Source organism: Xyrauchen texanus, chromosome 26 (assembly GCF_025860055.1).
Source record: "Xyrauchen texanus isolate HMW12.3.18 chromosome 26, RBS_HiC_50CHRs, whole genome shotgun sequence".
Taxonomy (NCBI): Eukaryota; Metazoa; Chordata; class Actinopteri; order Cypriniformes; family Catostomidae; genus Xyrauchen; species Xyrauchen texanus.
This window is the reverse complement of record NC_068301.1, coordinates 29,231,483-29,375,661: the sequence shown is the minus strand read 5'-3', so window position 1 is coordinate 29,375,661 and position 144,179 is coordinate 29,231,483. Positions and strand designations below refer to the sequence as shown.

The 144,179-nt window shown below is 38.7% G+C and overlaps 1 protein-coding gene and 3 long non-coding RNA genes across 4 annotated transcripts; 2 read left to right on the top strand and 2 right to left on the bottom strand.

The window, feature by feature from the left end:
- Positions 1-25,282: 25,282 nt before the first annotated feature.
- On the bottom strand, positions 25,283-68,312 carry LOC127620186 (uncharacterized). The gene is made up of 9 exons (XR_007967681.1): positions 67,958-68,312; positions 67,438-67,577; positions 66,242-66,350; positions 65,807-65,873; positions 65,520-65,636; positions 65,376-65,439; positions 65,167-65,276; positions 54,640-54,823; positions 25,283-26,504 (listed from the first exon to the last, which is right to left on the bottom strand). It is a non-coding gene; the product is annotated as an uncharacterized LOC127620186 (long non-coding RNA).
- Positions 68,313-91,123: 22,811 nt separating this feature from the next.
- LOC127620178 (transcription factor SOX-4-like) lies at positions 91,124-94,297 on the bottom strand. Its single transcript, XM_052093301.1, has one exon. It carries the CDS (start codon positions 93,858-93,860, stop codon positions 92,802-92,804), a length of 1,059 nt encoding a protein of 352 aa, XP_051949261.1. The 5' UTR covers positions 93,861-94,297; the 3' UTR covers positions 91,124-92,801.
- A 2,238-nt stretch (positions 94,298-96,535) lies between these two features.
- On the top strand, positions 96,536-100,759 carry LOC127620188 (uncharacterized). The gene is made up of 3 exons (XR_007967683.1): positions 96,536-96,658; positions 96,775-96,888; positions 100,745-100,759. It is a non-coding gene; the product is annotated as an uncharacterized LOC127620188 (long non-coding RNA).
- Positions 100,760-100,889: 130 nt separating this feature from the next.
- On the top strand, positions 100,890-115,689 carry LOC127620187 (uncharacterized). The gene is made up of 3 exons (XR_007967682.1): positions 100,890-103,411; positions 103,588-103,803; positions 115,056-115,689. It is a non-coding gene; the product is annotated as an uncharacterized LOC127620187 (long non-coding RNA).
- Positions 115,690-144,179: the final 28,490 nt, after the last annotated feature.

The window sequence follows — 144,179 nt, the reverse complement described above, 5'->3', positions numbered from 1 at the left end:
TCCTTCCATCGGGGAATGGAGTTTACAACAGTAACCATGACGCTCCCCTTCTGTCACTCACTCTACGTTGTGTCGATTGTAGTGACACAAGGGGTCCCACTTAAAAACGCCTTGCACTACCCCATGTTATGTGGCTGCCAAGCCAGGTGCAAGCAGGCTGTTGCATGCTAGAACGCACCCGTACCCGTACAGAAATAGGCGACATGACTTGCGTGGGAGCCAGCCGGCCAGCCGCGCCTTTTCTCGCTCTATGTTTCTCGTCATAGAGTTAAAAGCGGCTGGGGTTATCTTTACACTATAGATGCGTCGGGGAAGGTGTCACTTCCTGTTCCTATTCTTTCAGGGGGAAAAGGCCCTTTGGAGACCACGACCTGCCCAAACTGGGGGGAGGTAACTTGTGGTTAATACACACGGTGGTTGTCAAGCCACCCGTGGACATGGTGCGGAGGTAGATCCTGCCTGACAAGGGAGGAGTTTCTACAGACACGGCAACCGGGGGGCAGCGAGAACTACCCCAGGGAGACGCGGGTCCTGCCAGTGGGGGGACCGTACCGCGGAAATACTTCACAAGGATTTACCTGCAGCTGGAACTATGCCTGTGGAGCCCAAGCCCAACACAGAGCACTCGACTCGTGGTTGGCCTCCCTGACCTTGCACAGCACCAGTGCAAGAAGGCTCACTGGGGGAAATGCGTATTTGCGCAGCTCCCGGGGCCAGCTGTGTGCCAGCGCATCAGCGCATGTAGGCTTTGGCAGTCAGTGACGACGTTGAACTACAGGCCTTGGAGGGGGGTACCGGACGGTTCCCAGGTGGCGGCGTTCTCGGGACACAGGTGGATCGCAACAGCTCTGTCCACCTGAGTGACCTCAATGTACCCGTGGGCCGCCCAACCGTCCAGGGTAGTGAGAGCGGACAAGCAAGGAGGTCAGTTCTGGGCAGTAAAAGGTGCCTCCGACAAACTCGTCAGCTCGACATGCATTTCCGGGAAGAAAGGTACGAAAGGTACGTCACTTTGAGTAAAAGTGTCTGCTAAATTATTACATGCTACTTACGAACATGGACTTTACATGGAGGGCACATTCTGAATGCATACTGAGAATGTTCCAGAGCAAAACAGCTGAGGTCATCAATAGGCCTTAGCCTTGCATAAAAGTAGGTGCAAGGACATTTGAAGCCAATTAAACCCATGTTAATGACTCACTCACGCAAATGAAAGTGATTTAACATAGAAAATTCATAGCTTTGCAGGATGTCAACAAAGATAGTATCCATGTTAATTAACGTGTGCATGAGACCATCTAATTAGCAGCATGCTAATGAAGCTCCAGCATTCTTTGTGACATCTTTGATGGAGAGCCAGAGTGTCCAATCCCCAGAGGAGAAAGAGTAGCTTCTGCCATAACCTCTCATCACAGATGCCAGAAATCAATTTGGTTAATTGTCTAATATGCAAATGTGGGGAGAGGCCGGCCCCATATATTCATGCCACTGCTATGCTAACATTCAGACTCCCATGCACCAACATGACGTTCCGCTGACGTCCCATTTTGCCTTCATTGATATGCACAGGTTTGGACGTCCCAATTATGCTTATCCTTAATTGGACTATGTGCTCGAAGCAAGTCGTTAAATTGTGGAAAGGAATCGCTGACATCCCACACTGATGTTATCGGACTGTAATACACCACAAGCGCGTTAGGAACTTTATGAGTTATGATGTTGGTGATTAACCTGACATTTTACTCTCAGGACATTCAGAGAACAAGAGATTCTGTTATGGACATCCTGCATGATAATCAATGCAATACAATGAGTCCATTGAGATATATCGCCCTCAGTCAATTCACATCCTGTGTATTTCATGGCACTTGCAGAAAAACATCAATCAAAAGATTTGTTTCTCTTTTTTCCCCCCTTCAACTGGGTTAATTTAATTTGTATGCAAATGAGGAGTGTACATATTTAAAATGTTCCTTGTGTAACTCATTAACATACTGAGAGATTGGTAAGCTCCAGGCAAGCATTACCTAAAAGAGTACATCAATAAAGGGCAATTTTAATAAATTACTAATTTAGCCCTGTATTCCAATTATACAAATGGCAATGTGTTGTTAAATTTGAAATGCGCATTATTATGAAAAATACAGACACAAACAGACTGTGCTAATAGCTTAATTTTGCATTTTGAAATTGTGACAGTCATCAGGAAAACTCCAGCATAAACATATTCATAATGGATTCAGCAGCTATCATTATCAACATACAGCTGCTTCAAAATAATGGAAACGAAAAGAAAAAAAACTTTGTCTCATTCGCACATTAATGAAAACAGAGCTGTGTTTGCTTTCAAAAACAGAAGCATTTCCACAGGAGTGTAATTAATTGTTCAGGTGAGTTCAGCTTATCAATTTCATCCAAGACTCAAAGGAGGGTTCCTCCATACATAACGACAGTACCGGAAAATCTTGTGTAATCCTAGTATAAAAGTAATGAACAGAACATTGTAATAAAAAAATCACCTGGACCCATAAATTACCCTTTTTGTAAACTGTAAGAATATAGTGTGTGAATTATCATATTTTGCATGTATAAGACTCTAAAGAAGACATTACACAATGAAGTCCTTTGCAAAATTAACAATACCATTAACCTCTGGCCACATGAACAGCCCTGAGGAACCATTTAAGGAGACAGAAGAAAAGGGTCAACAGGTTCACTATGAAGTGTCATATCTATTTCTGGGATAAGGACATCACCTGAAGTATACAATTACTTTGTGTAACTGATGGGCATACTATACCCCTTAACCCATCCTGCTCTATGCAAATGTCATTTATAAGTGTAGTGAAAAGAGGTGACATCACTGCTACAGGGTGGTGATGAAATCTGCATATCTCTGTGTCATATTAAAACACCATGACTTTCCTGAAGGCTTAACCCTGCTATAATACCTGGAATGAGGCCATCATTGATAAATCCATTGCACTTCCCATTGACAATTTTCCGCCTGTTGCTATGACAACAGCATATTTGTGCACCTTGGTTTTGAAGGCAGGGTTGGTGTGACTGATAGACTGTAATCACCTCTCACAACGAGGGGCAAGAACTGCAGGATTCCACGTACACACTCTGAAGTGACATTTACAGAGTCATATAGTCACTATCTAAAACTCCCACACATACGCATATGCAGTACTTTAAACCTCCCCTCAGTTCTTTGACATTCACGGACATCTGATGTCATCTCAATCTCAAGTTTTATTCAAAGCAGTTTAAGCAAAAGTCCAAAAAAGGGGATTTGCGAAGCTACGCTCATGGAATGTACACAGCTTTATGTTTACATACCTTGGAAGAGTGCTAAAGTAAAGCAGCTTTGAGTAGATCTTTTTGTGCTTTGATGACTTTTAAGAGCAATTCTCAAAAAGCCATCACATAGAGATATGGGAAATAGGGATTCTGTAGGGCGAATTGATTCTAAGGTATTGATACTTCCGATACTAGTGTGGTATCAAGAATATCGATCCTCACATAAAAATATTGATTTTAACTAGTGATCGTATTATTTAGATAACATGAATATTAATGCATCTCATAAGTTGAAAAAAAATGTATATTAGTAAATTGTTGCATGACACCGGGACAATTTTTGGTAACACTTTATTTTACGTAATCCTTGATACAGAGTAATTACTTAGTTAATTACTTAGTAATAAACGTTGTAATTACATGTACCAAAATGTAATTAACATGTAACTAAGTTATGGTACAGCCTGTACTTACAGATTGTAATTACACACATGTAATAGGCAGCTACTGTTACACATATGTAACAAGCCGAGTCTGTTACATACGTGTTACAAATATGTAACAAGTCGAGTCTGTTACATACGTGTTACAAACTTGGTACACTGTAATTATGTAAGAAAGTACTTAGTACCACACAATGTAACAAGAAGTACTTAAATATATTAGGCTACTAAGGTCTGCAGTTACATATGGCAAATGTGTACGTTTTGTAGCATTACATGTATGTAACATAAAATAAAGTGTATCAAGATTGTACTTAAGTGGACTTCATGTGTATCTACATACCTTATCCATCTTAAATAACCCACTAGTTCACCGCTAAAATACATGCATTAGCTTCTTTATTACATTAAAATTACAGAAAATTACACAGGTATAAGCTACATAAAATAAAGTGTATCAAGACTGTACTTAAGTGGACTTCATGTGTATCTACATACCTTGTCCATATGTACCTTAGTTTGAATTAACTGTCTAGTTCACAGCTTAAATACATGCATTAGCTTCCTAATTACTTTGCAACTACAGAAAATTACACAGGTATAAGCTACGTAAAATAAAGTGTATCAAGACTGTACTTAAGTGGACTTCATTTCTATCTTACCTTATTCATATGTGCCTTAGTTTGGGTAAACTCACTAGTTCACAGCATAAATACATGCATTAGCTTCTTAATTACATTGCAACTACAGAATATTACACAGGTATAAGCTACGTAAAATAAAGTGTATCAAGACTGTACTTAAGTGGACTTCATGTGTATCTACATACCTTGTCCATATGTACCTTAGTTTGGGTAAACTCACTAGTTCACAGCATAAATACAAGCAGTAGCTTCCCAACTACATTACAATTACAGAATACTGTATTTTAACTCAATAGTGTAGAGTTGAATTGATGTGGTTACCCTTTCCATCCACCTGCCTGCACACAAAAGGTGACATTATCAAAATGACAAGTCAAATTGTAAATTTATTTTCCCCTTCAAATACAACATATAATTAGCAATGTAATTAGGAAGCTAATGCATGTATTTAAGCTGTGAACTAGAGAGTTAATTCAAACTAAGGTACATATGGACAAGGTATGTAGATACACATGAAGTCCACTTAAGTACAGTCTTGATACACTTTATTTTACGTAGCTTATACCTGTGTAATTTTCTGTAATTGTAATGTAATAAAGAAGCTAATGCATGTATTTAAGCTGTGAACTAGTGAGTTAATTCAAACTAAGGTACATATGGACAAGGTATGTAGATACACATGAAGTCCACTTAAGTACAGTCTTGATACACTTTATTTTACGTAGCTTATACCTGTGTAATTTTCTGTAATTGTAATGTAATAAAGAAGCTAATTAGGGCTGGGATAAACGATTATTTTTTAAACGATTAATCTAGCGATTATTTTTCCGATGCATCGATTAATCTAACGATTCATTTTTCCAGTCCGATTCGATTTCGATTCGATTATCTACCCATGAATTGACTAATAGCAATTTATACATGTTGATTTACATATCTGAATGAAAAAAACATTAATTCCTTAACATTGCAATATATGTTTATTGCTCTTAAAATTCCAAAATTAAAGACTATACAAGTGCAAAGTAATGCATTCTTAGTCAGAGTTAGCATTCAATAAAACCTTGAAGCCTTGAAAACACATAGGCCTAGCTTACTGAAAAAGTGCATCTTGTAATTCTTCTTTCAGATTAAAATAACAACTTAATGTCTAGCATTCAATAAAAAAATAAAGGTCACCCAAAATACTTGTTTAGAGCAATTGAAAGAATACAGTAACCAATGTAAACTTGAGGGCTTTAAGCTAATACAGAAAGTGCTTTTCCAACAAAAAATAAATAATGAAAATAAACATTCAGAATTCAACATTTATGGGCCTAGCTTACTGAAAAAAAGCATCACATGCAAATAACAACTTACACGTTCCTTTCACCTTAAGAATAGTGTGTGTGTGTGTGTGTGCGTGCATGCGCGCACGCGCCGGATGGCGCCTCTTCAGGTGCTGGTGCATTGCCGTGGTGCTAGAATGGAAGGCCATCTCCATTTTGCAAAGACGACATATCACGGAATTGTTTCCTTTTAAATGAAAGAATTCCCATACTTTTGAGGAGCGAGTGCGTGCCGCCTTGCACTTCTGATAGTCTGAGGAGCTACTCGTGTTGCTACTACGCTCCGGCGCCGCCATCTTTGTTTTGGGTCTGACGAATCGACGCGCATATTTTGCGTCGACGTATTTTTTGCGTCTACGTCATCGCGTTGTCCCAGCCCTAAAGCTAATGCATGTATTTAAGCTGTAAACTAGTGAGTTAATTCAAACTAAGGTACATATGGACAAGGTATGTAGATACACATGAAGTCCACTTAAGTACAGTCTTGATACACTTTATTTTACGTAGCTTATACCTGTGTAATTTTCTGTAATTTTAATGTAATAAAGAAGCTAATGCATGTATTTTAGCGGTGAACTAGTGGGTTATTTAAGATGGATAAGGTATGTAGATACACATGAAGTCCACTTAAGTACAATCTTGATACACTTTATTTTATGTTACATACATGTAATGCTACAAAACGTACACATTTGCCATATGTAACTGCAGACCTTAGTAGCCTAATATATTTAAGTACTTCTTGTTACATTGTGTGGTACTAAGTACTTTCTTACATAATTACAGTGTACCAAGTTTGTAACACGTATGTAACAGACTCGGCTTGTTACATATTTGTAACACGTATGTAACAGACTCGGCTTGTTACATATGTGTAACAGTAGCTGCCTATTACATGTGTGTAATTACAATCTGTAAGTACAGGCTGTACCATAACTTAGTTACATGTTAATTACATTTTGGTACATGTAATTACAACGTTTATTACTAAGTAATTAACTAAGTAATTACTCTGTATCAAGGACTACGTAAAATAAAGTGTTACCCAATTTTTTCTTGCACTCATCTTGATGTGCAGCAATGCTAAATATACACTAGCAGTCAGTGCTCATCCTTTCAGTCAGCACCCGTTCAAAGAGGCAGCAGCGCTCTCCTGAGATAATGACAGAAAAACAGCATCTCGAGTTATTCACACTAAGTAATGCAAACCTAGATGTGAAATGTATTATAATGGGCTTGTTTGACAATTTTTTTACAGGTTTATTTAAATTCAGAGTTGTTAAAACATTGATAATGATCTGTAATCCTCATTAATAAATGACACCCTTATGAAAACTTACCATGGCTGTATTAACCATGTTTTTTTAAAGCAAGGTTTTGATACAATTAACCATGGTTTTGCTACAGCATTACTGTAGTATCCATATGGTAACTTGGTTTAAGTAATAGTAACCATATATTAATATGGTTCCCCTTCTGTCAATCACTCACACGATGTAGTGACACCAAGCATTGCTCTTGAGAGCCCCAAACACCTCCCATTCTTTGACTGGAATTTGCATGCCACTCCCCTGGACATACGGGTATAAAAGTAGCTTGAATGCCCACTTCATTCATATTTTCTCTTCGGAGCCGAGCGGTTGTAATATCAGCGAGCTGAATACTACTGCTGTTCCATTCACCTCTTAAGAAGCGTATGCTGTTGGATATACGGTGCATTTCCAGTGGCTTTCTCTCCTACTGCATGACGAGTGCAGATTTCGCCCTTGTGCGCTTCAACAACGAGTGTATATTCCTGCTAAAGACTACATTTTCTCTATTAGAGCACACACACTGATGATGAATGTCTTTTTAAAGACGCGTCTTTATAAAGATGCCTATCCTTCTTTGTGTGATTCCTGGATGCGGGTTGCCTGGATCAGTTATCTCTCCGCTACTAACGGCCATGGGCGCTGCCTCACGAGTCTGTGCAGCGATCACACTGAGGCAGCGTTTGTGGATGGTTCATGTTCTCATTGTGAAAATATGACCATGGCAACGTTGCGGTCGTGAAATTCCTTCTTCAGGGGGAAAGCCACTAGCCCACGGTATGATGTCGGCCCAGCTGGCGCTGGAGGCGATATGAGGAGTTCAATGGGCACGGTTTCGCCAGGTAATTCCCCGCAGACCCCCGTCTGCTTGCCGAGGGCGCCGCCCTGCAGAGGCGAAAGCCCAGGCAGCTCCGCCTCAGCCTGAGCCCAGTTCTTGGCCCCAGTGTAGAGTCCCCCACAGGAAGACACCCCCCCGTCTCACGGGTCGGCACGAGGACCCAGAAGGCTCCTAAGCATCCCTGAGATGGACGACCCAGGGAGCGAGACATCTGCTACGGAGCTGGTATCCAGACCACTCCATCCCCCGATGGAAGGCCGGGAGGTAAATCTTTTGTTTCCTTTTTGTTTGCCGCTCCCCGAATGGGCTGCAGTAACCAAATTGTCAAAAGAGAGCAGTTTCCTCACTCCTTGGGTCACGTAATCAGTGTCCACAGCCGACACCAGACACCGAGCACCTGCAGCCAGGGCCCCGCAAACGCTCATGTCTTCACGAAAGACACCGAGAAAGCTCTTGCCCTGTTAAGGGAAGTGGGCATCCGCATACTCTACCTCGATGACTGGCTGATTCTACCACGCGTAGCTATCACGCCGCACTGCCGCCACTTATTCAGCCCTTGGACAGACCTTGTGTTTCTACAGGCAGGAGTCTGAGGTCACCACAGATGCATAAAAACTGGGCAGGACCATTTCTGGGTCAGCACATCAACTGCCTAGAGTTGCTGGCTGTACTACTCACCCTGCGGAAGCTATTGATCCAGGGCAAGCATGTGTTGGTCTGGTCCTACAACACAGTGACAGTAGCATATATAAATCGCCAAGGCGGTGTGCGCTCTCGTCTCCTCCTCTGGTGTCTTCAGTGGCTGAGGTCACTGCAGGCCACTCATATCCCGGGCAGAATCAATGCCACAGTGGACACACTGCTCAGAAGAGAGTGGAGACTCCACCCCCAAGTGGTCCAGCTGATTTGGAGTCGATTCAGCAAGGAACAGGTAGACCTGTTCGCTTCCTGGAAATCCTCACACTGCCCGCTCTGGTATTCTCTGATGGGAGCTCCCCCTCAGGACAGATGCGCTGGGACACAGCTGGCCCCGGGGGCTGCTCAAATATGCATTCCACCCAGTGAGCCTTCTTGCACAGACCCTGTACAAAGTCAGGGAGTACAAGGAACAAGTCACCCTCGTGGCCCAATACTGGCCCACCCAGACTAGGTTCTCGGACCTCACTCTCCTCGTGACAACACCTCCCTGGCAGATTTCAGACCTCTGGAACCTCCACGTCTGGCCCTTGGATGGGACGGAGAAGATCTAATTGGCTACCACCAGCAGCAGTACGATCACTCAAGCCAGAGCTCCCTCTACCAGGCAGCTTTATTCCGTGAAGTGGATTTGTTCTTGAATTGGTGTTTTTCCCCAAGCCGAAGACCCCCAGAGATGTGCAGTCGGTTTATTGCTTTCCTTCTTGCAGGAGAGGCTGCTGTCCTCCTGCACCTTGAAGGTATACATAGCCGCTATTGCTGCACGCCATGACACAGTGGATGTTAAGTCCCAAGGGAAACAAAACCTGATCATCAGGTTCCTCAGAGGTGCCCGGAGACTGAATCCTCCCAGGCCATGACTCTTCCACTCATGGGATCGCTCCGTGGTCCTCTTGGACATTCGGAGAGCCCCATTTGATCTGCTAGAGTCAGTAGAGCTGAAAGCCCTCTCCATAAAGACTCCAGAAAGAGGGTGGGGGAGCCTCAAGCGTTCTCTGTCAGTGACACTTGCCTGGAGTTCAGTCTGGCAGATTCTCACGTGATCCTGTGACCCTGACCGGGCTATGTGCCCGAGGTTCCCACGACCCCTTTCAGGGATCAGGTGGTGAACCTGCAAGCACTGCCCCGGGAGTGAGGAAGACCCAGCCCTGTCATTGCTGTGTCGGGTGTGTGCTTTGTGCACCTACTTGGATCGCACGCAGTGCTTTAGATGCTCTGAGCAGCTTTTTGTCTGCTTTGGTGGACAGCGGAAAGGGAATGCTGTCTCTAGACAGAGGCTTGCCCACTGGATCGTTGACACAATTGAATTGGCCTACCAGACCCAGGCCGTGCCCGCCCCCTTACGGGTTCGAGAACACTCTACAAGGAGTGTGGCATCCTCATGGACACTGGCCAATGGCACCTCTCTGGCAGACATCTGCAGAGAAGCGGGCTGGGAAACACCCAATACCTTTGCAAGATTTTACCATCTCCGGTTGAGCCGGTTTCGACCAGTGTTCATTCAGGTACGAACCTTTCCACTCCCCTGAGGCGAAAACGTGCACTTTTACCCCAGTCGAGTTCACGAAGTCGTGGACCCTGAATGTCCTTCTCCTTAGCCCTATGGTTCGCAAGCTCGGCAGAGGAGTTCTCAGCCAGCCCCACTATGGTGTCAAATATGCACTGTACTGGGACAGGTGCTCCACAGGTGCCGATTACTCTGTTAACCCCTGTGATGTATATTTTGCGATATGGTCTCCCTGTCGGTAGACCCGCATCTCCCTTGGACAGAGCTCTGTCCCCGGTCACTGAACTTGTAGAGTTCATCCCCCTTTTTCGTGGTGGGACCTACCATGGCGCCTCTTCCATGTGCAGCTGCTGAGTCCATATGTCGTATTGCCACATGTTGACCTCCCCTTTTTGGCAGGATGTGGTCTCCGTGGGGTCTTTTCCCCCTGAAACAATAGGAAAGGAAAAGAACACCTTTCCCGATGCATGATAGCGTTATATGGCCCCAGCCCAAATCAAATTCTCTGTGGAGAGAAAACAGAGAGCGGAAAGGCCGCAGCTGGCGCCCGCTAGCTCCCATGCTAGTTACGTCGCTTCCCCCCTCAGGGATGTGGGGAACTACATGACATCTTTTGGGGTGTTGGTGGAGGTTACGTGCAGTCTGATGCACCTGCTATGGGTCCATGTTAGGCTAAAAACAAACCCTAGCCCATCTATCCTGCTCTCAAATGTTTGCTCCCTGGACAATAAACTGGACTACATCCAACTCCAGCAGACTACACAGCGTCAGTTTAGAGACTACAGAGTCTTTGTTTTGATGGAGACGTGGCTCAGTCCGGCAAAGTTCCGGACGACGCCATTCAGCTAGACGGGCTCGCCTCGTTTCGTGCCGACAGAAATGCAGCAATGTGCAGTAAGATTCGCGGTGGTGGCTTGTGTGTTTACATCAACACGGAATGGTGCAAGAACTGTGTGCTAGCACACTGACTCTTCGCTGTTGGAGCTTGTGACTGTTTGATGCAGACCTTTTTATTTACCACGGGAATTCACCACAGTCATAATAACCAGAGTTTACAGTCCCCCCAGTGCTAATGTTAAGAAAGCGCACTGTGAACTGTATGGGGCTATTAGCAAACTGCAGAACGCTCACCCTGACGGACTGTTTATTGTCGCCGGAGAGTTCAACCATGCGAATCTCCCTAAATTCTATCAGTATGTGGACTTTGCAACGAGAGAGGCGAACATGCTTGATCTTGTTTACAAAAACATCCCAGGCGTGCAGGGCAGAGCCCCGCCCCACCTCGGCTACTCAGACCACATCTCTGTTATGCTAATTCCATCATACAGACCGCTCATCAGGCAAAAAAACGCTTCAGAAGCAGGTGAAAACCCAGCAGGAGCTATCGCTGCTCTTCAGGACTGTTTTGAGTGTACTGACTGGCACATGTTCAGGGAGGCTGCAACATATGGCGACTCTACCAACTTGGAGGAATACACAGCATCAGTGATCAGCTACATCAGCAACTGCAATGATGATGTCACTTTCTCTAAGACCATCACCACATGCTCCAACCAGAAGCCGTGGATGACTGTGGAGGTGCATGTGCTGCTGAGGACCTGAGACTCCGCCTTCAGAGCAGGTGACAAGGCAGCCCTAAGAACATCGAGGGCCAAACTGTCCCGGGCTATCAGGGAGGCAAAGCGCGCACATGCACAGAGAATCCATAGTCACTTCCAGGACAGCGGCGACATGCGGCGCATGTGGCAGGGCATCCAGACCAACACCAACTACAGGACAACATCAGTTGTCTGTGACAAAGATGCCTCCCTTCCAGATGCGCTGAATGACTTCTACGCTCAGTTTGAGGCGCAGAACAACGTGGTGGCGAGGAAGACCACCCCTTACCATGGCCGATGTGAGAAAAACTCTATGCATAGTCAACCCACGGAAGGCTGCTGGACAAGACAACATTCCTGGCAGAGTGCTTAGAGGATGTGCAGACCAGCTGGCAGATGTTCTTACCGACATCTTCAACATCTTTCTGAGTAGCGCCGTTGTTCCAACGTTCTTCAAGGCCACCACCATCGTCCCCATGCCAAAGAAGTCTTCAGTGTCCTGCCTCAATGACTACCGTCCCGTCGCACTCACATCCATCATCATGAAGTGCTTTGAGAGGCTCGTCATGAGGCACATTAAAACCAAGCTGCCCCCCTCACTAGACCCACTGCAGTTTGTGTATCGTCACAACCGTTCAACAGACGACGTCATCGCCAACACCCTCCATCTTGCCCTCACCCACCTAGATAAAAAGGACTCAATTTAATTCTGTTCATAGACTTTAGCTCAGCATTAAACACAATCAATACTCAGGACCTGATTGGAAAGCAGAACCTGCTGGGCCTGGACACCTCCCTCTGCAACTGGATCCTGTACTTCCTGACTGGGAGACCTCAGTCAGTCCTGATCGGAAACAGCATCTCCACCACCACCACACTGAGCACAGGGGCCCCCAGGGCTGTGTGCTCAGTCCACTGCTGTTCACTCTGCTGACTCACGACTGTGCAGCAATGCACAGCTCGAACCACATCATCAAGTTCGCCGATGACACGACCGTGGTGGGTCTCATCCGCAAGAACGACGAGTCAGCATACAGAGAGGAGGTGCAGCGGCTAATGGACTGGTGTAGAGCCAACAACCTGTCTTTGAATGTGGACAAAACAAAAGAGATGGTTGTTGACTTAAGGAGAACACATAGTGAACACTCTACGCTGAACATCGACGGCTCCTCTGTAGAGATTGTCAAGAGCACCAGATTCCTTGGTGTTCACCTGGTGGAGAACCTCACCTGGTCCCTCAACACCAGCTCTACTACCAAGAAAGCCTAGCAGCGTCTCTACTTTCTTCAAAGGCTGAGAAAAGCACATCTCCCACCCCCCATCCTCACTACATTCTATAGAGGGACTATTGAGAGCATCCTGAGCAGCTGCTTCACTGCCTGGTTTGGGAGTGGCACCGTTTCGGACCGCAAAGCTCTGCAGAGGATAATGACAACAGCTGAGAAGATCATAGGGTTCTCTCTTCCCTCCATCAAAGACATTTACATAAAACGCTGCATCCGAAAAGCAACCAGTATTTTGGATGACCCCACACATCCCTCACACAAACTCTTCACCCTCCTGCCATCTGGCAAGAGGTACCGAAGCATTCGGGCCCTCACGGCCAGACTGTGTAACAGCTTCTTCCCCCAAGCCATCAGACTCCTCAAAACTCAGGGACTGGACTGACACACACACACACACACACACACACACACACACACACACACACACACACACACACACACACATGTTGTGTTTCCATGTTTTATGGGGACTTTCCATAGACATAATGGTTTTTATACTGTACAAACTTTATATTCTATCCCCTAAACCTAACCCTACCCCTAAACCTAACCCTCACAGAAAACTTTCTGCATTTTTACATTTTCAAAAAACATAATTTAGTATGATTTATAAGCTGTTTTCCTCATGGGGACCGACAAAATGTCCCCACAAGGTCAAACATTTCGGGTTTTACTATCCTTATGGGGACATTTGTTCCCCACAAAGTGATAAATACACGCTCACACATACACACACACACACAAACACACACACACACACACACACACACACACACACACACACACACACACACACACCTGTACACCATCCAACTTTTGCACATGTTCAGAGTTGCACTTTAATTCATTGTCACTTTATACCTGGCTGCTACCTCAATAACTGCTACGTCCATAGAACACTATTTCATAGTATGTTATGTTTACATTTAGCATTTTAGAAAGTGTCATCTTTTTGCACTACTCGATTACAAATGTGTACACTGCACTGTCTCTCACTGTGCCTATTGTCCTGTTCCATTTAGTAATTTATTGTACTGTCCTGTACTTTTTGGAAATGTTTGCATGTGTAACTTATGTAGAAATGTTATTAAGTCTGTGTAGTCTCATGTGCTTCTGTGTTTGTTCTATGTTGTTTTATGTATGTTTATATGGTCCTGGAGGAACGTTGTCTCGTTTCGCTGTGTACTGTACTAACTGTATATGGTTGAACGAAAATATAAACCACTCAACTTGACTTAAAAAAAACAACGTATGAAAAATATTAAATCCCCTCATTACACATTCGAAAAATCACCGTTCCATGTACACTCTGAAATTCAACTTTCCTTGCGTTCTGTCGCTGGACAGCAAGTCTGAGTAAACTTCCCGTCACCTTTGATAGCGTGGTTAAAGATAAATGTTACTTTGCACAACCTTTACTTTGTATTCCTTCAAAGTGAATAGCAGACAAAACAATGCTGCAACTACATGGGCCGCCATCTTGATTGTTTTGTGTCATCGTTTTCAGATATCTCAGTTTTCACTGTTCACACTACAAGGCAAATATAGTGTTCCCTTTACAAAAGGCTTCACTACGATGTTGCGCTGCTAAGCGCTACGGGGAACAGCTCTTGCTGTGAGCCAAGCTGAAATAATGTGTGAAACACGTCAATGAACATTGACCGGAATTTATAGCCTCGGCTGATGTAATTATTAGATGCACCTGCGGCCAGGCTATAAATGGACACGTCACCAGGTGTCGTCAGAAACTCTTTTTTCAGAGCGATTCTGTTTCTGTGTGTTTCACACACGCTGTCAAAACTTTCTTTCCTCTGTTAGGAGATATAATCAGACAGTGTGCAGTGAACGTTGTTCTTTTTCTCTTCTGTTTGGAAAATATTATATATATATATTTCTAAAAAAAGAGAGAATGACTGAAAGCAAACGGTGCGTGTTCCCCTCTTCTCGCTCTATAGCTGAAGACGACACACATCAGTTTTTGCTGTTTGTTTGGGGGTAAGAGCACGCTGCTCTCGCGTTGCAGCAGGGTGGGTACGAGCACTGCGATTTGCTTTAACAGGCAGAGTGCGTCGTGCTCGCCTCGCTTGCTTCCGGGAGTCAGCACTCTCGAATGGATTTGGTTGAGGATCAAGAGACGGGTTGATCCCTTTCTCTCACTCTCTCCCCAAACCCAGCTGTTCCTTCACATGATCTCGACGCTTCTTCGGATCATGAGGTGGATCGCGATTTTCTTCCCGCCTCCGGGCTTTCCGTCTGCGATAAAAAATCTACGGAGGAATTGCTCGATGTTGTTACTCGTGCGGTTGCCAGATTGGTCATGGCCACGCGAAAAGAGACCCCCCAAACACTCCAAATTAGGGGATAGATTTTATCTTCCAGTCTAAGAAAGGGAACGCCTCATGGGTTCCTTCCCTTCTTTGATAACCTCCATGAAGAGCTTTTTCGCTCATGGAGAACCCCTAAAAAAAAAAAATATATATATATATATATATATATATATATATATATATATATATTTTCTTCCCGTGTTCACATACCCTCGACGCCATTATATTCGACTATCGTGGGTGCTGAGGCACGGCAGTATTCAGTGATGCTTCGAAGAGACGCTTGCGGGCTATCTCTCGCCGGGCTCGGCATCGTCACTTAAGAAGCCCTCTTTCCCCTCAAAGCCTTGTAGGACAACCTCCACTTTAGTGGGAAGGGCTTATTAAGCAGCAGGTCAGGCTGGTGCTGCTCTGCACACTATGCTGCTCTGCACGCTATGCTGCTCCTCCCAGGGATTGGTGACAGTCTCGACGCCCTCGAAGCCCCTCCATTCCCGCAACCTCTTGGTGTTTCGGGTTGCAGAGGCTTCCGTCAAAATTGGGTGTTTTCGCTGTTCCTGTATGTTATTCAGGACGCGAAACACCCGACAACCCCTCAACAGGAAGTGTTAAAATATAATACCCACCTCATAGATCCCGGCAGCGTGGAAACTTCTGCCGGATGAATTCTTTTCTGTGGGTCTTATAAGGGCGTCAGGATTTAATTCACTCGCCGTTTTTCCGTGCTTCAACAGTATGTTCTCACTACTGTGAACCGGATTTCTTTTTATGTAAAAAGAAAAATCAATCTCCTGGTTAAAGGGGCCACGGTGTGTGTTCCCCTTCCAGAGAGAGAGTTAGGCTATTACACTAAATACTTCCCGTTTCCCATGGAGGGTGAGGGGTAGCGTCTGGCTTAGATCTTAAAGCTTGAACTACCCGTGGGTGTTCAAGTCCAAGATGATGCCTGTTAAGACGGTCGTGTCTCAAGCCCTACAACTCGTTTGGCTGGTCACCATCGATCTTATGACGCACTTCTATGCTTCATTTAGAAGTTCTGCCACAACATGGAAAGTTCCTGAGGTTCACTTCCGGGGCAAAGTCTTCCAGGGTCAGGTTCTTTCTCTCAGCCTAGCCCTTTTTACCCGCACATTCACAATGCATGATGTAGCGCTGGCTCCTTGCGACTCGGGGCATCGGCATTCTGAATTATGTAGACGACTGGCTGATCCTAGCGCAGTTCCAGGAACTGGCAGTTCAGCACAGGGACATCGTCTCAGCTCATCTGTTTCTCTGGGGTTGAGGCTCAACGCCAAGAAGAGCGTACTCTCTCCCACTCAGAACACTGTCTATCGGCGCATCGTATGGAGTTCAATCTCAATGCGGGCACAACTGTCTCCCGCTAGTATTGAGTCCATTTAGATCACCATGAGCAAAGTCAGGCTAGGGCAAGGTTGCACTGTTATCAGTATCAATGATTTCCAGGTCTCAGGGCGAAGGCGTCCACAGTGATCCCTCTGGACCTTCTGCTCATGAGACCGTTTTTGTTGTGGCCAAAAGCCAGGGGATTTCATCCAAGGGCCAAAACCCCTAGGCTAAATAGGGTTACTCGCCTCAGGCTTCGTTCCCTTTCTATGTGGTTCAGACCCCGGTTTTCTGCCTTGGGTCCCACTCTAGGTGCGTCTTGTTGTCGCAGGCTGCTAACGACAGACGCCTCCCTGATGGGCGGGGTAGCGGCCTTAAGTGGTCGTCCAGCTTAAGGGGATAGGAGGGTCGTCAGCTCGGTTGTCAAAGTCACTGTCTCGGGTTGATGGCTGTATTTCTGGCCCTGAAATACCTCCTCCTGAGGCTGCCATGTCTTGGTGCGGGTGGACAATGCAGCGGTAGCCTCTTACATAAATCATCAAGGAGACCCACGTTCTTGTCAGCTGTATTTCTGACACGTTGGGTTCTCCTTAGGGCCCAGGGCAAGCTCCTGTCACTCAGGAAGTTATATCCCTGGATGCCCGTATATGGGAGCAGATTTACGGTCCAGACAGAAAATACCAACGGGGGAGTTAAGAACTCCACCCTAAGGTAGTAGTTGCCCAGAGTTCACCAGCAAGGGTTTTTTGCCTCTTACTGATAGCACCGCGCTGGCTGAACAGGGCTTGGTTCTCTAATCTCTTCCCTCGACGGCTCGCCTTTGGTGGTGCCGAACAGGAAGGATCTTCTGTCTCAGGCACAGGGCAATATTTCATCCCTGCCCCAAATTGTGGAATCTTTCATGTTTGGCCCCTAAGGGTACCAACTGAGGGACACAGGGCTCTCTCCTGAGGTTATCGAGACCTTTTTAAATGCAGGGCTTTTTCCACTTGGAACAAGTTTGGGTGAGATCTTAGGGCAGAAGAGGACCTCTTCGCCTCTATGAATAGCGCAATGTCTCCTCGACTTCTCCCTGAAATCACCCAGCCCCTTGGGTCTGGACGTTAAAACACATACATGACCCAGAATGCGTCTGTATGCGTTTCTTTCCCGGTTTCTCTGCTCCCGGAGTCTTGGCAATGTTCACCAGCAATGGTCTTGCCTCCTATTAATGGCGCTGCGCTGGCTGAACAGGAAATGGTTCTCGGAGTTAATATCTCTCCTCGACGGTTCAGCCTTTGGCGATTCCGATCAGGTAGGACCTTCTTTCTCAGGCTCAGGGGCATATTCATCCCCGGCCCGAATTGTGAAACCTTTCATGCTTGGCCCCTGTAGGGTACCAACTGAGGTTCACAGGGCTTTCTCCTGAAGTTATCGAGACCATTGCAAGTGCTAGGGCTCCCTCCCTTGGAACTGATCTGGGTAGATTTTACAGGGCAGAAGAGGACCTCTTCACCTCTGTTGATAGCGCAATGTCTCCTCTACTTCTCCCCGAGTCACCCAGTCCCCCCTCGGGGTGCTGTTCGTGGTGGCGCATACATGGCACAAATGCGCCTGCATGCGTTTCCTTCTAATAAGTTCAAATTACAGAACCTGCTAACTGCCAGTTTGCTTCAGTTCTGGATTTTCTGTGGAAAGAACTGTCAGCGGGCACTTGCCTCGCCACTGCCAGGTTCTATGTGGCCTCCACTTCGGCTTGCCACGCCTTGGTGGGCGGGTGCCCTCTAAGAGGCATCCTTGCTAGGACCTCTTCATAGGGTAAGACCCCCTTTTTAAAACCTCTAGAGTCAGCGTTTGGTAGACTTCTGACTCTCAAGATGGTTTTTCATATGGCAATTACGTCTCTAAGGAGACTTGGGTACCTACAGGCTCTGTCTCTTTTGCCGGCCTGTTTTGAGTTGCCCCAGGTAGGACCAAGAGCATTCTTTGCACCCTCACCCTGACTACCTGCCCAAGGTGCCTTTCTCGACCCTTGGCCAGTCATTCTCTAAGCCTTCTGCTCCCTGCCGTTTGTAATGCCGGAGCAGCTAAGACTACTCAGACTTTGTCCAGTCTGTGCCCTTCAGAATTATGTCCACCGCATTTGCTAGTGGCGTAAAGTCAGGGCAGCAGTTCTTCACTTTGAAGCCGCGACCGGGTTGTCACTTTGGGTGAGGGACCTACTGCCCGGGCCTACGAAGCACGCGGTCAAGCTTCGCCAGTAGGCTTTAGGGCGCACTCTTCCAGAGGGCGCTCCTCCTCTAAAGCCTTGGCTAGAGGTCTCCCTCTGCAGCAAGTTTGTGGTGCGGCAGGTTGGTCCTCTCCGCGCACATTCATTAAACTTTATAGTTTGGATGTTCTTGCCACTCTTGGCTCTTATGCCCTTGAGTTGACACCGAACAAGTTTGTGGTGCGGCAGGTTGGCACTCTCCGCACACACTAATCACATTTTATGGTTTAGATGCTTTGCTACTCTGGGCTCTTATGCCCTTGAGTCGACATCTCAGCTCATGCCTGAACAAGTTTGTGATGCGGCAGGCTGGTCCTCTCCGCTCACATTCATCAGTTTTTATGACAAGTTTGTGTTGCGATAGGGTTCTCTTCGCACACATTCATCAAACTTTATGGGTTAGATGCTTTGCTACTCTGGGCTCTTATGCCCTTGTGTCGACATCTCAGCTCATGCCTGAACAAGTTTGTGATGCGGCAGGCTGGTCCTCTCCGCTCACATTCATCAGTTTTTATGACAAGTTTGTGTTGCGATAGGGTTCTCTTCGCACACATTCATCGAACTTTGTGGGTTAGATGCTTTGCTACTCTGGGCTCTTATGCCCTTGAGTCGACATCTCGGCTCATGCCTGAACAAGTTTGTGATGCGGCAGACTGGTCCTCTCCGCACACATTCATCAAAAAATTAATGGTTTAGATGTTTATGCTACTCCGGGCTCTTATGCCCTTGAGTCGACATCTCAAGCTCATGTCTGAGACCTCTCGCGTTTTTGTGAGTACACTGCACAACCATAGGGGTCCGGACAGCCCCAAGTGCGGCGGCATGGGTATTGCGTTCCCCGTAGCGCTTAGCAGCGCAACATCGTAGTGAAGCCTTTTGTAAAGGGAACGTCTCGGGTTACATGTGTAACCCTTGTTCCCTGAAAAAGGCGGAACGAGATGTTGCGCTGCTTTGCCGCACTGGGACGTCCCAGGACTGCTCTTCAAAAAGGAGTATCTGACGACACCTGGTGACGTGTCCATTTATAGCCTGACCGCAGGTGCATCTAATAATTACATCAGCCGAGGCTATAAATTCTGGTCAATGTTCATTGACGTGTTTCACACATTATTTCAGCTTGGCTCACAGCAAGAGCTGTTCCCCGTAGCGCTTAGCAGCGCAACATCTCGTTCCGCCTTTTTCAGGGAACAAGGGTTACACATGTAACCCGAGACGTTTTTTAATGTATCCACTTGGAAGAGCGTTTTCGAAAAGCTCAGTTTTCACTGTTAAAAACGCTGTCTCAGTGAGGACGGAGGGCCAAAATGTAGAGAAAATTATGCGTTTTTATACAAAAACGTATTAGTTAACGTAAAAACATATATTTATTTTTTTTGCTTGATTTCCAGTAAAAAGGCTAAGGCCATGTCCACACAAATACGTTTTCATTTAAAAATGCATTGATTTTCCCACGTTTACACCTCTCATCCACACTGGAACAGTGTTTTCCTCCAATTTTGAAAATTGAAAATGCTCTCCATTACTGCATGATGTATGGAAAAAAAATGTATTAGTGTGGATGTTGCTAAAAAATCCTTTAAACAAGACAAATTTACTTGAGAAGCAACACAGACTTGTTTTCAGAGAATGTGTCTTGAAATTAAATGTAGTTTTCTTATGTCACTTGTGGATTTCTTTCACGTGTTTTAAATATAAACAAGTTAAAAACAAGTGAATATTTTTAGAAACAATTTAAAAAAAAAAATGTTTTTTATTGGAAAACAAGTGAAAAAACTGCCAAGTCCACACAAATCTGGTCTCAGCAGAAGGGCACATTGAGGGTGCATAGCATCCATCTAAATTGTAAATGTACAAATGGGACACCGTATGGTCTTGTGGACTTCAATGACATCGCCAAAAGACTGCAAGTCAACATCAACTGCACTATTTGGTACAGGGCCCAAATAGGGTTCTTTCTGTCTCTAATTTTTATATTGATAGAACAAGGGTGAGAAAGCATCATCACGCTTTTTGTCTCAGTCTAGACAGCGGAAGACTGAATGCTTCATTTGACTTTCAGATGCTCCAGGGAGTGCTTAAATTGACTTATCCTCCCATTTCTCAGACGCAGGATAAAATAACACTAGACCCTACATAATTACCACAATTACAACTCCCAAATTACATAAAAACCCATACATTTGAAATATTTAGAAATCTGATGTATGTGGTTGTGACAGAAAGGAGGCTGGAATATTTCAGACATGTTTCCTCTGGGATTAAGTACAGTTTTGCTCTAACAATGAGGTTTGGCTGTGTAGAACCAGAGCAGGACTGTGTTCAGATTCACTGGAGCAGCACAGCTGCAGAAAGCTATATGGAAGGCCAATTAAGGACTCAGGGGAGATGATAATTAACATTATATTTGTGTGAAAACAAGTTAGGGAGTCCAGAAATGTCCAACCTCAGGGCTTAAGTATGGTTGGTAATGTTTTTTTGTCTGCAGATAAGCTGAAACTTCATAAGACATTACACAAGATCAGATATAACTTTCTTAAGTAGTTCACATTTATTTTTGACTTCTCAATTATGTATTTATTTACATATCAACTTTGTCTCACTCTTTGTCTCAAATTTAACACAAATGACACAATAGAGCGCAACAGTGCCCGTGCAGTTTTCAGCTGCATTGCGTTCGGGAGTTTTAGAAATGTCATAAAAACTTAAATAAACACACTCTAAGCCATGAACCAAATCAACCAGCTCTGGGTGAATCACAACAATATGAACTTTATTTGAAAAGTATTTGAAAATCAGACAAAAATACAAAAGGAACAAGACTGTTGACATCTTTAAAGGGGTAGTGACTCCAACCCCATTAAGCCTTAATAAATGACAAACAAATTAAAACATTTTAAATATTTAAAGTGGTTGATTATCAGTACTGAGACAGTATATTGTAATTGAATTGTAACAAATTATTCAGATATGTGCAAATATATAAGTAGTTTCAGTGTCCAGGGTGCGTCATTCACAGTCATTCATGATTCTCTAATTGGTGGATAGTTTCCCTTAAGGATCACGTGTAGTGTTGTTCAACACAATTTTTATAAAATATGAAGATGAAATAATGGGAAATGTAAGCTTCAGCAGAAGTATATAAATTACCATTGCTTAACGAGCTCAAGATAGGTCTGCCTTTAAAAGTTTATAAGTTATCTTTACAAATCTATTCCCCTATGAAGAAAATAAAAGGGGTTTTACTTCCGCAACCAGATGGTTGTGCTCTGGGCTGGCTCATCCTACATGCAATTAGCTGGCCTCCTAGGGTCACAATGTGCCTGGGGGGCCCTGCAAAAAACTTAATTGTTAATAAATACTGTATATTTGAACATCAAGAAAATGTAACAAATTGAAATTCTTCATTGCTGATAACATTCCACCAATCACAATAACAGTGACAACCAAAATCAACATATTAAGTATGAGATGCACTTTGAATTAATCACCAAATGACAAATAACTGAAAGGAAAAAAAAACAAACAAAAAAAAAAAAAACATCAGGAGGGTAAATTCTTTTTTAATTACCATACAGTACACATTAATCTGCATAATTTATACATACCGCAATGCATTACTGGGAATTCCAGCGCCGCTTCTTATAGGTATTACTAGACACTGATCGCACACATTGCTAAACAATGCTCAAGCCTGACAGAAACGCAGAAAACAAGTCATGAAAATACTATTTTTTGGCTACATATATATATATATATATATACAGTATATATTTTCGATGGTGAACATGGGTCATCATGGGCACTTTGACCAGTATGCGGCTACGTATCCCCATAAGCAGCAGGGTGCGATGCACTGTGTGTTGTGACACTTTCCTCCTGTAAACATTATTAAACTTTTCTGTGACTTGTGTCACAGTAGAGCTACTGTCAGTTCGGACCAGATGGGATAGCCTTAGTTGCCCTTGAGTATCGATGAGACTTGGTCGCCCAACAGCCTGTCGCCAGTCAGTGGTTTGTCCCTGCTCGGACCACTGTTGGTGCACCCCACAAGCCTTGCCATTTCAGAGAACCTGTGACCCAGTTATATGGCCATTACTATTTGGCCCTTGTCAAAGTTAATTAGGTCTTTACTCCTGCCCGTTTCTCCTGCATTAAACGCGTTGACTACGAGAACTGATTGTTCGCTTAACCATCTAATCTAACCAGATCTTGAAATGATCAACTTTATTCAGTTCACTTGTGACTGGTTATTTATGGATGGATGGTATACTTTCTTTTACCTGATATTAATTGAGATGCTAGTTTATTTGTACATCTAGAATTTTTTTTAAAGGTAAATAAAAAATACAAAAGTACAATAAAATAACAGTTAAAACTTAAAATAGTGAAGAAATGTGACAATGACTTGTCTCAGCACCTAAAATACACAATTTCCCTTATATATTTACTTTCTCTACAAAATTCATGGACACATCGTTTTTAATCTACCATGCGTTTATTTTTATTTTTTTGTGCTTTCACCTTTAAAAATCCACTCATAACATTTGCAGTGGTTCTGTTGATGTTTTAAAGTTTTTTTTAGAATTTAGAGTTTTAAAATAACTGGGATCGTTAATCTCAAATAATATGGCTTTGGAAGAATTTAATGAAAAATAACTGTAATACTGACATTTTTTGATTGCAGACTTTGACAGAACAATTTGTGGCATTGTTGAGATCTTATCTGAAAGTCTAGAGCAGACATGTAACATTACTGGGGTCTTTTTCTCAGGAGAAAATGTTATATGCAGGATACTTGCAAATGTCTCAATTTGCTCTCTTAAAAGAGGAAGCAATTTATTAAAAGATATTAATTTAAGAAAGCTATTAAAACATGTTTGCGATTATTCGTTCCCATGAGAACTTTTAATTTTGAATTGGAACTTACAACCAGAGAATAATAAACACAAACCACTTTTAACTGAACTGCACATCCATACAAGTGGTCTGCTGCACTGGTCAACAAATAATAAACATTAAAATGCAACTAAAAGCATTAGCAGTTAATCCATCTGATTATATTCTTTGTTATAACTTTCCCATTTAATTAATGCAGTTATTATTCTTTTTTAACTAGGAGTTATGTTCCAGTGAGTTCAGATCTATATCTCCAAATAGCTCTGCTCACACAAACGTTGATGAAAGCAAAAGGGCAGGGTGTCAATGAAGCAGGAGAAGTGGACTGTCAGTAGTCAGCAGAGCATGGCATGCTAAGCTAATTGGAACCAACCAAATTACACAATGGCCATAGAAGTGGCATGCACAGGATGATCCATCACCTGTATTCTCACAAACAGCACATACGATTTCTAATTGTCATGAGCCCGGAAAGCTTTAACACCTTGTCAGATCTATTCCTCTATTTGTCTAGGTCATTAGCAAACAAGTGGTTTAATACATCACTGAAGAACAGTAAACATTGTCATCTAATTAACTGTAAAGTCCCATGTGGGTGGAAGCAGAAGTTAATTTAGAAACAAATTGTGTCTGCTTGCCACTTTTTTCGATATTCTGTTTGATGAAACCAGTTTAATATTTTAAATGGTGTTACCTATAGTCACTTTGAAAATATTAGTTATGGTTCAAATAATACAGCTAAGACCTTTTTGGCCAATGTACATACCCACAAACCATACTGTAAAATAAATAAATAAATAAATAAAATAACAATTACAAAATCTAAAACTTAGTTTAAATGCTACTCAAGTAATGTCAAAGTGACAACTTGTAGTGATTAAGGCTTGCACGACAAGGCCTACTCATTTTTACTAGTTGACTAGTCTGCCAGAAAAGTAGTCAACAAGTCGGTCACTTTGCGGACAATGTTTACCTTATGTAAATTGTATTGTGTAAAATATATTGATGGATAATTCCAAATGATGTCCGTCATTTTGACAGATACAATACCAGAAAGAAAACCATTTAAACTATATCACGTCAACTTTTTAATTTTAACTAGGGATGTCAATAAATTATTACTTTCTTTTTTAGAGAATGAGTACAAGTACCGATACAGATAAAGTTTTTTTTTTTTCTGAATACCATATCAACAGTTTATTTAAATGTTATCATCAAAATTGTGTTTAAATAATTAATTAAAACTTTAAATTAAAAGAAAATATAACAATTCATTTTAAAAATAATATTGTATTATTTTTTATCAAATTAATTGCTTTTATACAGAACCTCAAGGCACAATCCAAAATACAACATTGGAGTTATATTTTGTCATATAAAGTACTGCATAGCAGAGCATGATAAAATATGTGAAATATTGTGAATTATATTACAATTACTATTAATTTATTCTAATAAGTAGTAGTAGTGTTACAGTGAATATTACAATAATACAACAGTATGGTTGTGTGTATAAGACTGAATTGCAAAGACTATACGTAAGTGATTTCAAGGTCGAATTCTCCTTTGTCATGTTTATGATGGGTTATTATTCTCAAGTTTTTATGTATTGAGAGCATATTGAATAAATACCAATTAAGATTTATTCAGGTTACTTCTGAGAGTAACTGTAAAAGTTTTTTTTTTCTTTCCAGTTACACTTTATATATCTGATTTAGGCAAATTTTTATTGATTTATTATAAAGTGAATATATATAGTCAACAAGGGTGAATTGAACCAACTGAAAAAATATTGAATCAAAAGTGATGAAAGTCTACTGTATATAGCCTACTGTATTTTATTTAAAGAAAAATCAGTACAAGGTATTAAATTAATTAATTAAGAATTAATTAATTTTATACTTCTTATTTGTTATTTTATTTGTTATTGTTTCAAACAGAGATTTTGGCGGAACGGGGAAGAAGGGGTGAAACATTCATGGAAGACTAAATTGATATTTGTTGATATTTTCCAAAATACAGTGTCTTTAAAAAAAGAAAACCTTTAGTTCTAGGGGAATAAAAAATGTGAGCTAACTTACAGTAATTTCCTTAGTGGAGTCAACACGTATGTACTGATTGCAGTTACAGATAAAAATTGAATTACATTTACAATTAATAAGAGTACATTAAAAACCAAATTTAACTAGTAGACAGAAATTGCAGCCAGCTCACCATTCAACTGCTTGGAACCCAGGATCTTGTTTAAGTATTATTGTCCCATAGCATTACAAAGGGGTAACGATTTGAAAAAGGTTATGTTGAAACTGTGTTGTAAGTGTAGTTGTACGGTCTACAATCTCTAGATGTCCTATAGATGCTTGCAAATCAAGGGGCGAAACACCTGAAACTAGCTAACACTATCGACCCATTTGAACAAAAAATAAAGGCATTTAGACATCTACTTGAACAGAGACAAGAAAGAATAAAGCACACAATGTGAGGAAGAAAGAAAAATAAAGAGCAGTCAAGACCAGCCTTAGGTTACAGTAAGAGAGCCAGAATTACATATGTCTTCCTGCAGGTTTTATATATAGGCCGTAGAATCATAGGCTTTTCTTTTGATGTCACGGGGAAGCAGATGGAGAGATTAGTCCACGCTTTCCCGCTTTAGCCCAAAGGTATCATTCCGAACCAGAACGCCGCTATCCTCCACACTCGGCCATCAGTTATCCGTGGTTCCCACGCTGAAGGCTTTGGGAGATAAAAGATGGAAATACATAATAAAACAAACCGCAATAAACACAGGAAAGACACAAATCCCACTCAGCAACAGATGGGTTGAAATTTGTTTTCCTGTAACCTCTGGAAGTACACTTGAAGTGAGTATTGTCAATTAAAATGCTGTCATTTTTAGCATGATGGTACACTTCATCTGCACACCCACATGAACAGCCTTCGCTTATACACAAATGAAAAGAATACTCTGCTCAGAATGGAGACAAAAAATAAGGAAAAAGGCTCACAGCTCCATAGCCATCTGATTGTTTTAAAGTTACCACAAACAAACCTCATTTAAACAGGAGAGCATCTCTCATGGAAAAGATGACTGGTGAGCTTAATACGAACCAATTAAACACCTAACAGCATCCCACTAAACAAAGGGGATTTACAGATTAGCAAACCTGTCTAAGCCACTTCAGACTGTTTATTTTCCCACATTGGCTGCTTCCTCTCTCGGCTCAGCTTCTGATGATGCTCAAACAGCCCCCTTGTCCTCATCATCCTGCATTCCTCACCTCTCTTTCCTCTGCACATTTTCTCCTCCCTCTACCTGCCTGGCATACCCAAGATGAGGAATGGAGCATAAAAGTTTTTCTGGATGCAGAATGTCCACAACTGATCTACTCTTATGTGTCATTTGAGCTAAAGTGGATAAAAGAGGATTTGTCAATAGAGCCACTCTGCACACTCCAAAAAGTTGTGGATTTGTACAATGATTGGCCTGTGTACCACACTCTGCTATTCAAAACTGTAATCAGTACCCAGTGAGGATGATGTTTATCAGACCTCAAATTAAAATAAGATCACGCAACCAAGTATTCCATGGCACAAGGACAACCAGCCAAATCACAGAGTATGACTCTATTAGTGTTAATATTCCTGCTCAGAAGTAGATAAAGCAGACTTAACAGCAGCTACTAAGCTCTGCTCCCAGTCCTCCTTGTATAATGAGTGGAACATCTGTTGGCAGACTAATAAAATTAAAGGAAGATCTCTTAATCACCATGCCACACTATGCCTAATCCTGCCTAACGCTGAGGTCACTCTCCCAGACAGTCCACTCCATTAGTTCTTGAGTGTGTGTGTGTGTCTACAAGCAAGCTTTCAGTGATGCTGTAACAAAAATGTAGAGGTGTAACAAATAGTATTTGTAGTTAGTCAAAAAGACGTCTGTTTGATTTTCTTTTCAACCTCAAAGATGTAAGCATAAACGCTACACACGCCAAATTTAATCAATTCAAGCTGATCCTTGCTAATCCTAAATCGTTTTTTTAGATAAAAAAAATAGATGCTGTCTCAGCTGTTTGTGATTCTGTTCTTGTAACCTAGGGAGTTTGAAGGCCTTCATTACATCATATTCCAAGTAGCAGAAAGTGTTTTCAGATGCCTGTATAAATTTCACAAGGAAATAAAATGGAAAGCCAAAACCGTTGGAATCCCAACTTTCGCATTATAACAAGTGACTCTTTGCTGACCTGATGTAGAAAGCTAACCCATTTGATAGAAACTCAACACCCAATAAATCTGACTCTGTGAAACACATATGAATGGCCTTTTCACTTCACATGCATCTGTTACAACATCATGCCAAGCTTTTCATGCCTGAAAGATAAAGTGGCCATAAATATGAAAATGCATTGGACATTTTCAGGGGAAGATGCACAAGGTGGGGAAGTTGGGGGGGCTGTTTAAAGGAAGTGGTAAGGTTTTGACCTGGTACTAAGAGTCTCTGAGCTAGTTAAACTGATAGTATGAGGAGAGGTAATGTGAGGTCAAGGTTCAGAAGGTCAGGGCAATGTTGGAGAGCAGAACTGTGGGTGACGTGGTAAAAGAGCCATGATACTCTTTGCTACTAAACTCCAACTGTAATTAAGACAAGCACATTGTTTGCAGATGTTTTTTTTTTTTTTACTTAAGAGAGTAACAAGAGAGTCAGAAATGGACGGATAAGGATAATTTGTTTTCCATTATAAACTGGAGTATTTGTGCAGTCTGAGCAGAAATCAAATGTACAGTGAGGTGGCTAAACATTAATAGGTTTTGAAATACAGATTGATGATATTTTGTTTTTAAAATCACTACTGATGCTGATATTTATATTTTTAACAATCTGATAATGGGCAAGCAAGAAATTATTTTAAATTATTATTTTTTTCTGCTATTTGACAATAATTAACTCTGTGTAACAAATAATAATAAAAATTATAATTTTTGGGGGTTCCTGGTTAGTAAGTGTTATTTAATAATTGCTTATGCCTCAAAAGTAAAGAAAATTGCAATTATTCCCCACAAACTGTGTTTTTGTGACCAGGACTGTGATATTTTGAAATTTACCTATTTTCCAGAACATTTCAGATAGATTCAGTGCTGAGTAAACATGGAGTAACTTCTAGAACTTTCCAGTAATATACATAATAGTATAAATACAGGGGCCTTAAGCCCACCAGTTAAGTTTAGTTCCAGCTGCCTAAGTGGATACATATCAAGACTGTACATCTTGAAGTATGATGAGTACGGCGAGCAGAACTGTGGGTGACGTGGTCACCCACAGCTCCATAGGAGACTTCAAACTGGTGGTTGAATCCAAGGCGGTTTTACCAAGTTTCCCTCCTATCTTTACAATACGCAGTACCACATGTGGGACTGGCCACAGCAGACCAAGTTCTCTGTGGAGAGGAACAACGTCAAGTGGGAGCCACTGTTGGACCCCCGGAAGGTGCTGATGCCACCACTGTAAATCAAATTGGGCCTTTTGAAACAATTTGTCAGAGCTCTAGATAAGGAGTCGGCAGCCTTCAAGACTTCTTCCCTAAGCAAACTGAGGCAAAGTTCAAAGCCGGTGCATTCATCGGACCACAGATAATGAAGATCCTGGAGTGCTGTAGAATGTTGTTAAAATGCCTGCGTACCTCCACCATTATATGTAGGGAAACCATTATATGTCTGCGAGAGCTAGGAATTAAATTAAACTTTCCTTATTCTACATTATTATGTAAGGAAATGTATAATGGTATTAGTCGTGTTTGACAACCATTATAAATTAAATAAATGACAAATAACTTTAGATTATTTAATAATTACAAATAGATTATTTGTCTAAATAAAATTCTCCACTATTAAAATCGCAATACAAATTTAATTGTATCTGCTCACAATTTCTATTGTAAGGAATTAGCATGAATAAGGGAATTATGATTAATCTTTAAAAGGGAAATATGAATAATTAATCATAACTTGTAATAATTAATTATAAATATTTGGATCAGTTAATAGAATTAACTTGATGTAGCTGAATTAATATTATTAATCAATGAATGAATCTGTTCATCCAGCGAACACTCAGTATTGATCATCTATCATTTCTGGAAATGGATATTTTTCGTGGCCACAGAAAAATAACACTTTCTTAGCATGTAGATGTGATCAAATCATTAAATTTATGTTGATTTACAAGCAGACCAGAATCAACTCGCAAGAATGTACACAAAAGCTTTATTTAACTAAATCACGAACTACGAACTTGTTTAACTAATTTAAACAAACACAAACACACAAATCACGCATATGTGGGAAATGGAAAAGTGAAAGTGAATGAAACCAGAACAGAGCAGGGGAATGAAGCTATGAAAAGAGTAATTTAACCATCTGAAAGATCCATCAGTTTCTTACTTCAAAGCACATTTGTTAACAAAGGGGTTCACAGCTTATACTAAACATCTGTTTATTTAGTTAATTGTATGATACTTGCAATGCCTTGGTTGTTGAGGGAGCACCCGGATGCAGTCTCAGGAGAAAGTATTGATGGTTCCTTGAGTCGATGGTGTTGAAGTTGCAATCAATTTATTCTGCGTTGAATGAAGAAATGATGATGAACTTGCGGTGTTAGTTTGACTCTATTATGGTCGAGGAAGTTACACATGACTTGATGTGTTTGAGGCCTGCCAGCCTGCAACCTCACGGTCGGACTGGGTGTTTCTGGTCCCACACGAGCAGCAAAGAGGAGGAGGAGGAGGAAGAGGGAGAAGAAATAAGAGAGAAGAGAGAGGGAGGACACTCAGACAGTGCCCTTTAACTCCTGAGGGAGGTCACACCTCTCGAGTTTGGCTTGACCAATGAGAAAGGTGCAATTTTCCAGTGTGATTGGGGTAAGCTGGCAGTCTGTGCCCCTTTATGCTCTGATTAATTTAACAAGCATACAATGCATGCTATAAGGAGGTGATATCCACCAATGTGCAGGGCGTCACACAAGGATTAATTTGACAGGAAACATGATACCAATAAATGTTACATTATCTAGTGGTTCTGTCATAAAGCATGCATAAAACTGTATACAGTACATAAGACAATATACAAGACAGTAATAATCATACATACTATGTCCTGGTGATATGCATGTTCGTTTATAGAACAGTTTGTCTATACATTTATGAAGAAAAGTCTCCCCTATGTGGGAATGGAGTGAATTACTCTCCCCACATTCCTTGGCTTGGCATGTGGCTACCCTCCCCTACCTGGAATGTCTCTGGGGTCCACTAGTTGCTGGACCAGTGTCAGCAAAGGGAGAGTAAAAGTTGATAATGATCAGTGGGAGAGCAGACATCTCCGAGTCTGCTTGGGCCTACTTGGACCTTTGCTTGTTACGGTCTTGAGACAGCTGTTGGATTATTCATTAAATAATTAATAATTGTGTGTCTGATTGGTCCAGATGCTATATACATCCCCCCTTTCGAATATTGTTGTCCGTACTTTAGACAACAGCGAGCGACGTCAAAGGTGCAGAAAGTTCAGACACGCATCTGGCACACAAGGCTGGAAGGTCGTGGTGGATTCCCTAGTTGTTTGTGCCTCCTGGAGTGGTGGTTGTGCCATGGCGGATGATGTAAATAGTAGCAAGGGCAGTGTCACATGTCATCCTATAGTCAGTTTGTTTGGGACAGGCGTTTGTTGTGGTTGCAGAAAGTGGTTATGGGAGGTGTGTAGTGTGAAGAGAGTTTCAGACTGACCTAGTACTGGTGGAAAGAGGGCAGCAGGTGGTCGTTCACCCTTGGTTCTGCACCCAGTCACAAGGCATCTGAAGTCTGCAGTGTCACTCTGCTCTGGCAGCGGTGCCGAATTGAGCTTGCCTAAGTTGTGTTGGTCACGGAGTTGGAAGTTTGTTCTTCCCAGTGCTCCTAAGGTGAGTTCTGTTCAAGGAGCTCTTTTGCTATTGTCAGCAGCTCCTGTAACTCAGAAGTAAGTGTGTCTTGCTTTCTTTGTGCAGCCTCCGTTTGACACCTGTGTGAGGGGTGTGGAGGAGGATGTAGTGGTAGACTGCTGTGGGACGTCCTGTGGGGTTTGCAGGTTGAGTGTGTTCTTTTCCATGGCTCCTCCCAGCGGTTGGTCTGGTACCTGGGTCTGTTGCCATGGTGATGGTTCTGCCCTTTGGTGACTAGAAGCTTTTTGTTGAAGGGTCTTGCATTGTGGCATTGCTGGGTGCCTTCTGGTACCAGCTTTGGATTCTGGATTTTATAATTCAGAATCACAGAGGACTTACAAGCCCTTTTTGAGGAGGCCTTGTGTTCGTTAAAGGCCTTCTGTGTCAGGTCATGCAGTTGTTTAATATGCATTGTGTGGGGGAAGGCCCTAATGCTTTAATGGTGACTTAAAATAGGATGGAGGTTTCGGAGGAAAAGGCTCTTGAAGCTGGTGTCCTCTTCCATCCCAGTTTCATTGTGAGCTCTGAAGTAATCTTGTCTGAGTCTGTGGTAGTAACATAGGGAGTTTCATGCCAGCCCTGTTTGGTGTCTCGGGCAGAGCTCAGTCCATTTTCAGACTCTGAGTCTGAGAATTCCTTTATGATGACTTGTTTCAGCTGCTGGTAGTCTGATTGGATGTTTCCTGGCTGCCGAGCCAGAAAGCGTCGCAACTCTGGGACGGAAGTGATCCAGAGCAGATAGAGTCTATCTTGGTGGTTCACACTGGTCAAAGACTGCAGGCGAAAGTCAATGTCTCACAGGTAAGCATGGATGCCGTGGTCTCATGCGAGATCTGGTGCTAATGTAGCAATGTTTCTGGCCATTCGTTTGAGGTCTTTGAGTGTCACTACACGTGTCGTTTCAGGGTTTGTCTGAATTAAGCCTTTTCCTTCTGTGGCTGCAGAAGTTCAGGAAACTGGCTGATGAAGAAGTGTTAAGCAGTGGGCTTTGGCTCTTTTTTTTTTGGCCCTTTGTGCCTGTATGCAGGGCTGGGGGAGTTTACGTTGCTGATGTGAAGTTCAGCAGGGTGCCTTTTCATTGTGGGGTCCATTTACTGTTGGTAGGACTGTTTCTGTTATTTTTGGACCATGTTAAACTCCTCTTTGATGCTACAGAATTGAGTCAGGGCTTTGGACTTCAGCTCTGGCTGCACGCAGATGGCCTTCAAGGACCTTAGCTTTACCGTCTTACTCTAAGTTCCACAATGCCTGTTTTTAACAGTGTCCTTGTGTGAAACAGTTCACTTTCCACATCCTGTCTGGTGGCTGTCTCCTGCTGTTCTCGTGTCCATCAGCTGTCAGAGCCTCCTGAAGGCTAGTGATCTTCTTCTGTTGCTCCATTCTGTCAGGGTCCTGTCCTGTGCTTTCTCTTGGTGAGTGGTGATTGGATCCCTGTGGAACTCTGTGACTTGCAGCTTTAGTTCATTTACATCTTCTCTGAGGGCCGTGAGAGCATGGGCCAAGGAGAAGATAATGCTGGTTAGCTCTTTGCGGCTCAGGCTGGGTGTCCGCTTGTGTTGCAGTCTCGTTGTTCCTTTCTCTGCTGTTGCAGGTCATTCGCTGCATTGGGCTGAAAGATGTCATCACACTGCATTGCTTGTTACGGTCTTGAGACGTCTGTTGGATTATTAATTAAATAATGAATAATTGTGTGTCTGATTGCTCCAGATGCTACAGTGCAATGAATTCCCCAAGAAGCTCACTAGTAAGGAGAAAACAGATGTCGCAGTGGTTCAGGGCTTCCTGGGCAATCACAAGGCTGAAAACTATGTGGAGCTGGTTGAGAATCTAGTAAAGAACTACGGCACAATGGGCTGTACGATGTCCCTCAGAGTCCATATCCTTGATGCTCACACCTTGGTGCTTGAGGAGCAAGGTGAGTGTTTCCACCAGTATATACTAAACTTTGAACGCCAATACCAAGGACAGTATAATGAGAACATCATGGGAGACTACATTTGGGGGCTGATTCGTGAAAGTGATTTACAGTATAATTGTAATCTCGAAAAACTACTCCCTTCTAAATCTTTTGTAGTCATTTTTTTATTACTTTAGTATAAATACAAAATGACTTTATGTGATCGAAAAGACACAAATTCACCTGTTTTCTCATTGGAAATAGGTTTGTGGGGAATAACAGCCATTTTCTATATTTTTGAGGCATAAGCAATTAGGAAATAACATTTACTACATAGGAACAAAAATTGTGTTACATAGTGTTTTTATGGTAAACAGTATTATGGTTAATAATTACAGTATTACAGTACTACTACAATAATTTCTACAACAATCGAAATATGTATATTACATATTTATTTATGATGATTATTAATTATATTTGTTTTTTGATTGTTAATAATGGATAATATATATACTATTTATTATTATTATTATTATTATTATTATTTATTACCATTATTATTATACATTAAATTAATGTAAAGTTATTTGTGAATTGCTTGCAAATGTATTTTCATCTTTGTTCTGAGCTCTGTCTTACTATTATCAGAATCAGAATTATTGCCAAGTATGCTTACACATACAAGGAATTTGTCTTGGTGACAGGAGCTTCAGTCTGTCAGACCAATCTGCCTCCTAGGCAACTTTACCTTATGATTGAATTCCCACAAACAGTACAGAGCTATTAAATTCCCCCACACACACCAGGATATACTTTTAACAGCCCAGAGACTTGTAAAATCACTGAGCACTTTATTAGGAACACTATGTTCCTAATAAAGTCCCAGACGTGTTTTCTGCTGTTGTAGCCCATTCGCCTCAAGTTTCGACATGTTGTGTATTCTGAGATGCTATTCTGCTCACTAAAATTCCACAGAGTGGTTATCTGAGTTATAGCCTTTCTGTCAGCTTGAACCTGTCTGGCCATTCTCTGTTGACATTTTTCCCCAAGGCATTTTTTGTCTGCAGAACTGCCGTTCACTAGATGTTTTTTTTGGTTTTGGCATCATTCTGAGTAAACTCTAGAGACTTTTGTGTGTGAAAATCCCAGGAGATCAGCAGTTACAGAAATACTCAAACCAGCCCATCTAGCACCAAAAATATATTTCCCCAATCTGTTGGTTGATGTGAACATTAACTGAGGTGCCTAACCCATGCATGATTTTATGCATTGCACTGCTGCCACATGATTGACTGATTAGATAATCGCATGAATAAGTAGGTGTACAAGTGTACCTAATACAGTGCTCAGTGAATGTAGAATTTATATGTATGCAAAGAATACCCCCAATGACTGCTCCACTTGGTACAGTATCCCACTATGCAATACCCTTGACTTGGCCTTTAATTTCCAACAAACTAAAAGTAAATTTATATACATTTACATTTATGCAATTAGTATATGCTTTTATCCATTACTATACAGAAGGTTCAAGGTATACATTTATTCCATGGGAATAAAACTTTTCCTAGCAATTATCTTACTGATCTTACTATTGCCATGCTCTACCAGGCAGCTACAGGAACTTTACAGTTGAGGAGGGTAATGTATCCATACACACTTCTCCATTATGAGGCTGGCTACATTCCTCTGCAAAACAGTCATAAAACAAAACAAGAAGCAAATTTGCCTGGAGGGGATGACCGTTCAGCTCAGACAGCCATGAGGAGATGCTGCCATACATTTAGTGGATACCCTCTGTAAAGTGTTCTTGCTTTCTCTTCCACAAATCAAAAGCCAAATATCAAGCCAATTGACCTTGTTAATACATCACTGCATCTCTAACCCTTTCTAAAAGGCTGTTGAGCAATTGTTTCAGCCTGACTGACTTTCTATAGCCACTGTGCTGTCTGGATTTCACACACCACTGATTTGTTGTCCTATTGATGGCAGCAAGGAGTCATACCCCATCGAGAGCTGATCATGACTATGAATGTCTATGTGGAAACATACATGCACACAAACACAAGAAAAGGCCTGGAGAAAGATGAGAACACACTGATGTCCCCTAGAACATTCTTTATACTGTATCTTTTTGCATAAGATCTAAAATAACCATCTTAAGACAAATGTTTTTGTGAAACATCTAATGAGCCTCAGACTTTTGCACAGTAGCCTACTGTATTTTTTTTATACATAACTGAGAAATAAAAAAAGTCTTTTGAGGTTTAAATAAGTGGCACCTTTGAAAGGTCTTAAAGTAAAAGTATTGCTTGTACGATTAGAAACACATACACATTCACTCTAACTGGCTAACACATAAGGTTTTATGGATTTTATTCTAATCTAATGAGCTATAGACTGCAGTGTTTATTGTGGCTTACCTCATGCTGGACTCAACATAATGGAAGTTTAAATGGATATAAGCAACTTTTCAATTAAGCAATTTCAGCACCAAGAAATCCCACAACTTTTCCTTACACTGCATTTGTGTGACATGTTCTGATATAGAGCACCACGCTTTTATTCAGACTAGAAACCAGCTCAGCTTTGGACTGGAGAGCATATATGCAAATTATGTCACCGCTGTGGTTATTGCAAGGGGCATGTAGTGCAGTCACTGATGAATTTTGCATTGCTGGAGATCAGGGAGAGAGAGAGAGTTGATGTGTGTGGAGGTAAGTCTTGGCATCAGAGCTCTGTCTTTAAAGAGAGTTTGTGATAATAGCTACAACCTTGACACAGCTCATGAAGCATTTAGGCTACAGTCTTGATATTCCGTTCCAATGATGGATGTTTGGCATTTATGTGTTTGATTGGTTGCTCATGATCTACAAGACTGTATGGATCAGGGTAATCAGGGACATTTTTGCACTTTTGCCTTCTGCAACAAAATGTGATTGTCACCCCAACACTGCGGACCAGCAAATGAGACTTAATTACTTGCAGCCATGCTACAGTAGAATATGGTAATGTTAGCATTCCCTTGATTGTGATAGAACAAAAAAGGCACACATCAGAACTTTTTAAAATGCACCAGATTACTCTAATTCACCCTATTATAAAAAGATTGGGAAAGTGGAGTTGACTTCAGTGTTAAAGAAACCAGCATTTCCGGTTACCAGTACAGTATATGTTAAATTGGATGTTGGTCCCCACCATGGGATGCTGGTGTGCTAATACCCCAACCACAAGCACCTTTGCACCATCAGGCCAAACAGTTACCATTGCTAATGCAGTACTGTTTTGTACCGATCCGGGTTTGTTGAAACTGTTACAGTTTATTTTTCAACTGTGGTGCAGTGAAATCAGGATTAGAATGGACTGTCTTGAGAAAGTGACCAATCATGAGTTGCCAAACTGTTCAAAACTAAAACTGTTCCACAATCACAGCTTAGTTCAGTTAACTAACCATGCATGCGCCAGACGAACAACTGCCATTGAGATGAACAGGAATTATTTGATAGCTCTCATCAGCTATTATAGATCATAAATTTAATTCCTCACAGCCATATTTTCATTCCAATATAATTAAATATACTATCCATCCTAACTAAGGTCCATGAGATCGCAAAGTCTGAGGGGACAGGAGGGAAATACCCAGCTCACAAGGCACGCAGCCAGGTCATGTGGACAGCTCTAGCCAGATAAGACCTCCATCTACTGCCCATTGCTCATGGGACTTGTTAAGACGTAGAGAGAGACAGACTCCCAAAACTTATCTCTCTCACGATTTGTCTATAAATATAAAACAGTATAATTTACACTGAGAATGGAAAAAGCAAACCGTCAGAAAAGACACTGAGCTATTAGGAAGTGGAAACTGTTTGAGAACAGAGAGAACTAATCTGCCTTGTGTTGTATCATTTGACAGATTTAGAGGAAATCACTGCCAGTCTGAAGTGAATATTATATTATTCGGGGAACATGAACCCTCGTGATGGAAAAGGTTATATTGCGGGCATAGCAGGGGGAAAGAATCCTTGCAGATTTTTTGGAATGGGATTAAAGAAAGAAAAAGTAACAGAGATGAAGAGTTTGGGTCATGCTTGTTTGCTTGTGTCATGTGTCTCTGATATAGCCAATGAGATGGTATAAGCGCTGGTTCATTTGCAAGTTTACTGGGTCACTGGCACAGCTGTAAGTGGGGACGGAGCCAGCGAGCTGCAAGCGCAGTGTCTGACTGGGAGAAACCTGCTCTAGACCTCCTTGCAATTATTGGGTACGTCTCTGTAAATCCGAGGTGGATCACAGGAGAGAGTGTGAAAGCTAAAACAAATCAAGGGAGAGACAGAAAGGGCATAATTCTAACTGATGTGCATGATTGTGTATGTGTGGGGATTTTTGTATGAAAGTTTGAGAGAGGAAAATGGGGGAAACAAATAGTCAAGGGTATCAGAATTCAGACTTGTGTTCAATGAGGTGAAAAAAGCAATTCAGGTCTACTTAAGGGTTATGCAAACACACTTTGTATGTTTCTCTGGGGTTCCAATGCTTATAAATGTGCAAGCATAATAATGTCCTGTTTTTAAATGTTCTGTAGCACTGCAATGTCCTCAGTTTAAGTCAACATACTCATGTATGGGTACAGAGGTTGCACACTGTCTTCTTTGCAGGTTATAATTTTCTTCACTTTCAAGTGGTCACTGAAAAAAAATAACTGAAGAAAAAAACTCATCATCTTACCAAACCTCATTTATGTTTGTCTTGTTTTCCAGTAAAAATAGGTAAACATTCTAAAAACTAGAAACAATTACATGAGGAGAATGACAGGATTTTTTCCAGAGAAATCTAACAAAATGTAGTGAGGTTTGGCAAAATAAATAAATACAATAAAAGTCGTCTTTTTTTTTACACCATTGGAAAATTATTGTTTTTTCTTCTTGTTATAAGCAAAATGTTACTATATTTTGTTAGATTTAGCTGAAAACAATACTAAATATCTTATCATTTAGCTTCTCAAGTAAATGTATCTTGTTTAGAATGTTTACATATTTGTACTGGAAAATGAGACAAAAATACTCTAAGAATTTGTAGATTTTTTTTTTAACTATTTGAGCGGGTAGAATTCAATGAAGTTGTCAGCTGAGGAAATGTGAGGCGTCTATTTCTCAAACTAGAGACTCTGATGTACTTATCCTCTTGTTTAGTTGTACATCTGGCCTTCCACATCTCTTTCTGTCCTTGTTAGAGCCAGCTGTCCTTTGTCTTTTAAGACTGTAGTGTACACCTTTGTATGAAATCTTCAGTTTTTTGGCAATTTCAAGCATTGTATTGCCTTCATTCATCAAAACATTGATTGACTGACGAGTTTCTAGAGAAAGCCGTTTCTTTTTTTTTGCCATTTTGACCTAATATTGACCTTAAGACTTGCCAGTCTATTGCACACTGTGACAACTCCAAAACAGACAAAGACAATGTTAAGCTTCATTTAATGAACCAAATAGCTTTCAACTGTGTTTGATATAATGGCAACTGATCTTCTAGTACCAAATTAGCAATTCAGCATGATTACTCAAGGATAAGGTGTTGGAGAGATGGCTGCTGGAAATAGGGCCTGTCTAGATTTGAGGTAGAAATAGTGATGTTGCTGTTTTTTTTTACAGTATATACTTTGTAAACACAGATCAGCCACAACATTAAAACCACCTGCTTAATATTGTGTAGGTCCCCTTCGTGCTGCCAAAACAGCGCCAAACCGCATCTCAGAATAGCATTCTGAGATAATATTCTTCTCAACACAATTGTACAGAGCGGTTATCTGAGTTACTGTAGACTTCAGTTCTAACAAGTCTGGCCATTCTCTATTGTCCTCTCTCATCAACAAGGCGCTTCCATCCACAGAACTGCTGCTCACTGGATGTTTTTTGCTTTTGACACCATTCGGAGTAAATTCTAGAGATTGTTGTGTGTGAAAATCCCAGGAGATCAGCCGTTACAGAAATACACAAACCATCCCATCTAGCACCAACAATCACGACACAGTCCAAATCATTGAGATCACATTTTCCCCATTCTTATGGTTGATGTGAACAATAACTAAAGCTCCTGACCCATGTCTGCATGATTTTTGCACTGCTGCCACATGATTGGCTGATTAGATAATCGCATGGATGATTGTTGGTGCCAGGCAAGCTGGTTTGAGTAATTTTGTAACTGCTGATCTCCTGGGATTTTCACTCACAACAGTCTCTAGAATTTACTCCAAATGGTGCCAAAAACAAAGTGAGCAGTTCTGTGGACAGAAATTCCTTGTTGATGAGAGGTCAACAGAGAATGGCCAGACACACACACACACACCAGTTAGTTCTGGTCCACGAATCTGATTGGACGAGAGACGATCCATAAGCACTGATGGTCTGACACCATCAGCACTAGGATGCTTCACTATGTACCACTGCACTTGTGTTCGTGCCATTCAAACTAAAGTGTAAGAGCAGTGCATATGTGTTAAGAGCTACTGTAGGCTATGTGTCTCCTTTTACATCTATTTATTTATTTTTTTACATTGCAGCTCTTTGTGATTGCTTACTACACTTCTAAAGCTTGGAAATAGCTTTAAATTAACAATTCAGCATTACGGCTCATCAAAGCTGAGCAACAGACTGATTGACTAAAGAACTCAAGGTGCTTACCTCTTACTGGAGTTTCCACATTGGAAAATACATGCTGTTTAAAATGGCGAGGACATTGAGGTTTCTATAGTGGATGACTCTTGCGCTCCAGCTACCATGAAATAGAGAGGAATACCCCAATTGCATACCTGCCAACATGTACGCATTTTTCGTACTCGGCACGCATTTTGACCCATAAGTACGCTTGTATGATTCGCTGCTCTCTAGGTACGCATTTTGTTGCTTCTCGCATTTCGCCGATTTCAGTTTCTATGCAATCTATGACGCTGATTCTGCCGCTGAGCCACAGCGTTTAAGTGGAGTGAAAAGCTTTCGGCCAATCAGAGCGCTGCATGTTAACCCGCCGCCCACCTACCCCTCCCATCCACATGCTTCGCGCTCAATTCAATTCAGTGCTTCATGCAAACCAGACTAGCCGTATAAGATACCATAGGCTTTCATGCCATGGCTGAACCGCCACAAAAAATGGTTCGGAAAACACAAAGATTTTTAGACCGCTATCGTGAGAGATGGCCTTGCCTGCAGATGTCCAGGCTACCTCATCATGCGTTCTGCACCGTCTGCAAGACAGACGTCGACATCAGGTCACCAAGGGGCAACAGGTAACGAACACAGTCTCACAACACAAATACTCCCTATCCCCAGAAACATAATTATTTTAAAAATAAAAGGATGATGACTTTATGCGTAAAAAATGTTTATAGTGTCAATAGGCTAACGTTAGCTTATCAAACCGGCCATCCTTTCCATTAGTTGGGGAAATTAGTTGGCAGTTAGAAAAGTGGTGGAATGGCTAGAAATCTAGAAGGTTTTAGACAGGCCAGGTGCTGATTAACTATTTTTAGCCTAATTATGAGCATTAAAAATGACCTTGACATCATAACGCAGTCCAGCTGTGACGAGCTCAGTTCAGTTCACGCGTTCATGTAGGCTAACATGTAAGGGTGGCGCTGCCAATAACGCACATAAAAGATGTCGTAAGAACCGGCAAAAGTAATGATTATAAATAATGTAAAATATAGAAAGGAGACATTTTACTTGTTTATTAATAAACAAGTGTTTCCAGGCTGTATCAGTGGCGTGAAATCATTTAATCATCCAAAACAAAATAAAACTATGTAGCCTGATAAATGTGCATTTGGGGTGTGTGTGATTTTTCACAGCAATGCAGACTGTGAAAGGATTTTCAGCTTGGTCACTAAAAACAAAACACAATGTCATGCTAGCCTGAGCACAGAGATGCTTAGTTCTCTGGTGACAAGAAAAGTCATGATTGACTCCAAAGGCAGCATTTGTTACAAAGAGACTTTCACTGATGCACTACTTAAAAAAGCCAAATCTGCAACCTTTAACAAGTTAAACGATACGAAAGTTTAAACTATGCATGGAAAATTATAAATTTTGTTGTTGTTTGCTTTTAGCAAACTGATTTTGATATTGATAACTACTGGTTTTGCACATTTATTTAATGTTTTTATTTATTTATAAAGAATGTCCTCAGTTTACTTTTATTTCTGACAAGATTTTCAGGTGGAAGAAGTTTCCATGGGCTATGCCTCCTGTACAAAATGTTCGGAGTGATTTCAGTAATTGTATAACATTTATGGTCTACTTGTATATGGTTATGAAGTAACTAATAAATCTTAATTGGTGAAAGTATATTATATGTATAATATGTATTATAGTGTTAGGTATGTCAGGTTCTCTCTCGCGCACGCACAGGGGTTGGGGGGGGGTCGTCGTGGGTTGTAGTACTCATAAAATTTCTTCAAGGTTGGCAGGTATGCAATTGAACGGCTATTTTAACACTGAGAAAGCTGACATTATCTCTGCTTGGTTGTGATTACTCACTCTCTCACTCTCTATCTCTCTCGTCACACACATCCATCCTTGTTTATCCAACTACTTGTTAGAAACAGCACAATTATAATTTACTTGTTCATTGAACTGTTGTATATAAGCAATGTCACACTCGCAATCCTGCTATATGGCCCTAAATCAGCACTGCTGTAATTGCCTATGGCACTCGGCCTGTGGCCGAATCATAGCAGTGCTGATGTAGGGCCATACTCTTGCTCATATGATATATCAAACTGTTTATTATGTTTCCAGGAGTGTTGGTTATTCATGTTTTTTAGACATTACAGACATAAAAAAAAATGTCTCCAAAGATGCTTTGGAACAATGTTTCCAAGTGATAGCCAGTGCTGAAGCATTTTGCCATAATTAATTCTGATACAAGTAATGGCCAGCTTCCAAATGACAAAATCCACTGTGATTGGTGCCATGTTGTTTTTCAAATAACTAATAAAAAGTTTAACCCCCTAACTGACAGCCCAGATTGTCCTGAACTAAGATCAGATGGTTTAAATTAATTTAAATTATGTGTTGCATATAGCAAAGCCAAAATACAACATCCACGCATGTGTTCCCAGGGTCACACAAGGTTAAATACTGTATACTGGAGAAATATAATGAGCAGTATAGTTCTATTCCAAACACAAATAGTATAACTGTACAACTCAAAATATAGGATCTTTTATTTTTCTTACCAACGTTTTGGCAGTCAGCCTTTTTCAAGGTATAATATTATACCTTATTATAATATTATACCAACTATACCTTAAAAAGTCTGACTGGTAAAAAAATTGGTAAGAAAAATAAAAGAGCCTATATTTTGAGTTGTACAGTTATACTATTTGTGTTTGGAATAGTACTATACTTTTTGTATTCTTTTTTTTTCCCATAACTTGCACCTCTGAATCTAAGGTGCCCGTTTACTTGACTGTCACTTTCAAAGCAACTATTAAAAACACAGCCATTGAACAACATACTGTTATTTGTTGGACCACTTGACCTCTTAACTTTCAGGAGTGGACCAATCAGCAGTGCACCTTAATACAGGGACAGACTGTGTCCAACTGAGGACAGGTTTACAACCTAAGGTTTAAGACACTATTTCAGGTTTAAACTATATGCTGATGACAAACAAATCACCGGACCTAAACTCATGCAAGCTTTGGACTTTCAAACCTCCATTGACAAATAAGAAACAGTTAGTTAGACAGATAGTGACACAGTAAAAAGGTAAGTGAAAAAGTGGTTACTGGAGGAGAAGAACTGAAAGAACATGTTCTTACGGTGGCAGTAGTGGAGGCACTGTATGCTCCACAATCCTTGTCCTTGAGTGCAGGTAGGCAGGAACAATTAGGTAATTTGTCATGAATTAGAGGACGCCTTTATGGCAGGTTCCTCATTAAGTCATGAGCAGACGGTCTAACTGAGTAGCGCTGGAGAAGCTCTGAAAAATGAAAATCCCATACAGTTGAAAGAACACTACTAGAGCAATATTAAGATCTCGCTATTTCTTGCTCCATATGCCCCACTCTTCCTAATGAGGTGGACTCAAGTCCACTTACCTTATTGAAAACAGTAGGGGATCATGGTTATCAGAACTGCTCCTGCCAGCAGGGGGCGAACATAAGGATCTGTCTAACCACATCAGCCCAAACCCTCATCCACATGGTTAAAGTCCTTTATTGAGCTCTCATTCAGTATCTCTGCTGTATCATTTGAAACAACATTGTTGCTTAATATTGCGCTCAGTACATAATTTCACTTATTTTATACTAAGTATTATTATTTTTAAAACATAGGTGCTTTTGTTTACTGGATTAATGACATCTGAAGAGCTTATTACAAAAAACCTGTAAGGTGCTTTTAAAAAGAACAAGAATAAAATAATGCTTAGGCCACCCTGCTGGACAATTCACCCTAAAACTAGATTGTAGTGGTAAATGTTTTTACATGGTTTCTAGTTGGTCCAAGGCAAGGAAGTCTACTATACCTGGTGAGAGTTATCCGTAAGCATTACCATTCATCTCAATAGCAATTGCTCAGTTGGCACATGCAGTCCTAGAAGTATGCAACCTGGAGCCTGTCATCTTTGCTTAATGGGCAGAGCACTTTGTTTCCGGTGTCATGAAGAATTCAGTACCCCTTTAAATCTTGTTCCCCTACTACCCAAATAAATGTCTGTAGAGGTGGGGGCGTGGTGGAGCATTTGTCCGGAGAGAGAGAAAGTGGTAAGGGTGCACACACCTGAGCATGACATGTCTAACACCTGTTTCTAATTGCGGTAAGCAATGGGGAAGCGAAATATGGAGTAACCACACCAGAGACTGAGAGAGAGAGAGAGAGAGAGAGAGAGAGAGAGAGAGAGAGACAGCACACACATGACCAGACTGTGTTCAGTATGAATAAACAATTTTGAGTTAAACCTCTGGGATCTGAGGGTGCTTTGGGCCCTGGAGAAGTTGACATGCCTTGACATGTGTGTTTTTTGCAGTTGCTTAAAAACATATTAATGGCTAAAGTCTGATAACACTGTATTCAGCACAAACTGGGCTACAATAATATGTGAGCAACATGTGTGTACATGTTTGTCATTTTGAGAAAATAACATTTATGCATGGTTTTTTAAAAACATATAAACACATACTAAAAAAAAATCCACAGGCCTTTTGAGAACTGGATTTTGAAGCCTAGAGTTATTGCTACAAAATCATGTGAAAACCATCCTGATCACTCATTCATACAAAACAATATAGTAATTGAAATTTTGTAAGACACTTTTAGTGTTGAAAGGTAATATGCGAGGAGGAGTGAACTATAATGAATATTTATTGTAATTCACACCTGAGGAGACAAAGACCCCTCCCCTGGGCCTATCAATGTGGAATGTGACAGAAAGAGAATTAATGTGAGGAGACTTAATGATCAAGTGATTAAGTCATTAATGATCAAGATAAGTTAAAATAAGTAATCTGACTATACATTTTCTTTACATAAAATACTTTACTTAATTTTAGACCCACACTACCATTTAAAATAAGTCTATTCTGCTCACCAAGGCTGCATTTATTTGATCCAAAAGATTTAATAAAAGAACAGTAACTCTTCGTCACTATCCAGGAGTTTTCTCACTTGTGTATTGTGCTGTCTTTCAAACGCGCAGAAAAGTGAGGGAACTTTGTTTTTAAGGCACAGTCGGAGGCGTGTACCATTTGCATTAATCGCCTCAGCACATTAGCGTATGAATAGCTCGCTCTGCTGGTGGGTGTGATCACAATAGAGATAAATTAGCTGAGCCAGGAGAAACTGTACACCGCTTTGTTTCATACAGATTGCATTGCAGGAGAATATTTGTTTTAAATTTGAATTGTTTTATTTAAAAGTAGACATATGTTTCATGTTTTTGTGATAAGTATTCGCATAGTTTCAGTTAATTTTTATGACGTGTTTCAGATATATGCTCGCGAACCCAGAGACTGCTTACAGCTCACCCTTTTTATTTTCTTTATTTTACAAAAGCACAAGGTTTTGTTGTTATTGTGAGTGTAAAAAAATAGTAAAAGTAGACACTTTATATTCTCTAATGATGTCTTACACTTATCTGTATGCCCCAAAATGATGGAGAATTTTATGTTGTTTCCGCTGTAATGACGAAAAAATCCACTCGGGATTTGACACAATCGACCCAGGAGGGTTAAAGAAATAAAAGTTACTTGTTTGAGTTGAAGCCACGTTTCCCATTTCCTCCTTGTCCCCATGAATGAACCCCATTACACTGATGCCGAAATCCAGGAATTTGGAGGAAAAATATTTCGATATGGAGTCCTCACCATTGGCGGAAGTCATATCCCTCGCCAGTATGCACCATGCTCAACATCAGGCCCTGCTTGAGATCCGCCAAGACCAGGATTGCTGATTCCAGGAGGTGCTCCGGGCTCAAGCAGAGGACCAGCAGGAGATCTGGAGCTGTTAGTTGGTATGGAATTGGAATGGACCTCATCGGGCCATTAGAACAGACGGCATCACTTTGTATTAGTTCTGGTGCACTGTGCAATGCGACATCCGGAAGCAAGGCCACAGCGCCACATCTCAGAATGTAGTGTTGTGGACGCACTCTTCAGAATTATCTCCCGAGTAGGGATTCTGAAAGAAATTCTCACTGATTAGGGCAAAACAATTATGTCATGGACACTATGTGAACTGTACAAATTATTGGGTAATAAATCGATTCGCACCAGTGTTTACTACCCACAAACAGATGGGTCGGTTTAATTTAACCCTGAAGAATATGATTCGTAAGTTCGTACATGAGGATGCTAGGAATTGGGATTAGGGGCTCAAACCCCTATTATTTGCAGTGTGAGAGGTCCCACAAGCCTCCACCGGGTTTTCCCCTTTCGAGCTGTTGTACAGGCGGCAACCGCGCAGTGTGCTCTACTTCATGCGGGAAGCTTGGGAGGAACCACCATCAAACAGCAAAAATGAAATTCAGTACATTCTTGATCTTAGAGCAAAACTCCACACTTTTGGTCAACTAACACAGGAGAATTTCTGCCGGTGCAAGCTATCGTTACATTCGTTGCAAGCTATCGCTGAGAGAGACTAAATACAGCACCATTGAAATGGAATTTCTGGCTATCAAATGGGCTGTTCTTGTACTCCGATACCATCTGTTAGGGAGGGCCTTTACCCTCTGTTCTGACCACGCACCACCCTTTGCCCTGACGCCATTAGCTGACCTTAAAATTTGCTAATTAAAACACTTGGTCCCAATGAAGAACAGTTTGTAAACTGTTTAATTCATTAATATAGTTCAGATGTCATGACTGTTTTATAATGTATTGTGCTGAGCCTTAACAGTTGTGCTTGAGATGTTAAAATATTTTTGGATGCAATGTGTTGGCTGCGCATTGTGTAAACCCTGAAATGTAGTTTTTATAATATTGTGAAGCTTTGTTCATTCTCTTCCAATAAAGATTGCTGATTTCGAGAGGGTGCATGTTGTTAGCCAATCAGAACAGTGGGTGGTTATGTTCAAGTATTAAGGAGGCAGTTAGGCCAAAATGAAGCGTTTCAGACAGACAGAAGACAGTGTGAAAAATTATCATATAGAGCATTACAAAATTATGATTCTTTTGCTGTAAAAAAAAAACACCTTAATAACATTATCAGTGGACCTCAGGGAAGAAAATCAAAATCTATATATTAAAAAAAAAAAAAAAAAAATGGAGCATTTCATGACCCCTTTAAGAACTCACGAACATTGGCCAAACATCTACTAGCCTATATTTATAAGTACAATTTTGCCATTTTAAATGGCCATCAGTGGAGAAAGATGCTTTTTGCCCACATAATGGTGTACGGCATAATGGTCACAGTATCCACTTGATGGGGCTAAATCCTGAAGCAAACCCTTTGCCCTGACACCATTAGCTGACCTCATTCGCTTGTCCTGGTAGACCATCTTGGTCAGAACTAGTAGTCAACACCTTGCTTGGACCAGCAAAAAACAGATTACCTGTTCCAGAAGCCATTTCGGCCACCCAAAGCTGGTCTGACCTGGTTTTCCAGAAGAGCATAGCAATACTTCATCTCTGCAAATGTGTTAAGAGATCATCCTAAAATGACACTTTCTTTCACTATTTGGTTTGTTACGCCTGCCAGTATTTAAACATTAAAATAACTGTTGGATTCTGGTCAGTTTGTAGTGAGTTCTTCTGCATTTAACCGCAGGGTCATCCCCCTCTGCTCTGCTAAACAGGAAGTTGAGTTTGTAAGAGCAGGGGGTCGAGGCTTGAGGTTACCGTCATGTCGTGCTGCAGATCTCGGCATCTGCTGTTTGCCTTTCCTGTTTTGACGGCTACTGTCTGGATCACTCCAAATAATGCTTTTGCTACCAGTGCACCCTCTCAGACCTCATATTGCTTTGCACAAAAAGAGGAACTGACTTAAACGTACATCCGCTCTCGCTCCCTACCAACTCCCCAAACACTCTGAAAAACAAGGAACTCAGTGTTCTCCAAACAGGCCTGTGAGAGAATACGCTCGCAAGGGGAGGTCTGCTCGACGGTTTGTTTGTTTGTTTGTTTAACTGGTGCATCTACTCCCACTCCAGGAGAAATAGCTGTTTTAGAAGACTGAAATTGACTTGTGGTTCAGTTATAAAGCATGCCCTCTGCATGGCTGTGAAAATAAAGAAATTCATCTTCACTGAATGTATACAATGGACTTCTCTCTGGGGCCATAGCCACCTTTTCAGCAAGAAAACGTACCAGTAATTGTGTGATGAGATGTCCAAATAATAGCCCCTGTCCTAGATATGTTTATTTGACTGTAGTATAGTAAGACTGATGCTTCGGGAGGGCAGGCTTTTGTCCTGGAGATTTAAATTTAAATTGATGTAATTAGATGACCGCTTATAGTTTTCTCAATAAAAAAATTTATCATGTTATGTTATATTATCAATTTGACATAATTTAGCAAGCACCACTTTTACCATTGGTCATCCTTAAAGTTAATGAACAAATCCCTATCCACAAGTATTAAACTATGTACATGAACAAAAGCTCTAATAATTTGGTTTGAGGAAAGGTTTAGCTATTACTTTTTAAGAGGTCAGATGTCAACATGGGCAAAAAAAAAAGTTATATCCAATTTAACAACTTTGTCTTGCCATGACGATGTAACAAGATAAACACTAAAACTTAAAACAACTGTAAAGAAGGCAATTTAAACCACTTTACAGCTTAAATAATACATGTTTTAATATAAGAATTAATCTAAGTGTTATTATACAATTATAAGCTTCACATTTCTGCTTTTAGATCCTCCAAAAATGTGCTTTCACTTCCATTGTAAGTGTCTCACTGTAACCTCAGCTTTTTTATATATATATTTGTTTTGGTAATCAACATTATGCAACAAATGCTGTCGATTGAGCTTAACTTGTATTGAACCTGGAATATTCCTTTAATACGGTTGATATCTCTTTTTTTATTTTTATAAATGATACTGTATCTTATGAATGTGAAAACACTTTTAAATTATATGTGAACATATGTGTGTGTAAATCCCATGATGATGGATCATTCATGTTTATGGGAACCATAACATATATGCGAACAGTCTGAATATGTAACCGGCCCTGCTCGACCCGCTCTGTGCAAGGGATGTGACACAATGCACTGCTACCAACCAGCTGGCTACTATTACAAATGCATACAATACACTACAGTTTTTTGTGTTCTTAAGTGCATGTGTTTGTATGTATATTCATATGGGTGTGCTCATGTGAATGCATTTGTGTGTGCGCGTGTGTGTGTGTGTGTGTGTGTGTGTGTGTGTGTGCGTGCGTGTGTACGTGTGTGTGTGTGAGCAGTTTTCAGTCTTGTTAATTCCCAACCTGCTTACTCAGCAAAGCTTTGACTTTGTTTAGTATCTGCTTAGAGAAATAACAAACCCTGAGGAAGATAAAGTCTTAAAATCGGTAGAAATCCAGTGAACCGGATAAGGGAGTGGAGGGGAGGATGAGGGTGAGGGGGATTTGGAAATGGCACAGAATTTACTCAGCAAAAAGATCTCGCAGTGGGTACACAACATGAAGAGAGTGACAGAGAGGGATGAATGGAGTTAATGTGTTAGTCAAGTCATGGCAGGCAAAATACTGCAGAGGAAAATATTCAGAAATCCAGGGTGGCAGAATACACATAGCAAAACATAAAAACAAATGCCTGAAGTTCCTCAATCAAAGCGGACGGAGATGCTTTGAACATGTGGATAACTGTGTGTGGATAAAATAGCACAGCCGCTAACAAGCACATTTTTATCTTTAAAGTTTTAACCAGAGAAAGCCACTTTGACTAAACATGCCGGATGACCAATAAAGACACACAAAATCTTTGATCATTATTGTTAGCAGGGCCTCCAAATTCTCCCAAATAGTCTTTAAAACACAGACAGAGCTTTGCCTTTGATGTTTAACATTCTGATGAGCAGATGGAAGCCCAAACTTAAGCACTGGCTGATGAAAGCAAAACATGCTAGCTTAACGCCGCCAAACTGACAGCATAAAAAGTGGAAAAAGATAACTATTCTGGAAAAAAAAATATATAATTCTTGCTGGTGGATGTGTATAGCCATGATGTTTAACTGTTAATGCATGGTACTAACAACCCCCAAGTCATGGGTTCGGTTCCAAGAGAATGCACAAACTGATGAAATGCATGTACTGGAAGTCACTTTGAATAGAAATGTATTCCATATTCAAAAATGTAAATGCATTATTCTGCCTGAAGTGTATGTGTCATGTTGAAATCCCACAACTCTCAAATGGATCTGTTTTTGAAGAGACTGTACTATAAAATTTCTCTTTTGAAGATGTATCAATGAAATTCTCATAAAAAATATTGCTCGTTCAGAAATAAGTGTTCTTATTAAAGACATTAATTTAATAATTTTTTAAATAATAAGCTCATCTGAGAGATGTGATAAGGAGAAGATCTCTCGAGCAAAACAAGAAAACAAAAACATCCCTAGCCATGAAAAACAATCCATAATTCATAGTCTTCTTTCTAGACTGGGGCAAAAGTCATAGTGTCATCAATTATTGATTGTCACGTCTTATGTTATTAATTCACAATACAAGCTTTGGTAAGAGCTAGACATTCGAGATGACAATATTGTAAGCGCATGGTGTTCTTCAGAGTAAAGAATTACAAATGCTGTCTATTGGAATGTCTTTTAGACATTAGCAACAGCAATGCGCCTTCATTTCATTTTCCAGTTCCTCTTTCCATTAACAAAACAGCTTAAATCAGCCTAAAATGGTTTGCTGGTCTTAGCTGGTCTCCCAGCCTTGTCAGGTTGGTCTGTTTCCTGGTGTTTAGAGAGTATTTAGGTACTTTGGTCAGGCTAAGAGACAAGCTAAATCAGCTGAAAACCAGCTTGGCTATGCTAGCAGACCATCTATACCATCGTAAACCATAAGCTTAAAGACTAGTAGTTTTAAAACATCTGTCAAGTGATGTACTGTGTGGCAAAAAGAGCATGTGTGAATAAGATGTAACTGTCACACCTTTTCTAAACACCAGCAGTAAGCTCGCCAGGTTCAGCTGTGTTTGAACATGGCCTGGACAGAGCTGTAACGTGCACACGTCTCCAGAGGGAGGTTAGATTTCAGAGTCTGTCACTGACTCTTCCTGCGGTGGAGGTCAAAGCGGAAAAACCTAACATGGGGTAACTGAGCGTCCCCTGAACAAAAGAATGGCTTGGTGAGAAAGAGAGGGAAAGAAATGGTGGGGTCCCATATATCACCCTTTCTCTGAGCCTACAGGATGCCTCCCATTTGCAATTTGTTATTGACAGGAAGAAACAGTTCTGTCATTGTGAACAAGTAGGTCAGAGGACTCCAAACTGCTAAGAGAACCCAAATTAGTCGAATGCACATTCAAGAAGAGCAGGGGCCACCATGAAAGCCCCAGTGTATGACAAGTACTTTTGTTTGTTTTGTTGAACTGCTTGAAACATGGTTTGAGCTACAGCAAACAAAACGTTTTATATTAATTTCAAGAGAAGAGAAGTGTCATTTATGCACTTCTAGTGTCACCAAATGGAATTGCAAAAACAATGTGTCTACCATTAGTCGAATACTCCGACACTAGACTGGTAGTCGACACTCTGCCGATATTCAGATTAGCGGTCAACCAATATGGGTTTTTCAATGGTTGATTTTTTTTTCTTTCACTTTTCTCCCCAATTTGGAATGGCCAATTCCTGATGTGCTCTAGGTCCTTGTGGTGGCGTTGTGACTTGCCTCAATCCGGGTGGCGGAGGACGAATCTTCTGAGACCGTCAATCCGCGCATCTTATTACATGGCTTGTTGCTACGTATGGAGGCTTCATGCTATTCTCTGCGTCATCCACACACAACTCACCACGCACCTCACCGAGAGCAAGAACCACATAATAGCGACCACGAGGAGGTTACCCCATGTGACTCTACCCTCCCTAGCAACCGGGCTAATTTAGTTGCTTAGGAGACCTGGTTGGATTCACTGAGCACGCCCTGGATTCAAACTCATGACTCCAGGGGTGGTAGTTAGCATTTTTACTTGCTGAGCTACCCAGGCCCCCTCAATGGTTGATTCTTAAATTATTAAATTTGAACCCCCCGGTCTTAAATATGTGGCCACATCCTTATGTATAACTAATTTATAATTACGATTTCATGTATTCTGCCTGTATGTGAATATTCAGTAGTAATGACAGCCTGAAGCCACAAGATAACACAAGTGTGACTGACAGGCAAATGTGATCTCTACTGCCTCTGGCGGCATACATATAAATCACACATGCACTGAGGGTTAATGCAATGAGTGACATCTGACCTCACAGTCAACCATGGATACATCCAGGAACATGAAGGCAAACACACACACACACGTTGGTGAAGCTATCCTTATGAGGACTCTCCATAGACATGATTTTTATTATGTACGAACTATAGGTTATATCCCCCAACCCCTTAACTTAACCCTCACAAAAAAACTTTATGATTACATAAAAAAAAAAACACTGTTTATTATGTTTAAGCTATTTCAATTATGGGGCCACTAGAAATGTCCTCATAAACAACATTTATAGTTTAATACCCTTGTAATTACCAGTTTGTAACAAAAGAAAATGTCCTCATAAACCACCCAAACCCACCCACACACACACAGCAAAAGAAAAAGACATACATGTGCACACCCTCACAGGGGGGTTAGCATCTGCCTAAACTATCAATGCAATTGTAATGTCTCCTGTTAAATTACGAGTCCTGTTTTTCAAAGTTAGTACTCACTGTGGTGCTTTAATACAGCCACAGAGGCCAGATGGACATATCCAACCTGAATACAGCACTGTGTATTCCTACTATGGAGCTATAGTTTAGTTTGTAGTCCTAAAACTAAGAAGACAATTATAATTTTTGAGCCATTGGTTCACTCTAGAATTACTAATGGGATTTTAGAATAGCAGTTTCAATTTATGAGTAAAACAAGGGGTTGATAGGGTTAATATTAATTGAAGGGAATTTCTTGTTTTGTTCTACTAAAATTACACACAGACGAACCTAAGACATGAATCGTGAAACGTTTGTGCATTTATAAAAGTTTAGGGTGTTTTCACACTTGGTTCATTTCAGGGGTCTGAGCACGATTCGCAGGATTTTTGACCCACATGTGAAAGCTCCAAATGATCTTAGACCCTTTTAAAGTTAACCAAGATCATCTCGGGAGATTGTCCAAGTACGGTCCGCTTGCAGCCTGCATCGTACCATCACTTCTTGTCATCTACTCTACACTATAATTTTTATTTTTTTTAAACGGTCATCTCAAATCTGAGATGCCAAATGTTTTTTTTTTATTTCTACATATGTAATACTTTACCCACTAAGAATAAACGCAGATATGGGGGAAAACACCGGGGACGGTAAATTTAAAACAGGTGAGTTGTGGAACACTTCCAAGTTCAGGAAAAAGGTGGATGTGTCAAAACGTGCTCAGTGAAGATAAGCTCAGGATTTACGCATCATATTACACAGTATGCGGCCTCTGGAACATTTGATTTACAAAATTGTGTGTAATAGTTTATCATATTCTATTTAGGGTTCATAATAATTACGTGACAAACATGCAACATCTGTTTAAATCATAGTGTATGCAAATCTATGCTGTGTACAAATAAAAAGCCTTTAGTCTGTGAGTAAAACAATATGCCTGTTGCTTTCTATTCATTTATTAATGTTAGCAATGTCTATCCATTGTTATTTCTGATACTGGCAACCCTCTTTGCTCTGCACTGATTATCCAGTTCACTGACTGAATGTACACAAATATCCATAACTATAACTTAATCATTACCAATGTCCATTTACTTCTGCAATGATTCTTTAATCAAAATATTTGGAAAGTAGGGCTTAATGAATTAAGCAATTTCCTACTGGCAATTTCAACTTTGTGTTGGTGTTTATGTGTGTTTAACTTGTAAATACCATCATTCTGAAATGACTTGAATGCAGCATTATAGATCAGCTTGTTAGCAACTTTTTAAAGAGCACATCAGTTTAAAAATAAGAAGTTCCTCAGGGAATCTAAAGCTAAATAGTCTTATGGGTTGGCTAAAAAACTTGACATCACAACTAAATGGCATTATTCAACCTCACTCTTATCAAAACACACATAACTGAATGAAAAGGGAAATGGTTGGTGAGGGAGTGAGAGAGTGAGAGAGAGAGAGAGAGAGAGAGAGAGAGATAGAGAGAGAGAAATACATGAGACAACCATTGAGCACAAATGAGATTGTTTATAAACCAATGTGCTGGGATAATTTGGACATCAAACTGCAAACAGAGTTAAACAACAAGGTCAGCGTGACAGGTTACCCTGCCTCAGAAGTGTGGGGAAAAACATGGAACTCAGCCGTCGGCCTTGAAATACTCACTACTTCTAAAGGTGCCAGGTCCAGTTTCTCCACAAAATCAGTTTAAGAGCAACCAGTCATCTGTCTGTCACTGCTGGTTTCCAGTCACACAAACAGGCAAACAATGAAGAGGAAGCTATGAAATTAGCCAGAGCCTCTGGTTTCTGTTGTGTCTGGGAAAGGGCTGTAGCTCCCACAGAAGAACCTGTGGAGTGGACAAAAAAGAGAAGGTCAAAGATAATTCCAGAATCAGCAAGGTTCTGGCCATTTAGCTTGTGTAAAACCCTGTCCTGCTGATATTTTAAGTTATCAGGATAGCATTCTTTCAGAGCTCTGGTCTTTCAAACACTTGAAAGGCAATCAGTCAGAAGCATGGGCAGGGAGAATGTCATGTGTAAGTGTTTCTAATCTAGCTATACTTTAAGGGACTAAATTTAGGATTTTTTTTCTTTCCAGTCACCTTTGTCTGTCTTACGGGGTTCATAAGGCACTATTTGCTGTAAAGCTGCTTTGAAACAAAAGCTGATGTATTGTGAAAAGCACTAATAAAGATGACTTGGCTTGACTCGTATAAAATGCTGAAAAAATGTCTCCAGAAGTCAGCTAAATCTTGCAAAACCTCCCTTTGGAAACCTCCTCAAAAGAAAGATATATGTTAAAGTAATAAAAATTTTAAAGGTGAAGTGTGTAATTTCTGAACCACTAGCTAGCATCACCAATCTTTGATTGGTCGGACAAACAGTCAGTCCCGCCAATAAACGTATGTTATTGGTTCCGTCAATGTTGCTGAAATAAACAGAGCAATGTTTTGAAAGTGCCACAGAGCCACATTTTTACACTTTTCAGGGGAAATAAACCTTAATTATGGTTGTTTATGTATATTAAGCTTAATTGGGAGAAAGTGTTTTAATAGCCAAAAAATTACACACGCCACATTTAAATAATATTATTACGTACTCGTACGTATTCAAAGTGTTGCAATATGGAAATGTGGGGTTGTTGTTGTTGTTGTTGTTGTTGTGGTGCGTGTGTTTCAGGTGTTCGTTGGTTCAATCTACCATCTGTCAATCTTCATGAAGGACGATGACGTTTCGGTTCAACTTATCCAATCACATCTCACCACTTCATTCAAATACTCGTGATCACTTCCATGAAAAACAGCTTTTTGCTCACTTTGGCATACTTGTTTGACTCGCTGTCACTGACATTCTGTGTGTCTATTGTTTGTTCAATCTATTCTTAAATGGTGTTAAGTGTTCTGTCATTTTACTGTTCGTCCCGCTCAGTTAACACGGAGCGTGTAAGGCTGGGAAGGAGGGAGCAGGTTAGTAGGTCGCGCGATATACACTTTGCACTATTTAGGATGTTTTGAATGTTAGAAACACTAGTTTAGGAGAGTGCCCATCTTGTAAGTTTTGTTGTAATATAGTTAGCGTAGTTTTGGTTAGAGCGTCTTGACACCGAATACTTTTCTTTTCTACATTTTATGTTTGGTAGTTAGTTTAGTTGAATTAACCTTTCGCTAGTTTGTTCTGTTTTATTGATTTGTTTGATTTGGCATCTCTCGTGCTCGCCTTCCCACCTTGGGTTTTTCTTTGTGTTTAGTATGTTTATTTTGTTTATTGATCTCATTTATTGTTTGTATATATTGTAAATATTATTTTCTTCACTCATCTATCATGGCATTGTGGATTAATAAATCCTTTCGAGATGAGTTTTGAGATCGGTTTCTTTTTCTTGCTCTGTCCTGCCCATTGAGATACACACACACACACACAATTTTTAAGAGTGTTATTCCCTTATTCCCTAGACAACATAAAAAGGGACGTAACAAATATCTTTACTGACTTTTAAAAACCTCAAAAGTTCTATGTTAGGGTTTATTATTGTAGTAATTATAACTTATCTCTTATATATTATTCTCTTATCATTTCTTCCCATTCTTTCTTCTGCTGAACACAATGATTTTTAGAAAAATATTTCACCTCTGTAGGTCCATGCAATGCAAGTGAATGGCAGCCAGAATTTTGAAGGTCCAAAAAGGACATAAAATCAGCATAAAATAATCCATACGACTCCAGTGGTTTAATCCATGTCTTCACAAGCGATATGATACGTGTATGAGAAAAAGATCAATATCAAAGTAATTGTTTTACTATAAATCTCAACTTTTACATTCACATTCTTTTGTTTTTGTCAGTTTGCATTCTTCATGCATATTGCCACCTTCTGGGCAGGCAGGAGAATTTATAGTAAATGATTGGATATATAGGATCTCTTTCTAAACCATACCTATCATATCACTTAAGAAGATATTAATTAAACCACTGGAGTCATATAGATTACTCCTATGCTGCCTGTATGTCCTTTTTGGAGCTTCAATGGTCTGGTCACCATTCACTTGTATTGAAAGGACCTACAGAGCTGAGATATGCTTCTAAAAATCTTCCTTTGTGTTCAGCAGAAGAAAGTCATTCACATCTGGAATGGCATGAAGGTGAGTAAGATGAGAGAATTTTGGGTGAACAATCCCTTAAAAACAATATAAGCCAATGGAAAGTCCCCACGTAGAAAAATAGGTAAATGTGTATGATTGTGTGATGTGCTAAAGTACTAAAACACTTTGTATAAGGTTTGTGAAAGGTTGTATAAATAGCTTCATGTGAGTCAGACACGCATATCTGTTGACCATGCCCTTCTCCTTTAAGTAAAAAAATTTAAAAATAATATAAAATAAAGAATAATTGGAAAATGTATGTTATTCCAAAGTTTTCATGTGGTTACGATTCATAAAGCATTAGCATACTTTAAATTTCAGGGCTGTGCACACCCACTCATACAGGCCTTCATTCAGGCATGTAGGCTAAGGAATGCGAGTGTGTCCAGGTGCAGACGGAAAAGATTTGGGACTTTCCCCCCTCAGTTCTTCTGATCCCTGTAAACTCATGACTCAACACAGTCACACAGATCAGAGAGAGGGAGGGAGGAGAGAGAGAGAGAGAGAGCAAAGCCTCTTGCCAACTGAAAACTTTCCCACCTCTTCCCTATCATCACTGGCTAGGTTTACCCACAAGTCACTGACAAATGCTCTCAGAAGGTAATGAGAGCAGGGAAGGAAGTGCAAAAAACCCTTGGGGGTAATTATTTATGAAAATACCCCCACAAATCACACTTATCAAAATATCCCTCAAAGGTTAATAACTGAGGCTATGAATGGAGCCTTGTGTGTGTGAAGCTGAACTTTGCTGATCCAAAGCATATAGGGTTGAACACCTTAGCAGGGGAACTCTAACAACCAATGGATTCATTCCAAAACAGAGACACACTGAAAAACAAAAACACTAAATAAGAGAAAAATGCATAGAAGTAGATGTCAAATAAGCTTTTGTTCATAGATAAGATGTTAGATGAGGGAAATTTAGTTCAACATGGTTTCTTACTGGTTTGTGCTGATCATTAGCCTACCTGGTCCAAACCAGTTTAGGTGCTTGAAGAGTTGGAGTACTAGATAGTAGGGGACCTGACATGGGTAGACCATCTTGGTCAAGCTCGTTAGGGCTGGTAGACCCCTTAGGACCAGCACAAATCGGCTACCAGGGTCAACAAGCTTGACCTGTAACTAGTGGCGGACTGGACTTTTCCCAGTGGGCCGGCCGCGAAACGGGGCAGAACAGCCGAACCACTAACACCCCCCCCAAATAATCAGATATGGCCAGATTCACGTTAAGAGTGTTTGTGTCATGCGAGATACAATATTTGACCAATGTTTTATGATTCAAATGTTGTACTGACCCACAGTAATTTCCAACGGTGTAAACTATTCGCTATTTTGAATTGAAAATAAATAATGTACAGTACGTGATTCATTTGTCATTCATAACTGTGAATGTGAAAACATTAACAAAGCAGTTTTAAGCATACCAGGCTTAAGACAAAGAGCAAATGTGTGTATATTGTTAAGAAATTGAATAAATGTGGTAATCTGGCAAGCTTCTGAAGTAGCTTTTTAGAAAATTCAATTAACTTTGTCTAAGAATATTATCTAGAAAACGCAAAGTAGAGCGTTATTACCCTCAGATCAGAACTACAACATGCAAGACTGAGGCAAGGGCAGTGTCATATTTTATTTTAATGCAAGTATTATTAGGTAACAATTTAAAATCAATTTATGATTTTCTAAATAACTTTATCTTTAATTAATTGTGAATTTTCTTTTTCTTTTAAAAGAGAATGTCCTTATTTTGAGTATGTCCTTCACAGGTTACCAGACAAAGGACAAGGAGCGCAGATTATCTTACGATCTGTATTTTTTGCATTAACTTTGTTATTAAGAATCAATTCTTATTTAATTGTGACAAACTCGACATCATAAGAAAGATCTAATACTTCAGCTTTGAAATGTAGTCATTGTTTCGCAATAGAAATATTACTGCCGGAGTCAATTCTTAATTTGTCAACATATCAAAATATCAAAGCGAAAGTTGAAAATTAAACTGTTATAAAGACGCACGTGCCTATTCAGTGATGTAAACTCCCTATGAGTTGTTCAGGCTTCAGTGAACAACATCCAATAGAACATTTAATCCAACAGTGTGCACATTTACAGACATTTTTATATATTCTTGTATTTACTTCATAAAAATTATTATTTATGTCAATTTTCCACTATATTATGCAATATGATCCGCTGACACACTGTAATTCTTTCATATGGTGACTTCCAAACCTCCACAAAGCCAGAAGGCACAATGTTCTTTTTCATGACTTTTATTCATTCTGACTTTAACAACAAACTTCCAAGTGTCTCCTTTCAAAAGAGACCACAATTATGCCTGTTATACAGTGTGGGAACGATTTTGGAGTATGTCCTTTTTAGGCTTGTGTCAAAATAAGGGTGCACTCAGAAACAGTGTAAAAATTAAAAGGACATAATAACAGAATGGTCCATATGGCTTTATTCCAAGCTTTCTGGGGCCATACAAAACAAAGTTGTTGACCTTTGGACCTTGACAGGAGTAGTCAATATGAAGGTTTTTTTTTTTATGTAAAAGAGCAGCCTTAGGATTCTTGAAGATTCTAGTGGGTGGGAACACAATGAGGGACAACTTGAGGGCAGTAAATAATTTCATTCTCAGTGCTGCTGCAAGGGGCGCTACAGCGAGATTAGTGTGAACCTTCCGCTTCTACAGTGAGTCTCCTCTTTCAAGGCAACTACTGTCATGGCGGAGCAACTTTTTGAAGGGAATATTGCTGAGTCTGTAAGGTAAAGTCAATGTATTTATAGAAACTTACCTGAATAACACCAGTGTTACTGCCACTGTAACACAAGAACGAACGTTCAATTGGACCGCATGTTGAAAATGAATAGGCCAAGTGCTCGCATTTGTGTAAGCAAAATTTTGTAAAGTATGTTTCATGGTAGGAAATGGATAGGGTAACAGGTAGGGATAGAGTTAGGACTATGTTTGTTTGACAAGAAAGTTGTTCCATGTTCATCCAAAAATATATCTTATTTGACAAAATCCCAGTGACAACAGTAGCTTGACTACCTTAAGGCATAAAACTCTTGACCTGCACAAAGTAGCAGAGGGTGCTAGTACCTCAAATGCACATATGCTGAGACAGAAAAAATGAAGGCAGTTCTCTGGGTACTTCCCGGTCTCTACAAACACAGGTCACAGCTGTGCTGCCTGCCTGAGCTGGGCTAAGCTGTCAGTGGTCAACAGCTGTGCAAGAGAGGGGCACTAAAGCAGCTCCGTGACAACCACATTCCCTTAGTGCAGAAGTCAAATGTTTCTTTAAAGAGCCTGATGATGCATTCCCAGCCCTTAGCAGTAAAACAAACCTTTAAATTGACTGATGCAGAATTCTCAGCACTTTGTACTAAGATTTATCTTCAAAGATCATATCACCACAAAGTCAGAGAAGATCTTTTTCAAATTCACAAAGTGCCTTCACACGCCTTGGGAGAACACAAAGGGGAACCAACTTCCCAAATATTTAATTAAATAAAGGAGCCATCTTTAATCAACATTAGTAAAAATTGGTACAATTTGTTAATATTGGGCACTCTAAGTGTGCAGATTACGTGTGGACCTGCTAAAAAGCAATGTACTCTCACAAACCAAACAACCACAACTTTTGAAGGAATTAACATATGGGTGCCAAGCTATTTTTACGAAGCATTCTCTAAGGTCTGTGAGCTGACAATTTTTCTAATGTACTTTCAATCTAAACAATCTGTCCAGTAGTGCTAACTGTGTGCAACTGCTGTGTATTCAATTCTTAAAGTCCCCATAATCCTGCAAGCAGCTGCAAGGTCCAAAAAAGCCACATGATTTGATGATCTAGCCAGCTGCCTGCCATCACTGAGCCAAACACACATCAAAAGTTGTTCATTTTACACCCTGGAGGAGAGAGAGAGAGAGAGAGAGAGAGAGAGAGAGAGAGATCATGAGTGAATACAAGAAAGAGAGAAAGAAAGAAAGGAGGATAATAAATGAAAGCATGTGTTTGTGCCCTTGCACATCTGTGCGTGAGTATGTGGACATTCTACGGCCGCAAACTTTCTCTACTCAAGTATGTAAATGCAAATGCTACTAGCTACATAAGCTTGATTTTATGCATTGCTACATTTCTGAAATGTGCCAGAATGCAATTTAGAGGTGTGCAGTGAAGCAATTATTTGTATCTGTTCATATGACAAAATTATCTGTATCGGCCTCTGTATTCAGATAGAACTGGATATGGGCGGAGCTTAAACCTGACATTTATAGTTTAAATTAATAAAATATGCCTTGTATATGTCTTTTCATAATAAATAGCCTAATAATAGTATAATAATAAATATTCATATTATGCAATTATTATTTAATAGGGCTGCAACTAACAATTATTTTGATAATCGATTAATCTAACGATTATAGAAAGATTATTCGACTATTATTGCAACGTTTAATCATTAGCTCGTAACCAATTATTCAGCTTGTGTCCTGACTTAAAAGGGGGAAAATGTAAGTTTTATCAAATTTAATTCAGTAAAGAAATTCACTGTAAAAAAATAACAATTGTTATCAAGTCTTTTTGTATTGTTTTAAATAATACAAAACAAGATATATTTACTTGAGAAGCAACATATACGATATTTAGACTTGCTTTAAGAGGATGTATCTTAAACATAAGTGTATGCTGTACATAAGTGTATGTTTTCACTTGGTTATACTTCTGACAAAATATACTCATATTCAAGATCTATTCTCTAAAAGCAAGTCTACATATCTTATATGCTGCTTCTCATGTAAATGCATATTTTTTAAAGGATTTTTAGATATTTTTAAATATTTGTATTTTTAATATTATATTCAACAGTCTAAGATAACAATTTTTTCTACTGCAGTATAGCATGTACATTGTTTTAAATTTAAGTTTATATATTAATTATTGGAAAACAGGCCAAAGCAAATCATAAAAGTATTTTGTTGGTGTATAATGGGGCGAAGACTGCCCTCTCTCACCTTTCTGTTCATCTCAATCCATCTTTACCACACACACACACACACACACACACACACACACACACACACACACACACACACACACACACACACACACACACACACACACACACACACACACACACCTCTCTCTTATTAATAGAGCTGCGTATTGCCATTTCTTCACGGTAAGAAATGCACAGTGATATATATTATGTTTCAATAAGTCGTGGGCTTTAACAAGTTTGGGCTTGAAGGATGAGCGTCCCCGCGACAGTGTGCGTATCAGCCGGATGCAGTTCAATCTCTCCCCCTTAGTTCAGGACGTTCGTGCAACACATAGAAGAGGCGCTGACTGCTGAGGTGCTGGAGTCAGAGTTTATAGTTAATTAAGGACCTGCTTCCGTATTATTTGAACTTTAATAAAGATATAATGCATTAAAACGGTGTAACACCAGGGTGTTTCCTTTAAAGAGCTCTGACTCCACTTATTCCACAATGAGAGAGCTTCTGTATTTACTTGTTTTGTATTTTTGTATAATTCCTTTGTACTTTTTGATGTGCAACACCAGAAGCTTTTTAAGTTTAGAGTGCATCTGGACTGAGATCTGTGTAATTATTCCTCTCCTCAGTCAGGCACAAACTGCAGTTCTGCTCTCACACATCAGAGTTTAATGTGATCTCGTTACGTTAAATGAGATCAAACGAGTATTCGACAACTATTATTTTTGTCGACAATTGTTTTATTGTCGACGTTGCTGAGAACATCGACTAATCATTTCAGCCATATTATTTAATTAAATTATTATTTAATTCTTTTTTTCTTACTAGATGAAGCTGAATTTGTAGACAATATGTGGTTTCTCCAGGTATTTCAGATATTAATATCATTAATATAATTTTCATTTTTCTGTGCATGTTTAACACAATTATTCTGGAGGCAGGAAGTGTCAAGCAAAATGTGAAATGTCAAGCACACTTTCCAGAGCTCAAGAACACTTAACATTCACAAATTTAGCACAGTTTAAACAAGAAGAAAGAAGAAGCATGTTTCAGTTTCTTCGTTTTACATAAGGAGGAATATTCAGAGTAGATGAATAGTCTATAAAGTATTGAAAACTTTATGGAGAATTTTAACTTTTTATATTTTTTTTTTTGGAATGAAGACTTAATCAGATAATCACTGAAGTGAATATACATTTGTTCAAATTTAATAGACGAGCTCTGATGTGAAATCTCTTCAGGTCAGAAATTCAACATCGCGCTCAGGTTTAGGCTATAAATTAATTCATGGGTATCACATGTGAATCGTGTGATACATTAACAGACATTTCAAGAAGTGGAAAGTGTATATGATGCCATATCTTAATTAACAAGCTCCAGATGCACACAATTTACAGAGACTTGTCCATTACAGCGCATTTTTATTCATTACACTTTACAAATATTGGCTGCACAGATTCATAAAATCATTGTAATTTTTGAATTTTTTATTTAAAACGTCACTTTATTCTTGTGCTTCTTGGATAATATTGCAAACTAATATTTCTTTGTTATTTGGATGAATCCATTATTTGTTTTGTAGTCATTATTCGCATTTCTGAATTCATCCCTAACGCAATTCATAATGCATTGCAATTGCGCATTCATTCTCAGCTTTGTTTCAAGAGGTACTATAGTGGGCATGAATTTAAACTGTTCTTTTCTCTTCCAGGACAACTGCTGTCATGGTGGAGCAACTGTTTGAAAAGAATCTTGCAGTGAAATCAGTTCAAGTTAATGAAACTATCGGCATGTTTATAGCTAGCTACCTGTATAACACATTTGGCACAGACCTGTGAGGATAAATCTATCGGCCCCTTGAGTACGCATATTTGTTACCACAGTAATGCAAGACCACACACTAATATACACAATGGGAACATGCACTTGCAATGCATTGACCAAACATTCATGCAAGAGCCTACTTGCCAAAGACAAGAAAATGAGACAATGGACCAAAACGCAACACAATATGGCTGCTGCAGGAATGGAAGTTCTACCTTGAGGCGTGGTCAAATTTACCTTTGCAAGGCAAAATTCTGCAAACAAAGAAATCGTGAGCGTATGTTGAGCGTGTGTGAAACCAGCATAAAACGAATTGTCAAGCAGCCTCTTATTAAGGATGCACTTTATACTCTGTGAATGAAGTCATTAGTAACTCGCCGCTAAAATAATTTCCTTGGCCGTTGGGAATATTCAGAGTAGCGGTTTACAAAGAACCACCCACACAGAAGTCTCTGCCAAACAAAGCAACTTCCTATTGGTTCACCAAACTTGAACTCCACGCAAAATCCGCAATGGGGAAATTCTTCACCAGTACCGCCGCTCACTATACGCATATAATGCTGTCTGCGTATGACACCATCTTCCTAGGGGGGCACCACAAACTCCACCGGCTGCTCTTACTTGCCGTTATACGTTATTCAAGATGCGGAAACACATACGATCGTCTCTTGCTCACACCACACATCAATTTTTACTCCACTAATGGTTAGGTTTAGGGTTGGGGTTTGGATTAATGCATTTGGTTGATAAAATATTAATTCCTGTTGACAGTATTACTGTCAGTATTACTTGCAACCGTAAAATGCAACAAGAAGAATGTTTAAATGGATATTTATATATATAAATTTAATAGTTCACATATCACTAAGAAAGTGAAAAAAAAACATAAAATAGAGTGCATTTAAGTATCAATAAGTAAAGCATTTTTAACACAAACACAGAGATAATTAACACAAATCATAATGCAATAGTTATGAGAATTTACTTAATAAATCCACAGGTTTGTAATAATAAGCTATTATTTATATAAAAATCATAAACATTAAATACTTTAACATTAACTATAAGTTAACATTATAACAAAGTAAGATTAATAAACAAGTAAAAAACGAATTACCAATGAAAAGCTGTTAAATAAGTTTAGCACTGGGGCAGATACAGAATAATTGTGGTACCACTGGTCTGACATCTGAGTAAGGTATTTTGGATACAACAAATTAAATCTAACCTCACGTCATTTCAGCCATCTGCATGTCATCAGTTTGATGCCTACTCTTCACTATATAAGGGGCCTGGACACCATATGAAAGATCAGGTTGAGGATGGGTGTGCTGATCCCTGTAAGTATGTGAAACATTTAATAGACCTGCTGCCAGTATGCAGAGTAATTATAAACAAAGTGATTGGTATATCTATAAATTACATCTTAAAACTTACATGAATAGGAGTGTTGTGTTTTATCTGTATGAAGTCAAACTAGTAATGCTACACTCCAGAACCACTGCAAACAGAAATTAACCATTATTTAGTATCATAAATACATTGATGCAAAGTAATGATAAATAATAGAACAACATGTACCTTTTATGACATTGTCATTGTTTTGAAGTCAAGTGTCAACATTGATTTTCACTTCTCATGGCTCTGATGCTGTTGATGGCCAGAACTTCAAAAGTGTATATACCATTAAACATTCTTCTGGTAAAAAATACATAAATCATTTTAAAACAATATTATGGTTGTAGAACCTTACAGAACCTTTCCACCTGGCTCAAAGAACCCTTAAAAAGGGTTAGATAAAACCTTTTAGGGGTTCCAAATATGAAGCAAGCGATATAACCCTTTATGGTTCTATATGGAACTCTTACTCCGAGTGTAGCTTGAATGTTGATCCAGTGGTTATTTTCAGTATTTTGTCTGGACAACTGTTCTGACCTGCAAAGGCAAAATGCACATTGTACCGAAACATTATGTCAATTATAAGTTGTGACCAGGTTAAACTCAACTTTTGTCTAATTTAGAGAAAACGGAGAGAGGCAGAGTTTTATCATACTCAGTTAGCTGAACAAGCAAAAAATACATTACTCTCAGTTTCTGTTCCACTCTAGTTGCTGTGGTTTGGCTTTGCAGTGCAGTTTTATCAAATACAGTTTGTGGTCCTGAAAGCCCACTATAAAAGTCACATTATCAGTCTATACACCTCTGACAAGCATACGTGAACAAAGAGAAACTCTGTAGAGAACGCTTAGTCACAGCTTTGAGCTAGGCCACCACACAGGGTGTAATGGATTTGGTTGTGGTACCTGGCACAATGAGGTCTTTCACATGCTGCCCTGAGGGTGGTCTACTTTGGCCGATCCTATCAAGCGGCCCTCCATGGTGAGATATCTCTCCAGTCTCCATGACAACAACCTGCCAAACACAGAGTGCTCACACAGGTGTGACAAGCCACACAGGTGCTCTTGGTCAGAGAAAGAGAGAGGTCATGGGAAAGGATGGAAAAAGTGTGTCCAAAGAAAAAGAGGTATACAGTGAAAGGCAACTGTAAAAGCACAGAGCTAGGTAGACTGTACTAGTCTTTATATATCTAACCACTAACTCGCTGAGCCAATGGCTTACCATTTATGTAAAGGTCAGATCTACATGTATGAATTACTCTGCACACATACACATTCACATCTTAAAACACGTGTTCATCTGTCAAACAGGAAGTGGAATTTTTCCATACCCACAAACAAAAGGGAGCACTAAAATTTGCAAGAGCTATGCAGACCTGAGAAAAATGAAATTCACTATAGATACATCTCTTTAAAGATCATCATTAAAAAAGATCAAATTAGATTTCAGTTGCTTCTTCTTGACAGTAGGGATGAGCGATTCCACCACTTATGTTATTTTCCGATCTAGTACTATCAAGGCCAATATTGCTGATATCGATAACAATACCAATAACTATTTAAATTGATTTTTTCAGAGCTCAGAGGATAAAACTTTTCATTTTGGCCATTTAACATCATATTTAAAAGCCTTTTTTCCCCTTCTAAATGCATAGGCCTAAACTGCAAATTTTCAAGTTCTATTTTTGCTTATCATTCACTAACAATTAAGATTTTAATTTAAATTAATTTACAACAACCAAGTGCTGTGACTAAGCGCTGACTTGTGTCTTGACTGCTTTTGTCTTCCCAGCACGGTCACATGGGAAGATGGCATTTTGTTTCCCAGAGTTCCAGTACCCTAAAATCAGCCACATTATACCGACTGACAAGTGGCATCTCCTATCAGACATTTTTGCATCGACTTGTGTGTTTACCTTCCCTTGTGGCACAACCGGAATAGTATAAGCAGTGTGACACTAGGAAGTAATCGCCTTTGCATAATCAGAGACGAGTACGATTCGGAAGTTGCATTTTCCCGCTTAACATGACATTTTTAGTCCACTGATGGTTAGGTTTAGGTTTGAGGGTATAGCTGAAAAACAATTTGCTTTGCAACTCACTTTTGGTGCACCTCTGTGGACATTTCACCCTGGAAATGGAGAACACCTACTGCTTTGGCCACTGGGGGCAGTGTTTCGAATTTCGTCAATAACAAACTGAACAGTCTACATACTGTTTCCGATTTCACTGTGAGAACAGTCTGTGGAAGATGAATGGAAAGCAAAATATATCCAATCATACACAAATACAGCAATTGCTTTTTTGTCACTTTGAATCTCATGAATTGCAATAGTTTCCATGACAAATAAATAATAAGATATCTAGTTTAGTAAAAATCTTTAGTAGGCCCTATCAATATACACCGACCAGTCACAAAATTAAAACCACTGACAGGTGAAGTGAATAACATTTATAATCTTGTTACAATGGCACCTGTGAAGAGGTGGGATATATTAGGAAGCAAGTGAACAGTCAGTTCTTGACAAGGGCCAAATTGTGATGGCTAGATGACTGGGTCAGAGCATCTCAAAAACAGCCGGTCTTGTGGGGTGTTCCCGGTATGCAGTGGATAGTACCTACCAAAAGTGGTCCATTGTGGATATATTGAAGCAACATCTCAAGACGTCATACAGGAAGTTAAAGCTTGGTGGCAAATGGGTCTTCCAAATGGACAGTGATCCCAAGCACACCTCCAAAGTTGTGGCTAAATGGCTTAAGGACAACAAAGTCAAGGTATTAGAGTGACCATCACAAAGCCCAAACCTCAATTCAACAGAAAATTTGTGGGCAGAACTGAAAAAAGTATGTGCGAGCAATGAGGCCTACAAACCTGATCCAGTTACACCAGTTTTGTCTGGAGGAATGGGCCAAAATTCCAGCAACTTATTGTGAGAAGCTTGTGGAAGGCTACCCAAAAAGTTTGACCAAAGTTAAACAATTTAAAGGCAATTCTACCAAATAATAACAAAGTGTATGTAAACTTCTGACCCACTGGGATAATTCTCTTTATTTTAAGAACGTGAAATGTCAGAATAATAGTTTAAATGTATTTGGCTAAGGTGTATGTAAACTTCTGACTTCAACTGTACCTAAAGATTGTTGAAGACCAAAAACACCCCTTCATGTCAATGGTATTTTCTCATGGCAGTTGTCACTTTCAGCAGGATAATGTGCCCTGCCACACTGCAAAAATTGTTGAGGAATGATTTGAAACATGACAAAAAGTTCAAGGTGTTGATTTGGCCTCCAAAATTCCCCAGATCTCAATCCGATTGAACATATATGGGATGTGCTGGACCAACAAGACCCTACCTCGCAACTTACAGGACTTAAAGGATCCAGATACAACAGGACACCTTCAGAGGTCTTGTGGAGTCCATGCCTCGACAGATCAGAGCTGTTTTGGTGGCATGAGGGGGACCTACACAATATTAGGCAGGTGGTTTTAATGTTGTGGCTGGTCGGTGTATATATATTTTTTGATGTATTGACAAGTTCAGGATCGATCTGCCCAGCCCTACTAGAAAGCAATTCAGAAATGGAAAGCAAATTGTGGAACAAGGATGATCCTTAAATGAAACATAGCTTGAGAACTCTATAAAGTTTCTTCAGCTAGGAAAGAGCTATGGTAATATAATCTGGGCTCAGTTAGCTATCATGTTTGTTGATGTCTCCTCTTACAACTAGAAAGGTCATCTTACCAAACAAGACCAATTTAAGAGGCTTAAATGAAGAAAGCAGAGGGCTTTTAAGTCACATATTATTTTACAACCTGTCATGCAAGAAGAGAACCAGATATAAAATGCAGGCCTTGCTTAGCATCAAACCCATGAGCGTGGGGTAGATGAAAATGGTAGCATGCTGAGAATTATGTGTCTGTATGTGTGCTAAAGTGAGAGGAGGTGGGTGTGTTCCTTTCCTTGCATGTGTGAGGTGGGTAGAAGCTGTGTATTTTTGTTTGAAGCCAATGCCCAAGAAAAACATAAAGGCATCATTACTCGTGCAGACCCTTGCTGATGGAGCACCCTCCCTGCTCAAGCACTGACACTGTCTTATGGATAACATACCTCTACAGGAAAAAGGGAGGTATAGAGCTAATGGAATGAAAATAAAAGCTGCATATCAATAATCATGTTTGACAACGGCAACTGACTGTAACTGAAATATTTCAGAGAGCAACTGTGCGAGATGTAGCAGTTCACGGGGTGCATTTCGTCAAAGGCGGCCACTGTTGCTGCTGCCAAAAACTGCTTTCCACCCCCAGACTGGACAGGTTTAGGATCTGCAAACAGACAGGAAGGGGGGAATGGAGATTTTCATCATACTTCAGAAAAGTCCTATGTTTTAATACCATCAAAATGAATGAGGAACATGTACAAGTAGCACATACATCAAATGTAGTGCAAGCTCCAAAAATGTAGATAATATAAAAAAAGCACCTTAACAGTGGTTCATACAACCAGTGCACTATAATCTGAAGTCTAAAGCTGTACGATAGATTTGTGTAAGGAACAGACTGAAATTTACATGAATAGTTCACCCCAAAGTTATAATTCATAATTTCCTCACCCTGATGCCATCTTAAACTCGTATGAAGGATATATATCTGTTTGTCCATACAAGTCAACTTGTTTGGAGAAATATACATCATATATCCTTCAAAAAACTTTGCTTGTGTTCTGCAGAAGAAAGAAAGTCATGCGAGTCTGAGACAGCATAAGGGTGAATAAATGATGAGAGAATTATCATTTTGGGGTGAACTATCCCTTTACTGTACTGATAATCTTGTCCTCTTGTGAGTGGTTTCTTCGAGAACCCCGACAAATGGATTATTGTGTTGACCCCAGAACCAGATCAATAAAATTTGTGAAGTAATCGTTCAGTCAGATTTGTGAAGTGGATCAGTGGTTCCCAGCTAAACAATTAAATCACAAATCTGCAGTTCTCAATTTCACTGGAGCTCTTAATTTCTTTAATTCTTTTTTCAATTAAGTCATTAATAGTGGAAACTCATACACCAATATGGGTTCATCTGAACTTTAGTAAACTTAAAATACAAATTAATGATGAAATTATGGTTTTCTGATTATGAAAAAATGTCCTAAGAAGTTAGCCAAATCTGACAAAATGCATCTTTTTCTCTACATCTTCATGCTTTAATGTGGACATGGAAAATGGAGATATCTGTAAATGATAATGTATTTGTTTTCAATCGATGCAGTCATGTAAACCATTCAACCCAAAACAATCAAGATGCCCATTTTGTAGCAGTGTCGTTGTGCCTGCTATCCACTTTGAAAGCGTTGTTAAAGATTACTCTGATTTACTCTGAATTTCTGTCTGGTGACGGAACACAAGGGCAATCACATTTCAGACTGTACATGGAACTGTGATTTTTAGCATGTGCAGAAAGAGGATTTGCAACTTTTGGAAAACACTTAAAAATGGCAATGTGGACGGAGAGCATTTCAAAAATGATTAAGCCCCTCCCCTTCCATAAAACTATACTCTGAGAAAAAACAAACATATCATTTCAAATTATACATGACATTATTTGTTAAACTGTCTTTTGTTGTATTGTCTTTATTTTACATGCATTTAAAATTAATCTTAACTGATAATTAATATGAAATGTAGTCTTTTAAAACTTTTGTATTATGCTATTTAGGCTTATAATTTTGTGATACAAAAAAAAAATCTTAAAAATGTCTGAAAAACTTGACTCCCCTTAAGAAAAATTCTACCTCTACCTTTTTTTTAATGACCCAGACATATTTCTTGAGTTTCACACAGGAACATAAACGTGTGTGTTCACGAGTGGTCAAGATCCATTAAAACTAGCCACTATTTAGAGAAAAGCTGAGTACGGGATAAGAAAGACATGTTTAAGCTTCCATCAATACAGAGATCAGGGGAGAGAGATTTTCCACAGTCTAGTCCCTTTGGTGGCTCCAATCCTGATCTCACTTGTGTTGGTATAGACAGCACAAAGTCAACATACTCCATCAAAATGACTAATGGCCCCAATATCAGACACCCGTGTCTAATGTTTTTTTCATAGTTTAGGTCACATGACTAAGTCAGACTTGCCAGGTGGAGTAAAATGTAGTTCAATCTCTACCCAGCCACCCAGAGTGGCAGAATGGATGTTTACAGTACTGCTCAAAAGTAAGCCAAAGTCTTTCTAGCAAGTCAGTCCACTGGCGGCCATCTTTGGAATGCTCTCGTGGAGCTATTTTTCTGTAAACAAGCGGCATGCTGTACAAAAGCAGCTACTATCTACTTGAATGGTGAAAGACCAGAATCTCCAAAATGGTGGTTCAAGATTATCAATCAGTAGTAAAATCTGACAACACTGGATTCATAAATTGTGCTTATTTATCTCAGATTATGTAAAAAATAAATAAATAAATTCCCGGCTTGTATAGCTAATGCGCATATGCGTTCCCAAGTAGACAGGCAATCTCTGTATCTAAAAGGTGATTGGCTCGTTAACCTGTAGGGTAGGACTTCCTTTTTACATGCTTTTACCGTTTAGCATTATAATTTCTCCCATTCATTTCAATAGAAGTGGCCTGTCTCTGCTAAAACGTCTCTTGTAAAGCACAGCAAATCTCAAGACTAAATGTTTCACTGTGTTGCACTTAATATATGGCTGAGAAGTTCCTTGGTCAAAAACTTCATCAATGCAAAAACAAACATTGTATTTAAGAGTGAAGTGTCTGGTTACCCCAGACTAGGCCTATAGATCTAAATGCCTGGGCTCACTTAAAATCACACCATTATCACCTAAGGAAAGCAGGCGGTAAATTTAGTTTTATTTAATATATATATCATTGATCATGTCAATGACATATATCATGGCAGCAGTTATTCAAAAATTCAAATGATGGAGAAGCCAGCCATATATTTAGATAAACGGTGCAGTCAAGCATTTATTTCTGCATTATAAAGAGTCAGATTATGTCTGTATTGCAGAAGTGTGGAGATGATGTACAGTCAGATTGCGATAGTCTGTTGCATGTATTATTATTATATACTATAATTTTACACAACCTAGCACTCAGAACCGACCTGCAAAATTGGGAATTGCAAAATTTGCTAAATGCTTTTCGACACTAAAACCACGCAGACAGTGTGTAAATAAATGCTATAAGTGGGTGCAATTCATTCTTCGTAAATTCTCCCCAATGTGCTGAAAAGCCGATAGTGATACACTACTTGGTAAGGATCAAAAGAACCGGTGCAGCATTCCAACACCCTTGACTGGTACCTTTAGAAAAGCACATGTCTACCACATGAATTTAGACTGAATAGAATCAGATACTCTGTGGTACACCAGAGCTAGAAAGGGATTAATTAAAAAAGACAACTGAATTGGTTAAATGGCACCAACACTTCTCAGATCTTAAAAGAAGTCATTGGAACTGCAGCATTAGGAAAACAAACGTTAAATCTCACTGAAACACACTTTCATCCAATACTGCAAACTCAGGCTCTGTGAGAAGTTTTAAAACCAATTAGTGAATATTGATGTAGCAACTTAAGGTATTTGGTGCCACTAATGAATTAAAGGCTAAGAGCTCAAAACCATTACTTCCGAAGTTAATGGCTCCACTGACAGACCAATACAAGTGTTGGACTTCATAAGTGGCAGCTTTAGCATGTCTTTTTACACTACAAATTCTTAATTACTTTACATAAGCAGGAAAAAGCTGACTAAGGGTAAGTAAACACTGCAGGTTAATGTGGCCCAAGTTTGATTTTTGCACCTTCACATGTCTGGAGCTGAAATTCTTGAAGAAAAGAACACACATACTACACACATACAAACTATTTTAACATTTTTATTTATTTGTCTACCAAATCACACTCTGATAGTATAGCCAACATACCCATCATATCCATTATGGTGTCATGTGACAAAATAAATATATATAGATAGTGTAGGTCTCTTTGGTGAGCCTATTTAGTCCAGTGTCTAATATTGGCCATACTTAAAAGATCTTGTAAACAAATTCTCATAAAAAAGCTGATTTTAGCAGAAACATCACACACTTTGGTTTACAGTGTGAATGTAGATGTACTGTATATAATACATAGTGTGTTATTGGTGTACGAGCATGCATGGACTGTATTTATGACATATTTTAAATCTTAATACATGGATTTTCCACTGACCCCAGCCAAGAGAGTAATAAGCCGCGGGTGTATGCATCCTAATGGCCGCCGTTTTAAGCTGCCTTGAACATCAGATGAAGAAATGAGGGTCAGTAGATTGGAAACTGTAGAACATCCCACACAATCACTAGTGGCAGGAACTTCTGTGGATTGTGAACTGTCAGTACTAAGAAACACCCTCCGCCTACTTGCTCGAATGAATCTGCTATAATTCACAGGCACATTGGCAGATGTTCCAAAGGTCTGCCACACTCTCATTTGTGCCACCCACCCCAAATCCTGCGTTTCACATTTTAGTTTCATAATCAATCTCAGATTTCGGAGTCCTCATCTTTTTTCAACCACTGCACATTACCTAACAAACTTCTCATGGAAACATTTCCTACGTATTGCCTTCCTATTTATTTGGCTATGTCTGTGTAAAGGCAAAACACATTGACTTTCGTTTTTTTTTAAAGTTATGACTGAAATCAAGGCTCTTAGATTATGATCACTACTATGACAGACAGGTTTGTCTCAACAATGCCAAGATTCAGATAAAATGAAGAGTGAAAATTCTGTAATTCACATTTGGCTTGACAATTCAAAAGCTTTGATGCCATTTAGCTCAGTTGAAGTGATGGTGTAGTTAATGTGTTTTACCTTTTTAAACTATGTATTGCTTTTGTTACTTATAACTGTGAGTTTAAATGGTTTAGTCTCTTTTTAAAAAATTTGACTATGTCTCTACATACATAGAGAGAGAGAGAGAATCTCAAACTGTCCCAGGACATTTACCTTCATTCTCATGTGCAATATTCAGTGATTGCTTTCACAGATGTCCACTGTGCTAATAGAGCCTATAGTTCTCACATTGCATCTTCCAGATTAGACTTTTTCCTGAAGGAAATACCAGTGCTTGCTATTAAAATAGTGCTTAAGTATATACTGTAAATACATTTCTCACTGTATTGATCAGGCACATAGATAGAAATGAACTTCAGCCATTAATTTCTAATGCGGTGATCCTTCGGAAGGAAATGCCGATTGTGGAGGTGCAGTTTCTCCACATTCAGGCACACAACAACATCTGATAACCTTATTCGTCATCCGCGGCATAGCTAGACATTGGCTTAAAGGGCTGAAGCCCCTGATCTTTTGATAATAGCCCCGAATGTCTGTTTTTTATGTGATGATAAAAATTAATTATTTGAATTATATTAGGGTACAAAAGAAACAAGGCTGGCTTCAATTATGGCTTCAAATGTAAATTAATTCCGATCAGTGAGCCCAACTTCCATTAAATGACAGTTCACATTTTGACTTTTACCTGCAGTTCATGCTCAAGTTTGTCAGACATGTTACAAACCCTCACAGGGGTGCAGCTTTTCTGTATCAGAGTCAATGAGGTTTTATTATGCAAGTCTTATTTCTAAAAATATAATCTATAAGCCTCATTTCTAATCTTCTATTGTTTGTATCAATCCATACACCAAGTAGATTTTAATGCATGCACCAGTCATCTTGTTTGGTTATTCAGGTTTAGTCGGGAAATACACGTGAAAAAATTATGTTTATTGTAATGGAATTTCCTCAAACGCAACTGAAAATAGCAGCACAGTGAGCTATAAGCCTAAATAGCATAATACAAAAGTCTTAAGACAACATTTCGTATTAAAGTCAAACAATAATGACTGCCTGTATATGTGCTCTGCCCGTATGCACACTTTTCCATGTCATGTGCGTGGAGTTAAACTGCTGTGTTTAAATAGCCTCTTTGTGGTGCCTTGATTTTTAAATAATTTAAAATCAAATGACATTTAACTTTTTAAGTATTGTACTTAAATCTGAAAACCAGAGCAAAAGGGGAAAAACACTCTCTTACCGTTTATTATGCATTGAAACTTGCTTTGTTAAAAACAACATGTTTAGTAACAGTCATGAAACCCAACGAAGGTGTTTCGAGATGCGTTTATACAAATGTATGTTATTTTTAACTTTACTCTGTGATCCCATGATGGCATTTTATTGCCATGTTAAATAAAAAATTCTAAATTAAGATTTCGATAATGAAGTCGTAATATTTTGTAAAAATGACAAGAATAAATTTGTAGCATTTTGAGATTACGGTCATAATATTTTGAGAATTAAAGTAAAAACTGTGAGAATAAAGTAGAAATATTATAGAAAAATAAATCTCAATAAAAGGCTAAACAGAGCGTCATTATCACAATATGCCAAGCCAGCAGCTTTATTAATGCAAGAGATGGATGTGGAGGATGAGGTTAAATCATATTGAAGGATAGATTTATGCAATAAAGAAATCCTTGGTCTTTTTGCTCATAAGCACAGAGTTATTAGTATCCGGACACTGTAGCAGTAATGTAGGAAATTCAATTTATTCAGGAGTACGAACCAGACAGATTCGTCCTGCTCAGCGTTGTTATTGGGTTTTCCTCTCTAAACAATACTGTAACTGAGGGGATGTTACCACATACAATATCTATGATAATCACGGCAGTTCCAATTATTTTTAGCTTCACTTGAGTGTGAGTCTATATCTCCGTGCCTCCCTTGACAGGTGCCCACAGATTGAAAACTCATGTACTAATAATGCACACCTCATTCACGAACCGAGAGCTCAGAAAATATTCCCACAAATTCAGCTCGGTTGCATAGTCAAGTTATCTCCCTGGTTAGTGGTGTTGTTTGTAAAGACCTAGATGCTCCACTTTGCTAGTGTTGTCCACCACACCACTTAAGACTTTTTTTTTTATCACTTTGTTACTTTTCTTTCAGTTTATTCTTAAAATATTACCACTTTAAACTCAAAATGATTCTTTTAATTTTTATATTATAATATGGCCTTTGGGCTAAGAACCAGTTGACATTGAAGTCTAGCGACAGCCCTGCTCGACATAGCTCGCAGCAGTAATATCACTCTCTAATATCACTCAGTATCACTACTGTTCAGTACAAACACAATGACGCTGCATGTTAAGGGGTGTGTCAATGCAAATTAACAATGTCTTGTGATGTCATTAACGCACAGATTTCAAAATGAAACATTTCAGCAGAGTGGTAATCAGGGCCTGGCACAAACTGAGAAAAACATTCTAAATGCACCCCCCCATCCCACCGTAAACACAGTTACAGAAATCTACTACTGTTGTTGTTGTAGGTGTTATAACTAGTGTTCCATTCAAATATTTTAAAACTTTTAGTATTATGCCCCTTAACATGAAGCCACTAAAATCCTCTCACTTGACTCCTGATGCTTGGAAGTCTCTCCACTTCCTGATGTGCAGCCTTGTTGTTGTGCCTTATGTTGAATGGAAGAAATGGACTTTTCACCTTTTGTTATAGTTTAGGATTGTCTATATATATTATTAAATGCTAAATGTATAACTCATGTTATATTAATGTATCTATGCTTTTGTTTTTGTTCTATAATAATATGAATTAATTTTACTTTAATTCGATTGTACGTTATTTATTTGACATCAGAAAACATCGCCGCATCAAAACAGTCAGCTCTGATTGTAACAGCTTTGTTTTATTATTTAGTGCTGCCAATCAGAAGCTACATAAGCTATTTAGACACATCCCACAAGACAAAATAACAACTACAAATCATCCTGTCCAAAAGTTTACATACCATTGCAGGGCTCTAGACTGCGACTAAAATGGTCGCAAATGTGACCAAAAATAATTGATTGCGACAATAATTTAAAATCTAGTCACCATCGGTGACAGTCGGGTTGTGTGCGTTCATATGCGGTTTCATCAGATATCATCTTGTGAGTTACTGAATACATCTTTAGAGCGTGCACCAGTTTGTCTCGCATCACTTTTCACCCATTCTGTTTCCGCCGAGCTCACTGCACCACACACAACAAACTCGAGAGAGTCGTGAACAAATGATTCTTTTGAAACTGATCTTTTTCATGAATCATCCGAAAAGATCTCAGGACATCAGGTTAGCAGTTTGAATTGGATTCACTTTGAGTGAATCAGCCATTAGTGAGCTCACAACTAGGAGTGCAGACATTTCAAAATAAGAGTCCCATTTGGGCTTCTTGATAATTAAAAGTCCCATATTTTATACAACTTTTTTTTCTTCCTGGTAATTATTGATTGGGATCAGAGTACCACAATAAACTGCATATTGGATTTCATTCAATTTACATTCTGTGTCTGGGCAATCCGGTAACAGTAAAGACTAAGGCAATATTTTAAAAATATATATTCACACACACACACACACACACACACACACACACACACACACACACACACACACCATTAAAACCACATGCCTAATATTGTGTAGGTCCCCCTCATGCCATCAAAACAGCGCCAACCCGCATCTCAGAATAGCAGTCTGAGATTATATTCTTCTCACCACAATTGTACAGAGTGGTTATCTGAGTTACCATAGACTTTGTTTGTTCAAATCAGTCAGGCCATTCTCCGTTGATCTCTCTCATCAACAAGGCGTTTCTGTCTGCAGAACTGGTGCTAACTGAATGTTTTTTGTTTTTGGCACAATTCAGAGTAAATTCTAGAGACTGTTGTGTGTGAAAATCCCAGGAGATCAGCAGTTACAGAAATACTCAAACCAGCCCGTCTGGCAACAACAATAATCCATGCGATTATCTAATCAGCCAATCGTGTGGCAGCAGTGCATAAAATCACACAGATATGGGTTAGGAGCTTCAGTCAATGTTTACATCAACCATCAGAATGGGGAAAAATGTGATCTCAACGATTATGACCTTGGCATGATTGTTGGTGCCAGACGGGCTGGTTTGAGTATTTGTATAACTGCTGATCTCCTGGGATTTTCACACACAACAGTCACTAGAGTTTATTTTATTTACGGTTCGAACTGACAAAGTCTATGGTAACTCAGATAACAGCTCTGTACAATTGTGGTGAGAAGAATATAATCTCAGAATGCTATTCTGAAATGCGGGTTGACGCTGTTTTGGCGGCACGAGCCAAAAACATTTGGTTTTAATGTTGTGACTGATCTGTTTATATATATATATATATATATATATATATATATATATATATATATATATATATATATATATATATATATATATATATATATTTTTTTTTTTTTTTTTTCGACACAGAGGACAGTTGAGAGACACAACTATTACACAAGGTACAAACATTTATTGATGCTCACGATGACAACACACTACAATATACTATACTTTATAAATATCTCTAATGTAGATTCTGAAAAGCAGTACTAAATAAAAATAACATCTCTTATATTTGTATAAATTATGAAATGGGTGTGGACATTTGAGACAAAAGTGAATGCAAACTTATCTTCTCAAATATACGGTTCATTAAACATTCGATTAATTGTTCAGCTGTCTTCCTTTTCTTTGGCTGTCTATCTAAATCGAGGAATTCTGTGATTTGGCTCCTTAATTTTTCAGTTTAGGAGCCAATGGCTCCAAAGTTTTTTGTTAGTCTGGAGCCCTGCATTGGTTCCTGATATAGTGCGTTGCCTTCTGGAGCATCAATGAACCTTTTTCTTAATGGTTGTATATGTGTACTTCAATTGTCCCAAGTGTCAAAAGCTAGACCTAAACATCATATAGCCACTGCTGGGAAGTATTCAAATGTGCAGACAAGGCTGGGAAACCAAAGAATCTACAGTACCTGGAGGATTTTTCTTAAGAACGGTGGAGTTCAGTAGTTTATTAATATCCATGACGCAATGTAACACTTGCCAGCACCAGTCAGTTGTGCGCTTATACTGTGTGCAGTCAAATGGGACACCTGTACAAAGCGAAAGGGACCCCACCATATGCATGCACGTATACACAGTGACGTCATTGCATGGCAGCTCAAAGGCTGTTTGCGAGTGTGTACACATACACAAAAGAGAAGCAACAAACCTGACATGATACCACTTGTAGCATAAAGACTTTTACTATGATAACTTCTTTGACAAAGGTAGTAGAAATATTTGGCTCCAGACACTTCTTTCTGAAAGTTTGTTTTTATAGTTTCTAAATGTATAGTTTGTCATTTCATAACAAAAATATTATAGTTTTGTTGAAGTTACTTACTATTGTAGTAAGGAGCCATGCTCAGGGCGCCAGACTAAAACAATGACAAAGGAGCAATTGGCTCCTAAACTGAAACATTAAGGAGCCAAATGACTGATTTAGTCACAGAATTGCTGGATTTAGATAGCTGTTCAGAAACAAGATAGAAAGAAGAAGAAAAGACAGCTGATAATCAGTATACAGTATATAACTGAGAAAATAAGTTTGCATTGCCTTTTGTCTGATAAATGTTCACACCCCTTTCATAATTTATACAAATATAAGAGATAAAAGGTTTTTTTCTACACAATCTACATTACAGATAATTACATATTGTATGCATATAGTAGTTTGTTGTCTTTTGAGCAGCAGTGAATGTTTTCACCTTGTGTAATAGTTATGTACAAGTCCCGTAGTTGTCCTAAGTGTCAAAAGCTTGATCTCATATATATATATATATATATATATATATATATATATATATATATATATAGGGATCATACATGCAGTACATATGTGTGTGTGTGTAGGAATGGGTATAGAGTTCGATACATTTTAAGCACCGACCGAATTGCCACCAAACAATCGAGTATCAAAAAATGTGTTGTCGTTCGGTACTACATTTCGATACCTAAGGGGTTAATCTCGTCAACGTCAGTGATAAGCATGTAGCATGCTAGATGTGCCCAAATCTAAAAGTGCCGGTGATTGGCTGTGTTTAGGCATCAAGGAAAAACACTATTTACACCAGTTATGCAAAGACGCGGCTCACACGTGAGGTGGTAGTGTGTATGTGTCCCAACCCCCATTGATGTGAAAGATGTGGAAAACATTAAAAGTGTGGCTAGATTTCACCAGGTTCGATGCCAAAAGCGCGCAATACAGTATTTGCGACAAGATAATTGCTACACGACAAATCTGATGAAGCACTTGACACTTTAATAAATTTAAGAGCAGAAAGTTGCTGTCTTCAACTGCAAGAAGACTGAGACGGTGCAGTCATTCTCTCAGCATCCTCCTGCCACAGAGCCTCCTTCAAAACTACTGATAAATGCAGCGGCGCTATGACTGGGACACCGACAGGTAAGGTTAACGTTTAGCAAACAAAGAAAATCAGCTAACTTGTAGTGGTACACGCTTGTGTACTTGTAAATTAATGTTTCTGTGCACAGTGACATAGTCCTATAAACTAGGACCTAGATAACCTATACCTAGGTTAGATATTGTTTGGATGTATGGCGATAGATAGCTAGCTAAATCGATGCTAAAAATGCTTTATGGTTACCAGTAACTGATCAAGTTTAACACACATTAAACTAGTTATCTTGTTAAACCATACTTATCCTTAGGGTTGGCTGAATTAACAGTTTAGCTTTCTTATTTTTATTTTCCTCTAATGTTATAGCCTCTGCCCCTGCCGATCCTGGCATGAGGAGACCAGAAGGCTCAGGAGATAAGTATTTGAGTCTGTAAAAAATGTCTACAAACTGGAAAAATAAAACCAACAATTTTTGAGGTAATGTTTCTAATCTTGTTAAAATGGATTTCATAAAATTGGTATCGAAAAATGTATTGTTTAGGAACCGGTATCGAAGTCAAGATATCGGTATCAAAATATTTTGAAAGATACCCAGCCCTATGTGTGTGTGTGTTTGTTGCAGTTCTCTGTAAATAATAAGGACATACATGACAAGGTGAAAATGAATAACCCATCTACTGTATAATGATTCTAAGCTATTACTATACTGATGTGCATAATATAGGTCCGGCCTTGCAGGCTCGTGGATGCGCGCACAGCAGCACCACTGCTGAAACAAATCCTAGGGGAAACACTGCTTTGAAATTTGCAGACAAATCAGAAGAAAAAAGTAATAATAATAATAAATTATTACTTATTGCAATAAGTAAAAAAAATCAATCTCATCAAACAACCATGTGTCTCATATTGTTGGAAATCTCTCAAAAAGTAGAATACAACCAGCCTATCATTTTACCACAAACAAAAATATAGTGAGTAATAGCTAAGTATATATCTTTGACAATTACATTGGTGTTGCTTACATGCCGAATTTTTTTTTTAACTTTCCAAAGAATAAACGGAACTTAAAATAAGAGCCGATTATCTTTCAAACGAGCCCACACACAAGGTAATCAGATGCATAGATCATTAGATAATCCACACAAAGCACAATGTTACATATGACCACCAGGAGATGGCGGCAAGTAAATGTCACAGACTTGATGTGGAGTCAAAAGGCACTCAATCTGTGAAATATCATTCCTAAAATCATGTCTGCATGCTCTGCATACCTTTAGTCATTTTTGTGTTTGCATGTGTAATATGTTCTTATGCACAATTATTAGGTTTTATTTGTTTGGAGAGGCTTTTGGACACATGGAGACGTTTTTGTACACTAGGATACATTATTTTTGTAACGCTATAACTTTTGATTGCTTTATCTTATCAACAAAGGGTTTAAAGGTTTAAAACAGGAACATGTGTGTAAATTGAGTAATTGTTTAGTCTAGTGGAATATACAGCATGCAAAAATCTGTTACATCAAAATGCAATTTTTATGATCCCTCTTATTTTTTTTCTATGATTAACATATCCCAGACCCAGATGTGCTTCTCACTACACCACAATGCTCAGAACAGCTTAATGATTACATGTATAGTGTGAAGAACGCAGTGCAGACACTCTTCAAAACAACATATTTATAACGAATGCTCACAGAACAAAGCATAAACGCACAGTTGTGATGCAAAGTTACCCTTCGGCACATATGTGTGTGCAACCACACGTACACATGACACAAACATATACCAGTGGCTCCCAGTCATAAACAGACAGCTTGTCACATTAGTAGAACAGCACTGATGTGGTACGGCTGGGCAGAGCCTGAGTAGCCAATCTGGAAGCCCCATTTCTTTGAGTGCCTGATCTCTAACTGTCAGCAAATTCACAGTCAGTTTCGGGACAGTAAAACATCAGGCTTTCTTTGCTGCATGGAGAGAGAGAGAGGTAGAGAGAATGTAAATGAAAGCATACGCTGACAGAAATTCACTCTAATTTCAAAGACCTCTGCAAAGATCTTGACAAGGCACTAAGATACCAAACCATTAAAAATATAAAGGGGTGCCAAAACAACTGCTGTGATTCTGGGAAGAACATTAACGCTGCCTGATGTCATGACGCGGTTGGAACGCCTTTATTCTGTTGATGTGCAAAGAAACCTCGGAAATCTGAAATTAATTTCAGAAATAAAGAGCCTGATGCAGAGCATATGCATAACTACACTAGAAACAGTGGGGGACAATGCAGTTACTAGACACAGAAGTGTTTTAGGTTCATCTCACTCCATCGTAAAGTATGTCTCAAGAGCCTGAAGGTGTCTATTAACCTTTCTAGCATGGAGACAGAAGTGGGCTCAGGATTTCCAAGACAATGGAGCTGCCAACACCAGCATTCACTCCTCCAGCGCTGCTTATGATTTATGGGTAGTAATTACTTCACTGCCGGTGACATCATCTCACCATGCTTCCCGCACAAGTGACTAATTAGCTGTGCTGTCTTCTGGTGCTTGCAATGTCTTTTTTTCTCCTATTTTTTGTGTGGAAGACAAGCATGTCAAAACAAGACATTTCAACATCCCAAGGCAACACTGCTATCTCTGTAGCAACCTTCCTGCACAGGCATACATTAATACACCATCTCGGTTTCTCCCCCTCTCATACACAAACACAAACACTACATTAAACAGTTTGTTGAGTAAATGCAGTGACGAGAGGTTTTCCTCTTGAACTCTTGGTCAGAAACTCCTCATGATCAATTTTCAGCATCAGCTATGAGCCCACTGCCATATAGAAACTCATGTATACAAACTTGCATACTTGCATGCAAATATGACAGCCACACTTGTCAGTACTTCTTTCCATATATATTTTGTGCTGCCGGTATTTGGTGCCTAAAATGCAAGACATCCATAAACTTTTTTTTTGTCCGACTTAAGTTTTAAAATACTTTTTGTGGTCAAATTAATCTGTAAGTTCTTGCATATAGATCCAAAAATACAATACAACTCTGGTGTTTTTGTTTGGTTTTTTTAATCTGGTTAGTACATTAGTCCAGTGGTTCTCAATGAGGGGACAGGTCCCACTAGGGAACCTCAGTAAACATTGAAGTGGGACGCAAGATGCCTTCATATTATTTAAAGTGAATTATTATTATTATTATTTAAATTACACCAGGTTCTTTCAAGCAGCCAATTTCAATGGTGGAAATATGAAGCGCTGCAGATTTAATTAACTATTAAGCTTATAAAATGTATTATAAAGGAATATATATGGTTTACAGTGAAGAAAGTATGTGGGTTCTTTTCTGAAATATCAGCAAAACAAGTTTAAACTTGGTTCAATGAGCCTGTATGACTATGTCGGACATGTAACAGGTTGATGAATACACATACTCACACGTATAACACACTTCTAAAGCCTAAGAATTTGGCACTTTGATACTTAGAAATGAAAACTACCATCAGACATACAATGTGTGTCTTAACTTGAGATCATCAATCCGATACCTGGAACGGTATCGGCTCCAATACTGAAGATTTAGACGGATTGGGTATCTGTCCGATGAGCCCGATCCAAATCCGATACTATGTGTTAGTCATGTTCATTACTGTCAAGCTCCAAAAATGACATAAAAGAACCATGAAAACACCATTAAAGTAATTCAATGACTCGTCCGTAATTAAACAAACAAGGATGTAGATACTCAGTTCGATTCACTTATAAACTGCATTTAGAAACTAACATATTACCAGAATTTTTATAAAAACATTTATACTTCTGTGAACTCACCTACTTACCACTTACAGGCATAGGCGGAAATCTGGGTGGGGAGTCAGGGTTGTCCCCCTAAAATATCATTAAAATATGTGTATGGTAAATAATATAATGATATATTTTTTAAATAATTGTTTAAGAAATAAAATAATACAAATGCAAACAGGGCAACAACAAAAAACCCCCTTGGTGTCCCCTTCAAAAATTGCTCTTGAGAATTGTTACGTTTATTGTCCCCCCCAACATTTTGATGAAATTTTCGCCCCTGCTTACAGGTATACCTGGCGAGTTCAGAATGTCAAAATAAAAGCACAAAGGTTTTAAAGTTAAAGGTGCATGATTGAATAAATTACTGTTGTATTTAAAATTCTAAGTCAATAATAATAATATTAATTTATTGTTATAATCATTAGTACTTGTTAACAAATAATAAAACTGAAGATGAACAGGTTCCGAAAAATAACTGTGTGAATGAAAGTGATCTGATATCTTAAAACTAAATTGAACAAAAAAACTGATCTGAATCCTTTAAGTCCAGATACAAGTTGAAAATGTTTTGCAATGAAAACTGCCTTCTTTTCTACTGATGTCTTGATATACTGGAATTACTTTTAATTTTGAAGCAACATTATCCAGTAAACTAGTTAACAGTAAACTGTTTCTTAATAAGCTATACATTTATATTGAAATAATGTGTAGTTGGAGGTTTGTGTTTCTTTAAAGAGTACTCCCAATTAGTTCCACACAATAATGTAAAGATATGAAACTGATTATGCAAAAACAACACTGGTATCGGAATGGCCGATACTGAGATTTCAGATATCGGAAGAGAAAAATTGGTATCGGTGCATCCCTAGTCTTAACTGCTTAAATTATTAACCCACATATAACAAATAATAATATTTTACTTCAATATGATCAAATTCCATCCGTTAAATCATATATTGTGGTCTTGATCATCGTTTGATCATATTTTACCTCATACCTGTCACAGCGACAGCACTTTTGAAATTAAAAATAACCATTTGGGAACAGAGTTTGCGTGACTTATTCATAAAAATAAAAAGTTAATATCCACCAACCGCTGCTGCGGGTCAATTGTGTCTAATAGAGCAGACGCGATAATGATGGTGACCCGTGAAATATCAACATTTATGTAAAGTCATGAGTTTTTCCTTATGCAACGATCTGGTGGAATTTTAAAGAAGTCCTAATCTCCAAAAATCTGTGGAAAATGGCGTGTTTCAACCCCATGAACAGCACTTCTTAGACACTTTCAGCACAATTTGAGCGAAGCGCCCATAGACAGCGGTTCTTTTCTGGGCAACTAAAAGAACTAGGAAGGGGTGGAGCGCATCACGTTTCACAGCAGGCCCACTGGGAAAAGTCCCAGTTCTCCCGATGGTAGGGATGCACCGATACCACTTTTTCTCTTCTGATCCGATATCGGAAATCTCAGTATCGGCCTATACCGATCCGATAACAGTGTCAGTTTCATATCTTTACATTATTGTGTGGAACTAATTGTAAGTACTCTTTAATATGTAAAGAAACACAAACCTCTAACTACACATTATTTCAATATAAATGTATGGTTAATTAAGAAACGTTATTATTAACTAGTATACTGGATAATGTAGCAGCAAAATTAACAGTAATTCCAGTCTTCAGTAGAAAAGAAGCCGTTTTTTTCTACTTGAATCTGGATTTAAAGGATTCTGATCTCTTTTTTGTTCAATTTAGTTGCATGTTATTTTTTGGCACCCATTCAAATTAAATTGTATTATAATTTGTAAACAAATAATAATATATTATAATAGTAATATATCTGAATCATGCACCTTTAACTTTTAAACCCTCACACTTTTATTTTGACATTCTGAACTCTCCAGGAAGTCCTGTGAGTGTGTCTGTTTGTAGCCAAGTTCACATTAGTTTAATTCTCTTCTTATTCAAATTATGGTAAAATACACCTCCAGTGCCATTCTAAATGCATATTATAAGTGAACCAAACTATTGAGTATCTACATCTGAGGAGATGTTCGTGAGTAGTGCTGAAATATTGCGCACCACATGAAGGCTAAAACTAGCTGTGAGTTTGTAAACAGAGAAGCACCATTTAACGATCTGGAGCTGCGTGTACATTTTATATATTTAGTTATTAAACACAGCCTTTTGTGATTCACAGAGCTATCGCACATCTTCAAGTGGCTTTGAATAAATTGCATGAGTCATATGAACTACATTAATTGTGTTTTTATGGTTCTTTTATGTAATTTTTTTGAGCTTGACAATAACGAACATGACAAACACGCAGTATCAAATTTGGATCGTGCTTGTTGGACCGCTACCCGATCCGTCTAAAAGCTGCAGTATCGGAGCATCCCTACCCGATGGCCATTATTTTTGGATAACCAGTTAAGTTAATTTTAGAACAAAATAATAACATCCACTGCATTACTTTAATTCCTGTATTTACATAAAATCTTGTCCAAACAGTATTTATACATCATCCAACAAGAAAACCTAATGAAGCTACCTGTTGCTCCCATCTTAGGTCATACTTTTGAATGAAACTGATAATTAAAAATAAAGTTATGTACCAATTAATCATGTAAATAAACAACCCATTGGCCAATTTGAAAACATATGAATAGAAGTCAGAATGTTGATATTTCATCATTATTTCTATTTTTAATGTAGGTGCGTCATTAAAATGACCAAATAGTTCCCTCAAATCAAAGTTCAGACACATGAAAAGTACTTTGAACCTGTTTAAACACATTCAGAACGGATATTCCATTCGGTTATTGCGTTTTCATTCCAGTGTCACGAGGTTCCGTGAATTGTGTGGCCAGTCAGTCAGTTCATTAAATGATGAACAAAGGAATAATCCTCGCTTTGCGCTCAACTTTGATAGCAGACACACCAACGAAAATTCCGCCAAAATCTTCCAATTCACTTGAACTTTGTCATGAAGTTATCTCGAAATAGTTTTATTATCTGTAAAGTGTGAAAATCCTTTGTGACTCGTGCCTCTCTTGTCATCATAATCCAGAGGCGCAAAACTTCAGATGCTAGACTCGAGCATTGTCTGCACGTGCTTACACAGATCATTAACCACGCCCCTTTAACATGACCCACCCACTCCTTCTTCCAAAACTGGACGAATTAACAGCTACAGAAGTGTGTGTGGACTCGTATTCAAGTTTGTCTATGTATTTATAAAATGAAGAACAGAAGATATTAAGATAATAAAAATGTTTATCATATTCTTCCCTGTTTATGTTTTAGTCATGGTTAGAGTACTGATGGTCAATTATACCATTAATAAAGTAATTTTAGAGATGTGAGATATGTTGATTCACCATGGTCAAATTTGTTTCCCTCATCCTAAAATAATTATGGGAATTGAATGTAATAAAGACTCTGGGTTTGATTACATTTGTTTAGGACACTTTTAGGCAAGGCAAGGCAAGGCAATACATTTGGAGTGGTGGTGGTGTAGTAGTCTAAACCACATAACTGGTAAACTGGTAATCAGAAGGTCGCTGGTTTGATCCCCACAGCCACCACCATTGTGTCCTTGAGCAAGGCACTTAACTCCAGGTTGCTCCGGGGGGATTGCCCCTGTAAGAAGGGCTCTGTAAGTCGCTTTGGATAAAAGCGTCTGCCAAATGCATAAATGTAATGTAAATGTAATTTAAGGCAGCTTATTGGGCTGTATTTGTGACGTGGTGGTAACCATATAGTATGTGGAAAAGTGTAAATATTTGTAAGCATTTATACACCAAATCAAACCATCTGTGCTGCCTTCTGTTATGTGCTAAACACTTATTCAGTGTGTCGATCTTTAATGTCCTTTATTAACACTGATTTGATTAGTCTTTAGTCTGAAACCACATTTAAAATCTGAGATTTAGTTTATTTAAACATGGATATAATAATATAAAATAATAATAATAATTAGAAGAGGAAGAATAAAACAAGAAATTTCATAACATTATTTAAGATTTTTAGGTCACTAATCAAATATTCTATAAGCACATTGACCAGGGTCAAAAATTAACGAATAGTTCACCCAAAAATGAAAATTCTCTCATTTACTCCTCCTCATGCCATCCCAGATGTGTGGCTTTATTTCTTCTGCAGAACACAGGGATTTTTAAAAGAATATTTCAGCTCAATAACAGTGAATGTTGACCGAAACTTTGAAGCTCCAAAAAGCACATAAAAGCAGCATAAAAGTAAGTCCATATGACTCCAGTCATTTAAAATATGTGTAAAATATGAGTGGTGCAATCAATTTGGGTTGAAAACAGATAAATATTAAAACAAATATATGTATTTTTTTACCATAAATCTCCACTTTCAGAATGTGAAAGTAAAAGTGGAGATGTATTGTAAAAAGCACTTAAATATTGATCTGTTTCCCATACACTCATATTTCTTGTATATCACTTCTGAAGACATGGATTTAAACACTGGAGTCGTATGGATTATTTTTATGCTGCCTTTATTTGATTGTTGGAGCTTGAAAAATCTGGTCACCATTCACTTGCATTGCATAGACCTACAGAGCTGAAATATTCTTCTAAAAAATGTGTTTGTGTTCTGCAGATGATAGAAAGTCATACCCATGTGGGATGACATGAGGGTGAGTAAATGAAGAAATAATTAACATTTTTGGGTGAACTATCCCTTTAACCAGGGGTTGGGGAAAAAATGCCATTGAAGTGACAAAAAATGACCCCAGTAGTGAATATATATATATATATATATATTCACTACTGGTGAAAAGTTTAGGGTCACTTATTCTTTATTATTGTTAATTTATTTATTTATTTCACATTTTAGAATAACAGTAAAGTCATCAAAACTTTGGAAAAAATTGAATAACACAAATACAAATATGGGAATTATACTGTGAAAAAAAAATTCAAAATAAATCAAAACTATGTTACATTTTAGAATCTTCAAAGTAGTCACCCTTTGCTTAGAATTTGCAGACATGTACTCTTGACATTTTCTCAACCAAATTCTTGAGGTATCACCCTGGGATGCTTTTTAAACAGTATTGAAGGATTATTTACTTTATTTAACAAGTAAATGTTTGGCATTGACATTTACCATATTAATCTTTGTTTGTACAATTGTCATATATTCTCATTTCCATTGAAGAACACAAGATGCTTTGTGGAGAGGAGGTCTTGCACAAACTTGTGGAGACTAGCTCAAATTAATGTAGGCATTTAAGCAAAAGGGGGAAATACCAAAAAACTAAAACATTAGAAAATTAATATAGATTAGATTAATTCAAGATTACACACAAATTTCTATGCTGATAATATTATTTTAGACACACGTCATCATATTATGTATCATATTAATATAGTATCTATTCTGTACATTTTCTTAAATATTTTCAAATTTCCACTGTTCTACAATGTCAAATATCAGTACATTTTATGTTTTTTACTTGGAGTGTACTGACATTTGAGATACAGTAAACTTGCGACCAGCACTTCACTTCATCCATCTTCTACTGTAAATCTGCATGACAAATTGATAAATTCATATCTCAACTTTGCACAACTGTATATCCAAAAAGCTTCCTGTCTCTCTTCTCATTTGGGGGATGTAAACAGATTAACACAAAATGAGTAAGCCAGTAAGGCCCCCCCCCCCCAACACAAACCAGTGTACCCAGTAGGAATTAATTGGTTTCAGCAGTCATCCTTTCTGAACAATCCACTTTAGCGCCCCCAATGCAGCCTCCCGGCAGAGACATCTCATCTGTCTCACACTCCTCCCCCACAGAGCCTATGTCTAGACCCTCTTGCTGCAGTGTGCATCCTTGCTCACACTTGACTAGGGTATTAGGCTCACACCCTGTACTGTCAGTTGGGATGATGCTAGCGCATTACTCAGACCGAGCTGACTCGGACTGCTTTACTCAGAGCACGTGCTGGAACACTCAGCTCGTAAGACGTTGCCAAACCATCTGATATATTATTTATTATCTACTATCCCTTCATGTATGCATGCAGCCATATTGCAGGCATTTAATGCAATTATTATATGTTAATAATGAGAGAATTTTTTATGTTTGGATCAGAGAGGGATGGATGTTTACAAAAGAGTGCAGATCTGTATTTTAATTACATTAAAGGGTCTGACCGGCCTCCACCCCATGACAGCTCTCCTTGTATCCAGGTTGCAATAGGCTTGCCTGTCAATCCTTTAGTCATGCACCACTCTATGTTTCACATTGTTACGCACTATTAATGTGGATGACTGTGTAGGTTGAGATGGCCACTATGGGACTTTATTATCTAAAGACTAATTACTCAAGCAAGCTCTGTGAAGTGTTCATAAGATTCCCATAAAAGTGTGTAGGTTGCACATTCATTATGAGATCCTGATGTTTTAAAATTTGATGCTTTTTATATCAAATTTCTTCAAATGACCTTGCTGAGTTTGCTCATACTTGCGTTACAGTAATAGGGGTTTTTGTACTGCTGACTTTAAAGTGCCACTTTATTGGTGTAGAATGATTATTTAATTCTATTTAGGCTTGAAATTTATTATAAACTGTATTATGAAAAATAAAACATGACAAGGTAATTAATAAAGAGAAAAGTCTTGCAAGTTCAGTTCCAGCTGATTTTATTTCCTTCTTGGAAAAAGACAAAGTTCTGTACAGAGGTCTGACAGGCAGTGACTTGACACAATTGGCTGGCTTTGAGTTCACTACTCAAATGTTGAGATATGGTATGGTGAGACAAAACAATATTGTACACAGCATATTGCACAAAATGAAACAATAAAACATATCTATATATTCCAAAACTCATGAACAACACTCTTAAACATAGGGATGTATAAAGATATATGTTCTCGTTCCGGTCATGATATATCATTGTCAGAAATAAACACACAAACTTTTCCTTATTTTACAGTCAATGTACATAGAAATCTAAATGTTGATGTTCTGCCATAAACACAAACTGCTCTACATAAACCTGAATTGAGAAATACAAAATGCTATTCGCCATGCCATAATATACTAAAACAATTAGCTACATTTAGCCAACAAGTAGAAAAGATTAAATATCCTTGTAAAATTATGGAGTGAAGACGCATTTCACTGTTCGTGAATTTATAGGCAATTTGACTGTAATTCCATCCAGTGGTTAAAACCGAAACGTGTCACTAGAAAAGCACAAAGAAATTGGTACTCAAAAAGGTACAGCATCGTTGCTGCGGCTACATACAACCTCATTCAGCGCGCATCGTAAGCTAATCATGATTGGTCGTTCAAATGCAGACACTGTCTCTTTAAGAAGCCTGTGGATTGACACTGTAAACATGTTTAGGAGCAGATTTTGAGACAACCTGACCCCCTGGTTTTAAAAATCGGAAATTCAAACAGCGATATTCACCGACTGACACCCCTTGAATAGATTTTGTACAAAAATACACTCAGAAAATAATGAAAAACATTTAGGCCTACTCTCCTTTCATGTGAGAGGTCATCGATTAAATAATACGAAACGAGTCTAGCCCTTCCGCGATAGAGACGGACATGTGCATGTGTAGGCTATACACGCAATTAGACTGACTAACACAATTGAAGGGGGAAGGAGGAGCAACGTTTGGCCATTATAAATACATCGATATAAAAATGCCAGCACTGAAAAGTTACTTGGGAGAAAAAGAGGATGGGCAAGTAAAAAGGCAGAGAGAGAGAGAGAACGCTCCTCGGATGAATTTTGGTCCTGATTTGTAGTGTAAGAGTCATCGGAGTTGCGTTTGAATCCTGATGTCATGCTGATAGAAAAGCTGGTGATTGTGTTTCTTTTAGCGTCTCACGTGGCGTGGTGTTTCAATGAATAACACCAGCCTTTCGTAGTTCAGTAACAATGAAAGCATGCGATTCTGGTCTAACAAACAACTTTGTCCGTTCAGTACATCCAGCAAAACAAGCATTTGACCAGACTGTTTATGAAAAACGTCCCTTTTAAAGTTAAAGCGGGCGGACAACTTGAACTCGCCAACGCGCGATGGCTTCCTCTGATTCCAAAGCGCGCGCGCGCCAATGAGTCACTCCTTCCAGCACCAAACGAGCAAGCTAAGCACTTTCATCTGCACTCTTGTCAGTGGATAATGAGAACCCACAGTACCTGATGCATGATTAACAGGAGGAATCGAGTCGTTGACTCGTTGTCTGACTCGTCTCGGAGGACTTTAACAGCCCTCCATCTTTACGAGAGTCATAAAGATTATTTTTCAATCTGTCCTTTCAATTAGACTCATTACTAGCACGCTCAATAAGTGAATACCAAGTTGGATATTGTCGATTCGAGCCAGTCCCCTGATATCATTTCGCTCACCTCTGGGGTGCAGTAGTCGGGGAACTCAAAGTGCGAGCCGGAGCCCGACTCAAAGTTGAACTCCAAATCTCTGTCCAGCGGTGCAGTGCCAAAGGTGCCAAAGCTGTCAAAGCCGGGACTGGGGTCTGCCAGCTCGTCCTCGAACTCCTCATCTGAGGATGAGGACTGTGAGGAGGATGAGTGCGACGCGGAGGGCGTTGGAGACGGCGCGCGTGTGTATTTGAAGCGCGCAGCGGACTCGGTGTCTTTTCCGCTCGCGAGCCCGTCCTCATACAAGCTCGGCGGGTCGCTGAACTCAGCCGAGCTGCTCAGAGTGGGACTGGCTGGCACAGCGACGGAGGGCGGGCTGCTATCAGTGCTGCATCCTCCGAAAACATGCCCGCGCTTTGCTGGTTTCTCGGGTATTTGCTTGGCGGCCGAGACGGACCTGGATTTGTAGAGCGCGTGGTGGTCTGCGGAGACGGATTGGGAAGGCAGCTCGAGTGCAGCGGACTTTCTGTGCGTCCTGTTGAGAGTTTTTGAGCTCTTTTTGGATGCAGACCTGACTCCGGGACTGCCGCTGACTCGCTCGCCCTTCTCTCCTGTCTTGCCACTGGGCGATTTCACCTTCTTCCGCGGTCGATATTTGTAGTCTGGATAGTCTGCCATGTGCTTAAGGCGCAGACGCTCTGCCTCGCGGATGAAGGGGATCTTATCGCAGTCTTTCAAAAGTTTCCAGCGTTTGCCCAGTCTCTTGGAGATCTCCGCGTTATGCATGTCCGGCGACTGTTCCATAATCTTGCGCCTTTCTATCTGCGACCAAACCATGAATGCGTTCATTGGCCTCTTGATGTGCCCGGTAGGGGTCTTGCACCAGGCGATGTCCATTTTGTCCCCAGTTGAGTTCGGGGAGCCGGGTGTCGGAGACGCGTCCATGTCTAGATCCATCTCCACCGAATCAATGAAGTCGCCGGGGAGCGCGGCGGTGCTCGGGATGTTCGTTTGCTCCACCATAGCGAAGTCAATGCACTAAAACAGTCAACTTTTACACGTGCTGCAGCTTGAGATGACTGACAGAGTTCAGAGTCTTTTTCCACACTAGTTAGGGCACTTGGCACAAGCGTGGAAACAAAGTTAGTGCCGCTGTCTCTCTCTCTTGGTTCAGCACTCTGTCAGCGGTCCTTTCACAAAGCGCATATCCCCGCCAGGAGCTCTGTAATGCCCTAGCAACGTGTTCAAAAATAAACAGTCTGCCGTTCAACTGCCGGTTCGACTGAAAACAAACCCGGAGTGAGCTCTGGACGCAAAGTATCTGAAGCCGTTTAATGGAAACGGACAAGTGTCTTCAGCATAACTTGTCGTATGACCATGCGGTAGGTTTTGGCGACTGCACTTTTTCATGCTCTGAGCTTCCTATCCCCCTTCACAACTTTCAATACTTCTGCTGCTAAACCGCCTCACAAGGATTTATCCTTTTCCGAGGGTATAAAGGAAAGCGAATCCAGCCAATCAGGTGCTGTCTCTAGCCTGTCCTCAGCCAAAAGACACGCCCCGTCGGCGTTCATTGGCTGAATATAGTATCTAATAATAATCGGCGCGTGCAATGAGAAGCTTTCTGTCTGACCTCATTCCATGTACACTGCAAACTTAGTTTTAAAGGCACATTACGTGCTCCCCCCTTTCCTAGATCACATACTGAATTTGGCAAGGGTGGAGAGTTCTACTATGAAAGATAACACGGGTTACAGCTCTTAAAATACTCAGAATGTTTACTCTGTCTGGTTGATATTGTTAACAGCATAACGTGACTAAATTATTGTTTATTTTTGTCTAATATTTGACACAGTTATTATATGTTCGTTCATTGTAATTCACTTTAACATTCTGTATGCATAGCGCCGTTCGTTTTTTATTTTATGTATTTATACATAAAATTGAGAGCGTCCGCGTGCCACGCGCTTGTCCATTCAAAGGCAGCGTGTTCACGTTTGTGTTGGTAGCTCGCGCTCTGGTTGCCTGGCTGCCTCACGCTCCGGTTGAAAAAAAAATATTAAAAAAATGTGTGCGCACGTCTGTGTATTCATTTAGATGTAATATGTTATTGCTTAAAACAGCCCATATTAATCATACATTTTCTACCAAGTTGTATTTTTTGTGTTTATTTTTTGGTGTTTCTACTAGAATGAAACTGATATCAGAATGCAATATGTAACAGCAAACGGTTAAATGCGCGAGGAGCATGAGAGGACTCGTTCAGCATCATGACTTTGTTCAAAACGGCACTCTGTTGTGCCTCTAGATGGCGTAGTAGAGCCAACGTAGGGCTAAAGTAATAGTTGTTAATCCACACACAAATGACTGCTCTGAATAACTGTTTAAACTACATTAAATCACAGATCTGAATATGCATTACGTAATTGAGTCTTGCATAGAAAACAACAACAAAAGGCAAACATTATGAGTCTATTCTCACCTTGTGAGATGTGAATATGAAGTGATGCATCTCCACTATCTGTGCTAAGCAGACAGCGACTTCCTGACCCCATGAACCAATAGAACTGAAATCAATAGTTCATTGACCCCATCGTTAAGTATTCTGAGATTAAAACAATTGTTAGCCATTTACCACGCAAACAGTACGCAGTGTGCATGAGATGTTCTAAGAAAATTTTGTGGGCATATGATTTTGAATACAGTGATCAAACACCTTTGACTGTTTCAACAGGTGTGCAGGGATATAATGTACACTTGCATAGCTTATTGTGTCTCATAACAGGGACAGATGGCCACCCTGCTACACTTACGATTATTTACAGCTTTAGCAGTTACACCTCAACCCTTTAGCTGAACACACCAACTAGGCCACAACGGCTCCTCTCTTCCAGGTAACTCACACATGTAAGGTGGGAGGTACCATTTGAAATTGAATTATATGCTTGACTTGGTTTAAAGTCTGAAATTTGTCTTACCACATTAACATAAAATGCTGAGTTTCCATATGTCTGTAATTTGATCAACCATAACAGGTGCTGTATATCAGGTGTGCCAATCTAAGAAAATCGGAACCTGCAGGAAAAAAACAAAAACTGGGTTATTAATGTAACTTCCACATAAACATTAGCTTCAGCACAAGGATCACAGATGGACAAATCCACTCATAATACAAGCATTTGATCTCATAGGCTGCAATGATAAGCTTTAGTAATGGTCCAGCAGAACAGCGCACCAACGGCAGCATGCTTAATTCACTCGTTCACTCCTCACTACCACGGTGTTCAATCCAAACCCCACTCCTCAGGATTGGCTTAGTGTTGCCATGGCAATCCCGTCTGTTTGCTCTCAAAACATATTCAGACAAGAAAGTACATGATCTTACCAGGCTTAGCCCAGCAGAGCTGAACCAGACAACCAATGGGGATATGAAAATGCCCTTATTGATCTGTGCTTTGCCCTTCAAACAGACAAACAAATATTAAACTATATGCATCAATTTGCATATATGACAATCTGATGGTTTGGTCTTTGTGGTTAAACAGACAAGCCACCAATAGAATAGGCTTGGGTTTATGAAAATTAGCTCTTCCTGCAGTTGCCAGGAAGATGAAATTGGGCAGGGAACAGGGTAGAACTTGTGTACACTGTGGTTGGAATGATAGTTGGAGCCATTATGACACGGTCTGGAGGAGTGTGCCTGAGAGTTATTCATTACATTCTTTCTGTCCCATCATTGCTGCCTTACTCGTTACCAGGCTAATTTCTACAGCCTCCCTGTGCTGCTACCACCACACAATGGAGTCTTTGTGTATGCGAATGTGAGTGTGTACATGTGAGAGGTGGCTAAGTTAAATTGCTTTTATATCGAATTCTCATGATTTTCCTCAAGAAACCTTCAGCAAAAGGTCATCCAAATGTCTGTTCCTTTCTTTAGTGGAATAAACTTGGTTGATGTGAGGTCATCTAGGTAACCTGATGGAGGGAGCCAAAACAGTTAAAGCCAATTGTCCAGCTCAGCAGACTGTTTCCCCCAGAGCACAACACTGAGGTAAGGACACAACACAAGTTCAGGAGTGAATGCCTGATCGCTTATCTTTCACTCAGATTTACTTCCCCATTACAGCAATAAATCAGGAACTGTGCCCAGAGACACGCCTCCTTTTTCAGTCTTCGCGTGTTTTTTAACATTTGTTGCAGTGCAACAGGAGTGTAAGAGGTCTCAAGATCAGAAACGATTATCTTGATAGCATCACTTAATCAGCACCACTACTCTCAATTGTGGCTTCATAATAATTGTGTTCTGATGTTTTTACTTGATAAAGAGACCATAGAAAATTGACATGTATACATGTGTGTTGGATAGATTCTCGTTGTGATATGCTTGTGCCATTTGTTAAACTATAAACTGAAGTGATGCTTATTAAAGACCAAGCCACTGTACACCAGTATAACAGTTCATTCGTTCTTTCGTTCATTCATTCTTATCTTCATGTTGTGTAATAAGCAGGTAAATCTTATAAAACCTGCCAAGAACATGTCCAGGTCCTATTTTATCCCCCCACAGTAAATAAATAATTTATCTGCTTAGAGAAAATGAAGCCCATTTTTAGAACAGTTAAGCATATTGCCTCTCCACAGTTCACATTACTGTAATGTGAAAAAGTAATGATGCATCAAAGTAACATCAAAATATCCAAATGATGACATAATGAATTAAAATTGTATACATATTTATAAATAATGGTTAATGTTTTCACCACTTTTGGGTGTAATCCAATTACAAAGTAATGAATTACTGTAATCGAATTACTTAAAATAGTGTTGTGCATAACATTTTAATTCTTGTAATCAGATTACAGTTACTGGCTTTCAATTAATTTAATTACATTTAAGTGCATTTTAGGGTTATGCTTTTTTCTAATGTGTTATTTATGTATAATACATTAATTATGGCCCTGTAACGAGTCATTGTGAAGGAGAAATGTGAGGTTCTGAGTGTATGACTTTTGTGTAACTGTGAACAAGAAAGAAACAAAAACATTATTTTGAATTTGTTGAGCGGAAAAGTGTTTTAGAAAGTAACTTAAAAGTAAAGTAATTAGTAATGTGGTTACTTTTTCTATGAAGTTATTAGTAATGTAATCTGATTACAATTTTAGATAAATAATTAATAATTTGTATTGGATTACAATTTTAAGTAACTTACCCAACACTGGTTGTCAAAATACCAATATTTCAGTAATCGTTACCAATACCAGTAAAATTTCACGATTCACGATTGGTAATATGCCATTGAACACATTCCTTTATAATTTTAAAATTTCAAGGTAAGTAATATATTAAAACAATGTTTCCTTTGAGTGGTGTTCAGTTTAGTAAACAGCGGTTCAAGTGTTTAGTAAATTTGTTTAATTATTTTATTCTATTGAATTTTTTCCCTAATTCCATGTTTTTCAATTAGTATTTATTAATTCCATGTTTTAGAGTTTAATTCAATTTCATCATTAAAATTGTGTCTAATCAAATGAATCCAAACTTTAATCAAATTAAAATAGTACAATTACTTTTCAACAACACAATTTCTTTTTTGTGAAGTGTTTTAGTAAAGATCCTCACAGAATAAATATCACAACATTGGTCTTATTTTTATCAAATAAAAACAGAGCAATGCATCACATTATAAATCAAGACACTGATGGAAACTTCTATTCAGTAAAATCCCTCTTGCCTGTGAGTTATAGATTCAATATTAATATTAATAATAAAATAAATTTAACTAAACACTAGTAATATATTCCTGTCGCGATCTCTTAAATTTCATGTATCAAGCTTTTCTGTTGAATCAGACTTTTTGACATGAAGGCTTTTCTGATTCTGTGTTATTGCTGTTAGTTGCACACTTCTGGATAAGACATTGTTTGTGTGACCCAAGCTGAGTTTGGAAAGGCATACTACCATACTACTCTTACAGTTTCAGCCATAGACAGACATGGCAGAAGTAGTAAGTGTATTATTGGTAGTATGCCATTCCGAACTCAAGCCCCAGTGTGATTATTGAAGTACAAATTGCTTTGAATTAAATATATAAATATATAGTCTGCAGGCTCTGAGCATGTCACAGTAAATGAGTGCTTTCATCTGTCATATACAGTAAGTTCAGCTCGCAGTGCTCATAAAATGTGGTGTAGACTGTATATTTATTTAATGAAATCACATTAAATTGAGGTTCAATAATCTCACTAGGACATATCACAATGTTTGTATGATTGATTGTCCATTTCTGTGAAATAGGAGTATAAGAACTTGCTCTCAAATGAGCATTTAAATGCACCTGGGTGTCAATCAGACAGCACGGGGGGACCGCATTGAGATGGTGCTCGGTACTAACGGTACTGTAGAAACACTGATCTTGTTAATTTTTTTATTTTAGGATCAACTTGGTACTGAAATACCAGTTCTTTTGACATCACTAATCATGGTAGTATTTGGTGTACTGCCTTTAAAGGATTTGTTCACCCAAAAATGATAATTCTCTCATGATTTACCCACCTTAAAGCCATCCTAGATGTGTATGACTTTCCTTCTTAAGCAGAACCGAAATGAAGATTTTCACAAAACTTTTCAGCTCTGTTTGTCCATACAATGAAAGTGAATGGGTGCCATGACACTGCTGGCTGTTTGACGGTTCAAAATTCATAATTAGGCAGCATGAAAGTAATCTACATGACTCCAGTCGATCAATAAATGTCTTCTGAAGCAAATCGATAGGTTTGTGTAAGAAACAAACCGATAATTAGACAGTTAACATTAAATCGTTGTGACCACCCACCGCTGTATTGCGTTTTGAAATAACCTAACTCTCACGTGACATTCATTCCTTTGTTGCATACAAAGCGCGTGCTCAGAAGACATCATTGATCAGATGAGTCATGTGGATTACTTTTATGCTGTCTAAATATGCCTTTTGGACCTCCAAACAGCCAGCAGATTGATGAAACCCATTTACTTACACTGTATGGACAAACAGAGCTGAAATGTGCTTGTAAAAATCTACATTTCGGTTCTGCTGAAGAAGGAAAGACATACACATCTGGGATGGCTTTAAGGTGAGCAAATCATGAGAGAATTTTCATTTTTGGGTGAACAAATCCTTTAATTTATCCTTATTTAAATAATAATAATAATGAAATAAAAACTATAATTCAGAAGATAATCACTGAATTAAAGTTATGAGAAAATAGTGTGAATCATTTAAGTAAAATGGAAGTAATAATAAAAAAAAGACACATGGGGAAATGTTCAAAAAATCCCTCCAATCTTGGTCATAAAATAGACTTGATTTTCTTTATGCAATATATATATAGTTTTTTTCAGAGTGGAATGTGACTTCAAAATAGTTTTTGAGAGAATCACACAAGCATTTGAGTGATTTTCCAAACTAAATAGCAACTCTAATATTTTTTACTGCTCTGGAGCCAAAAAAAATAAATTTTATATATATATATATATATATATATATATATATATATATATATATATAAACAGAGTACATTCAGTTGTAGAAAGTCTTGTTTATGTTCTGCAAGCAACCTTGAGCAGTATATTTTTTTTATTGAGAGCGATCTGTGCTTTTCAGTAATAGGAATGGTAAATGTAGTTGAGGACAGAAAAGCAAGTGAGGAAAGAATGGCTACATTTATAGAGTTACAGAAAGCTGAATAGCCACTTCACATTGAAAGTTACAGAACATGGCTCAAGGTTAAATCAAAAGTGGAGTATATTTGTGTGATTATTGGAACAACTTATTTAGCTTTGTCCTTCATTGACTCTTGGTGTGTGTGTGTCTATGTGTGTGTGTGTGCGCGCGCGTGCATGTGTGTGTGTGTGTGTGTGCTTGCTGGCAGGCTCTCATCCATTTTCCTGCCTATTTGAGTCAGAGCGGACGCATCACTGACTGAACAGGTGCTGTATCATATACAAGACAGCTCTGGTCTGTGCACACACACATACTCACACACATACACACGTGTGCAATGTATGAAACCCAGACACACTGACCTAAATTAATCTCTGCCAAGTCTACATATACAGAGAATTTAGAGAGATTCAACATATGTTCTATGTTAAACAAAATGCCCAGGAAATTTAAGCACGGGTTGAATAAAGAACGTGAAAAAAGCTATTAAAAAGAGAAGGGGAGCGACAAGTACTTCAGAAAGCTTTAATATTAAAGCATAAACACATACAATATCTCCCAAAGTATATTAGACCATGCAATGGCAACACTAATTCACACATAATGCATGAATGTTATTGCATTAGATAACAAAAAATCAAACCAAATGGTATATATGTTAAAGAAAGATTGCACAAGCACCCTTTTCAAGAAACATTTCACAACATATATAGTGTTCAAACATTAGTGTAACATATTTGTAGTTAGTGTGATGAACTTCTTTAAGAACTTGAGGGAAACTGACTTGATACTTCCACAAAAAACGACCATTGGGTTAAAAGTGACAAAAAATGGTTCAGAAAAGTGAGTTCTCTAGCACTCACTCTAGCTACTAAATTCTAGCATTATTTGTTTGCTGATTGCACTTGGTTTGAGATTTTGTTATTTATGCAATGAATTTCATTCAATTGTTAGAGTTGGTTAAGCATCCACTGTATGCAAACACACAAAAGAGAGAGAAATAAAGACAGAGGGACAGAGAGAAAGAGAGATACATTGGTGATGCTCTTGGACCCTGAACAAGTTTTGTTTTCACAATTGCAGACAGCAGGACATCAGTGACATGGAGAGAACTGATCTCCAGCAGTTCATCATGCACTAATTTACTGGCTGCCATTCAGTTCCCCCCTTAACAGTCTCAAACTGCAGATATGGACGAGGACAAAGACATAGTACATTTTTGATGATTACAACAGCCATTTGCAAACAAAGGACTGCAAAGGAGAATTGTATTGGGTGAAAGACAGAGACAGAAAAGAAGATAAGGAAAGACAGAAAAGGTGGGCATATGAGCTTGTTTGTCTCTGTTTGTTCCATCAGAAGAAAATGTGACATTTGAAGGATGAGAGAACTTTTCCAGACTGTAAATTGGCACTGAAGGAGACTTGGAAGCAGGTTAGCTTTATTACTGTACTTCATAGGGTTAATAGACAAGAATAGAGTTAGAATGAGAGATAGAGATTCGTAAGAAAATAATGGGAGAGAGGAAGTTTAGAACACTGTCAGAAAAATAAAAATGTCTACATGACAGTCTGTATTTATTTATACCTTATGTGTTCCTAAAGGGTGCATATTAGTACCTTAAGATGTAAAGATGTGCTGCAACAGTGACAAGCTGTTGTACCTCTAATGGTAACATTTTTTTTTTTTTTTCTGACAGTGAAATGAGAAACGTCAAGGAAGCAGAGAGGATATTTAGTCAGCAAAGGTAGTGAAAAAAATAGAAAAAGTACAAATAAGGTTGGATGTAGGCTAAAAAGATACAGTCCCAGTAAAACAAGGAAAGTATTATTTGTCTCTCTCACACACGATCTACCTCTTTCCAGTTTATTAATCAATAGGGTTGCTGTTATTCCGCAGCTGTGCAGACAAGTTCTTCAAAAGGCAAGAGGGGGTTTTCAGGTGGCACAACACACCGAAAAATTCCCAGCATTCCTTCTGGCTAGCGAAAGATGACACATCATTCTGCTGTAACATGTCAGCTGATTGCTGTGCCACGGCACTGGTTTTAGGCGAGTGGCAGTGCTCTGGCAACAGACGTAGTCTTTTTTTTTCTCCCAGACGCACTGCGGCACAGCCAGACGACTAGAGTGGAAGCACAGGAGCTCACAGCTGCAGTTTACTGGCTTGTTTTGGGGAGGCAGAGGAGCCGAGCCGAGCCCTTCCTCTCGGAATACCGTTGCTCCTTTCCTCTCCGCCTTTGAGGAATAGATTTCATTGGGTGAAGCAGCCGAGGAGTCAAGAGCCAAGAAGGAAGACGAACTAAAACTCTGAGTCAAAAAACCTGGAATTATGCTTTGTCTCTGTCTAGCAGGAAGTAAAATGAGAAGAAACAAGATTTGATCATGATTTTTTCGAGTGCAGTCGCCGTGTATGTGCATGCATTATTGCGTTGGTTCCAGACTGAGAAATTGAACAAGATGGGTTGGATTCCAGTGCGTTACCTGTCCATCCCATCACAAACTCATTCCCCCCACCAAAGGTCCCAGTGCAGACATCCAGTCAGACAGGCCGATCTGCATTAGCTGGCTTTGATTTCACTTCTGGTCAGAGACTAGGTCCGCAGTGCTGGGACAAGGTGGGCGCTCCACGCCAGGGTTAAGGCAGCTTTCAGAGGCTGAGTCCATGTCCATCGGGCAGGGCAAAGTCGAAGGGAAACGGCAATGCAGCAGCTGAGCTGAGCTCAGCCAGACAGACGCAGTGACCTAAATCAGCCCCAGTCATGTCTGGACGCAGCAAGAGTGAGGCAGACAGAGAGAGGAAGACAGAGCGAGAGCGTCGGAGAGAGGGGGAGAGCGAAACACACATACCGTCTCGAACATATACTCACACTACAGTAGGTTTAGACGACTGCAATTAGCCTGTAAACAAATAGCAGAACGAAGTGTCAATTCGTTCCTCTCCTCTTTCGCTTGTTATACTTACTCTGCAGTTTTTACTAATGCTGTCCTTAGATGTGCTCACTCAGTGGATAAGCTTGTATGTGGCTGTGCTCTTATCTTTGTGCCATAGGGATGGAGAGAAGCAAAGGAGTCTGTAAGGGGAGGGGAAGACTGAGTTACCTCTCTCTCTCTCTCTCTCTCTCTCTCCTGTTTTTTCCCTCCACTGCTTTATTTTGTTCTATTAGCTGGAGTTCACATTGACTGCATGTCTACATTGATCTCCAGAGCGAAATGCTATCTTGTTCCCCCCTCCCTTTACCTTCCCAGATTGCACCTTTCCATACAGGTAAGAAATTCAATTCTTTGTCTGGATCATCCATATATGCGATCCCCTTTAGTCAAAGTGCATGTGGATGGGCGGTTTGTGTGTGTGTGAGATCTATTTGCTTTTGCTAAATCTGATGCTCCTGTACACATTAAAACACAAGATCATGAACAATAGCACACCCCCTTCACATAAGCGCTAACGCAAAGGGAATATTGAGAATATACAGTCTGTAGAATATGCTGGCGGTGCAGGTTTTTCTTGAACTGAAGGACAGCTAATAGAACCCAGATATGCAGTATGCACTCTAAAAAGTTGTTTAACTGCATGATGAAGGGAGTGCTTTTAAGTAAAAGTTATTTTAAGACTGTTAGTTAGCTCAAGTAATAGTCTTTTAGATGGGTTACACATTTATAAAGTGAATCATTTATGCCTTAAATACCACCATCATTTATTTATGCTTCTGGCAACAAATATTACATTACAATGCTATTGCCTCAACGTTTTTCTTGGCACAAATGATCCCATGCTCAGCAGGAGCACAATGTTGATCACAAGGGAAAAAGAGTCGGCGGGTGGCTGATTTCTAGCACATGCCGATTAGGTTCATCCTGCTAGCATATCATGGACCCACTCATAAATCTTTGCTTGGAAAAGTTGAACTTAACAGTTTTAGACAAATCCACCTGTGCGGTAACGCACAGTAAGAGCTCTCATATGCAGCCATTATCGATGAGAACTCAATATCCTTGAGGCATTTCTCTGTTAAGAGGCTTTCAGGTAAAAGTTGCAGGTGTCAGATTACATTTGAATATGTTTGTATTCTGTAAGAGCTGTTATAATGTGGCATGCTACAGTATATCAGTGTCAAACGCAGTATACAGTGTACACAGCCCCAGCATCAGAGCAACTTTGTCAATTGGGCCATCTGTTCTACATGGGTGGCACAGAATAACATCAACCTACCCATGCAGATTTGGACCTACCTATGCTTTGTTTTAGATTACAGAACACTTTTTGTTAACCTTTATCAGTTTCAGTAATGCAATTTCAAGTCGACTGAATTTGCGTAACACAATAAGTATAAAAAATTTATAATTTTGTAACTGTTGTTTACATCTAATAAAAAACATAGATTGTATAGCTGTGTCCGAGTAGGTAGATAAGGGAAAGTCTGACAACCAGGGCTTTATGTTAAGTCTTACTGAAGCATTCACAGCAATCAAATAAGTACAAGTAGAAGTTTTTAACTTACTCTTAGCTAAGCCCCACCTATTTACTGTTTCTAACTGTTGCAGACTCTGCATTTACTGTTGCTAACTCTGTCAAGCCTCCCTGCTAGCACTTATTTTGACGCTGTCAAACACATTATTGGTTTAAGTGAATTGCTTATGGGATTGTTAAATAACATTAACAGTGCAGTTATATTTAGTAATTGTATCTAATAGCCAAAAATATGTCCAGTATGTCATGGAAGACTACATTTAAAACATGAAATTGGGCAAAGAAATGCTTAATGGAGTGGTTGGCTGCAGAATCGAGGCAAACACTGGTCATGCTAAAAAGGGAGAAGCTTCCTTTGCAATTACATTAGTAATAGTGATTACAATTATTCAAAATAGTGTAACTGAACGGAACTGCTCCTGAAGTTAAAGTACTAATAAAAGTATTGTTAACTTCTTTGTTCTTATCTTAGCACATGACCTGAAGCAATATACAAACCAATTAACATTAAATCAGATTACAATCATTTTAGCTAATTGGAGCAAGTGCAGGTGCTCTTACTAACTTTACGTATGTTCGTTTGGGAATCAGGGCTGACACAGTTTAATCCACAGAATGCACTCAAGATTTAGAAATTCGAAAAAGGAAAAACCCCCACAATACACAATGTACTCCTTGTGTAACTATAACAAGTATCTTAGCAACAACATTTTAATATATTTTTGGATCATTTTAATTTTTGGCTGTATCCGTCCCTCCACATATTTTAATCTGGCCCCGGGGCGCAGCTCATTTATCCTAAAAGAGTTTTTTTTTTAAAACATTTTTTTATTGGATATTTATATTGCATTGGGACCTAATGTGCCTCCACAAGCATTTAGCATGCTCAAGGTTGCCAGATAAGAGATGCAAACCCCCAATTAGAGATTTATACTTGCGCATATTGGAAATATTCCATCTAATGTTTAGCAATATGGCAACCATGCATGCAAGTGCGCTCTTTCTAGCTCTCTTTTTCCCCTTTTAACAAACTTAGCGATATCTAGTGTGATATTCTTCTGCTCAAGGAAAAGTGCTCTACGCCACTCCATGTCCATTCTTGAGGCTGCTTGTGCTATTTGGTGATACTAAGTTTGCCAGCAAACCTTCTCAGCGATGAACTCGAATAAAATCCAAACATAGAGCTCTGCATTATTGACACTCAAGCAAAAGCAAGCGAGAGATGAATATACATTTTTTATTTGTGTAATTTATAAAGTCCCTTATTGATTATGTGAATGTGAATAATTCCTGAGTTCCTTGTGACCAGAACAAATGACTCAGAGGCTACTCGCGCAACACAATCAGTAGCGCCACAGCAAAAGGTAAACACATTTAAATTGATGAAACTATGTCTGATGGAAGAGGTGCTGCTCAGTGTCATGGTACCAGAACATTCGGTAGCAATATACTTCCCATGAGATTATATTGATCCAAACACACAGGACTTTCATAGGCTTACCTCAGAAGAGAGAAATTGTTTGTCAGACTATACGGCAGACAGCAACACTAAAATAGGATTGTTCAGACTCTGTAATGGTTTTGGTGGGGCTTACCGAAGGGGAAACTGAATAAAATGATTCCAATGATCGCATTAGCAATGACACTTACTTGTAAACGGAGCCTTGAGCCACAGTTAACATCAGTAGTAGTTTTATAGCTTCTTTTTTCAGTTCTGTTTTGAATTACATATTAATCTGGGGGGTATGGGTGTGGCTTGGTGTCATTTTAAGGCGTCCATGTCCCCGCTTTACACTGTTCCTGCAGTAGAGTTGTTCACGGTGGCATCACTGCCAAATAACGTGGACTTAATGCCATGATTTATGGGTTAAGTGACATGACCTTTTAACAGATCAGGTAGACCTTGAAAAACATCTAGTGTGTATAAATTCTTCACTCTTCCAGGAGTACAGCAGGACACAGCAAAATGATCTGCCCTTTACCTACATCACTGCTGTGTTACCAGAATGGATACCAGCCATTCATGGTGGAAAACTTCTTCAGTTTAGGTACACTTTCTACCCGTTATGAATACAAATGATAGATTTTAGAACCAATTAAATGCGTTTTCTTTCTGTGCCAACTTTCAGTCTGGATGCAGTGGCTTTGTTCAATTTTACGGAAATGTGTCGCGAACAGTGCTAAGAAACCTGCACATCAACACAGAGTGTGGTTACATGCACGATCTTACACCAAGGGTTGGGATATAACAGAATAAATGTGACAGTGTTATGTATTCAGAATACAAAAATTAAGTCACTGTATTCAGCCCTCATTATGTTTTCAAGCAGCTGTATTCAGAATACAGTAACTATAAAATGTTGATACAATACTTTTAGAATACTTCTCTCATAATGACCACAGAATAAGGCAGATGTGAAAGAAGAAAAGTCTTGTCAGTCAAGTGAGAAGCAGCCTTTATATAAACACTGCACACGCACACTGCAAACTTGTATACTATACACTATACAATTCATGTATAATCATTATGGGATTGAATATCTGGCAACTGCACCATCATACTGTTATCGGAACAACCAGTATGCTATCAATACAGCCGGCAATGTTCTTTCACATATATAACTTTTGAGTGCATGATACATGGTTTCCTGTGATTGTAACTGTTTTGTAAATACATTTATGCAGCTGTAGATGCTGCTTCAGTGCCATGCTTTGCAGTGTAAAGACTCTTGATAAGCACTTGGTGAGTAATTTTTACATTGGAAACTTTCAGAATGAAGATCTGTAGAGAAATAGCAGCTACAAACCAACTTTAATATGAATAGGTTAAACATGGGAGAAAGTAGAGCAAAGACTGTCGGTGATTTCCCAATTGGCTTGTAGATGTGATGTTTTATTCTTTGTCAGCCCAGTCAAATAATGGGTTAAGAAGATTCAAATATTGTAGTTGACCACACACTGCCTTCTGTTTGCCTTCTATACCATTAAGAAAAACACAATTGTCCAACTACACTTCTAATTTAAATAAACTAGCCATTTAGATTTACTTAGATGTTAAAAGTGGAAGTGTAGCGGTTCAGGTAAGATAATAATGACAAATCACTTGTAATTCTTCAAGTTGTGGGTGTGTCACATAAGGGAGATATCCAAAATATGCAGTGTTGGGGGGCCTCCAGGAACAGGGTTGGGAACCACTGGTCTAAGCTGTGTATTGCACATAATTATTGCTCAATGGGGCAGTTTTAACTGTTCATGAGATGGATAGCCTGTTGATGGATGAGCGCATGTTTACATTTTGACATCAAAATTGGAGAAAAGATGCTCATTTCAAAATGTCATGTTTTTTCTTTGCTCTTTCTGGATTCATAAAGAGCTGATTTTGCTAGTTATCAAAATTTCTAAATGTACTGTTGCAATTGCATGCTTCGTTAAAAGTTTCAAAGTGACTGTATTATGTCATAGCAAGGTTATGTCCATTCTGTCTGTTGCTTTTCTTTGTCTTTCATACTAGAAAGTGGGTCACTCATCTCAGCCTGTGCCAAACCCCACTCTTCCCCATATGTTCCCTCAATGTACACAGGGCTTTCATATGCCAGCACTTCCATTCCCATACAGCAGTTATTATGTTGCTCTTTGCTTAATACAGTGCATTTTGAAAATCATCTTTGATGGTTGGTTATTTTCTGAAGCCTCCTTTGTTCCAAACTGCCTTCAATCATTCTTAAATTACTTCAAATGTGGTAGCCAAGCAAGCCCCCAACTCATTCACACGCACACCACGCCACTGCAAAACAGCACACATCTGAATGTACTTGAGGTCGGGTCCTCAGACTAACTGAGAGTTTACAGACCAACAAACTGTAAATAGCTTTACCGCCCTTATTTGTAGGTTTCCAAAAGGATTCCTTATGTTGTGGATTATTTTAAAACCTAGAACTAACAGCAGAAGAAATGGATCCCAATACTTTTAAAACATATTTTGAAGGTTGTTGAGTTCCTTTAGTGCATTTCCACACTAAAATCACTCCAATGTTCCAAATATGAGTTTAAGGGAATAGTTAACCAAAAATCAAAATTAAAACGACATGGTTTGCAAATGATAACAGAATTCATCACTAACTCAAAATAAACAGTAACTGTCAGGAATCCATATGATTATCTTCATAATGGAAAGATTTTTATTAAATCTTCATTTTTGTGGCATTAACCGCATAGCCATTAAAATGTCACTGATGATGTTTTCTAACTGACAGCAGATCTGTTTGCCCCATATGTAGGTCAGTGATATATGAACTGCAAAATGACAGAGGATGCACTCTGTTGAAAAACCACCCTGAAGATAACATGTAATCATACGCCGCCATAAAAAAAAAACAGGGATAGGCACGTTCAGATTCAATGTAGCGCAAAAACACACATTTACAAAATTGTTAAACAATTTCAGCATGCAACTGAAACACTGATTTGCATTTTTATATCTAAAATCACAAAACATCATTTATATTAATGCATGTTTTTGCCTGGTCCTGGGGTTCCTAGCAGTTAAGTGTCTTTTGAATGCATAAATAAGCAGTCATATTGCACTGACAAGCTTTGTTATTGTCTTCATTACACGCTGACAGTAAGCAAATGTGCTGAATGCACTTCAGGGCTCTTTTAGTGGCTTCATTATGGCTGTGTAATATCCAGCCGAGCTCATGTCCATTTTTAAAGCTGGCATGGGGAGCACTGCATCTTACTGTTACTGTTTTGGTCACTGGGTTTGTTATTTTCCCCTGTGCTTTGTCTTTTATAATAACCCGAAGGTAACTCTCTACAATATCACCTTCTCTGAATCAAAACTGAATTACGTTTATAAACACACAGTTTTTATAAAAAATCATGACATATCAATGTTGGACATTTTGTTGACATTTGTCTTGTTGATACAGGAAGTTGGTGCAGGACATATAACAGGGTTTTTCCTTCTTTTTTTAAATAGCCAATAGCCATAATAACTTATAAACCTTAAAAGACAGGCCTACCATGAGCTCCGAAGTTGTTAATCTATTGGATATACTTCTGTTGAAGCCACCAGTCTGCATTATTTCAACTTCATTATAAAAAAAAATGACATTACTTGTGAAGAACTACACTACCCATGATCCTGAAGAGAAGGATTCACCAATCAGAGAATAGCAGCCAACAAAGCACGCCAAAAGAGCTCAGCAGTGACTGCCCAGTGCCCACTCCTATAATATGAATGATGCAATTGAGGCTGTCTCTTTCTACAATATATTGCTATATATTTGTTTATAATGCAAACGTTAAAATGAGTCATGCGCTACAGTTAAAGTGTTTAGATGTCATAAGATAGCATTGTGTGAGGAACAGGGTGAAAATGAAATGTTTATGAACTGAGAATCTGACGTTTTATGATTTGAGTGAAAGTGAATAAAAGTAATTGTTGTTTTAGCACCTCTAGTGTTCATTCCATCAGGAAAATGCCGTGTTGTGTACATCAGGCAAAAAAAATGTAGTTATTGTTACCTGATTCTTTGACCTGGCTGCGAATGCCACTGGGGGAGAAATATGACAGTAAAAAGACAGTAAACCAGTCGAATTTAACAACATCCTCTCTCACACAATCTCCTCTCTTGATTTCATTCTAGCTAGGAAAAAAGTTACTTTTTACTTACTTTTAATACTTAAGAACAATTTAAGGTTAATACTTCTGTGCTTTCACTCAAGTATGTTTTCGGCTAGATACTTGGACTTTTAATTGAGTAAAATGTTCACTCAGTATCCATACTTTCTCTTAAGTATAATTTCTGAGTACTTTTTACACCCCTGCTTTATCGGAACAATCTAACTGTAAACCCCCCTCACAGCTAACTCCCAGAGATGTTGTTTACATAAATAGATAAGTTTCAACAGCTCCATGCAACATGCTTACATAAACATGATTCCATTTATCCAGAATAGCTCTTTGTAGACCCTGCCCGGTGTTCCTTCCCCACACACTTTATGATCATGAATGAGGCCCCAGGGTCTGAGATCTGAGCAGTGTTTCCTGTGAGAATCCATCGAGTGTGCTGTGCAATCTGCGCTCAACACTGACAGCAGTCTATCTCTTCACTAGCATCATTACCCATTTCCACTGAAGCTGAGCTCTGTTTGTGTTTGTGTGTTTACAGTAAACAGCATAATAAAAGGCGAGCTAAAGTTAGTTGGTCGGACAGGCCTTACCAATCCCACAGACTGTTCAGCTGCTCTGCTACCACTGTGGTGTTTTGATGTGCACCACTATGCATATGCAGTTTTTGGGCCATCACCAACAAGCTACCGTGCAGGAGGAGGCGACTTTATCTGGACTGAGAGTCTGGTAAAGGAAAGGATATTTTACATGGTTAGTATAAAATCCCAAGGGTGCTATGATGCAGCTGTTCCTTTAGTCAGTTTGTCGGGCCATGTGGCATCGGCCACTGTTTCCAAAGCCAACAGCAGTCCTGAAAGTTTTGTATACAGAAAAGTTATATAGAGTATATCTGGATATAGTTATAACTTCCAACAAAGCAAACCCGATAAGTTTCGCAATATGTTCGTGTAAGGATACCAAAAAAGGAGGTGATGTAACTTCCTTGTTTACATGGAGCTGAACAGGTCGTTTGCCAGACTGTTGTCTTGAATCAGCAGAAGAACACATAATTGTTTCCCTCCTGTTATCTGCATACATTGGTACTGTATAAATAAAGTAAATAATTAAATAAAGGACAAGTCAAAATAATGTTTCTGTGGTAATGCACATTGTGCAATAAGTGCTGTCAATTTATCTCAACTTGCATTGAACCCAAAACATTCCTTTAGAAAAAACAAGGCAGGGTATGAATTGCCTTGTTTTTGTCTAGCTCTTGTGCACCAGTACTCTCATTGGCTGATTCTGTGTTGATATTCTGTGTCAGGTCAGTTGAATGCCCACACTCTCGGATGGAAGCACATGACCAAGCACTCGTAAGACCTTGCGCTGTGTCGCTCAGATTACACAACATGTACATAATGAGGAATTAGTCAGTTGTCTAGCTGAACAGATACAGGCTGCTCCCACGCTAGGATGCATGTTATTGTGATCTGGCAGTGACCGGCAGTGCACGAATAAACACTAGACCAGACTGGTGGTAAGACTCCAACACCATTACAAACAACATTTTCAAACAGGAACAGAGAGCAAAGTCAATACATTTGAGATGTTCAAAACTTCTTGAGACAGGTGAATAAAAGGCATAGCATTGAAAAGGAGAGTTTAGTACCTGTTGCTTTGAAAATGACACTTTGCTTTCACACTTCTCTGTATGCCATTATCGCAGGCAGAGAATTCTTACAGGACTTGCGGTACCCCATGTACACTCTAACAGGAGGCTGGGACAGTTACCTAATCAAGAAGATAGGGAGCAAGAGAGACAGAAATAGGGTGATGAGCAGGGTCCAATGGGTCAAATTAGTTTTCAGAATATAAATATATGCTTTGCGGATGAAAGATGAGCAAAAAATCCCATAGACTTCCATTGAAAATGTCGACACACTTATCTTGGGATCAGTATATTATAGATACTTGGGGATGGTCTCTTTTGAGTAGGGCCAGTAAGCAACCAACTTGCAACCATTTAGTAATGCCCTATCAACCGCCTACTGTAGCAGCACCTTAGTAATCACCCAAAACACCCCAACATTGCATCAATCCAGTATGATTTTTTTTTTAAACTTTTTTATTTATTCAATGTTGTGGACAATCCGACAACATTTTGACCTAATACAAGATAATGTTTTTCTCTGTTTCAAACTCTTAAACAGGTCAAAAATGACCGGAATATAACAAGGGGGTAGGGATAGTTGACACAAATAAAAGTTGTTCCAAACCCATTTGACTTTCTTAGTTCCATGGAACACAAAAGGAAATGACGGGTAACATGCTAGCGACTGACAGCCTCAGTCAACACTCACATTTATTTTGTTCCCATGCAAGTATGTCTTATGCAATTATCGTGAGAGTGCTAATTCGAAGCGCAATTTTCATGTCAGCATTAAGGGTAAGTGGGCATGGGTGGGAGTCTTTGCGCTATCTGTGGGTGTTTGCACGCAAACTATGGGTGTACTGTATGTTAATAAAGTGGCACATAGCGCAATTTTGCTAATTTCCTGAGAAATTGGTCAATTGCTAAAATGTTTGAGAACCTATTCTCAAGTCTACTCTCACGCAAAGTCTAAAATCGGTTCCAGTTTGGGGATTCCACCAGCAGATAAAATCAAAGAGTTATTTATCACTGTTAATACTAGCCAAGATTTCTGTCAGTAGATCAATATGATTAATACACATTATGTTTATTTTGTATAGCTCCTTTCCAAAGCTTAAGGATGCTGTTCAGAAATTAAACATAAACATTCTGAGAAATACAGACTACCACCCCTGAAGTCACAAGTTCAAATCCAGGGTGTGCTGAGTGACTCCAATTAGGTCTCCTAAGCAACCAAATTGACCTTTGGATGCCGTGAAGAATAGCATGGGCCTCCACATGCGCAATGTCTCCGCAGTAACGTGCTCAAAAGCCATGTGATAAAATGTGCGATTTAGTAACTGAGTCTCTTCCTCCGCCACCCGGAATGAGGTGATTCACTACGCCAACACGAGGACTTAGAACGCATTGGGAATTGAGTATTCCAAATTGGGAAGAAATTGAGGAAAATACAAAAAAATAGAAATATCTAACAAATATGCATGACAAAAAGACATCAAAAAGTCATGCCCACTGACTTTGCGGCATCGCATAGAGCTGAACTTAAGGCTTATTGCTCTTAAAATAGGGCCCATATGTTATATCTTGTGCTTTTAATGTTGATTTGATTTTATACACTATATCACATTTCTGTAGTTTTCACAGCATTATTACAGTATAATGAACAAATGCTTACTGTAGCATGTTGCTGTAGATCTGCAAAGCATCATGGGCAAATTTCTTTGGCGGGTGAATTCTACAGTAAATACAGTTTTCTTGTGAATCACAGTACAGTAATTTTGAGTGAGATTTTTTTTCAGCAGTAGAAAGAGTAATCTGTCTTGCTAATGGTACACTTTGCATTATTTCCAACACAGACATTTTCTAGTTTTTGTTACATGCAGACAGAGGAGGACCCGACATGTTTATATCCTCCATAATGTTAACAGTTACACAAATGATGGGAGTATAACGATATGCTGATGGCCACCTGCTTTTCTCCACACAATTTTGTTGCAAGAGCTTACTGACAAGATTCCACACTTTCTGCAGCCTTTGACTTCAGCAAAGATAACTTTGCTCATTATTTTGCAATGCTACGTTAATTTAGCACAGTTTCCTCATGTAAAGTTAGCTGTGTGTTTAACTTTTAAGAGTGCACTGGGAGACAGGAGTAGAGAAAGGCACCCTCCTTAGCTAGTAAGCTAGTGTGCATAATTTACCACAAGAAACTATTTACACATGAAATTTTGATCGATTTTGTTATCTGGTGACATTTAGTTGATCACATCATCAATTACATTAACATTATTGGATAAAAGTTCAATTGGAATCGTATGTGGGTGCCCGGGTGTGTGTGTGTTGGTGTGCTAGCTAGCTCCGTTTGGAGAAGCTTGTCGCTCGTTTTTCTCTTGCTAGCTACCGTGAGGCATGGGTTACCAAGTACTGAAGCGGGCTGAGTTGAAACAAAATGCAACAATGGGTAAGACTTTTAAACAGCACAATATTTTCGATAGGATTGTGATTTTTTTAATTTTTTTATTTCAAGACATTTTGTGCATTACAAACACACTTGAATCGAAACCACACAAAACCTAAGCCAGCTAGTTGTGTGTGTGTGTGTGTGTGTGTGTGTGTGTGTGTGTGTGTGTGTGTGTGTGTGTGTGTGTGTGTGTGTGTGTGTGCTGTTGTACCATGCTACTGCCCTTTTATGTAGTGTTGTCATTAGTAGAAACATATTGTTGTATTTCTAATGGATGAATGAATTAATTTTTACATAAGTAACTAATTATTCCACTGCAGGAAAGAAGAGCCCAGGAAGAAGTTCAGGAAGTTCAGGAAGAAGAATACTGTTCAGGAACCATAAAATCAGTCTTAGAAATGTTATTGTTTAAAAGTTTACAGTTTATGGTTCATATTTAATATGTGTTTTTATACATTTCCACTTTTAACAGAACATTTTAATTGCTTCCAGTGCTTGGATTTTACTGTTTTGTTTGTAACAATTACTTGAAAATATATTTTCTACAAAGTGATGTTTTTGTGTGTATTTTCACATTGAATCAACGTTACTAGGATACATGTGACTGTCAGCGAGTCTCAGAGAGCAAATGTAAAACAATAGAGGACTTGCACACATCTTTATGATAAACAACTCCTTCCCTTTGTTTTTTTCTTTTTCTTTCTTTTATATTTGTCTCTAGAATTACAGCCAAATTAACTAAAACTCCTCAAACAATAAATCAATCATTTTAAAACTCTCTAAATATGCATGAAAGATTAACAAAAGAATTTCAGGCCAGGCAATTTATATTGTCATGGTAACTTGAACAAAGAGGAAGGATTTGTATGTTCAGGAAAGTAGTGTTGTTGTTGTTTTTTACAAAATGAAAAATGTTTACAAAATGGAAAATACTAAATAAAATCTATTTATTAGCTACCTATTATGTATTTTCACATTTAAAATGTTGAAAGTTGAATGAAGTTCTACAATAAATGTCATTTTTGTGGCAAAAGCAGTGTCTTCATTTTACAGTATGTAATTATTTTACAGTTATTAATTTACAGTATTAAAATGAATGCAGTTATTCCTGTTACAGTAGTATACTATTTGCTGTGATAAAAAATACAGCATCCTATTACTCTGATGACAGTTACAGTACTGTGATTATTACTGTAATACCAATTACAGTATTTTATAGATACTGTGATTCATTTTACAGTAAGAATACTGTGTAATGTACTACAGCAACTTACTAGCTAATTGCTGCCAGCCAGTTACGGTACATTTTACAGTGTAGCTAACTTATTTCGGTTTATTTAAATTAAACAAAAATTCCCCCATAAAGGGAAAAAATCCATCTGAAAATTAAATACAGGGGCCCCTTAATAAAGTTAATTTCTGACAGTGGTAAGGTGGGAGAAAGCAAAATGGTAATGCTCTAATGCCACGGTTGTCAAACTGGGGTACGCGTACCCCCAGGGGTACGTGGACTGATTTCAGGGGGTATGCGAAAAAATATCTAAGGGACTGTTCATTTTTTATTTAAGGGGCTACTGGAGGAGTTTTGAGATCTGTAGTCAAAAAAGACTTGACCCTCCTTTCACCAGCAATAATTTTTTCTATAACCCTCCAAAATGATTGTGAAAAAAGGCATGACCCTCCCCGATAATTTATTGATTACTTCTGTAGCCTACTGGTTTGCTCTTGGCAAAGATGTTCAGATAGCCATTGTTTTTTTTACAACCAAACGACTAAACTCCTGCTTTCTCATCTTACTAGGGCTGTAACGATAGACCAAACCTACAATCCGGTTCATATCACGATTTTTGATTTTAGATTTGAAAAAAATCATGTTTTCGGTGCTGATGCAGTGGTGACGCGTTCATGTAACATGCAAGGGTGGCGCTGCCAATACAGTATCTAAAAGCTGCCACAAAGAACCGGCAAAAGTAATGATTATGAATATGTCAAATATAGCAAGGAGACATTTTAATTGTTTATTAATAAACAAGTGTTTGTCAGTGTCGGCTGCAAAGATGAAGTTGGCGATGTTGACTCGCGATCTTCAGTAGTGAACGCGCCAGAGAGAAATGCACATTTCATACGGATTACATAGAGAGTCTGATTTCTTTCGTTTTGAATTGTTCTGTTAAAAAGTAGACATTTCAAGTTTTCTTTCTCAGGCCTGTGAGGCAAGTACCTTATACGCTGTGTTTCGGTTCATTTATTAGACGAGAGTCCAGTTCACGCGCCGGCGCCTCCGTGTCATGATGATCTATTTTCTACTATATTTACTTCTTATTTATTAAATCTAGGCAATTGGTTGATGAAACATTGATTAAAATTAAGATACAATTAATAAAAAGCGAAATTCACTTTAAAGAAAGTTTTAAAGTCACTTTCAGAGCGGTCATGTCCGTAACATTGTTTTTTTTCCTCATAAATGCGAACACGAAAAATTAAATAAAAATAATATTTTAAGTTCTGTGGAGGCCGACCCTCATCAGGTGGGTAGTATTACTTTTGTTTTGCGCTGTGTAGTTCATAGAATTACTAAAACATATTTTGCCACAGGTCTAAAAGTTAAAGATTTTTTGTGTCACGTCACATGTGTATTTCCCTCATATTAAATATAAAACGTGTAGACTGATATTTTTCTAATGTCTGGAGCTTTATTAAGGGAGTATGGATATATAAACAGACGTTTCAGTATTAAATGCATTTTCTGAGAATTTATAGGCTATTTCAAGTTTTGACTGCAAATGTCACGTCCATAACGCTGGAATTGCCCAATTTTAAAGAATTTATCCTCAACTAGTTTTTTGGCGTAGGTCTACGTATTTTATTATATTAACTTCTACTAATAGTAATTTAAAAATGTGGTAGCCCTACATCTAACACATCACACTCCACTGTTATGGTGGCAATTTCAGTAGATTTACTCACTAACATTGTTGTGGAAACACAATAAGAATGGAAACTAAAATATGGTAGTATCGTGCTACAGCGCACATTCTATCAGCTACAGTTCTGGGTCCTCAGTCCCAATACTATAAAACTCGACGTAGCCTACGTTCACTTCACATGTTAATGCAGCGGTAGAGTTACACTCACATGACACTGCACTTATTCGCAATCACAAAAGTTCATTATTTGCTCGTGCTTTAAAGCTTTGCCGGGTAAACATTTCATTGGCGTTCTGATCTGACATGATCGCACTTTTTCTATTAACAAAATATTCGAGAGTGGAGATTGGGTTCATGTCTGTTTAAAATCATTATATTCAGCACATTTGTATCATATGTTGACTTTTGATGAGATTTGTATCATATTTTTATGATTCTATTCACTATTCTCGACAAAATTTATAAAAATAAATATTATTAAATAAAAAAACCTTGTTGTTAACAATTGGTGGTGTTGGGGGTACTCCGGAAGATCTATAATGTCTCAGGGTGTACATGCCTGTTAAAAGTTTGGGAACCACTGCTCTAATGTAAGTGCTCTGTGGCCAGCAGAGGCTATAAAAGAGCATAAATATCTCCCTGATTGTTGTTTATGTGTTGATCTGCCTGGATTTGGTCTGTGATCACACTGAATTCAAAAGCCCTCCCTTCTGCTTGATCACACCACGCAGTACATGAAGCCCAGCACTACTGGAGCAGAATGAACTGTGCTGCAGGGATAAACTGCCTCACTGCTCTCTATCAACAGGGTGAAGGACAACACAGAATAAAAAAGCTTTCTGCACTCTAACGACTTTGGGTTTTGCTTATGCAAGCGATGCATAAGTCACCCATTATGACTCCGCATATAAACACATAAGGACACCCATAGAAGCCCATGTTGTTAACTTACGTAAAGACGTTAATGTGATACATAGTGGATTCAATTACTGTCTGAGTAATGTATTGCAATATACCATATTCATGGTGTTTGTTTACTGTTGTTTAAAAACAGTACTACAGCTTGAAGCATATGGGATGATAGACTGTTATGTATAGTTTACATTTTGAAGTATTTTTCCTCCTTATTTCAACCAGAAAGTTCTGATCCAGTGCGCCACAGGTCATAAGGGAAAACTGACCTTGGTAATGAGAAAGGAAATCTTTTCCCTACCTTCTCCCCCGTATCGTCGTATCTTCATTTTTTTATTTATTTATTTTTTATCCAGGGATATGTATATAGAAACATAAATTATCTTTAAAGTCCTCTTATGTTGCTAGTTTTTAAAGGAATAATTCAGCCAAAAAATACAATTCTGACATAATTTACTCACTCTCATGTCGTACAAAACCCGTATTACTTTCTTATGTGGAACACAAAAGGAGCCGTAATGAATATATCGGTCCATATTTTCAATACAATGGCATTTGAAAGTGACTCACTATAAAGCTTAAAAAAGGACCAAAAGGATCATAAAAGACCATATGTAAGTCATATCCCAAGTCTTCTAAAGGTAAAGGTTTTGGTGACAAAAAAAGAAGTAATTTTACAGTGAAAATCGTGACATCCGTAGCACATTCATGAGTGCATGAGAGAAGCTCATTCACATCGGCTCTTGCACTGTTTAGCAACAGAATATTCATTTTTGGGTGAACTATTCCTTTATGACATTTTGTTAAAAACAAATGATAAAACTAGTTCACAAAGCAGCTGTGTAGTGAGATATAAAGGCTTGAACAAATTATATTCAGAATATTCTAGAGACATTTCCCAAAGGGAGAATCAGCACTTATGTATTGAACGTGCCATGAGCTGCGACGCTATCAAAACACTATTTTGTGTGTGTATTCTGGATAGTGGTGCATTTTTAATTGCAACTTTCACACATGAATTCCTATAAATTGCAATAAAATGTCTGAATTAACTTTTTCAGTAACACTTTACACTAAGTTTCATCAATAAATAGTTTACAAACATTATATAATGCGTAACAGATCATTAGTTAGCCTAATGTATATTCAGATAGTTAGACAAACAAGATAATGTGCTTGTTAATGTTTACTTAATGAATTTAACAAACACCCCCTTACACAAACTTTGTTACAGTAGCTTAAAGTCCAATGCCCATTAAGGTACTAAATAATCTTTAGTAAACATTTACAGTGTATGAATAGTTTCAACTTTAGACCGGGTACTGGAAAAATTCATAAATGAGTTGTAAAGATGTGAAAATAGTAAAAGGATGCTTAAATACTTCAACAAACAAACAGCTAATGTTTTGCTTTTACAGACGCTGTTAATTAGCTGGACATTAACTGATCATTTGTAAACATGAATAGAGTTTAAAATTCTGAAAAATACAAGAAATGTCTGAAAACATTTGTAAATGTAAGTGCATGAACTCATTTGGTATTCTCACAAAAAAGTTTCATGACATGTGCAAGCATTTAAATACAGTGACAAATTAGTTGTTACTACATTTGTTAAAAAAAAATACAATTGTAGAGGTTAAAAGTGCATTCCATATATGAATTATTTGAATTTACTAATTGATCTGTTCAGCATTATATAATGATTGTTAATGATTTATTAATGAAAGTTATGATAGTGTTAACCTTTTTCCAGTAAAGGTACCACATCAATGGCGTTTAGAATTTTATAAATATTGCTACCAGTGATATGATATGACTATGACCACCAGGATATCGTTAAAAAATGTTAACAGTTGGTAACTACACTATAAGTTGTTCCAGAAATACTTTAGGCTAGTATTGTTATTTTTTGTTTGTTTGTTTGTTTTGTGTGTGTGTGTGTGTGTGTGTGTGTGTGTGTGTGTGTGTGTGTGTGTGTGTGTGTGTGTGTGTGTGTGTGTGTGTGTTTTAAATGGCACAGCTAAATGTCTGTGTTGCTAAATACCACGGATGAGGAAGCTACTTTGAAGCTGTAGCTTCCCAAGAGACAAGCTACTCATAACTTAAAAGAATATTCCGGGTTCAATACAAGTTGAGCTCAATCAACAGCATTTCTGGCATAATGTTGATTTCTACAAAAATGTATTTCAATTCATCTCTCCTTTTCTTTAACAATAATAAATAACAAATAACAAAAAACTTTTCAAAACTTGATCCGACACTGAATGTTCAAGCAGCCTAATTTACACTTAGAAAACTCCTGATGTTGTTGTAACAATGAAAAAAGCACTTACCAATTTACTTGAAGTGAAAATCAGTCCACTCCTGTTTAATTAATCAATCACATGGTCATGCAGAACATCTCGTGTTTTTAAATCCAAAAGGATCTCTTTCTCAATGGTGATACCAAATGTGATGACTGCCGACTCGTCAGACAGCTTGATCTTACGCTTTTCACTCTTGAATTACGTACATCACTTACATTTTCAAGGCCTGGCAGGATGAAGCTCAGACTCACTCTCTGCTTCGGCTATCGAGCTCGGCTTCGGGTATGCGATTTGTGATACAGTTGTCACACTTTGCTTGTGAGCATACTTTGCTTGACTGGATAAACTTTTCTTTTTTCTCTATTTGTTTGTAGATTAATTAAGAGTTTTTATATATGTTGGGCCAGCAGAGAAGGCGTTGTGGCCCTGAGAAATTGCTACTGGTACTAAGTATACCAGAGAGTTGCCATAGAGCATAGACCAAAAATGGGTCGCTGGTCTATTCAGATTGGGTCATGGACAGCAGGGAAAGAATAATGCCAAAATTGTTCCTCCATTTGAATTTCCCATGGCCCAAGCTAAATTTTGGCCCGCCGAGGCTCTTAATTTATTCATGTTGCTTTCTGCACTTAATATGTGCAAAATATGCCCCTCACCTGAAAACATGATGAACAAATGTGTAGTGCAATCCATCACAGAAACACTTGCACCAATTTTCAGCTCTGCTCAAACCTGCTGTATCTCTGGAGCACGTGAGTGTCAACCGGGCTTCCTTCGATATCGCGGCGCAGACCACAACAACGATGCGACTCTTTTGAATTCTTGTCCAAATTTACTATAGTTTAAAGGGCTTTGGAGGAAGTCAATCCTCATTAACCGCTAGACAGACCTTAGATTATAAACAGCACTGACAAACTAAAGAGACAACACAGTGCATGTGCCAAAATAAAGGTTTTTCAAATTACATATTTGAAAAACCCTAACTAAAATTAATCAAGATTTTGCAATAGTAGCAGTAACTGTGGTATTTTGACAAAATGTTATAGTTAATAATATAAATAATAGAAAAGTATTGTTACAACAGTAGCAGTTTTAGCTAAAGGTTTAAAATGTGTTTAGGCTAAGTTTGTTACCGTGTTGGGTCAACACTTGATGATATCAAATCTGGTTCCCCAAGCAAAACCAGTTGAGAACCGCTGCCACAGAATACCTTTGCCTTTTCTTCTGAACATTCCCTATGCTAGTGTATTTTCCCTCAACACAGACATTCTCTCTTACACACATACCACGTGTGACACTTCCTAACAGAGTGCACACACATTTCTGTAATGTTCCGCAGGTCCTAAACGAGCTTCATAACTCTAGGACTACACAGGCCACTGAATCAGCATTTCAAAGTGAATCTCCTTTCCACAACTACCTTTGAATTGAAATAGAAAAGTTTCTCTTTTCCAGGCGTATCGGTAGAACTCTGATTGACCCCTCTCAATCTGTCTCTGTTGTAAAGAACAGGCACAAACTAAGGCAGAGTTAATAGAGTTTAGGAGCCAAACTGCATTGGAGAAGCATGAAGATGGAAGGAGTAAAGAGAGCGTGAAAAAAGCGGGCAAGAGAGATTGAGGAGAGAGAGAGATCCCTGAGGGAGGAGATTGGGTCTGGCCTGCCTGAGGAGATTCTTAGCTCTAATTGGCCGAATGCCTCTACTCTGTCCCACAATGCCTTGTGTTGGAGTGACTTTCTGTAGCGTCTCAGTGGACTCCTCAAGGTTACCGTCACTCTTCAGTGTTATCGCTGTACTCTAAGCCACTACAGCAAATCTGCTTTCAGCCAAGAGATGGACTACTGAGAATAGCTGGGAGAATCTTCCAAATTGGCTGGGTGCTCAGTCACATCATACACACAGTTACCCAAAGTACAATTCTAAAGTAGAAAAACCTTGTAATATGTATTATCAATTTTCAGTAAATTTGACTGTTAAAAATATTTATAAATTCTACTAAACATTTGTATGTCCTAAAATTGTTCATACATAAAAGGGTTTACATTTTAGTTGCTGTCCATGCTCTGATATTTTACATTGGAGTTTATGCAAACCAACGAATATGTATGTGTGCTAGAACCACACATTACACAGGAATACCTACAAATTCTAACAAATGTATTTCCATGGAGAGAACCGCCTCTCTCGCTACAACTAACTCAATAACCTCTCGTGTGTATCAAAATGGCATCAAGTAATGAAGTGATCACTACTTTCATTTTGCCGGTGTCGTTTCTTCTGTAAGCCGTGGGTATTAACCAAGTGAAGTATTTCACGATATTAAAATAGAATCTGAAAAACATATATATATATATATATATATATATATATATATATATATATATATATATATATATATAATATTTTAATCATACCCACAATTGCATTTCTGTCGTAGAATGATATTTGGTGCAGTATTTGCATATGTAATCTGCAACAGATTGATAAGAAGTTAGGTATGCACAAACTATTAATCAAATACTCTTCACCCAAATATATGCTTTGATCCTGTGGTAATGTGAAAATATGCATTTCATAAATCCCTCCTCATATACAGCAATTCAAACAGCTGCCTGACGAAGAAACATATATATTTTGAGGGAGCACCATCTATAAGACAGAACAGAAGTGATGTTATTTAAACATTTATGAATGCTTACAGAATGCATATGAAGACACCTAATCCACCTTGGCAACATTCCATGAGTGTTAGCAGTTTTCCATAGCAATATTTATCTAAGAGCTATCTTCCTATATAGTGCTTTTTAAACCCTAGCAGTTTTCAAAGCGCTTTACACTGTGACTCATTCAAACACACACACACACCAATGACAGCAGAGCTGCCATGCAAGGAGCTAGCCTGCCATTGGGAGCAACTTGGGGTTCAGTATCTTGCCCAAGGACACTTCGGCATGTGGAGTAGTGGCCAACCCGCTCTACCACCTGAGCCAAAGCTGCCCTCAAGAGAACATTTGGTCAGCATTATTATAAATTATGCATTAGTATTCACTGTGTCAGAAATCCTTAAGCAGCTCAGTAGGGGATAAAAAACATTTTAAAAGGATTATTGATTCAAAAACTACCTTAGATTTCAGCCAACACTGTAGTATTTTACAGTTTCAGTAGGTTACATCATTGTGGGTTTATGTTATGTTGCTATTGCAACATGATGTGCTTACATTGTGGAAAATTAAGGAGTGTGGCTCTCTCAGAATCAGAAATTAGCATAATTTATTCTGACTCAAAGTAATGGCCAGCATCATCCAATCACTGCCAGCCATGTTACAATAAAATTATACATGATCAATTCTGAATCTATGTACTGATTACTATTGTCCCATGTCTGCAAAACATATTGAGTGGTCCAAACATAATCTGCAGCCTGAAAATGAACTTTTGGTCCAATTTTAGGAGAGAATGCACTTATAGAATAGCAAAGAGAGGCATAGGATGCTCCCTAGCTCCATGACTTCCATTGTGTTGTCTGTCTGCACTGGTCTCATAACAGTTCGAAATGCACCTTATTTTCATCCTAACTCCATATAAAGCCTCTGAAAGCAACATTGTTAAGCTTTTGGATGAACCCAATGATTCTTAATGTGGTAATGCACAGTAAATATGGGATTTCTAAGGGAAAAATGTGCAGATTAGTGTGGTAGCAGCATGGTGTTTTGTGGAAAATTGTTACATAAAAAATGGCATGTAGGATTAAACTAGACTCTTTTGACTCAAACAGGTTTCAATGTAAAAACGTAATTAGGTTTCTTACCAGATGGACGTTTCTCCCAAAGACAAACTCCATGTTGTTTTGTCACATGACTCCATACGTTGAAAGTTTAACCCTTTACTGACCCCCATTTAATGAATTCAAATTATGTGTTGCATATAGCGAAGCCAAAATACATAGTCCACGCATGAGTACACGGGTCACACGAAGATAATATACAGTATTGTATTAATATCAGTAAACTCAGATTTACTCAGATCAAATATTACAGTGTGATTTATTTTCACTCATCAAGCAGCTGTGAGTAATGGGGAAAATAATGGACCACATTCATTAAAATATGAGCAGAACACATTTCTGTAGCTTTCATTCATAAATTGTTGCTTTTTATCATATTTCACAATTTACATAAGAATGGTTTTACTAAGCATTTATACAAAAATCTCATTGGTCCTCATTCTTGGTCATTGGTCCTCATTCTACTTGTGTCTCATGAATGAGGACCAATGACTGCCTCCAAATAGGTTTTCCAAACAATTACCCATCTACCATTATTCATCAAACATGTAGCCTCACCCCCAAACTCATGCCGTTGGTTGAGCCAATATTGTCATTACTATTCCAACAGACAAAGCAATGTTTTGTGCTTTTGTAGTGCACTTTTTGGGGAAACCAATGTATACATGGCTAACCAAAGTTAAAGTCTCTACACATTAAATTGTAATAGGAGAATGTATTAACTTAAAGAAAGAAAAATATAATACACAAAAATAACCACACACACTAGCTTTAAGTATAGAAGAACAGTAATAATAGTAATAATAACAATTCTCTCACAGAGAATGAAAAGGACTGAGGTGGTTGCCATTATGAATTAAATATTCAATATCCTCCTACATTTGAATAAACTGTCTTGAATATATTTCCTTATATAATGGAAAGTTGGTAATAATGCTTTCATTAACAGTGTACTACAAAAGACCAAGAGTTGTCCAAGGCCTGAGGTCCCTACTGAGGGGGCCAACTCTGGAAATAATTCAGTAAAACATTTTTGTTTCACACTTATAAATATAAACTTTTATAAATATTTTCACACTTGAGAAGCTCTTATTGGACACACAGAAAGCTTTCTACACACTGAAACCCTCTGCCCCCTCTGATCAGAGGGCTTAAAGGTGCACTCAGCGATTCCTGAGAAACACTGTTGATATTCGAACTCGACCGCCAAAACAAACACACCCCTACCTTCAGTGCTCCTTAGGAAGCTCCGCCCCCCAATTTCATGCACCAGCTCCAGACACTCACATCTCTCCTGCTACTACATCTATCATCATAACAACAGCAAATATAGGTTCTTAGAAACATAGCAAAATTACCAACCTTTCGAGAAGAAAAAGAGCAACTTCTGCATCCGTCTTCAAGCCTTCAAAAGGTACACGCTACACTCAAGAACCACCCCTGTTGCTGATTGTCTGGAGTTGTGTTGTGTGGATTGGTCTGTTCCACTTTGTTTTTGTCCCATTTACAGAGCCAGGGCTGTGTACAAATACTAGATTTTTTTTCAGACCACCCACAGAATGGACAGCTAGCAGACTGTGAGGAGATATTTGCAGAATTTGATAAGTGCATTGGATTAGAATTACTGAGTGTACCTTTAAAGCTTTCAAATTGAGAATGTCTGTTACTAACAACTTAATTAAATAAATAACTAGTAAACTATACAGACATTAGCAACAAAACACACAGAAGCAATGAAGCAATCATTGGCTCTTTCCTCTCTCTCTCTCTCTCTCTCTCTCTCTCTCTCAAAAGCTAAACTAAAAAGTTTAAACACCATCCCTTTAAAATCATCCCAAGAGGTTAACGATGAAAATCCCAGATGTTCATTGGGTAATATATTTAGCCTTGATGTTTACATCATCTATATGATGCAGACTTCATACATGAGGCATGCACAGAAATTTAACAAATTCAGAATATGAAATATATGCTGTGTACATCTAGCCAGAGGATATTCACATGAATATTTATCCTCACAGATTAAAGTTTAAACCCATTATCTCAAATACTTTAAAGTTTAAACCCATTATCTTATACTTTATTAGTGTGAATCTCAACTAATGCTGTTGGGTTCAACCAGAGTGTCACTGAATACAGGAAACCCACTCTAATGTAATTCAATATTATCCGTATTACGCATAGGATGCAATCTTCAATGCTAACCTGTTTACGGCAGATAATATTAGCATTGACCAATTTTCTTTCACATTCAGTGAAGTATTAATGCTGACCACAGGCTTACTCTGTGGTGAGAGATGAAGAATTGGTAATGTTTGTTAATATAAAGTAAACAGATTAGAGCACCCCTTGGGATGGATAAAGTTAATAAACTTTTCTAGTGGTGACAACAAACAAGTCAACAAGTATCATCCTATTTAATGAAAGGATGATCAACAGTAAGGCTGTTTATCTCTTTCAGGTTGACCGATGAGGAGTCAAACAGCCTATAATGAAACATTTTGTATGAGTTTAAAGTCAACATGAAATGGCATTCGAAACCAATTTGACTTCTGTAATTTGACATAATTTCGAGCTAAACAGGATATTTAAATTGGAAAAAAAATGTATTATGGTAGTTTGGGATTGGATTGTGAAAAGTGGGCATTCCATTTCTACATGGAGCAAGAACTGATTGTGAGTTTGCAAAAAAATATCAATACTACTAAAATACAACTTTAACAAATAGCTAAAACAATAGGTATGTGGCTATTTGTTTAACCTTTTACAAAAGCCTGCAAGGCCTAGGTGAACTCTGCAGAAAAAGAAAGTTGTTTCAGAGGGAGTGCACAACTTTCAGTTTTATTTTAATGAAAGATCAGTGTTGTATAAAGTATTTATGATGTCATAATTGGGCCTCTTTGATGTCATAATAATGTTATTATGGGGCCTCTATGGTGTCATAATGCTGGACCTGTGATGTCATACTTGTAGACCAACAATGCCATAATGGTGCATTTATGATGTCATAATGAAGTCTTTATGATTGCATTAATGAGATTGGGTTGGGTTTTCATTACGCAGAGTAATCATGTTGCTTCAGAAGACTTAGAATGTTATTACATTAACATAAATAATGCAGAAACCAATTCTTGCAAAAAAAAACATTTAATATAGGGTGTTAATATATGTTCCCTATTTGTCACTCAATCGACATTGTGTCGATGCAGTGACACTAGGGGTCACCCATGGGAGCCCCATACACCTCTGATCTTTGAGAAAACCTGTTTGAGTCAAGGGAGGCTGACAAGGTACGATTCCTTGATGCCCCATCTCCCAGGTTGGCCTATTCGGCGACACCTCAGAGGATTTCTCCCAGCAATTCTCGCCGGTCAAAAAGCAGCACATCCTGCCCTGGCACGACTCAAGTTCCCGCACCCCGTCTGCTCGTCCTAACCTACCCCTTTCCGCTATCCACCAAGGCAGACAAAGAGCTGCTCAGAGCATCTAAAGCTCTGTGTTTGATCCAAATAGATGTGTAAAGCACGCACCGGCAACAACAACGCCAAGGCTGGGTCTGTCTCCTCCTGGGGCAACGTTTTCCAGTTCACCACCCGATCCCTAAATTGGGTCGTGGGAACCTTGGCCACATAGCCCGGTAGGGGTCTCAGGATCACATGAGAGTAAACCAGACCAAACTCCAGGCATATTTCACTGACAGAGAACGTCTGCAGGTCCCTTACCCTCTTGATGGCTGTATTTATTTAGAATACATTTACATTAAAAAGTATTTACATTACTGAAGAGATTACTTGCATTTTATTGTCATTTGTTTCATTTAATATGTAGTCCTTTCTGATGGAAAAATGTTTACATATAATTGATTTGATCCAAAGTAAATTTGAACAGTGGAGAAAAATGTTCTTATGATGTGTAATTCATACGAGCAGACTGAGAAATAAGTTTGAAGTAAGTTTTGAGCAGAAGAAATAGAAATAAACCTTGTGTAAATTGTCAGCTATACGCTAAGCTAAAATGCTATTTCTAGCCATTTTTCATGCACATTAACAGGCAAGATCACATTTGTTTATCTAGAAAATTCACGTTGGATTATAATTTCTTTTTTTCTAGTAAAACCTTTGATATTAGGGCAAAACTTATATTCTTGATAATAATTTTTTGTATTGTTTTCATGTAAAAATATCAAAAAATCTTAAAACAAGATAAATTTGATTAATCTTGTTTTAGAAACAACACTACATACAAGATATTTAGGTTTTTCAGAGAATGTATTTTTAACATGTGTATTTTGTCTTACTGTACTGAGTTTTTAAAGTCAAAACAAGTGAAAAAATCTACCATTGCTGAAGAAGTAATCCAAAGTATTTAGAATATGTTACTGACTTTGAGTAATCTAACGGAATACGTTACAAATTACATTTTACAGCATGTATTCTGTAATCTGTAGTGGAATACATTTAAAAAGTAACCCTCCCAACCCTGTGTGTGTATATATATATATATATATATATGTATATATAAGTAATCCATGCAACTCGAGTTTAATTCATGTCTTCTGAAGTGGTATAATTGCTTTGGGTGAGAAGAAGTCCAAAATTTAAGTCACTGCAGTGACATCTGCAGTCTCCTTAGGCACATTCTTGAGAGAATTTAGAACACAAACTCTCTCTGTAGAGTGCTGTACACAAACTAGATACAGTGTTGCCAGTATTTCACAGTACTCATACCCAGTTAGGCTATTTTGAAAATTCAGATGAGAGATAAAATGATAGAGGTACGGTTTAAGTTTTTTTTAGGTAAACTTTAAAAATGAACCACAATTGGTTGATGATATACTCTAGAAAATGAAATTGCAACGTCTTGTAATGACACCAGGATTGAGCACCTGGCCACTACATGCAGCATCAAAGAATCACCACCTTGAAGTCTGCAATGTATTCCAGTCGGGCTGTATGTCAAAATTTATAGCAAGTAAGGACTTACATTTTGGTCTGTTTCTCAACCAAAGTGATCAAAGCTCTTCAGAAGACATGTATTAAACCACTCAAGTTGTATGAATTACGTTTTGTCCTTTTTGGTGCTTGAAAGCTTTGGACACCCTTGCCATTGCATTTACAAAACACATCATACATCATTTAAATTAACTGCATATTCTGCATAAACAAATCCTTTAAGGCAATTTGCTTAGTAACCTTATTATGAAAAGTTGTGTCTTTAGTATTTTTATTATGAAGTAACTGGTTGTGTTATATTGTGCATTTTGTCATGGCACAAGCGATAGCAGCAACTATATTCACAATGTACCTTAAATAGCACATTATATACCTCTTGTTCAACCTATACAGCACATTTATCTCCCACATTATATTAATGAGGCATCTCACTGGCAGGTGTGTAATGAGGAAAAGGCAGAGTGTAGGAAAGCAGGGAAGTGTTTTAGGGTGAGTAAAGCCAGCATTCCACATACTGCCAAAATCAAATGGCTCCAATTAGTCCCAACTGCCACACACATCAGAGAGGAAGGCAGCGTGTCCCTGGAGGAGCAATACTCTTTGCCTGTGATTCCCCATGATGCCTGTCCCTAACTCTCAAGACAAAGCCAGGCTCGAGAGTCCACCTGAAACCTGTTGCCGTGGTAATGGTCCTGTGAGGAGGTGTAATTAGGTATAAAGGTGGCTGCAAACTATGTCGTGTCGCACATCTTCTTGTTAGCAGCCTGATATTTCTGAGGTTTTGCTATGATGATAGTGTAGCAGGATAGGCTGTCCTCTCTCTGTTTTTGGTGTTTGAGTAATTATGTCATTGGTTGACTGCCAATCATTGTCACCGCCGGTCTATTTAAGGGCTCTTATCTGCCAGCTGGATATGCATTGCTATGAACCCCACCCTATTTTTGGTATGACATGGGATATCCGAACGCTAATTCCTGTTAGCCGTTTTGTCATGGCTTGTTGTTTTGGTCAGTGCATGTTTACTTATAGCGAACCCAAGGATTTTTCAGACGTTGAGAAACTTGGCGTAGGCTGATTGTAAATCTTATGTTAAATGTGGTTCGCTTCTCTGCAGCATTACAGCATTGTAAACGTTTGCTCTCTCTCGCTTTAGCGAGTGTATCTGTCGCATAACCGCTATTGACTGCTTTGGCAATGTCTAATAGGCCACCTTTTCCCGGTATGTTTATTTATTAGTGCCTTAGTTATTTTGTATTAGTAATTTTCATTTAGTTTTATGTGTGCTGGTTGACATGATGAACTGCAGTTTTGTTTCATTACTTTGGTTTCTATTGTTCTGTCTGTTTTGTTTCTCTTGTTCATTAATTAACAGTGGGAAGCGTTCCGGCGTGTGCTACACCAAGCCTGGTCTCATAAAATGTATGTGACAATGGCAACATTTTTGCAAACCAAAATAACATGCTTCATTACAAGTTTGGCTGCAGTTCTCCTGTGGTACAAAGGTAGGGGCACCAAAATCAAGTGAAATTATGTTGTAATTAGACAAGGTTTTTAAGTTGAATATTAAAAGGATGTTTTAATGAATAAAACCTACCTCCCTAACCTAAAACTTTAACCTAAACCTAACTGATAGTGTTCATAAAGATAAATGAGAGGTAAACAAAACAGAAATCCTTACTCTTAACCTACGCCTTAACCTTACCGATAGTGTTTTTAAAAGCAAATTCAACTTGAAAAGCACATTGTCTAAAGCAACCATGTTATTCCGTGTCACTTTTATGGCACTTTTGCTTCATTCTAACTTTCATTTCGAGTGTGCTGAGGCTCTGTCTCCAAATCCAAAGTCCAACACTCTATCAGGTGAGAAACCACAGAAGTTAATTACACATGAATAAGTGTGTAAATTTTGGTGGGCCTGTAATACAAGCTTTAACATGTATAGTTTTTCAAATGATGAGTTAATGTTTTTTGATATAATAACATAGTGTGTGAGTAATAGAGCAAAAGTAAGTGTTTATAAAGACATAAACAGCCATATTACCCGTGATTTGTGTGAAAGTGAATAAACGTTCATTATATGAGACTAGGTTGGCTACACCAGTGTAACTTCCCCTCCCAATGGGATTGTGTCTCCACTTCGGAAGTTAACTCCAAAATGAATCGCTGTTCTTCGCCCTGGACGCCAATGTATTCATAAAATCTGGTTTACATAAGTTTTCCTTGTCAAAGTGTCAAATTAATGTTGTATTAACTGTTGTAACCTTTCTCTGAGTGTTATTCTAAACACTATCGCATTGACATTCTTATCAAGTAGCTGCGGACTGAGTGGTTATGCTATGTTTATTTATTGGTTTGATGTGTAACATTATGTTTTTGTTTGTTTTTCTTGTTTGAAACTGTACCCAGTTTATGATTATGTTTGCTTGTTTGTCTGGGTGAACAAATTTGTCGGTAACTGTTTTTATATAGTTTATTTTGTATTCTATATATTGATTTATATGTACGCTCTATACTGTATATCTTTACATTCGCTTTTCTTTTGTGTACTAAACTGTGCTGGTTTGCTGGGTTTTGATTTATTATTGTGTCAAAATGTCATACCAACTTGCTTCCCCTCTGTACCTGGTGATGGTTTTCTCTTCACTGCGTGCTGTGCTCATCACCATATCATTCTCTGGCACTCAAATGTGTTTGTGATGCATGTGTGATTGTGGTGTTTTCCAGGACAGATAGTGTCTGCAATTAGCTACTCCCTGCTGGTAAGCCTCAGCACAGTTTAATGTGTGTGTGTGTTTATTTTTTGTTGATGTGATTGAAATCTTGCCACAGAGATTCTAGTGTTTTTTTTACTGTTCATTGATTTGTTTATTGATTGATTATTGATTGTGTAATAAATAAAAACATATACTGTATGTTTGTACAGGTATCCTCATCTCTTTCCTTTCATTGGTGGAAAAAATGTGTGGATGGATTTATATCCACATCTGTGTATATTCCCTGGGTGAAATTTCTAGGGTGGAGTAGTTGCATTTCTTTATCTACAATTACGTAATTCTAACTTAGGCCTATTTTATATGCATTTGTCCTCGCCCCCCTCACCACATTAGGAACTATGAGGGTGTACCAAGAAAAGTTTTATATGGTTTACTTGGTGAGTCATGATAAACATATTGGAGTGTGTAGCAAATTGTGTAGGGTTATGTAAAGGGGCTATGTTCCCCACAGCAAGAATGTACATACACATTATCAACCTTTTGTCCATATGTTCCTTTTACTTTTAACTTCACTTAAATCAACATTAAATCAAAATGGACCCTATTTGCTTTCTTAAAGCAAGATAAAGAATGTTCATGGTTTAACTGTGTATGATTCATTCGAGCAAATTATTCCAGAAAAAGAAAGAAGAACATAGAAATGCGAAGAATTAATCTTTGTAATCTTTCACAGAGGTGCATATTAACTAATTACAAATGCTTTGTAGCTGTACTTAAGTGCCATTCTTCCACTAAAAGATACAGTATCTTGTGTAAACCTATTTAGTAGTTTAAAAGTAGGTCTCTATGGGTGCTATGCAGTGATATACACAGTATCTAGTTGAACAGGTGTTAACAGCATAATTGTTATATTGTGTATTTTAGTGTGGCTGGTTTGCTGAATGGAGCAACCAGATCTGGAACTATCCACTTCAAAATAACACATTTGAGTGTCCGAGCACATTTAAAAGGTCTAAGTTTCAATAGTATTGTAATTAGGATTCAATCAATGAACCATAAAAAGTTCACCTCTTGCCACTGCCAGGTTTGTTTCAAAGGCCCTCCCGTAGACAACATTATTTTTGATTAATTTCTGTTTATCAGTGGGGACGAGGTTGTAAAGGACAGTAAAGATCTCCAGTGCAGTCTGAGATTAAAGGGTGTATGTGTGAGTCTGGAATAAGTGAGTAAGCCCCACAGCCACTCATGGGGCACACAAGCTCATTTCTATTTCCTGAACACAGATACAGATCAAACCAGCTTTATCACACCCCCTTTGATGTTCATTATCAGCCCTTAGTCTAATCATACCGCCTAGCTGGATACAAGCTTTATCCACAGCATGGAAGAATCCAGACACACGCGTACACACATGCAAAGAAACCAGACATGCATGTATAAGCATGAAGACTTAAACACACAAAATCTTTCATGATCTAAATTAATACTAGACTAAATATTGGATAAGCCACCTAATTTATATTGGATAAGACACTTGAATTTACACACACACACACGCACGTTCATACATTACTTACGCATACGTTTGTAATATTTTTTTTTTTATTATAAAAATAAAGACACCCTCTCGGCAGAATTGCTCTCCCATGGTTCTAACAGATTTGAGTGGGATGCTGCTTTCTGTGTAATAGCACTTGAAAAGGTCAAAGCTACTTTATAGTCCAGCAAACTAATTCTGCCTTGCCCTTTGCCTTGCCCAGCTTTAGCATAATGCTGCTAGACACATTTGCTACCTGACTCAAGCAGACAAGCAACAACACAGACACATGTGCAGACCTCATGCAGAGCCATCCAAACAAACCCAGTGCAAAAAAAAAACATTAAAAAAAACAGGCATGCAAGGTCATCCATGCATGCCAAGCTCGGGTGTCACAAGAGACTTAATAAAGGACAATAAGGGAGGTACATTTTAAAGATGACCCTCTGAACCTCCCTTGTTTATTTGTGGCAAAATAGCTGTTGATATGTGAACAATTTTCACAAAATTTGCCAGAAGTTTGTAGCTCCTCAACAGTAGTAGTGAATCTGCAGAAAACCTTTGTCAGCATTGGACAGTTTGCCTCTACTGGCAAACCTTCGGCAAATAGCTGCCACTACTGGCAAACAGTTATGCAATTAATCAAACAGCACAATTAATCATTCACATCTGTCAGATTTTTTTATTGAAGTGAAATGTGATCATTCATTATAGAATAGTTAGTTCCGGTCCTCTAATTTGATTGGACAACAATGAAAAATATGGAAAGCAGCTCTATTGAATATACTAAACCAGTACACTTAAAATCAACCTAATACATTTATGTTTGAGATGAGAACATAATTATATTGTGTAAAGTCCAAGTAAAATTCAAGAAAGTCATAAAAAAAAAGAAATTATTACATATGAATTTATCAAATTGATTCAGACTTCTAACGGATAGTGTTAACTCAACATAAGTTTTACTGCTTCCTCAATTTTTTTTTAATTAAATTGAGTTAATCCAACACAATTATTTAGCATTTGGTCTCAACTTAATTTCATTGTGTACAATGCAACTATGTTTACTTAATCCAATTGTGATGGGAGTATGTGAAATATATTTATTGCATCAAACTATTTCTGAAACGTCACAGGAGATTTACATTTCCCAGCATGCTTTGCAAGAGACTGGATTGGGTGAGTAAATTTTGAAATGAAATGTTATTTTAATGTATTTCTACACAAACTGAAATGTGTTTAATGTTTAATGTTCTATTATGTTGGGATTTAGAGAAGTGTCAGTCATGGTGGATATATTTCGGACATTACCATTGTGCTAATGGTTAAGATGGGTGATTTACAACATTGTACTTTGCTGAATAATATGTCCATATTGTTTTTGTCATGAAGCAAAGACTGAAAGATCATCAGCATACAAGCTTTTTTTTTCAGTGAAGTAATGTTTAAAGATTCCTGATACCTGTATTTCATTGTTAGTGTGTTCATTGCTCTGCAACACGTGCCTTGGCTGCTTTTGGAACTGTTTTCATTAGCAGATATAAATAAACAAAACACCTCACCATATTGTATCTAAAATATAATTTATTCTACTAAACGTCTTGTTTGCAGAAGTGTTGTATAAAACCAATGTCAGACTCGCACTTGTGGTTTTGTACTTTATGTAGTGCCTTGTATGGTTTTTGTTTGTGTCAAAGTAAACTAGGGTAACAAGATAAAATGCAAAACATTTTAATTATATTTGTTGGGAGAGCAAAACTGTCCTTTTGCAGTGCCCAGTATGTCCTTTCTTTGTTGCTTCTTTTTGTGTAATTAAACTGGGCAAACAATGAACAAAACAAAAACAAAAAAACATAAAACAAAAAATCGAGTCAAAACAAAAAACATAAAACAAAAAATCGAGACAAAACAAAATAACACAAAACAAAAAACAAAAAACAAAACAAAACAATAGCAAAATTAATCAAAATAACTATCCATATTGTATCTAAAATGTACAGAACAGTGTTGTACTGAATATCAGCACAGCTGTGATTACAACAGCACTCTTGCTCATGTGATGTTGCTTAATTATATTTCAATTTTGTGAATGGAATAACATTTAAACTAAGTCTTCTAACTAGTAAAGCACATATAGCTTAAGGGGTGAAGGTTGTGTATATGACTGCAGGAGGCAGAGGATGCCAGATGGCTATGGCTCCCCTGGCATGCACGGGCATGATGAGGATGCCTATTCACACTGATGTGAGGGGACAAGCCAATCACACCTGCTGGCACCATGCCCACCCCATACATCCAGCTACATAAACTCAAGGGACGGGCATTACTGCTTCTCTGTCAGCCTGTGAAACAGACACAATTTACAGCAAAGTTGCCATTAACCGCTTGTGGGGGAAGGCCCATGTTAATGTTAATGTTAGCATACAGGGCTGTTTAGTGCTGTTTGTCCTTTTAGATTTAAAAGATAATGATTAGTGACACTGTACCAAACACAGTAAGGTATGGGAAACAGTTGCCTGAGGTGAATCACAATGAATTAGGTATTAATTACAATTGTCCCAACTTTTTCTAGTCCACAGTATGTTCTAAAATACATATGGTTCCAACACATTACAGAACAATTCTACACAAAAACATTGATAAACAGACCTGACCTTGACATGTGCAATACACTGCAGATATAGTACCAGTGCAAGAGCTTAAATGTTTGTGAAATTTCATTGAACATCCGCTTAGATACTTTTTTAAGACTTTAACTGTTTTTTTTTATCTGCAAATGCATAGAGTCAATTTATAGCTTCTGTAAATTCCTAACTACAGTACTACCTCAAGAGATATCACAAACTACACATAATGCACAATCTACCACTGAATAATACTTCAGGATTACAAATCAATCAAAACAATATTACAGAACAAAGAGAAAATGAATTGCATTGGCAAAGTAAGTAAAAAATAATCAAACAAGCTTTTCTTAAAGAAATAAAACTCCATTTGCAGTTACACTAACAGCATACTCTAAAACAATTAGCATAATTTACAACCATATGTTTAATTATCTCCTGGGTCAGCATATGGAGAGCAAAATGGGGGAAGCTTCAAAACAAATTTAAACAAAAACAGCTCGTCTTTCCCTCACCGTCTGTCTGCCAAACCCAAGCTGCTAGAGGGGATAAAGCTTTTGTGCAACACATGACGCAATTATCAACAGCACTAATGAAAATACTGTATCATTTTATATCATGTTATAGGATAAAATTCAAATAAATTAGAATACATCAGAAATGGTTTTATTTCAGTTCAGTACGTATGTAAAAGCATTTATGTTTTTGATGCAGTCAATACATATTATGTTAGGCTCTATGGAAATGTACAAAGCAGAAACAATGACAGTTTTGGTTATAACACATTCATCTTTCTTGAATTTTGAATAAATAAGGATGTAAACAGATAGCCATGAGCATTCAATGATATAGCTGAACTGACATTAAATCTTACACTGTTACTTTGACAGACAGAAGTAACAATTTTCTACAATTCATTACACCTCCCGTGAGCCCATACCTGTCAACTTAATGAGAGGTTGTGTCTCAGGGAAACATACACAAGTTGAACTATGGTAAAGAATGAGGGAAGGGTGTCTGAATGATATAGGTAGCCATCATATATGGAGGTAAATTAACTGTATAACTGTCAGGCTGGAAAACAGCACAGCACCATGGGGACAGCAGGGCACGGTAATGGTCGAAAAATTGCCCGTTGGCCATGGAGATATTGTTTTGAATCATGGTCGAGCGGGATGAGAAATAATACAGGTGGACAGAAATAATAGAATGAAAAAGCTGGAGAAAAACAAAAAGGACAGGTTTATAGTTTGAGTAACTCAAAAGTGATGGAAATTCTTCATGAACGGGTAAGAACGCACGAGATCAAGCCAAGATGCTGTTTTATGTCACCCAGTCTCTTCAGATAATTGTCCATGATATATACTCTTTATTTTTGCCACTCAAAAATACATTTGAAAAAGATCTGTCATCTACTATACCTCATGTCCTTTGAAACCTTTCTTTCTTCATGAAACACAAAAAGAGATGCTTATAGCAGAATGTTTAAGCTGCTGTAAAACCGATTTCCATGGTGCTTTTTGTCCAATTTGATGCTTGATAACAAGGGATGGGAATCGTAAGGTAATTAACGATTCTGGTTACCTTTTCCCTCAGTGATTCTGGTTCCTTAACAGTTCAGTTAACAATTCTTTTAGTACTTCTGAGAAAGAAATGTTTGAAAATAAGAAATGCTGTAATTACTGCCCTGCAGCAGCCTGTTATCAAAATATTTTTTGCTATTAATTCTCCTCCCTTCCCAGCAGGTGGCGATATGCAAGAAGAATGTGAATCAGCAAAAACAAAAGAAGAAGAACGTGAAAGTGAAAATGGAGATTTATATAAAAATGACTTTAAAATGTATCTGTTTCTCCACCCACACCTATCATATTGCTACTTATACTGCATTTATGTGCTTTTTGGACTTTCAAAGATCTGGTCACCATTCACTTGCATTTTATGGACATACAAATCTGAGATATTCTTCTAAAAATCTTCATTTGTGTTCAGCAGAAGAAAGTCATACACATCTGGGATGGCATGAGGGTGAGTAAATTACGAGATATTTTCCATTTTTAGGTGGACTGTCCCTAAAAGTCTCATTAGCATTAGCACATATTACACAGTAGCAGTTCTTGGTTCAGTTTGACATGACAAAATGTATAACTTGCAGATGAGTAAGTTTATGATGAACTAAAAAGAACGGCACTGTATGTTTTGCACAGTAGATTTAAAAGAAACGACTCATAGGAGTTATTAGTTCTGGATTCAGACCACACTGTTCGTGCTGTATGATTTGTGTAGTAGATTCAGAAGAACCAGCTTATGAGAGACATTCGTTCGGGAATTGAATCACATTGGTCGTGCTTTATGTTTCGAGCTAGATTAAAGAGACACCACCACCGAGGACACCGACACCACCACCTTCGGCACTCAGCAACTGAGGAAAAAACAAGATTTAATTATTGAAAAGTAGCAGCAATCGAAAAAAAATAAATAAACAACTTCAATGATGCAAGTCTAGGCAGCACAGATGGCTTAATAGCTGCCTAGAGCCTGACAAAAATAACCAAAAATAAACAAATACAATTTAAACAGAAGAGAATGTCTTTTATCAACTTAAACAAAAGAAATATAAATTAACCAAACGAAAGTCACTCCATCATAATTTAAATCAATAAACCAAAAATAAACAACAACTTCCACACTAATAAGCACGGGCGAGTCACAGAAAACAAAGCAGGTCCGTGTCGTCCGTGTCGCAAGCACTCAAGTACAGCCCTGCCAAACGCCCAGTTGGGTAACGAATCTGGGCGCTGAACGATACGTAAAACGTTCAGAGCCTGGGGTAAGCTCGTACAACCCGTTGAACAGTCTATTATTGAAGCCAAATCAGTAGAGACAAAACAACAGCGTGGTTTGGAATGGAAGGGCTAGTGCAGATACCAGCACGAGCGAGGCAGTTTACAACCCTGACGTACACAAACAAACCAAATTCAGTAACAGTTTTATGATTAAACAAAATATACCCGCGATGCCAATTGGTATACATACCCGCCAGGGAGCGTCACACCAATAACCCAGTAGTGCCAATAATACAGTTACACAGAGCCTACAATAAACAATGGCCAATTACTTAAATACTCAGAAAAGAAAATATCCAAGGAAGAGAAAGATTTGACCAACCTACCAGCAACAAAACTCAACCCGGTTCCGTTACAGGAAGGGTCGGGCCTGCGACAGGGAGACACTGCAAGAGACACCGCACGCTGTAATACCCATCCTAACACCAACAAGGCCCATCGATAAACAAATTAACCGCACCGTATTACCTGTCGGATTAGCGCAACTGCACCGCAGACGCGAACGGATCCAGAGCGGAAATGTGCCTCCGGCAACAAGCAACAAGGAGTGTCTAGAGGGCACACCCCCCACCTATATAGCATGCAGTTACCTCCCTATTGGTCCAGAGAAAAATTGAACCCATTGCGACAAAGCAACCTGCTACACTTAGATATTTGCCATGATATGCCAAGATATATAATGTGTCCAACATACTTTATCTTGCCCAGGGAGATAGTATTAATTATGGCACGGGTGGACTCAGTTTTTGCTCTATTGGATGACTTTATCAACTAAGAATCTCTGAGGATGGACCTGGTTAATATACATGAGAAAGATGGAGACATCATTGTCAGATGGCATCTAGCATCCGTTAATCTAATACTGTGCAGAAGCCAGTGGGCCTCGATGACCTTAGTCACTGCCACACGCTTAAACACAGACACACAACGCTTGGCATCTCCCCATAGACTTGGCCACAATGTTGCATTCAGGGAAACCAATTTAGCCCCATCCACTCTCATTTAGCTTGGTTCAGTAAACACGAATGTGCATTTCCTCTCTCCTACACAACAGAGAATGAATACAGACATGAAGAGATAGATTCATTTATCCACTTAATGGAGAGAGACACTGGTTTGAAGTGTCATTGCCTCTACGCTTTTTGTCCAAACAAAATCAGCTGGGATGCGATGAGTGGTGGAAAATGCTATCTAGCGTTTCCTTTGAGAGCTTGTTTGCACTTGTGTAGAGAGAAATCAGAGCGAAATGGACTCCCACACACATGGCAGCACACCAAAGAGACCCAACAAAGTCAAACACTTCACAAGAAGGAACCGATAGCAGCAAACTCTTGAGTCATTGGTTTTAACCGTCTCTCTCTTTGCACTTATATAGTGCCTTTTTAACCTTAACGCTATTCAAAGCACTTTACACTGTGACTCATTCACACACACATTCATACACCAATAGTGGCAGAGCTGCCATGCAAGGTGCTAGCCTGCCATTGGGAGCAACCTGGGGTTCAGTATCTTGCCCAAGGGCATTTCGGCATGTGGAGTCATGTGGGCCGGGTACCGAACCGCCAACCGTGCGATTAGTGGCTGACCCACTCTACCACCTGAGACACAGCCACCCCATTTTCGTCTTACAAGATGAAAAGCTACAATGGTGAACTATGGAGTCTACATTGGTGAACTATGGAGACATTGGTTTATAGCCAGTACCGCCGCTCCCTACACGCATACTACGCAGTCTGCGTAAGGCACCAACTCCTTAGGGGGGCACCGTCTTACCCTAGGAGGGCACAAGAAAGTCCACCTGCTGCCCTTACTCGCACTTTATACATTATTCAAGGATCCGAAAGCAGTTGCGGAACACAGACAATTGCTTCACGCTCATATCAGGGCATAAATTTGGCCAGCCCTATTTATAGCAGGTTGTTATTTAGGTTCAAATAGCCATGGAGTGAGAGCAAAACAACCGTTGCAACAAATACAAAGGGTAGTGAAAAAAATGCAACATCCTTTTCAAGGTGGGCAAAAAATATAGATGGTATTGGAGTTCTTCTGAGGTCTCCAAACAGATAATAAGCTGACATTTTGACACAGGGTCCCAGAGCTGCTTGTCTAAATGGACATCCATTTGATCAAATGCCAGAAAGGAGATGCCTGGAATAGTAATACGCCGATTAGACTTCGACTTTGCCCTGAGTAGTGATAAAGGTCAGAGACTGTGGTGCATTTGGTTGCAAGTCAGTCACTGATTTTCAAATATATTAACATTGAGCATTAAATAGATGATAGAGGAAAATATGGGAATCTCACAATTTCTTCATTATGTGTAAAATGCATACCCCACTGTTGTGCTCATGTACTGTGGTATTTGTAAGGGATAATGTACAGTAAGCCGGTTGTTATTGCACAATAAACCCAACAGGGTGATCTGGACCCCAACGTAAAGAGGAGGGGTCTTGTATCACGTTGCAACTGACATCTTCTGTCAACTCAGTGGAAAACAGCTGCACGAGTTAATCCGGGGTGCAGATAATCCGAAAGTTCAATGTGATCGGGTCGATGTGTTGTCATGTGTTTGTGACAAGTGCCATTTCACATAGAGATGGAGATTGGCTCATGTGCTGCAAGTTTATCACAGATATAGGCTAAAAACTGTTATGCTAATTAATCCCATTGTCATAAGGATAAACAGGTTTTTTTAATACAAATAATGCAGAATATGGTTTAATCTAATTGATAAAAACATTTAGAGCTGTTAATCAAGCATCAGTGTTTAACCTATTGGCCGAATTAATCTGTAAAGGTTATTGATCATCCTTGGTGAAATGCTCCAACACCTAAAATATGATGCATTTTGATCATATTACAGTAGGAATATACCTGATAAAACTTCAAATAAATGGCCAGAATTGACCTGCTCTCTTATATTTAGATTTTGTTTTTTTACACTTAGCATAGGCCCTCTTATTTATTATTTCTTTGCTATTGTAAAGGCCTATACAACATTATTGTATGTTTGTAATTCTGAAAAAATTGGGTGTGTGGGGGAAGGAGGCACGGCATTGTATATTTTCTCAGGGTGGGGGTTGGGAGGGCTTACTGTCAAAGACTTTGAAAACACTTGAACTATGACATATGCAATGTAATGTAATGCGATATCATTAGGTTGGGCAGGGCGATTTGGCCAAAACAACAATAATAACAATATTTTTTCACATCGTTCAATGTCGATATTTATCACGCTATATACTGCACATTTCATCTCTTTTATTGGGGCAGAACTGCATTAATGAATTAAACATAACTTTTTATATAGGGTAAGCAGTTAACTAAAAGTGCATACATAAACTGCAATGGTGATGTCGGAGTTGTTGTTGTGTTCAGTCGACAGCTGTTGTATTGCATTGCCAGTACTGTCTTGTTTGGTACACAACAATTAAATTAGCTAATGGCTAGCAGCTGACGAGCCTGACTGGTTTCCACGACAGCAGGGCTAACTACTAATACTTCCTAACAGGCTGACTTCATGTCTATGATTCAGTTAGATATTTGTGTTTATTACTTTGCCGAACTGCTTGCGTTTTTAGCAACACGTACCTGTTTCGATCGGTGGTGAATTCTCAGGGCCAGCAAAGCCTTCTCTGCTGGCCTAACATGCCAAATAAATAAATATTTTTCATCCTTTCATTCTCAATCACCTTTTTGCCTATGTATTTTTAATCGCTTTCCACTCTTATTTAATCTACAAACAAATAGAGAAAAACTAAAAGTTGATCCAGTCAGAATTTATTCCTTGATGCTTACAAGCAAAGCGTGACAACTGTGTCACAAATCGTATGCCTGAAGCAGGACGTGAGTCTGAGCTCCACCGGGTCAGGCCTTCAGAATTTCCACAGAATCCCTCAACACTGCAAATGAATGAGCAACTAAGGTCAGATTGTCAGATTCATCCGCCAATCAGATTGATTGATTTGTTCTTGGTGGATGTGATCTTTAGGATATGTCCCGGTTGATGCCTTCTAGCTGGCCTTGAGTGATGCAATCATGCTTTAAGTGATGTACGTAATTCAAGAGAGAAAAGCGTAAGATCAAGCTGTCCTTTTGGATTTAAAAACACGAGATGTTCTACATGACCATGTGATTGATTAATTAAACAGGAGAGGACTGATTTTCACTTCAAGTAAATTGGTAAGTGCTTTTTGCATTGTTATAGCAACATCAGGAGTTTTCTAAGTGTAAATTAGGCTGCTTGAACATTCAGTGTCAGATGAAGTTTTGAAAGGTAGTGCTGCGTTACATTCATTTACAACTTCATACTATGAAAAGTGCAATGATGGAATTCATTTTTAAGTCAGAATTACAACTTGTAGGCTCATGCAGAAATTCTCAACTCTGATTTCGCCGAGATGCAGGGGCATGATGTCATACAAACATGTCGACACTGGTGGTGGTGTAGTGGTCTAAGCACATATCTGGTAATCTGGTAATCAGAAGGTCGCTGGTTCGAGGCCCACAACCACCACTATTGTGTCCTTGAGCAAGGCACTTAACTCCAAATGCATAAATGTAAATTATTAAGTAATATTGATAAATGAATTCATTTCCACATTACATGAAATTAAAGCTTGTTTAACAAACGCCTGCAGAAACAGGTGTATAAAACATTATAATCTCTTTTGATAATCGTACACCTGAAGCACAAATGGTAGCTCTGCAGCATTATGTATCAGTTGGGTTGCTAGGAGACATCTCTAATGAGAGTCAAACCCCTGCTAATCTAACGGGACAGTTGCAGTGCCGAATTTCGAGGAATGGAATTAATTTATGGTCGGAGATATCAAGTAGGAATA

Excerpts from the sequence above, each read along its gene's own strand:
- LOC127620178 (XM_052093301.1), bottom strand. The coding sequence starts at position 93,860 with ATGGTGGAGCAAACGAACATCCCGAGCACCGCCGCGCTCCCCGGCGAC.